Source organism: Taurulus bubalis (genome assembly GCF_910589615.1).
Source record: "Taurulus bubalis genome assembly, chromosome: 9".
NCBI classification, from domain to species: domain Eukaryota; kingdom Metazoa; phylum Chordata; class Actinopteri; order Perciformes; family Cottidae; genus Taurulus; species Taurulus bubalis.
Genome location: NC_136597.1, coordinates 5,398,824 through 5,543,002, shown reverse-complemented (window position 1 = coordinate 5,543,002; position 144,179 = coordinate 5,398,824). Strand labels below are relative to the sequence as shown.

At 43.2% G+C, this 144,179-nt stretch overlaps 5 protein-coding genes across 6 annotated transcripts in view; all 5 read right to left on the bottom strand.

Moving 5' to 3' along the window:
- mbtps1 (membrane-bound transcription factor peptidase, site 1) overlaps positions 1-2,418 on the bottom strand; it is a gene marked incomplete at its 5' end in the record, with an annotated part of 14,623 nt that extends 12,205 nt beyond the window's left edge. The window contains 2 exons of the mRNA XM_079223828.1: positions 1,113-1,376; positions 2,193-2,418. Coding sequence (XP_079079954.1) covers positions 1,113-1,376; positions 2,193-2,418 — 490 coding nt within the window. The remainder of the gene's footprint in view (positions 1-1,112; positions 1,377-2,192) is intronic.
- A 10,318-nt stretch (positions 2,419-12,736) lies between these two features.
- Positions 12,737-17,482, bottom strand: pskh1 (protein serine kinase H1; the record flags this gene model as incomplete). The annotated part of the gene is made up of 3 exons (XM_079224067.1): positions 12,737-13,054; positions 15,327-16,241; positions 17,414-17,482. 3 exons carry the CDS (start codon positions 17,480-17,482, stop codon positions 12,737-12,739), a joined length of 1,302 nt encoding a protein of 433 aa, XP_079080193.1.
- Positions 17,483-51,412: 33,930 nt separating this feature from the next.
- On the bottom strand, positions 51,413-103,328 carry nrn1la (neuritin 1-like a; the record flags this gene model as incomplete). Its single annotated transcript, XM_079223858.1, has 3 exons — positions 51,413-51,710; positions 67,869-68,019; positions 103,271-103,328. The coding sequence occupies 3 exons, from the start codon at positions 103,326-103,328 to the stop codon at positions 51,413-51,415; spliced, it is 507 nt and encodes a 168-aa protein (XP_079079984.1).
- A 3,867-nt stretch (positions 103,329-107,195) lies between these two features.
- On the bottom strand, positions 107,196-127,634 carry edc4 (enhancer of mRNA decapping 4; the record flags this gene model as incomplete). Its single annotated transcript, XM_079224321.1, has 30 exons — positions 107,196-107,379; positions 109,705-109,868; positions 110,479-110,698; positions 111,369-111,555; positions 112,954-113,119; positions 113,215-113,330; positions 114,098-114,253; positions 114,638-114,785; positions 115,037-115,073; positions 115,935-116,078; positions 116,166-116,267; positions 117,741-117,971; positions 118,198-118,490; positions 118,572-118,710; positions 118,979-119,058; positions 119,720-119,898; positions 120,148-120,239; positions 120,532-120,598; positions 121,051-121,231; positions 121,599-121,698; positions 121,947-122,042; positions 122,132-122,215; positions 122,968-123,080; positions 123,356-123,460; positions 123,546-123,687; positions 123,961-124,147; positions 125,019-125,118; positions 125,505-125,616; positions 125,756-125,915; positions 127,547-127,634. The coding sequence occupies 30 exons, from the start codon at positions 127,632-127,634 to the stop codon at positions 107,196-107,198; spliced, it is 4,173 nt and encodes a 1,390-aa protein (XP_079080447.1).
- A 4,100-nt stretch (positions 127,635-131,734) lies between these two features.
- Positions 131,735-136,703, bottom strand: nutf2 (nuclear transport factor 2). Of its 2 annotated transcripts, none has more exons than XM_079223660.1 (5): positions 136,674-136,703; positions 135,529-135,650; positions 133,751-133,822; positions 133,242-133,340; positions 131,735-132,709 (listed from the first exon to the last, which is right to left on the bottom strand). In XM_079223660.1, exons 2-5 carry the CDS (start codon positions 135,625-135,627, stop codon positions 132,596-132,598), a joined length of 384 nt encoding a protein of 127 aa, XP_079079786.1. In that variant the 5' UTR covers positions 135,628-135,650; positions 136,674-136,703; the 3' UTR covers positions 131,735-132,595. The 2 variants fall into 2 exon arrangements, with proteins under 2 accessions (XP_079079786.1, XP_079079787.1); XM_079223661.1 differs by lacking the exon at positions 136,674-136,703 and adding an exon at positions 135,777-135,826.
- Between the last annotated feature and the right edge of the window lie 7,476 nt (positions 136,704-144,179).

Genomic DNA, 144,179 nt, shown 5'->3' with positions numbered 1-144,179 from the left:
TACAGCGGAGGCGATTCATGATACCGTGACCTAGCAACTTGAACCACGAGCGTCTGGTTGTGTGCGACACTTTGCAGTCCCTGATCCCGAGGTCGGCTACGAGTCAGTCTTTATCTTCGCATAAAATAGGTTAAGATAATTGTATATGCTGCAAATAGCTTTTCGTGTTTATGTATAATTAATACATCTTTTAGTCTTTTTAGTCAATCGGTTGGTTGGAGAGCGGTTTGAATTTCAGCTGCTCAAGATTTCCTTCGGTTGACTCACCAGAGTGTGTGTGACGTCACCCATTGAACATTCTGCCCAAAGTGGGAAGAAGAAAAAAAACGAGCCCTTAACTTTCACCGAGAGAACAAAAAAAAAGCCATGAAAGGCATGAAAAAGGCTGAACTAATGTACCGTGTGCCGTGAACGGCTTCCCCGCGTGAATGAGCACGTAGAGGTGGGAGAGAAGTGGGGTTTCAAAAGTCCCTTTCATGTACTTCTCCGAATACGCATGCCGCTTGTATTGAGTTGAACTAAACCAATGATGCCTGGAAGACGCTGAAAATAGGACGTTTGAAGCTGAAAGTGTGGGGAAAAAAGCTTTTCCTATTAAGTGATATTCTTATTATCTGAACAACTTTGCACAGTTAGATACCCATCTGTTTCCTGCGCGACACATGGCCTCCATACTGACCTGCGTGTGTAGGCTTGGGACACACTGGAGACTTTCATCCAGGGCCCCGCCCCCCTCTCCCAAATCCAGGCAAGCCCCACCACACTGACTCACCTACTCCCTCCTAGGGTGAGCAAACAGACCTTCTCTGTCCTTCCTCCCATCCCCCAACACCACACACACACACACACACACACACACACACACACACACACACACACACACACACACACACACACACACACACAGGCCAACACCCCCCCAAAGTTGGCCTGCACATTACGTTAAGATATACAATCCTTCTCCACGCCACAAAAACAGTGGAGGGAGAAATGCATCCTCTTTACTCAACAGACAAAGAGACATTCAGTGAATTGTAGCAGACAAACAGCCTTTTTTTTGTATCTTATCGGGGTTTCAGATTTCCTACACAGCACCACGCTGGCGGACTTACAGGGGCTGTACTTGAGCATGCGGAACACTTTGCGTTGTGGCGTCACCCTCTTGATGTAAGGGTGGTCCTCCAAGGTCAGCAGGCTGCCTGGCGACGCTTGGCGGATGTGGACCAGCTCGAAGTCGCTGGGGAAGTTGGAGGCCGGGTTCTCCCTCGGGACGATGTGCCACTCGAGCGCCTCGTCCGCGGCGTTCCGCAGGGCACTGCGGATGTACAGGCTGCGGGCTTTGGCCGAGAAATACCCCGTGAACCCTATGATGTACTCTGGGGAGACGGAGGAGGGCAGAGAGGAAGGCTTTGTTTAAGAAACAGACAAGACGGGAGATGTGCTAATAAGCAATGTGCATTCAAGGGAGCAACATTTCATCGGGGGCCAAGAGTCCAATTAAAGCAGGTCCAAGCTCTTTGTGAGCCTGCATCCGTGCTGCTGACTGCTGAAGAGAGCTTGATCACCACACAAAGAAATACCCACAACTATTGGGGGAGGGTCTTCTGGAATCAATTACATTGAGAAAACGGTTTCCTAAAGTCCCCGAGACAGATGATTGATTAGAATAATAATACATATCTTGATTTGCTTTCCAAACGAAGGATTAAATTATTCCTCACTACCGAAAAGTACACAAAACAAGCTCGACTCTGAGACATGAAAAGAGAGGTTTTGTCAATCCCCCTCATTCTTGTGATCACAGTCTGGGTAGGGCGTTCCTAAATATAAAAGGAAGCCCAAGTTCATAGTTTGCTGTTTCACGTTATTAAAAAAACTTGATATTCCCCAACTACCACCTCCAGAACATTAAATAGCAAAATTCTGTTGGGAAATATTTAGATATAACTTTTCAATAGCTTATAAACCATAAAAGTAATACATATAAATGTATGGACCTAGTAGACTTTAAAACTCAACAAATAAACACAAAAAAAACTGATTTAAATTACTATTTTAACACTTCCATAATGGTATGGTGACATTGTTGTATATATTAAAAATACATAAAAAAAAAAAACATACAAAAATGAATGAACAACCTTATAAATGCACAATAAAAAAATCCACCAGTTTGAACCACTTCTTCTCACCATGCTCCACCACTCTTGTGGAGAACTCTAGTTTGACGGTTAACTCGGAGCAGTTGGAGCCCGGCGGTGAGGGGAGGGGCTCTGTGTTGGGGGTGTGGTCAGAGTCCGATGTGGCTCCTCCCATTGGCTCCATCCCCACCACAGGCAGGAAGCACGACAGCAGCCCCAAAAGCATGGACCCCCAAACCGGAAGCAGGAGCATATTGAGGGAAGTAGTGCAGACCATCAGTTCGAGCGGGCGCGTCGATACTCTTGCAGCAGGCGTGCCGTGTCAGGTGAAAACTGAGCAGCAAAAAAACCTGGTTGGGGAGGGATGGGGGGAGGGGTCAGGACGGAGCATCATCAGGTCCAGAGCTCCAAAACTGAGTCCATACTGCAAACGGCCTGAGCGGCTAGATTAATTTCTTTCGGCGTTTTCTCTCCATGGCGGTGGTCCAGGGTGGAGGTCAGTGGCACAGCCAGAGCAGGAACACAGTCGCCATGTTGAGAACCGAAAGAGGCAACCAGAGAGAGCGGTGGATGGATGAGAGGAAGGTGAGAGCGGCGGCTTAGAGTTCCACTTCCACTGCGGTCCTTCCAGTTTTTATCTGTAAAGAGATGGAGGATTAAGAGTCAGAGCGTGTTAACATTTAAATGGAAGTAGGCGACTGCAGTGCAAACTCAACTTTTATTTTGCATAAAATCAACCTTCATTGAACAATTTTCAAACATGCTATTACACCCACAAACATGAAAGAATTCCTATTGCTTCAGATTAATGGCCGCATTGATCTTGTGACCCCTGTGAACCCGTACGCTCTGCACGTGGAATCGATCTAGGGCTGCAACTAACGATTATTTTAATAATTGATTAATCGGTTGATTATTTTTTCGATGAATCGGATAAAAATAAATTAAAAAAGCATTAATTTCCAACCCTTTATTCAAAAACAGAACTGACAGTGCAAAACATCTTCAGAAAGCACAAACATGTTGCTCCTTAAACATCCCTGACCTGTTAATTAAGAAAATAAAATAAAAATGGAATAACACTAAAAACATACCCATGCATGCTTTACATCTGCCAAATGTGAGCCCTTTTTTACTGTAATTGATCTCCTTGGAGCAGAGGCTGCATTTAGCATACCCTGCTTTATCAATATGTATGAAATACTGGGACAGAGGGAAGCTGTACTGCTCCTCTCACGTCTGTTTGGACCTCCACCTGCCTTAAACTCTTTCATTCACTTTGATCAGTGTCTCACTCCAATCTCAGAAACGCTGGCAGGCCAGTTGCTCTGCTCCGCTCTTTTTTTTTTTTTCCTCCGCGACTTATTGACTGGCATAATAATCGCGCGACACAACGAATCGGTAATTAAATTCGTTGCCAACACTTTTGATAATCGATTTTTATCGATTTTATCGATTCGTTGTTGCAGCCCTAAATCGATCCTCCATTCATTTCACAACAATCTACATCCGATGGCTGAAATCCAAAATTCTGATTAGAGCCTGACAAATGCTGTAGTGAGGCCGGTGACAGACATTCAATATTTAAGAATAATGTAAATAGAATAACCATTAGTTATCTGAAAAATGTTTATACATTAAAAAAAAGATTATTATTAAAAACACGTTCAAACTCTTGGCAATGACTGAAGAACTGAGAGTTACGAAGACGTTCCTGGAGCAGGATATTTTATATTGCTGAGCAATTAACCTTTATTAGAAAACATGTCACAGTAAATATAAGACAACTGTACGTTGTGCTGGAAAATTTGATAAGAAATGTCTTATTCTTTTTCATCCTCCTTGATGCTATTTTTTTTTTTACATTTTTGGGCCCCCGGGACGTCCTGAAGCTTCAGCATGAAGCACCAATGGTCAACCCAACATTGATATTGAGATATTTGGTACAAACAATGTTGTTAGATTGCCCCTACCTGGTCGGGTAAACAAAGTAATTGATTTCCTAACCACCTCCAACAGGGTTCAAGACAACAACCGCACAGAGGCTGTTTTTTTCATTTCTATCCCGTCATGCATGGTTCAGAGAAGGTGCGTTTCCTCTGCTGTGCCAAAGGGAAGGAAGGGAAGCGGGCACATCGAGATGCAGAATGTGGTATTAACCTCTCCTTCCTCCTTTAGATGAGCTCTGATGGGCTCTGGGAACGACCGAGTGGGAACGATCCTGCATGGATTCATTGTACAGACTCAGCCAACAACAAGCTCAACACCGTTATTATTGCTGTTTCACATTTTGATTATCATTAAAACAGCATTTTATTATCGCGTGTTGAAAAACTAAGCGTCAACCAAAGTTAGCAAAAATCACCCAAACACTGCATGAAATAATAATGATCATTGAGCTGAACGGGGTTATAAAAATAATACTGATAATCAGGATCATTTTTGGCAACTAGAATCCTGGAATGAAATGTTCTTAGCAACAGACCCCAAAAAGAAAACTCCGCAAGCTGCTTTAAAAACAAACTCATTGAAAAACACCTTCATGGAGCCATAAAAACCTGTCCCACATCGCAGAGAACTTTTCCAATGAGCGCACACACACACACAGAGCACACACACACACACGCAAGACTGCCTCAAGCGACCTGAAGCTGTGCAACACATGACGGCCCGACACGTCACATATACACATTTGCCAAGCTCAACACCGGAGCTCGTGAGAACCAGCTCCACGCTGACTGAGGGTCCAGCCCCGGGTTAAACAAGACGACCTCCCTTCCCGGGAGCCTGTATTTGCCTCATATCTTACACCGGAGGGACACCGATACATACACCAAGACACGTGTGCTGTCTTTTGTTTCTTTTTGTTTACATTTAAACACCCACCCAGCCTCATTTTGGGGATTGATTTCATCGATCAGCATTCACCAAAAAAACAAACACTCAATGACCAGCTGCTCTCTGACTGCTGAGCTTTACTGCTGGGAGCATGCGTGCAACATGTTCCAGGTCAGAGTGTGCAGATATGCATTAAGCTGTGTGTGTGTGTGCAGATATGCATTAAGCTGTGTGTGTGTGTATCTTTAGTCCATTCTATCCAGGCAGGCCAATTGTCAGGCTGTCATCACAAATCAAACACTCCCATCAAAAGTCGACACACCTGTAAGAAGTAATAAGTGTGCGCTACCTGACATCAGGCGTACTAGTTAGTACAATTGCCATGAAGAAAGGAGCACAAAAAAAACACAGCATGGATTTAGCGCAGCAGTGTGTACTACAAGCCCAGATTCTGCACAGTCCCAAATGTTTACTTGTGGCGATGATATCTGAACCGGCTCTTAAACCGATCGGGTCACATGTGTACCAGCTCGGCCGTCTGGTTCTCTTCTATGGAGAGACTGAAGGAGGCCAACACAAGCCAACATTTCTATATTCTAGCAGGCCTTTCAAGTTTAAGTATGTGATGTTCATCGAGTGAGTGACAATATTCAAAATTTGTATAAGACGATCGCGGCTAGTGTAAAAAGTCAGGGAAGTTTTTACCACAAAGTTGTTTATGACATGCAGAAGGTTCTCGAGTGGAGAGGAATGAACTGGTTTGATCCTCCTGACCAAAACAAAAAAACTGTAAATGTGGCTTTTTTTTTAAGCACATGTTGACAACGCTTCTGTATTACTGTACCATGACTCAAGTGCTGTAGAGGAAACACTGGAGAACGCTTTAACAAAAGTTTAACGGACTCAACCTTGAGGCCTCAGGAGTAGATGAAAGCTGCAGACGCGGACCTAGACAACGTGATGGACGGTGTCCAGACGCTGTAATTAAAAGCCTCTGGCTGGTCTTGGCCGACAGGAAGGGGCCCGCTCACCAAGTCGGCCCCGGGGGTGGGGTAGCACACAACTACCGGTTTAGACCCATGGCTGTAAAGAGATATATATATATATACACATATACATACACACACATAACCCCACTGGTTAGGATTAGGGCTGTAAAAGACAGGCTGGGAATACCTGTGTCAACATCACACCAAGCCACTAAAATGGCATCCAACCCCCGGGCAAGTCAGACAATCAGAGGAGTGTTAGCAATCAACAGGGCTTGGGTTTCAGCAAAAGGGGGTCACTTGGAAAAATAGAACATTTAGCAGAAATTTGATGTAATTGGACCAGTTTTGTCAGCAGGAAACTCCCCGAAATAAAACAATATGACACCAAAGCAGGTATAAATATCAGAAAGATTGACTAACTCAGGTCAACAGCAGCTGATTAGTTGTATGAATCTGTCTCCTGTGTGCATCACACAAAGGCTCCCTCGGTGTTCAGCACTCACAACAGCTCAGTGGTTCACTAATTAAGATACATGAACATATACACATATATATATATAGTTAACTCCCTGAGCACACAACACTGCACACAGGTTCAAAAGCCTTTAGTCTACAATACAGGGTGCGTGGGACATTTAGTGTCACCGGGATTCACAGGCGTCACGCACAAGTTCAGCGCCCACGGGCCGTGACGTTAAGTAGAGCCGTTTCCTCCAAAAGACCAACGTGAAGACCCCAAAACACGCGTCAGCTCACGAAGTCAAAACGACGACGCAGAGCCGCACGGAAGCGTCGACTTTATCGGCATAAACAAAGCGAGCGTCGGCACACACACGCTGGAGGCTGGTGTGTGTGTGTGTGTCTCTCCTATAATGTCGTACAATAACGTGTGTTTGTGAGCCACGCACGCGTTGAGGTCGCTTAAAGCTCAACTTAACGGTCGCCATCTGAAACAGGCTCCGTAACGTAAACAAGAAGACGTGCTCATGGATTTTTTTTTTGTATCACATGTATAGCGTTAGCCAGCTAGCTTAGTGGTATTATTTTTTTTACAGCATCTGCTGGTGGTTTGTGTTGAATATACTCACCGAGCTTAACAACGTCTCACGCGGCACAGTTATCTGCGTGTGTTTGTTTCACTGTCCGTGTGTTAATACGCCAGTAGCCACTTGGTAGGTGGTGTGTTGTGCGCCGAACAAAAGCTAGCAGCGAAACTCACTAAACGCTTCAGCTGCAGACCACTGACGTCTGGGTGATGACGGGTTGCCAGGTCCGATCAGCTCAGCCCTCCTAAACAGTGGAGCTCCGCGCGCTCATCGATACGCTTCAGATAATAAACATCGTAAAGAGACAGCTCGCCCCCCGCCTAATGTTTTCGTGGAAACTTAAACTATAACTCACGTAACTGAATCGTGACAACTTTCCTCTCGCTTTTTCAAAAGCACGTTCGTGCCGAGTGAAGCTTTGTATCAAGTCTGGCAACCCCCGGGCCTTCACTGTCACGCTGCAGTTTTGCCAGCAGTGGGCGCAGTTTGCTCTCAGGAAACCAGAGCAGTAATACAGTGGGTGCTGTTCGGGTCTGTGGGAAACGTTTTCTTTTTTTATCAAAAGAAAAATGATACGATTCATAATTTTTTTGTCAAACTCAGACTAATTTTCTCTAAAGAACATAAATCCGAATTAATGACCACACTGTACACCCCAACACATTTATAAACAGGATGTTCGGGATTACTTGTTGCAGGTGGAACGTAACGGTGAATTGCTCCGCCTCGATTCATTCTGGAGGTTGACAGGTTAATAGACTCCCTCCGCCGGTGGAAATAGTCCTTTCTTGTTTACCACAAAATGCCTATATTTTCATTGGAATTAAAGTATATGACTTATCTGCAGTGTTTACACAGTAGATTAAGGCCAGGCTTCAACCTGGCCATGGTTTTAAAAAAAACAGTTTACCTAAATCTCAAACATGACAGCATTTATTTTATTTTGTATTACCCCCTCTCCCGCTGTTTTCAGTCTTTTCTTTTTTTTACTGATAACTTAAAGAGACAAGTTCAATTAACACTAACCAAAGAAGTCAACACAACGCATTATTGTAAGTTTAACTCAATTTAACCTGAACAGTTAAGTCAAAATCTAAAACTTGACAGAGCTCTTTGACTTAAAGAGAAGAAGTAAGTGGACATAACTAAACAGGGCTGTGATGTTTTATAGTGTATGCTCGAACCTCTGGGTTATATGTGCTATGACCTCAGGGTTCTACGCTCTCTAAAATAAAGACGAGCCTCAGAACCAGCCCGTCAGCAGCCAGCAAGTGAAGAAATACGGATATCAAGAAAGTGTGACATTGAATGTTCTTCTTGAATAAAGATCTGAGTGCCTGTGATGTCACTTCCTCGTATGCTTGGAACTTACACGTCTACAGAGAAGCCTGATGGAGGAGCCACTCAGAAAAATCAAGGAATGGGAGTTGTTGTCCTGGACACGACTCAGGGACTCAGTGGACACAACATCACATGCAACAATCTTTTTACCTTTTTAGCTCCTAAAGAGGAACCGTGGTGGGAACGATACGGAAAAACAGTCTGAGCTCCACCAGACTGCTGACTACACAGAACAGGCCGGTCAACTCTTCCAGGTTTGTGTATCCTTTGTGCCAAAGAAAGGCCAGAATGTTGTACTCACGAGTATCAGAGAACCATGAGGTCATAGCATACATGTGATTTAACAAAGGTAAAGCGAAAAATATTAATCATATATGCTGTTTATATAGCTTGTAATTGGGATGAAGTAAACATCTGTTGAGTATTTTAACATGAAATTGTGTGAGTGTGTTGAATTAAAAAGCCCAAAATGCAGCGGGTCCACCAGACCCACGAACACTGGCTGAATACCAACAATATGAACACCACACAAGGGTTCAGAGCTGCTTATTTCCCTCTATGGGATGTATACACACCCAAGAAAATGGAATTACCTGCCATCACGATAATTTGTTTGAATTAAAATCCCAACAGTGTGACATAGTAGTCGGTAAATATTTAGATCGTACTGTCTCAAGTGGTGTGTTTACAGTGAAATGCAATGGGACTCTTGACAGCTTGGGTTTCATCACCATTCAGCCTTCCTTTCATTAACTGTGACTAAACTAGGTAACACGTATCCAACAAAAAAGACTCAAAGCTCAGCAGATCTCAACAATCGCAAGCAAAGTCATGCGCTGTTTTGGTGTCGGCCACTTTTTTCTTCTTCGAAGCATTTTGAGTTTTGACTGTTCAATGCTCAAGCGTATAAATGAAGTTCCAATACATTTGGTATGGTGTGAAGATACTTGAGACAAGTGTGTGTGATTTGAAATCGACTTACCTTGAAAACATTACATTTATTTTGGGGGCACGACATATATCCAACATTCACTTTACCTTTATCTCCGTTTGGTTCTCCACCAACTCCAGAGGGGACGGGGCGAAGTCATGTGACCCGATGGACCAATCACAAACAAGAGTGTCAAAATCCAAACGCGATCCAGCGTAGCCAGGTTCGAGTGTTTTATTGGCACATACAACTCACCGTTAAAAAAACAAAACGTTAATGGTAGCAGAATCAAAGTGTTATCATTCATTTAGACACACGATTACAAACAAAACAAAACAACTGTTTTCAGGTAACAGTGATGAGTTGGCAACTTCATTTCGGACGACAGCATTCATATAAAAATCACACAGGTATATAAAAACACTGAAGGAAACACTTTTTATAAAACATGCTGATGTTCTGCAAAGCTGCTAATGAGCTGATTTGGTTATTCATTGAACATCATTTACGATTAGGAGCTCGACAATGTTGCAGACTACGTCAACCCCAGCAGCTCCTTGGAGTCCACATGATTATTTCCGTGACCGTGACTCGCAGGGCTGACAATTAAGAACGGGTTCAAACACGGTTTATTTCACATAGATGCTCTAGGAGCAATCCAACGACCAGAACTGAGGCACAATCTTTCTTTTAGGATGTTGTCCCTGTGAAGGAATCTACACCCACCCACTCTAAGAATGTAGCGTGAAGATTTGAGTGCGCCACTTCCAATGTTAGCCTCATTATCAGTCTTTTATAAACGATTAAGTCGCACCAAGAGGTGGGACATCGGGGCAGGTAACAGCAGTGGATGACATGACGAGCATCCTGAAACAAGCAAAGGACAAAAAGAAAGAAAAAAAAACTGAGGTCAGCTGACATGGCTCGGTTACGTTTCCAGTATGTGTAAAGAAAATTAAAAAATGTAATAAAGTTCACAACAGCGACACACTTTATGAGTCTGGGGTAGATCACAGCAAAAATACTCAAGTAAAGAAAAGACGACCACGCTGTAGCAAGACGTTCACTGTGAGTGTTCTGGAGGAATGCAATTTAAAAACACAACAATTCTATTTTAATGTATAGATTAAGTGCTACGGCAGAAAAAAATAAGCAAAATAGAAGAAAGAAAAAAACAAAATTCAAGAAAAAGTTATGCGTTTGAGGAAATATTCAATGATTGAATATCAAATAATTTTGACCAAGTTGAGGATCAATCATTTGGAATCAATAGTTTAAAAAAACGCGGCTATCACAACCAAACAGGAAGTCGCCTTCCTTATTCGTTTCACTTTTTAACGGTTAAATATGTTCAAGAACTTTACTGTCATGCAGCCTTTTGACATTGAAACTGTACCACGATATTACAAACACCTAAAATAAAAATAAAAATCACTATTCTAGTGTCGTTTCAGATTATTACTTTTATTATTAAAAAGGCTGCGAGTAGCTCAGCAATGACAAAAAACCTGAACAGGCAAGGATGCTTAAGTGCACTTCTACAGACAAAAGAGAGTGTTTTGCATCAGACAGCGCGTACCAACGTTTTGTAATTCAGAAATCTTTCATAATCATACATATTAATAATGGTCTTCAGTGGTTTCCTTAATTTTGGTCATGACTGTAGAAAACTAATTTATGACTATTGGGTTTTGGGATTTTCACTACATATACTGTGCTAAATGTGTACTACCCTTTACAATGGCAGCAACATAAAAAAACAAAAAAACATAGTAATATATTTTTGACAGCCCAATGACTGACTTTTCTTTTTTTACTGAATGCTAACATGGCTAACGAAACAGCAGCTAGCTGGGAAGGACGGCAGGACTTTGGTCGGGTTGTACCAGCCGTTTGTAAAACCATGAAGACGTTGGTTCCATCGCAAACTAAATCAGCTTGCACCATTAAAACTACAGAAAATGTTAACGCTGGTAAAGACTTGAATAAAGTGACTGGAAACAGGAAGTCACTGTAGCGCCACAAGCGGTAGCGCAACATCCAAAATGTAGTTGTCAGGGGCAAATCGGATCTTTAACTTAACAGCCAATCCTTTGTGACAGTAGGCATGATTCTGTTTTATTTCTATATATCCGTACACATGGAGAAGACGTGTGTTAGCAGTCATGCAGTTCGGAGCGAGTGGGGAAGACCTGCTAATGCTAACCAAGCTAAAGTGACCGTTTTTGGCACAATATTTGGTAAATTAATGGATATTAAAGTTTTTTTTTTCCCTCTGAAATGTAACTTAAAGTCTTTCCGGCTAACGTGATTGCTAAAACAGCGTATTGATAAAGCGTCTGCTCATCTTTACTCTTCAGTCTATACGGGTCACATATTAGCGCGCTAGCGTTAGCCTGGTTGACGACTACTTTCAATGCAAGCGCTAGTTTGTGTGGCGCAACCTGCTTTCATTCAGTGATGCGTAGATGTGCACTTCGTAAAAAACGTGTGCACGTGACAGAACCAGGTCAAGTTTGAACTTACGCAGAGCTGGCGCAACCGGCGGCAGAGGTCGTTGCCTTCATGGTTGCATGTGCCATCCTCAATGCAACTCACACCACACCCGAAACACGGCCACATGTTCTGAGAAGCAACGCGGAGGGATGGCAGCAGGCACTTCAGGGTGGAATCCACTGATCTTTTGAAGTCATTAAGGGAGCGCGGCTGTGTGCCCTATTGTCCAATACATTGAAGATTTAACACCTAAAACAGCTTCACAATCTTTTGACAGCTTCAGAAGGAAAGCAAAAGACATCAACAGAGCAATAATGGCAAGATTAGATACGCTTAAAGTTGACTAAATACAAAAATAAAAAAAGAACTTCATGTTGACCTTCGAGGGCGTGGTTCTGTTGCAGTGTGCTCACATTACCCACATCTTAAGACAAGGTCTGTACAACTAGCACAATAATTAATTCACAGCAAATTCCAATCAGGAATGAGTGGGGGAAGGGGGAGTCTACAAGTATCCTTTTCTTCTTAGAAACTTCAGTACCCAGAACTCTGTTCAACAGATCCTCGTGGAAAGGTCATTATCCAGTGACCGTTTGAATAGAGATTCATAATCATGTCAACAATAATAAATAAATATGTGGAAGAACACAAAAAGCGGAGTGGAAGTGGCACCATCCTGCCAGAAAAAGAAAGGGTGAAGGAACGGATGGAGAGATGATGTAACCCATAGGGAGTTCAAAACTTAACTGTGTGCCCTCGTCTGTCCTCGTCAGGAGACACGCGCCACAGGAATTCTCTTACTGTTTTGTTTTTTTACCTTTGGTCATTTAAGTCATTGTCCCCTCTTTTTTTTCTTCCCCAAGGCAATTATATAGGACTGGAAGCCACTTTGCCCTCCAACACTGGGAGCGACTTTGAATGGCGGAAGCTAGTGTAAATGTTTGCCGCACTTCAGCCGTTGTACTGCTGCTGATAGCGGCGGTTCAGCTCGCGCAGCTCCTTCTCTCGCACCCGCCGGGCTTTGTTGGATTTGGTGGAGCGGCTGGAGCGAGTGGACTGCGCCGACTTGGTGCTGTGGCAGCGCGAGGACGCCCGCTTCAGGAGGTTCTGGGATATGCAGCGCTGCAGGTTCTTCATGGAGGACGAGGCGGCCATGCTGACGACCCAGGGGTGCTTGATGGCCTGGCCCGCTGTGAGCCGCTCGCTGGGGTCCACCGTCAGAATGCGCTCCACGAAGTCCTTGGCCAGGTTGGACACGCTCGGCCACGGCTGGAGACACGGGAGACAGATGAGAGACAAGACTGTGTTTTAATGCCAGTACGCTGAATATCTAGTGAATACCTCAGTATTTCACAAAGGTTCCCTCCAGACATATGTCATATTTATATCAAAAATAAAAATAAATAGTTTACGTGGGCTTTGGTCATTTAATTCATAGTCCTCCTTCAGTAAATGAAATCAGGAAATCTACAAATATAGTTTTTTGGGGGGGGTTATCTAGTGCATTTGCACCAGAGGTTTATTTTTTTTAAACTCTGATTTAAGTATACGTGTCAAACTCTTAACATACATCATTCTACTGCGACGCTCAGAACACAGAAAATAAAGGGGGGATGGGGACTTTGTTATATTTTGTGAGAATGTACTGTACACTTTGTTTGGCATCAGTGCAGTTTTGTCTGTTGGACACCAGAGGGCAGCAGAGGGATACGTTCAGCTGTGAACTAAAAAAGAAAAAGGAGTTTGATTTATTCGACTAAATGTGATAAGGAGTCTTTTCATATCGTCAGACTCACTAATAGATGCATCTAATTTGATGTACCTCGGACTTTATCGATTGTCGGAGCTGAATTCCATGTTTCTACAACTTAGGCAGGATTTGGGTATATCAACCCTGCATGCCTTCACACACACAACACACAACAAACACACCCACACACACACACACACACACACACTTTGTACATGATGTCCTGCTTGGCAACCAGCTGTGTTTTCAGTCTCCCAGTAGACAACTAACCCCCCTCTTCACACAGCAGGTAAATCACCAGTCTTGGCTAAAGATACATGACACATATATAAGCCTCAGACACACACACTTCTCCACCGCCTACAGCAATATCCGGGTTGCGATTAGTTCTCGGACCGCAGCTGTAAATGTGAACATTATTTATTGCAGCTGTAAAGACACATGTCCCCGAGGGAAGTGCACTCAAGTCTGCCCGACCACAGCTCCACCTCTCATTTACCCTCAGTACAGGTTTTTTATTTTTTATTTTCATTTTAACGAGGGGTTGCTGCTATACAATTGTGACATAATACAAGTTGTTATGGTGCAACCTTACATGGAGACATTGCTCCTTTATGAAACGAAAAGCTCTCGTCCTCAGTTTAAAATGTCCGCGCCGCGTTTAAAGCCCCGTGTAGAATAGTTTTGTCCCAGCAGAACACACATATGCACATACATTTCGGCATTATGTGATTGGCAACAGAGAACGCACATTTGACGACCGGGGAAAGAGGTGTGACGCGCAACAAAGTGTCCCTGGACGGGAATCAAACTGGGGACATTGCAATTCACTATGGTATGCTTCTTAACCACCAGATGCCTCAAACACATAATTTTAACCAGAAATCATCACTAATAGCAGAAAGGGATGACACTGCTTGGTGGAAGGAAAACATGAATTACTATATTTGTTTTAAGTCTTATTCTCTTACGGCTCTCATTTTCCTTTTAACTTGAAGTATTTTATGTTTCAACTGAGACCACACAATCTCCTCAATAACCACGGTACCACCTTAGGAGAGCCCCAGGGTTGATTCCAGTGCAAGGTCGTCTCACCGACTCCCAAGACTCGCTGTACATACCTAGACCTCATCCAGCAGCTCCGCTACACCATCTGCAAACCTCAGCTAAAACGCAGCCCCACCCATGCAATTATGTCAATTATTAAATGTGTCAGATCCAACCTTATCTTGCCCGTCGGGAACCCTTTGCGAAGTTCCAACCGTGGACGCTTTCCAAGAGAGCCGAGATGATTCAACTGCTCCTCGTTAAATATCACAAAGCTACTCAGCTGTTCTTCGCACTGGAGTGGGGCAAACATTAACCGAGGGCCCCTTTTGCAAAGCTCGCTGGCAACATAAACATCCCACGCCGCGAAAAAACAAAGGAACGGACCCACTCAGCGTTCTCACAACCAGATGCACGGATCGGGCATTCATTATTGAGCACACACACACACACACACACACACTTAAGAGGGAGGACGTATCGACTTGGAGCAGACAAAGGCGTGAGAGCGAGTCCACTAAGATAAAAAAAGGGAACATGAGACAGATGTGGACGTGAGCTGTGAGATGATTAGAGAGGAGTTAGAAAATATGTGTGTGTGTGTGAGATGAACCATGTCACCTCGCAGGAAAAAGCTGAAGTGTTGACAAGGCCTCCCGCGGTGGGAGGAATGTGTTCCAGATATGGGTGAAGTTTGTGAGAAAGAAGGAAAGCGATAGTGTGCAACAGTTAGAAGTCCCCCACCTCTCCAGAGAAGCTGTACTTCCCCTTGAGGATCTGCCGGTAGAGCCTCATGCGGTTGTCGTCCTCGAAGGGCATGGTTCCGCTCAGCAGGATGTACGAGATCACCCCCAGCGCCCACATGTCCACGGCGTTGGTGTAGGGCTTCCTCACCAGGATCTCGGGGGCGATGTACTCCGGCGTGCCGCAGGTGGTCTTCATCAGACACTCGTCTCCCTTCTTCCTGCTGCTGGCCAGGCCGAAGTCGGTGATGATGATCTTGGAGTCGGACCCGGGGTGGTAGTAGAGCAGGTTCTCCGGCTTCAGGTCCCGGTGGGTGATCCCCAGGGTGTGCAGGTACTTGACGCCGTCCAGCACCATCTGCAGGACGCGGGTGGCGTCGCGCTCGGTGAAGGAGCCGCGCGCGATGATGCGGTCGAAGAGCTCGCCGCCGGTGGCCAGCTCCATCACCATGTAGACGCGCTCCGCCGTCTCGAAGACCTCCATCAGCTGGATTATATTGGTGTGGCGGACGCGGCGCAGAACGCACAGCTCGGACTCGCACACCTCCCTCCCCTCCCGGTAGCGGGTCTCGATCATCTTGATGGCGTAGGGCTGCCGCGTGCTCTTGTGCTCCACGCGGACGACCCGGCTGAAGCTCCCGCGACCGATCAGAGCTTTGATGTCGTACTTGGCCGTGACCCGGGGGTCGAACTTGGCCCGGTATTTCGCCACCTTCTTCCGCTGAGGGTCCGACAGATCGGACGGGTCCTTAGGAGGCTGGGCGGAAGCGGTGGGAGTGGCGGCTTGGGCCTGGGCCTGATACGGCGAGGAGGCGGAGTCGGCCTTGTCACCTCCCCCTCCGCCAGCCCCACCCACCTTGCTCCTCGTGCCGTCCCCTCGTATGAAGTGCTTATAGATATCTGTCTGAGGGTCGACCTGAAAAAGATGCAAATGACAGAAAAGATTAAATGGAGTAATTGTAAAGACTTTGATGTACAGATTCTTAGTCTATAATTAGTTTAACCCGACCGATATTAGATTTCTGAGGCTGAGGCTGATCGATATTTGGGTGATCTTTTACATAAGCGAATGCTCTTGATACGGATCACTAACCAAGGAACATACTGAGTGGATCTTTTTACAATCTACCCGTGCACTCTTGAGGTTAAACAATGTAATGGTGGCCCCGTTTCTCAATGATCTTAAACCTAAATTTGGCCGATATTTTAAAATTGATTCTATTGTAAAAGGGACAGTTCACCCCAAAATCTAAATTATATATTTTTCTGTTTACCTGTAGTGTTATTTATCAGTAAAGATTGTTTTGATCAATGTCAGAAATGTCTCTTTCCAGTACAAGAAGGTCTGTGGATTATCTGGAGTAACCGGGTCGTGATTTCTGAAGAGAGACACGGCTGTTGAGATTTTGAAATGTAGTTTTTTGGGGCTTCGAGCACCTCTAACCAAGTGCCATGTATTTATATTATTATTATTATTATGTTAGACATCTCTGCGGCTAATATTTCCAAAACTAGGCAACACACACCAAAACAATCTAGAATGATAAATAGCACTACAATTAAGAGGAAAAATATGTATTTTTTTACTTTCGGTGTGAACGACCCCTTCCGCCAAGAAAGATTCCTTGTTTGTGTAAACATTCCTGGTAAATAAACGGTTTCTGACTGATTCTGATTTCTGATTAAAGACGAATCCCTAATTAAACTTGAGCGTGTCGTAAGGCTGAAAATAACAATCATATCCATTAGAAATTCATGTTTTGAGACATTTCTTGATCAATTGAGAAAATAGTTTTTACAAAAAATCCCAAAATGACAAATCCCAACCAACAGACAAGAACCCAAATATCTTAATATATCAAGTTAATATCATAGAAGATATGATCATCAATTATGAAATTGATAATCATAATCATTGATAGTTTTCAGATTCATGTCTGTTGGTCGACTTTTAACATTTTGTGATAGTCGTGCACAAAATGTCACTGGGTTTGTTCAATTTGTCTACAAAAAACCCTTAAAATCATCCGATTATTCTCACGATGTCAGCGTTTTCACCATTGCTAGTAACAACGTTGTCCGACTGACCTTTTTGACCAGGTCCAACTGAACGTCCCCTGGAGGCTCAGGGAGGACCTTGCTGTTCCTGCACCCCATCACATCACCTTGGGCCGCGGCCCATCCAGCCACACGGGCCACCAGGAGACCTGCCTCATCACCGCCACAGCTGACCCAACACACTCAGGGCATCCAACACCCAGGCCGTACCCAGACTCGGACCGAGGGTTCATGAATAAAGCCGATCACACCCACATCTAAGTCCCCAAATGAGCCGGCGTCAGCGGTCTCACTTCATGAACGCACCAGATACACGTCCACTTACAAAGCCAGAGAGTTCATGAACGTGTCGTTGGCGAGCGAAGCGTGCGTCTCGGCTCCATCGGCGAGTGCTGGGTTACTGGTGGTGGGTCACGCGCCCACACACACACACACACACACACACACACACACACGTTCTGCAGGCAGGCAGGCAGGGAGAGAGGGGGGCACCTCGAGCCCCTGGAAGAACCTACCAGGGCCCCATCTCAGATGCCGTGCTTTGTTGAATGTCTGTGAGAATACTGCATGAGTAAAGCTAGCGTGGATGCTCGCGGGATCAAAAAAAAGAAAAGAAAAAAATGATTGATCGGTGCAGGGGAGGGAGAGAGGCTCTCTAGAGAAAGTTTAAGTGCAGTTGCCTTCAGGAGAAGTTTGGGAGAGAATTCAGGCAGAACTTCCAGAGAAAATAAGATCATCGACTATGCTTGGATCCATTGGGGGTGTGGTGGGGAAGCTGCAATGTCAGCAGCGGTCTTGCCACAGATAAAGCAGCTCCCCTGGAGAACGGCAGGCCTTCAGGAGAGAACAGTGCCGGGAAGCTCTGAAATGCAGAACACACAAAAATGAAACGTGAATCTGTAGCGATTGTGGTTCACACATGGGCAAGAAGGGAGGGGGTTATGGTGAACGGGACAGGGGGCAGATCTCAATGAGGCCAATCACACTGATGGGGAAAAAAGCAACTGATCTGAACACATTGATCATTTTGTGTGCTGCAGTCACGCACCGGTTGTTGTTTGTTGTTGTGTGAAACTGTCAGCCAGAAATATGAATACAGAGATCCAGACATGTTTTTGAAATGGCCAAGAGCTCTGCTATTTGTAAGAAATAGCTGCGCCGTCACAGATGGTCACTTATATGGTATCAGATGTTGGAACTGTGCTTGATATATATATATATATATATATATATATATATATATATATATATATATATATATATATTGTTAAAAGTTTGTCTGGACAACATGTTTAACAACTTACAAAACTTATTTTTTTCTCTCTTCTTCCAGTTATAGTACCGGGAAACATCCCTAAAAACATATTTCAAAATGACTCTACGCGCTGAGGAAACCACGATACAACAATGATATCAGACATTTAAAGGACAATTGCATTAAAGTTTGGGTACGTTTAAAAAAAAAAAAATGGCCAGGCCGAACTCATTTCAATGTTTTTTTTCTTTGGTCAAAAACACTAATTGAACCGTTATTTTTCGGCCACAGCGGGTGACGTCAGGGCCGTCTAACCCAAATGCCCGCGAGCTTTACGCGTAAAGAAGAGCCAGGCGGCCTCACCTCATCAGTTATCCGAGATAAGCGACGGGTCTGGGCTAACTAGCCCGCTAGCAGCGGGGCAGGACTCCTGCCAAAGCCAGCCTCCTCACCCCACTCTCACTCAGCTGGGCTCTCCATTTTCACCTCTTTCCCAACTTTGTTCCCGAACACCAATGAGTCCAAAACGTCGCTTCACTGGTCGGCGACACGTCGCGTGAACTCCGGGGAGCCGTGGTCTGCTATTGAGGTGAAAGGGAGTTATGTGTGTGGGATGAACAATATATATATAACACGCAAAGTTTTTCTCCCGTCGGTCACTTTTTCTTTTTTTCAGGCGATGTTTTTACGTCCCGGGACCACCTTCCCACCAGAGGAGTGGAAAGACACGCGAGTTACACACCGTGGGTTCCGGTGAACCTCTTCAAAATAAAACACGAGTTGAGAATTATTTGCGGGTGTTTTCCTCCACATTGTTCTGAATTGGGAAGAGACCCAGGACATGTTGGAGGGATTATGTGTGCATCCCAAGTCTCTTAATTCCGTATATTAAGGCCGTATCCTCGCGCCTCTATCCTCACATGAGGAGGATAGAGGTGCAGGTGAGGGAAACAGACGCAAAAGGATCAAATGGATGGATTATTATTTCAAACTGAAAACAAATATCTGACAAATAAATCTCATCATTGAGGATGGTACATATATTTAAAATGCTAAGTAATATTGGTGAAAAGTATTCAATTCCAGTGTCACCATGTGCTATGTGTTCTCTAGCAAGCTTGAGTATGATGATGGCTTACACCCGGGGGCGTCCAGTAAGGTACCGTCTAACATCTGGTTTGTTCTGGTTCATTGAAAATGGGTTCATGGTGATGACGCATGTTAATGGTGGTTATGTGCTTATAACTAATTACATACGTATTTAATGAGTTAAATACCACCCTCTTTGCCTCTTTGCATGCTCTTAATTTGAAGGCCCCATCCTGTAACTTCCCGTGTGCCTCCGTCGGTCGCGGATGGAGCTCCCTCTTCCACCCAACTTCTCTCTCGCAGAGACGGGGCGACCTCCCTCGGCTTGTCTCGACCCCGTTCAGTCCCCCACCGTCACTTCCTGGAGACGGACAGAAGAAGTCCCCTCTGACAGAGGACTCCTCTCTCGGAAAAGTACCAGGAAGTTAGGAGCGAAGTCTTTCCCTGAACGCGATGTTCAGCCCGTACAGTCCTGCACATGAACGGAACTATAATGACGTGAACTTTGATAGATGTCGTGTCGTTAAATTGCTTTTTTTGATGTGTGGCCCCCCACTGGGACATGCGGAGGGATTCGCTTTCTGTAAATCCTATGATGCACAGTAAAGCCAACACACACTACTTGAGTCCCGCATATATATATATATATATATATATATATATATATATATATATATATATATATATATATATATATATATATATATATATATATATATATATATACAGTGGTTCCTGCGGCATTGGGCCGCGCACAGTGCGGACGTTTTGATCCGTTGCTCAGCATTTCCTCTTGGTGTCACTATGCGCATGAAAGCCAGTCACTTATCAAAAGGCCCTCTCAAGCTGTAAGGCTGTGTTCTCCAGCCCGACACTTCATGCGCTTGTAAGATAAAATAAAAGCCTGACATGAGTGGCATTCAGCTTCACCCCTGCATGTTCATAAGCAGCGCAATAAAGAAATGCTCGGCCGTGACTTCAACACCGATGTGACGTGATGGAGCGCGCAGGACTCTGGCCGTGACTTTTTTGTAGTATTGTGGAGCAGCGTTGATGAGGAGGGAGGTTATAGGAAGGGTCGCAATACAAACGTTCCAGAAAGAGAGTCAGCAAGACAGTAAAATTTCATCTTATGATGCCAATAAAAAAAATTGGGAAAAAAAGCTCCTTGAATTGGATCGAGGGAGTGAAAATGAGTGGGAGGAGGAGGGGTGACAGAGGAAGACAACGGATGACAGATGGTGGGTACCAGACAGAAATATAGGGAGAACGGAAAAGAGAGAGGGAGGGAGGAGGCGGCAGAGAGTAATCAAAATGGAAAAGAGGGCGATGCAGAGACACAGAGGAGGAAAGGGAGGACACAGTGCAGCCAGGAAGGAGAGAGAGAGAGAGAGACAAAGAGAGAGAGAGTCTCTGAGGGCCCGTCCGCTCCATCTGCAGTGCCGCTGAGGTCGAGGCCCTCTCATATGCTGCACGTCGTCATCCCCGTGATTGATCACCGCTTTTGTCGCACTCGGATTAAGACGCTTTTGTTTTGTCCACTTTCCATTGATACTTTTCCTCTCTCCATCTCCACTCGGCTCTACTGTTTTTTTTTCACACCCTTCCATTGCTCCGTTTTCCGTGTGTGTGCTGTCTCTCTTCCTCCCCTTTCCCAACCCCCTCAAAAAGGTCAATATCATCTATTAAGATCCGGATTTGCTGACTGCTGTATTACTTCTCATCTACAGAGGAGGAGGAGACCGCTCCAGTAAAAAAAAAAAAGCTCAATTGACTCAGTCTGTGTCTCTGACTACATTAATACAACTGTGTGTTAACTTTAAAAAAAAAAAAAAAAAAAGGGTATTGTGTGCCGGCATGTGTTGCGTATTTGTTGTGAGAAAAAAATGCTGCAGAGGCTGAGGAGGCGTAGTGAGGGGTTTATATAGTGAGCGGACAACTTTATGTGTCTCGGTTTTACAGGCAGACCGGTGCAGCACTTGGCACAAAAGAGCAGAAAGTGTAGAAAATGACCCGATCCTGTGTCAGATATTGTTGGAGGATATTGCTATTTCACACACACGCACACACACACACACACACACACACACACACACACACACACACACTGGAGTGCCAGGGGGTAGAAAGAGAGGAAGAGGCCGGAGGATACCACTGCTGCATTCCGTCAGTACAATCTGGTCACAGTAAACTCACTATTGATTACCACAGGCGCGTAATTCCCCAAAGGAATATTCCCTGGCTGCTATCAGAGGAAGAAAAATATCATAAAGTACATCACACTCATTGCGAGGATCTCATTGACCACCTCGGGTACGGCTGCTATAGTTTCCAGGGGAACATTACAAGAGCATTCAGGTGATTCTCCTGTTCTTGTCAGAAGGTGTCATTGAGGCGGTGGGGCTTCATGCGGCCCCAGACAAAGCGTGCATGTCCAGAACACCCGCGGTACTAACTTTGATAGTGCAGCTGGTGGCCCACGAGGTATACTGCTCCTGCCGCGGTGTCGTATAGTTCTGGGACAATTGAACATATTCAATCTCCTTAGATTGTCCGTGAACTTCAAATTCGAAGGGCGCACCCAGCCGGGCAGCATCTAGAGCTGTCACAGCGAAATGAAAAGAGAGAAGCCAATACACGGAAAGACGAGGGGTTCGTAGAGAGGGGTGAAAGAGAGTTTTGCCAAAAGCGGCTGTCTGCTGTCGCCAAAACGATGCTGATGAGAGTCATGAGACCGGAGTTGAGGTTGATAAGCCAAAAATGATGGGAACCTCGGGGTCCGAGAAGTGAAGCCAACAGGAAAGCGTCGTAAACCTGCATTCTTTCTTGTAGCCAGCAGGGGGCGACTCCTCCGGTTGCAAAAATAGAGAGAGTCAGACTGTACGGAAGTCAATGAGAAAATCACCCAATACTTTCTCTCTTGATTTATTTCCACAGTAAAAATTGTAAACATGAGTTTCTGGTCTCAATATAGGAATAGACTATTAAGGCGGGTATAGCTACCACGACGTCACTCCTCCACAGTCCAAATATGGTCACTTCAGTTCACTGGTTGCAAAAATCCAAGATGTCAAATTGAAAGCTTTAAAACTGCAGGCCACAGTTAATGTCCACTTCTTATTTAGCGTTCGTAACCCTCTTGTGTCTTTTGCGGTTGCAAAAAGCCAAGGTGGTAACGGCCAAAGATGCCAAACTTTTGATGAATATATATGGTGCTACATTTTTAAACAGCATGTAAAAGCAATGAAACGAAGACATGACCACAGGGTGGACGGAGATAAAACGTCACAACACGTGAGAATAGATTGAACGTAATCACTCGATGGATTATAGACTCATGTGAAAGGGACGTGGCGCTAAACCTCGTGATGAAAATGTCAAAAGAAGTAGACGGAGTTGTGAGCTGCAAGTTAGGATGGACTGAGGGACAGAGCGGCATATAGAGCATCAAGCAGAGAGACAATGACGAATGCCGGCGAGTTCGGACCGACTTCGGTCCAACGGCGACACCGGAGAGCGAAGAGACGCCGTGTTCGATACCCTTAAGTGAAAGACACAAGTTACTCCAGTTAAAACTTAAGGCCTGAAAAAGCCACTTTGGTGGAAGGGAATAAGAGAGTGCTCCGCTGATGAAGTACTTGAGGACTCCTTGTGGGCAGATGTTAATTCATTAGCTTTCGGCTTCGGCGACGGGAGGCGGGAGGCGGGCACAGAGGGATCCACGGGCAGACAGAGATAAATAGAGCGGACACGGCTGGGGAGAAGGACCACGTTTACTCAGGAACATTTACTCCGCTAACTGCTTCAATGTAGAAGTTGGAGCATTCCAGCATTATTACTTTGGCTCAGTCGTTTTAATCTTCTGTGTGCTCGATCCCTGGAACACGGCAAAAGGCAGGGACGAGCAAATAAAGAGCAAGAGGGTCAGAGGTCAGGCCCGACGGGACGTTTCGAACTTCCCTCCACCGTCGATATTTCTCTCTTCTTGCTGTTTTCGAAACAACCCACTGAGTCGAATCATCAGACTTTTTTTTTTTTTTACTTTACGGAGGTTACTTTAAATCTTTAAATCCGTCAAAAGGAAAACACTTTCGGTACTCTTGAAGTTCAGTTTTACACAAGCATAGGTGTGTTGTCCGCGATCAGCAAAATTGAATGGAAATAGACGCCAAGTGGGAGGAGGTGGGAGGAAAAGCATCAAAAGTGCACCATTACAAAGGTTCAAGGCAGGGAACAGGGATTCTTTTAAAATGTATAAATAAATCTTGTCTCAATCAATTGGCAGTGAATAGTAAGGGCGGGGGTAAAATGATGCACAACACATAAAAGAGTTGTCGGTGGCAGTACCCACTGGAGTGTCCTGTCCTGTGAACACGGCACCGATGGCTTGTGACTTTTATAGAGGCTCGTGAAAGCAGCAAAGGGAACAAATTGGACAACAGTGGACAGCAGCATGGACTCCAGTACGAAACCCATTGACTATTCTGACGTCAGTTTCATCTCAGGTGCCTTTTGAATATAGAAAGACCCTCAAAGGGATGAAGTTTTCAAAAAGTATGGAAATAATTCTTAAAACAACTCTATAACACCATAACGCCCATGCATTAAGAGAGTCATGGTCCTATTCTCTACTGACTGTGTTCTTTTTTTTTTTCAAAAACTGCATTCCAAAGTTCAAGCTAATCTTCCCTAAACATTTTTTGCATGGAACGAGGACAGTGGAGTAATAGCACATGCTCTTTTTTACTACGCATTTCTTTTCCATTGTCAAACCCTGGCCTTCTTCTTCTTCTTCTTCTTCTTCTTCTTCTTCTTCTTCTTCTTCTTCTTCTTCTTCTTTTTCTTCTTCTTCAAGTTCAACGGCGGTTGGCATCCATGCCCGTCACACCTGATCATCCCTCATTCCCTTCACCTGGTCCTCACGCCCGTCTCACCTGCAGTCCATTCCCTCATCAGTCCCTCACTACTTAGGTCCCCTCACTTGTCCTCTGCCAGATTGTCTTGTGCCAAACTCTCAAGCGTACCTTTTGTCTTATGCCTGTTCTACTCGTTCTGACCCTGTTTCGCGTGTCCCGGCGACCCTGGATTTGTTTGCCCTGTTCCGACTGACCTCGCGGTTTTCACCCCGCCTGAAACTCCAGTAAAAGCTTGTCCATCTGCCTCTGAGTCGTGCTTGTGAGTTCCAGTACCTGTAAGCCTTACGCCCACGATACAACGTGATCTGACAGTTCTGTCGGAGATGAGGAGCGGGCTACAGAGGTCTGGAAAGTTTACTTCTTTCTAACTCTACACCCCTGAAATTCTTTTAATTTTCAGTCCCAACTGACACCAACTCAAGTGACATCACTTGAGGCAATTTTTAAGATCTCACACAGTGCTTTCTCTGGAGCCACAAAAGGTGATTATCCATTAGTTTATTCGCACATATATTCAGTAGTACTTCCCAAGATCTGTCCACAGACTTCGATGTGTAAAATTGTTGGGTTTCCCAAAATGATACAAGTGTCTGTAAACAGCAGAAATACTCCACATGTAACTTCCCACTAAGTCCATCAACTAAGAGACGGGAGACCACAATGCTGTATGTATTGATATACTGATTTATAGACATGAGTAAGAAAGCGGACACAGTCTGTTTTCCATACATATAAGTCTTATTCTAATTGTACAAAAGTCTGATATTTAAAGTAACTGTTCTGCTCCCATCCATCGTTCATCAAAGAAGACAGACGAAACTTTAAAACGGAAGCATGACTTGAATGATGAGGCGTTTTTGGGATATTATATAATCGGCAACGAACGAGTTATGTGAGGTTGAATCACTCCGTCAACCTGGGTGCAGCAACTTATCAGAAAAATATGAACATCGGCAAAGAGGATTTGGGAGAAAACACCGAGGACCGAGAGGTCAATGTTAGATTAGAGAGTGATTATCTAATTTGTTTGGAAATGGTTTCTCTTTGCAGTGCAGTCATTAAGTCCGCCCCTGTCTTGCAGGATGGAGAGATTCAAATGTGTGGAAGTTTGATTGGAATTGATGCCACCAGAGTGAAGAGATGACAGAACGGGTGCATGATCTCATTACTGAGTGGAAATTAAACTTGGGAAGAAGCCGTTCTGAACAATCTGTACTTATACTGTGTGATACGAGACACGTGTAGAGTTGTGCAGATCTTGGGGGGGATGAAAATGGGAAAAGGTTAACCTTCCTTAAAGCTACACACACAAGGAGCTTTCATCCTGTGTGGGCGTCGCCATGGACGTGCTCCCAAGAATTTCACTACATTTTTGTCTTAATTTGCTTTTTTGCTTTGTGTTTATCCCTCATGGCATGTGACGGAATACATTAGTCAACATCAGAAATAAAAGCGCGGGGCTTAGGTGCAGTGGAGTTTGCGGCGATCACCGCTCCACGGCCGGAGAGCCATAGACGGCGGCTAAGCAAGGGCCTGAGGCTCGTCCACTACCCAGCATGCTGCTGGCTGTCTGATGCCCCCGGTCGCAGAGAAATGAGACGGATGAAAGCAGCGGGAGGTCGGTGACCGCTGAGCCCACGTCCTCAGAGACCCGGCTCCATCGTTGCTCCCGGACCGAGCCAGCAGGACAGAGCAGGGACCTCCGGTGGGACGAGAGGAGCTGGACTCTGTGTTTGCATCATGAAGCTTTGGTGCTCAAACACCGACATTGTTTTTTCCCCCGTGTTGAATTTTTTTTATGTGCAGATGTCTTGCCATTTGATCTGCCCGGAGAATTGTTTTTGTAACTGCTGTTCAAATTCCTTTGGGTGCAAATGCAAAAAAATAAGTCAGAGTGGGAGGAATGGTCAGGAATGTTTTACCGTTTTTGTTCGGTTTGTCATGTGTTTTTTGTGTGCTACAAATGGGCTGCAACTGAATTGTTTCACTCCTTGAACAAAAATGTGGACAAATGCGATAGTGTTTCCAAAAACCAGAATCCCTTCAGAAAACCTAATTTTACTGCAGCCGGGGTCTGACAGTTTGCCACGCCCAGTCCTGGTTCTGGTTCTCCCGGGCCTCTCCCTTACAGCCTGGGTTTGTCCGCGGTGCGCTGGCTGATGCTGGAGGCCCCTGTCAGAGTTAGTGCTGAGGGAGTTTCTGGTGAATCCTACAAAAACCCAATAAATCGTTTTGTCTATAAAGACACAGCCAGCCTTTTCACTGGTCTTCTTTACATCGTCTGGAGGCCGTATTACATTGCCTCTGTACAACCATTTCAAAGTTCCTTATAGCAACTTTAAACAGGAAGCTGGTGCAGGATTATCACTACTTGCAAAAGGGAGTTGCACTTCTGGTAGCAGGCTGCATAGGGAATGCAAAGCTCTCCCTGGTTACGTCAGTTAACGTGCCAATTCCACCATTGTTTACTGCTCCACATTGTTTGAATGCTCCGGTTCTATTTCCATGGTTCTGCCTTTGCGACTCAAAGACGAGTCCTGAATTTGCATTTCCTCTTAGAGGCTGCTTGTCAGGAAAACATAGGTTGTTTAAAAGGAATAGTTCATCGCTGTCTTGCCAAGGAATAGAGAAGAAGGTTGACGCACACTTATGTGGGCTGTGTCCAATTTGTTTCATGTCCTTTATGCTAAGCTGAACCATCTGCGTGAAATGGACCGACATGAGTCATAACGGTCCTCTCATCCAACTCTTGGCAGGTCTTTTAACAAATGACCGACATACCCGCTCCGGTGAGGACTGTCTGTCGCTGAATTCCCTCATGACCCATAGTCGGCAATTGCATTGCATAAACATATCCTGTGCAGATGCAACGTTAATCTGTGCTGATCTTGTTGCCGAGCCTTCGATAGCAGCATGTGACAATACATAAACAAAAGTGAATTATTGTGCCCGAGGAGAAATGAAACCTCCATCACTGGTGCGAATGCTCAGTGAGGTTTACTGTCGTGTCGGCAATGTCATGGTAAACCAGGGATTGGGATATCTTGTTAGATTTCGGCCAGTATATTCCCTCCAGACTGTCAGCACCAGTTTAACATTTGACCGAGTATCCTGAGACAATTCTTAAAGGGCTGTTTTTTTTGCAGGGGCTGTCCACACCATGGGAAGAATTATAGATGAGGCATAATGAAGCAAGGTGGTTTAGACGCAGGCTGAGGCTGAACAGGAAGGGCGAAAAGCCGCCGTAAACCCTGTATTGGGCGCTGTGGCTCAAAGGGGCATTTTTTCCATCTACATAGCAGAGAGACTGGAAGATTTGTGCTCAGGGATTTGAGAGGGCCACAAAGGCATCCTCCGAGGCAGCCACCGCTTGAAACGAGGAGGCGAGAGTCATAATCTGGCGAGGTCCGGGAATAAAACACCGGCATACTTACTCACTCGTACTGCTCACTACTTTCTTTAACTCGCTGGCTGCTATTTAAAAAAATATACCTAATATCCCCACAGCGAGCGGTAAAAGTTTCCTCCTGTCACGTCTCTGGAGCTTAAACCGAGGAGCACGATACGTCATGTCTTGGCAAATGCCCGTGCCCCTCTATTCTAAGCGCCAGTCATTAGACATTAAAAGCAGCTTATGAGTTCATTACCGGCATAATGGCCGTGATATAATAATCTTCTGTGCAATTTGCACAATATCTAAAACCTCCCGGCGGCGAGCGCCGTCTGAAGGAACCGTGCGGGCAACACCCGCATAACGCAGTCATTACGGATCCATAATGTAACGTGAGGACAGTTTGTATGTAACTTTCCGACGTAATCAGCGTGAACCAAGGACTTCGGGTCACACGGAAATACCTAGAGCCTATATTATCTGGTCAATGGAGTCTTTAATGACCTCCTATAATGTCTGTTAAATGACCACATCACCATCAGGGGTCTTGTCGTCCATACGCCGCACAAACATGCTGCCCACCCACTTACAGCTCATTCTCCGTACGCACATATTCCATACAGAATAACATGTGTACCAAGACAGTATTTCGAGGGGTATGAAAAATTGATAAATTAGGCCTACCGCAATAATAAAATATGTATGCAAGATGGAAGATATGTTCACGTCAGTGTGTGTTTGGCTCTGGATTTCGAAATGGTGGAAACGGTATATGCATGAGTACACATGCACTTTATAATTGATCCCAGTAGATGAATTTTCAAAACGACATGGCTGTGATTACATTCACACGATGTAATTTCTTAATATATTTAGCAGTCTTACGTAGAGATGGACATGTCGATGCATTTGTAGCTCTGTCATGACAGTTTGCTGTGTCCAGGAGATGAAGTATAAGTAGCAGTAACACAATATATATAAATTACAACATCGCAAGAAAAAGTTTTGCACGTTCTCGCTCACAACTCGTCAAATACCGACGCATGATTCAAATTCTGACGCTCCAGGTTTTTGGGGCTTTTACATACATCGTGTCTTTTTTTTTAAATAAACTTAAAACGTAGGTTTACTTGGAAAAATGTATGTTTGTAATACATGTTTGTTATTAAAAATAAGTAGGTTTGTACTTAAGTCACGTACGCAGCTTTCTTTAAATGAAGGTAAAATAAGTCAACTTCAACTCAGTTTCACAGTAAACCTGAACAGCGGACTCCTGGGTGAAAGTCTGCACTTATTTGAGCCAACTTCCTCCCAAAGTTGACTTTCTGCTGTTTATACTAGCAAATGAAGTGTATATATAACTTCTCCACTACAGTTCATAAGTGGCCCTAAGTACATGAGTAAATGTACTTGCAGTATATTCCACCACTGGCTGTACATTATGTTCATGAAGTATGGAAGTAGTTTGTTTGCAGAGCGGCGGATGCTTTGGCTTTACAAGCTGTACTTTTTCAACGCACAGCTGCTGGCTGAGCTATTGCTCAATAGCATTCTTATGGGAGGATATTGCTACATTATTACATTATTAGCATCAATGGATGTTTCATTGACTCCCATCTAGAAAACCGATTAAAAGAAAATGTGTTTCATCAAAATCAAAAAATAATGGTGAAATTGTTTTTGAATTTGACCTTTCTTGGAAGCAAATTTAATGAAATTAAATTGACTTGGTGTTCCTGTCCCACACAAACCACTGATCTATGCTGGGGCTGTAATCGGACCTGCGTCTTTTCATTGCTTGTGTTCAGGCTTTAATCAGCTTGTACTGGATGTTTGCTTCTTTGATTTATTTTTTCATCGGTTTGCTAGATTAAATTCCTCGGTCGACCGGAAGATGTCTTCTGCGCAAGTGAACAAACTCCATGCAACATGTGGAATTCGCCACAAATGAGTCTGAAAGCTCTCTGTAGTTTAAAAGCTGTTATCTCTGACCACGAGAGAAGCTCAAAGAAAGACCTGAACATGAACGGAGGAATGTAACGGACACAAATCCTCCCGCACGGCCAGTGAAGGCATCGTGTCACTCTTTGGTGCTGGACCTTTCCTGTCCGTGCTGAGTGTAGTTTTCAGGGTTGATGTTTCCCTACAGCTGGGACTGTTTGGACAGCTGCTGGTGTCAAAGTGTAACCTGAAGATGTGTGTTTCCACACAGAGACAACAAAACTGACATTCTCGGGGGGGTCGGGGGGCATGAGCGGAATAAGTGTGGATTTTCCGGGAGGGAAAACATGTTGTGGCTTTCACTTTCCCCTTCCATCCGTCAGCAAACATCCTCTCTCTCTCTCTCTCTCTCTCTCTCTTCCTCCCACTCTGAAATTTCTCTCACTCCTCCATTACCTCGATAATAACCCTCCAACTCTTTTTTGTGTTTCTCCTCTCCATTTTTGCATAACCTCCTTCCTGCCTTCACTCGCTCACTTTACACCCCATTTTTTTTCTCTCTCTCTCCCTCTCTCTCCCACACACTCCCCTCTCTCTATGGATAATTCATCAGTGTTTCTCAGAGCTGCTGCCTGCCTGCCTACTGTGATTTCCACTGGGACTCTTTCAGGGACCATTCCCACCTCAGCCGGGAATTAGAGCCACGGCTACAGAGAGAAATTAATCACAGCCACCTTATACTAACCCAAATATATATACACACACACACACACGAACAAACGTTTTCCTCAACTTTTCTCTCTTTTCATACACTTACTCTCTTGCTTGGTTCAACTTGCATTCACTTGAAACTTGCATTTTGTAAAGGTGCACATTCTCATACATCCCTTTTTTGGGGGTTTCTAACATTTTGAACACGCGCGCACACACCAGCAGCCTCTCTTTGATCAGCTCCGTCCCTCGTGTACCCTGGACTATAGAGGCGCCCGTGATAACTGTAGCTTGTGAATGTATGAATGAACGCTAATTCTCCATGCAAAAGAACACACACACACACACACACACACACACACACACACACACACACACACACACACACACACACACACACACAGAGAGAGACTGCTGTTCCATGTGACGCACAGCTATAACATTTTACTTCTCAGGATGTTTTGTTATTGGGGGAAGAGGAATGTTTGACAGCCAGTCATGTGGTTGACATCGGGATGACATGATGATGAAGGATGGCAAAGTGAAAGAGGAAGAGGAGGGAGAAGAAGACTGAGAGGTGAAGAGAGGACAGAAAGAGAAGAGGAAGAACGAGGAAAGAGAGGCAGAGGGGGATGGGACGGTTTCAGACTTTCACTATTACGACTCGATGCAGCAGAGGCACAGTGGTTTGTGTGTGTGTGTGTGTGTGTGTGTGTGTGTGTGTGTGTGTGTGTGACAGAGAGAGAACGCAGCGTATTGATTGGGGATCGAGTGGCTCCCAGTGTGAGCACCAGAGGAGGGATTGGGAGCAGAGTGAATGTCACCACACGAACTTACAGTATTTAAAGTGTCACATGTCATGGTACTTATTTACCACGAGTAATATCCTGTAACATTTGAATGTAAATAAATCTGTTGTAAATCAATATGCAACTTGCAGTGCAGCCTGTCCCTAACATCGTGGATGTCTCTATTGTGTCATCACTGACATTTGGCATGATGTGTGTGCGTAAATGTCGTCATAATGTCAAATAAACAGAAGTTAGCGAGGTCCAAGCGTTAGCCATAAACAAGTTGGAGTGAAGGCCGTCCTCTCCGCAGCTCGCATGGAAAACAATAAGCTGGGATACAATAAATGTGAAAGGAATAGTAACATTTTCATAAACATACTTATTTGCTTTCCTGTCAAGAAGATGGATTGTGATTAAGTTTGTTTTCATCCACCTGTAGTTATGCACATTTTCAGAAATTCAAGAAAGAAAAAATATATTATTCAAAATACACTAAAAGTCAGGGCTCCAGACTAACTTTTTTTACGAGGAGCACAGTGGCCCCTAACTTAAAATTTTAGGGGCGCAAGCTGAAAATTTAGGGGCGCACACTATAAATCGACTTGCAAAGTATTCCTATCATTTTCACTGTATTACTGATAAATACTTTGACAATAAATGAATAATCTACAATCTTATAAACTTGTGCAATAGTTTTAATAACATACACCAGTTATACAGCTTAAAAATACAAAATTAATATTTATGCTCTACTGACAACAACGGAACAAGTTGTAGACATAACTTGTGCATTAACACTTCCTACAAAAGATCGCCCCTTGGTGGGGGATTAGGTGCCTGTGTTGGCCAGCCCTTGTAATTAGCTACTGGGAGTGGAGCTGCACTTTCATTGACAGGTCGCGGCACATTTTATGTTTCTGACTGGCGTTGAGTTTGATCAGCGTGTCGTGTTTTAATTGTGTAGTGCCAGTCTTATCAACAAATTTCGTGTTCCCCGCATGTTGTAGGTATCGACAGCAGAATTTGCAGTTCATTGAATTCGTCTCCCTGAAACACCTCAGCCAGGTGAACTCGCGCAGCCACTCATCGCGAAAGCTGAATTTCCTTTTCGTTTTATGAAACTAAACCAATCTAATCTCACCCTCCCATCTAATGCTGCATTGCAACAGGAACTATTCTTTTATTTTCATTTTTTTCCGGTAGCAAAAGTTTTGGATTACTATCTGGTACTTTTTTGGTATCTCCTCCATAGAGGCTCCACTCCCCTTTCTTCCCTCCCGTCCCCTGCTTCCTCCTTCCGGTGCTTCCTGTTTTCCTCGTGTATCATTTAGGAAAACTCTCTCGCTATTGAGCACCATGGCCACCCTGCTCAGCAGGGTCCTCTCTGTTAGCTGTCCATCACGCCAAGCAGGGGATTAGTACTAAAGTGTTTAGAGTTTGAAGTGGTCAAAAAGCAGAATAAGCTCCAAAATTTCCCAAAAGTTTGGTACAGGTACAAACATTTTCTACGTTCGGACACTAAAGCAAGTCACAAAGCTTCTTTCTATTTTTTCTCTGTATTGTGCTTTCAATTTTATTTTTTTTTACTTTTCTTTCTCTCTTCGCTTTCATTACATGAAGCGAAGAGTATTAGCGCCGGGAAAAAAATAAAGCAGCCCGCTAACTGCTTTGCTCGGGCCGCTAACGGAACACTAAGTTGATTCAAAAGACGAGTCTCCAGAACACGATCTCAAGTCAATTAAGGTCCACTTTTGACTACATTACACAGCTGTCATCAGCAGACAGAGTTGGAGCTGTAGATGTTCCAACTTTAAACCCTCCTTGACCTTAAGTTCAAGCTTGATGAAAACCGCGTGACGTGCTTGAAAGCTCCGGAACGAGCGAGGTAAGTGGACCTTGAGTTGAGATTGTTTTGTCAACTGAGCGAATGACGTTTCGGGGATTCTGCAGGAGACACAATTAGGAAGAATAACAGAGTGGATACTGTACTTGGTTGAAAGAAGCAACCTTTCTCTTGCACTGCAATTAGTGTCATTTCCTTTGGACGAGAAGGAGCGCGACCTCATTGACCCGCGGGGACAGACAAGAATAAGAGGACGAGAATAAGCAAAACGGCGGGAGAAAGCTAATGGAAGAGAACTATCTCTCTGTTCCTGTAAATGCACAATAAATCACTAGTTAACTACAGTTACAGCGCAGGGGGGACCATGTGGTCGTGCATGGTGAGTTTAAAGCAGTGTCCCTCTTTTAAGAGGACACAAAGGCTTGACTGGAGCACACGGTGAGTGAGGAGGAGGATGCTCCCTCCTCCTCCTCCTCCTCCTTTTAGAGCAGCATGATAGGGAAGGATAGAGCTCAATTGATTAGAGCAAATTAGAGAAAAGGTCAGGCCACAGCTGGGGCGATAAGGCTACTGTTGCTGGGATTACTGCAGCGAAACACACACACACGCACACACACTTTCACATCACACGTGGAAAACAACAAGCACACCCAGTAGAAGCAGATGAAAACAGCTATATGTCCATGACACACTGTTTTCAAGCAGAGAAAACCAATGTTGTAGCACACACACACACATGCACACACACACATGCATACACACACACACCTCCTGCTGCTGCGTATCCAATTGCCGTTCTGAACATAAATCCTCCTCATACGTATTGAGCCTTGCAGTCCGTTTACTACTCTGTTAGGTCTTCTTCACTGACAATAAATATGTGTGTGTGTGTAAAATGCCTCAAATAACATGTAGCTACTGATTACGTCACTCAAGGTCACAAACACACATACACAAACACACACACAAACACACACACAAAGAGACCTTCCTTTTTTGTCTCATAACAAACATCTTTTTTTAAACATCCCTTGACACCCGTTCATTCTCTTCCTAACCTCCCTCTGCCATCCACTTTGCTTTCTTCTCCCTCCTCCTCCTCCTCTCTCTCCCTTCCCCAGTTTAACCGTTCATTAGTAACCTTCACTCTTTCTCTTCTTTCTCTCTTTCCCCCCGTGTTCACCCCTCTCCCTCGCGTACATCTTCATATTCTGTCCTTTAAGTCCCCCCCTCTTCCTTTCCTCACTGCCGTTCCTTTACTCGCCGCATCCATTCTTCCTCTGCTCTTCATAGATTTACACAATAATATTATTTTTGAAAGCGAAAAAAATCATAGCTTCTCTCTGACAACTGTAAATTCAATATTTATACTTTTGTTTTTTACTCACAGCAAATGTTAATGCTCAGAATGAAAACATGCCCTCTTTCTGAAGCCTGACCCCTTTAAGTTATTGATGAGTTCACCTGAAGCAGCAGCCACCCCTTCATATACCGTTATGCGGTTTAAATTAAGTGATGATGTAACCTTATGAAATGACACAATCTTTCGGGAAATGAGAAGTTGCCTTCGGAGTACGAACAATGAAACGTAGCCTCTTACTCTGTTAAATACACTTTTTAAGCATTTTGCGTCCTTCCATGGTCCGGTATGACCAGGCACTTATGGCGGCTGATGTCTGTTACGGCCAGACCTTCTGGGTAGTTCTGTGTTCACTGTCCCGTGTCCTGCCGGCTCCCCGGCTCCCTGTCTCCTATCGGCGTCCCCTGTCCCCGCTGCCACCTCAGAGCCGCACCCGACACCGGGTCCCTCGACGGCGCCGCAGCCTGTTCCTGTGCCCGGCTCCCCCGAGCCCGGTTCCCCCGAGTCCGGCTCCCCCGAGCCCGGCTCCCCCGAGCCCGGCTCCCCCGAGTCCGGCTCCCCCGAGCCCGGTTCCCCCGAGTCCGGGTCTGGCTCCCCTGAGTCGTCTCCCTGTTCCCTCGAGTCTAGTTCCCTGGTCCCGTTCCCCTTCGGACTCCCGGTCCCGTTCCCCGCCGGAGCACGGCTCTGATTTCCGGCCCCGGGCACGCCCCCCGGACTGCTTCTGCCCGCCTGATGGCCGTCATCTGACCAGGCACCTGGACTGTTTCTGCCGTGCCCCAACTCCTTCCTCCGGCTCCCCTCCACCCACCCTATGGGGCCCTGTCCTAGTGGTACGTCTGGGATTCGTCCCCAGAGGGGGGGGGGGGGTACTGTTACGCCCAAACCTTCTGGGTAGTGTCTGGGTGTGTTCACTGTCTGTTTCTGTTATGTTGTCTGTCAGTCACCTTGTCTCTCGTTCCAGACTCCTCCCTCCTCGTGTGCCTCCCTGCTGTGTGATTGCAAGCCCCGCCCTCATCGTTTCCCCCTGCGTCTCGTTCCCCTGTGTATTTAGTCTGTGTCAACTCCCTGTTCTGGGCGAGTTTGTCTTTTGATGTTCGTGTGTTTACCTGTGTACCGAACCCTGTACTAAACCTTCTTTTTGAAACAAACTACCTCGCCTCGAGTTCCTGTTCCTAACAATGTCAGCTTATGTTATTGGATATTTCTGTGCAACTCAGTCATCTGAGAGACTTTTCTGGCTCTTCTCTTCTTGTGCTACGGTTCCGTTTTGTTGGAATCTACAATTGTCACTTGTCGCTGCAGAAACCACTGTCACCACTGGAAACCACTGAATCTGATATTTAAGAGAGCATTGACATGGCAGCAACACTAGCCGCACGCTGTTAGCCACACACTGTTAGCCGCACGCCATTAGCCGCAAACCGTTAGCCGCACGCCGCCGTTGAGAGGCAATCGATATGCTCTCTGTCTCGCATATCCTTTTAAAACAAATGCATCACATTTCTTTCTTATCATGCGTAAATAATGTATGTAGCTTGTTTCTATTTGCAGAGTAACTAGTCAGAGCAGTCAAGGGCAGCATTTCTAGTGGGGACAATCCTAATTGTGCTCCCCCTCAACTTTTATTGTATGAGGCTGTATCTGAGGACCCGGTCCTCTTACTGACTCGCCACAACAGTGCAGCATTTAGAAGATCTGAGCTGATAAATAAGTTGAAACCGTCTTCAGTTATTGTAACTTGTACTATTAATAATGAGACAAACAGCAGGAAGTGCTTTTCATACTTTTATGCAGTGTTTTGCCTCTCAGATTTGATCAAAGGTGTCCTCTACAGTAGCATAAAAGCACACGTGTGGCTACTATAGTTTTGCATGTATGAGCTTATTATATGTCTGTTTTCAACCATTGCTATCGGTGTGCTTTAGATCAAATTCCATTTTATGTGAATTCTGTGAACAATGGTAGCTTTGTTCTTTAAACCGCTCCCTGTTTTGTGACTTTCCCGGCAGAATAGTGAGGCTTCTCATGTTCTTTTAATACATTCAGCCAGTAATTTATGGCCAGCAGATATGTCGTGAATAATTAAATGGTTTAATGTCCCTCTCAGATATCCATCAGATCTATAAATATAACACTACAGTAAGCTTGCAAAGTTATATAGGCATTATGTAAAGGTAATTAGTTAGCTTCGGATTTATTGGAATCTTCTGTGTAGTTTATTTTTTCCTGTAATGGTTTCCCCTAACAGTCCAAAACATGCAGGTTAGGTAACGTATTTCTCACCCCGATTTTCTTTGTGTGTGTAATCCCATGATATACTGGCATGTGGAAACCACAAAATGATGTATTAAACTAATCCAAAATAATGACTAAACTGCTTTCTCGATAACGTTTTGAAGGAAGCGTATTTTCTTCCCTATTACGATTGCAGGTTTAAACACAGGGTTGATGTTGTAACAAAACGACTTGGTTACGTTAAGTAAAACATCACGGATTGGATGAAAATAAGTGTCTTTGCTATTTATCTTGTAGACGTGAATTTAAATGAATCCCATTTACTTTTGGTTTCCAATGGGACACAAACAGCAGTCCTCAGTGTGAAAGCACAGACTGTATATAAAACGTGGCCGTAGTTGAAGTGACGTCGACGAGAATGACACTTAGGCCGTCGCCATCTTGCAAACAGTGAACAAAATGACAAATTTTGACTGTTAGACACTTCGTTACACCCTGCTTTGTGGTCTATTTACTCTAAATGGGACCATAATTTACGAAATGAACATCCTGCGGTTTTGAATAAGACTTGAAGCCAGTTTATGCGACCATAAACTCATGTTCACAATGTTTAGCGAGGTAATAAATCAAGAAGAGTCGCAGGGTCGCTTTCTCTTTTTACATCTAGGAGTCACCCCTTAATGGCCATTGGAAAGAATGCCTGTTTAGGATACTTCAGAACTGGAGGTTTGTCTGTTTCATATAGACAGACTACGAAAAGACACCTCAGCCTTCTGTGATACATCAAAAATAAACGTTATCTCTCATTTATATATATATATATATGTATATGTATATATATGTGTGTATATATATATATATATATATATATATATATATATATATATATATATATGTATGTGTGTGTGTATATATATATGTGTGTGTGTGTGTGTATATATATATGTATGTGTATATATATGTATGTGTATATATATGTATGTGTATGTATATGTATGTGTATGTATGTGTATATATATATGTGTGTGTATATATATGTGTGTGTGTGTATATATATATATGTATGTGTATATATATGTATATGTGTGTATATATGTGTGTGTATATATGTGTGTATGTATATATGTGTGTATATATATATGTGTGTATATATATATGTGTGTATATGTATGTGTATATATATGTGTGTGTATATGTGTATATATGTGTGTATATATATATATATATATATATATATATATATGTGTATATATATATATATATATGTGTATATATATATATATATATATATATATGTGTATATATATATATATATATATATACGTATATATATATATATATATATATATATATATATATATATATATATATATATATATATATATGTATATATATATGTATATATATATATGTATATGTATGGAGGCGCAGAACAAAGATACAACAATACTCTTCATCCTTTACAACACAGGAGTCTCAGTGTGCTTGGGAGTGCTTTAACTTCCACTCACACTTAATTGCTATTACAATACAGCTTGCCGCAGCTTATTTCTGTCTTTGCATCAGAGGTGCTCCGCAGCTGTCTCATACATGGGCAGGAGAGCCGCCGCTGTGTTGGAAACATTTGCACCTCAAGGTCAGAATGAATAAATAACGAACTTTGACATAGATTTTTGCTCGCAGTTTTCTCGGCATAAACCCTCGTTTTTTTCCTCCTGTAACTGACGCCACTGGAGCTGGAGGTTTGCTGCTCATTGCCTGGTGGGAGCACAGAGGGAAGCGCAGGAAGGAACATTTGTGTGTCAGCGACCGAGACCTTTTGGAGTGTGTGTTTACATGTGCTCACGCACTTACTGTGTAAAACCCAGAGAGGTCTGGGACGCCACATCTCCACTGTACAAACTGCTGCTGCTGCTCTGTTTACAGAGGCATCCGGCAGTGATCAAATATTCATCTGCAAAAACAACTCCTGCGTAACATATGTGGCTGGCTTTCACCTGAGACTCTCACTCGCGCTCTCTTACTGTGATGATGAAGCACAGTGTGGGGTTGAACGAAGACACACACACACACACACACACACACACACACACACAGCTTTCTCTTTCGTTCTCTCTTCATTTATAGCTTGAGGGAGCTCCGCTGACTGACAAGAAAGAATATCTTCCAGGACGCAAGCACAACTTGTAAATATGGATTGCTGCTAGAGACGTGGCTCCAGGGATGGCGATGACGTTCGGCCGATCCACCACTTCAGCCCAAAACTGACCCTTCAACAAACTATCGGATGGATTTTCATGAAGTCTGGTGCAACACATTCATGGTGCCCAGATAATGACTCCTACTGACTTTGGTGATCCACAGACTTTTCCTTTAGCGGATTTTTCCTGACAACTATTGGATGGATAGTCTTGGGGTTAGTTCCATACATCTTTTTATATCCGTGGTGCATACGTTCATGTCGCCTTCAGGATAAGTCCAAATCACTGTAATGCACTGGTCAAAAAGCTGCATAACTACTGACATTTCCATATGTAATATATGCCATCTTTTCAGTGAGCCTAGATCAGTGGTTCTCAAACTTGTTTTGTCACGCCCCACTTTGGAGGAAGAAAAATGTTCATGACCCATCGCCCCAAAAACATTGTAACAAAATGTTCCATGCTGAATTTTTATTGGAATAACTTTTTGTGACTCCTCCATCTGTGCTTTTCCAAATGATACAATAAAGAAAATTACAATAACTTTCAAGTAAACCAGATTCCTCCAAAACAAATAAAATGTGCAATCAGTTTGTTAGAAGAATGCAAATAAAGTTCTAAAAAATAGCTAATATTTGGCAAACAAATAGCTTATTGTGGCTGCAACTAACCTGTTTTGCATTGAATATCTTTTCAAGATAATAAGAACGTGCAACCTGTGCAAAACAAAACAACATTTGTGTAGATATGTGTCAGCCATCAAGTTTCATCAGTATTAGTGGCTGCAATGAGCCTGCTTTCCTCTACAAATCTTTTTTTTTAACGGGGTTGCAGGCTTGATACAGCCACTCTCAATTCATGCTCAATGTTGAGCTTAGATCTGTTTTCTGTTTTGAGAGACGCAATCGCAGATAAGCCGACCTCAAGGAGATCTTACGGAGATCGGCTTTTGGCACAGTTTGAGAACCACTGGCCTAGACTAAGACGGGAAAAACTGGACACATCGTACAGGCCAGTCACATGTTGGCATTGTCAAATGTGAGCGCCCTTGCTTGCGTCAGCATTTCGTTCAAAGCACTTTGCAGTACTTTTTTTTGCAACCAGAGGAGTCTCCCCCTGCTGGCCATTAGAAAGAAAGCAGACTTAAGGCACTTTTGCATTGGCTTCACTTGTCAGAACCGGAGGTTGCCGCCTGTTACAGCCTCACGGTGCTGCTAAGCGTGGCTGTGTAGACTCTTGAAGTTGTTTTTACCAGAACGATAAGCGTTGTGCATTTTCCAATTCCTTTCCTTTGAAAAACCCCTCCATAAGTCTTTCAAGTGTTCAGTCAACAGAAATAAACACTCTGACTTCTCAGCAGGAACTTGTTTTTTTAAACATTCTTAGTTGCTAATTTGTCCATAACTGTGTTTATTATTGTCATAAATTAATAAATACGTTAAAGTTTTAAAAGGTAATCAAATTAAGAATTCATGTTCATCTGATATGTGGCCTTGCTGTGTATATAATATGAACGTGTTGAATTTATATAATAATGGGCTAAATATTTGGACATAGTTACAACGATGTATGTTTCACAGTTACATTAAAAACTATAAGTGCTAATATGTAGTTGTTTTGTACAAATTGATAAAATACACCCATATATTAACTATAAGAACACGTGTGTAACATATGTTGTTTTAAGTATTGTTACATTGTGTTTTTATCTAAGAAATGTAAAAGAAAAAAACCTATCTAGGAAACTGCAGTTTTTAGATCACAAATAAGGAGTGAAAGGTTTATCAACATAACAAATGCATGAAGACAATATAATGCAGTTTTGAATACACATTAGAAAGATCCTGGCTATAATCTGCAAGCTGAATGGATGAATGTTTAAATAATATACAAAACAATATATTAATACCTAATGAATACGTATAGTTGTTAAAATATATTATGCATAGGAAGGTGAAACTATCCCTGTGGTGGTTTTGCATGAACATGAGGAGGCAGCGTGTCAGAACCCTGAATAATATTTCCCATAATGCACAAAAGTAGTATTCCTGGAATCCACTCTGAATTCAAACCCAACAGTGAACCTGGAAGAAAAGACACATGTTGTGTGTCATGATTTGGTTGTCAGAGCAAGACTCCAGAGAGGAGATCCGATCAAAGCAAGGCCACGCGTTCAGATTTCGTTCTCAAATCCAGCAGCTGTAACACAGAAAGCAGCATTTTCTTTCCAGCTGCAGGTGGTAGACTACTCATTATTGTCACTGTGAGTTCACTTCCTTTGCTTTATTCTCGACACCTTCTACCAGAACTTATTGATGCTGTTCAGTGCAGTAAGACCTCAGAATTTGACTACAAATTACCTGGAAAAACAATTCCCACTGTTATCCGCACTATGTACGCAGTTTTGACAAATATTCCTTTTTTAAGAGAATAAATCATGAAGTGTGGCTGCAACAAAGAAGTTTGTCCCGTCCCTGTGAGTTGTAGCAGATTCCCCCTGTCTACTAAAATAAAATCCTACTGTTGGTTGTGTTGACTCATCTGGCCACAGGAAATGAAGAATCCAAATTTAAAAGTGAAATCCAACCTGACCCCGACACAGCAGAAAGAGCAGCACTCTGTCCAGAAAAAAAACCCTGCTGCACTCAGCAAACCTTTTCCACTTACATTACTTTGCTCTCCTCACGGATGATTGTGCTGCTTACTGATGTCACCTTTAAGCCCAAACCCTAACCCTAGCCCCTAATCCTATTTATTGTTTGAGTTGTGTTTAGAGGTTGTACATCGGGATTATATACTATTGTAGCCCTGATTTTTATGTTTAATTTGATACCTAACATGTTTGTTTTTTGTTGGGGGAGGGATTTATACCATGATTTTTTTTTCTTCTTGATTTTCCTAATATAAAAGGGACGCTAGGGCTTAACAAGGATTCCTGGGTATTGAAGTTCGAAATGTTCAAACACTTATCTCTCGCAGCCATTTGGAGCTGCAAACATGCTGAGTTGCCCGGTGATGCTTTAATCCAGTCGTGAAATGTCACTGAAAAAAACATAACTTTTTTGGAGACATCTTGCGTAATTGAGTCTCGCATCTGTGGCGTAATCTGAATTATTCTACGTTGTTTCATCACCAATGGTGCAACAAAATATTTAAAAAGTAAAAAGTGAGGGTGGTTCTGATGCACAGAGTGTCCTTTACATTAATACAGTGGCCGCCTTTTGGGAAATACTTGTTTTCTTGCTGAGATTCAGATGAAGATTGATACAACTTTCATGTCTCATGAATATAAAGCTACGGCCATTAGCTGGTTAGCTTAGCCTAGAATAAAGACTGGAAACAGCTTTCCCGTCGCTCTCTAAAGGTCACAATATCAATAAAAAAAATTAAAAAGTGTACGAGAGTGCATATGTCATATTATATGTTAATAAATGAGTTTAGAGGTACTGGGCGGTAGATTATGTTTCCTTTATAGGCAGGCAGGCTAACTTTCCAGTCTTTATGCTAAACTAAGCTAACCCGCTGCTGGCTGTAACCTTATTACCAGACAGATATGAGAGTTTACCTTCTCATCTGACGCGTCAAGGAAGCAAAAATAAGCACATTTTTCGAGTTTAACTGTACTTTAGCTTTAACTGTTTATTAGAGTGAATGTTAGCAGGTGGCACCTTGCATGGTAGCCCCTGTCATCAGTGTATAAATGGTGATTTCCAGGTTTTAGGACTCCTGCAGCAATAGATACAAAACTATGAAAGCAAATTTGATGCAATCGTTCACACTTTTTAGCTCACATACTTCAACAAAAAATACACCCATATCTGGCTCGCTGTTTGGTTCATATTTGCCTTTATTTTGCCAATGGCCTTTTGTAGAAAGTTGCATTAAGACGGGAACAAGACGCCATTGTTACCACAAAGCACAACAGGGATAGAAACATGAGCCATCAGATGACCAGTCAGGCTGTAGACAAGCTAACAGTTTAGCCAGGTTACCTAAAGCACTTTGTTTGGAGGTCAAATTGAAAGTGGGTTTACCCGACATGATGGTTTTAATCTCTCATTTCACAGAAAAACAGAGATTTTTTTAAACACAGTTTTGGTGTTAATTTTACTTCTACAAATACATTCGGCTTATCTGGGACGTTTGTTTAAAACACCCCAGATCGACTGACTTATTTTTAGCTGTGTATGCAAGGATTCCCAGATCTCTCGAGTTCAGTGTTGTTATTAATAAAATGATGAGTCATGGGTGCCATCCTCTGTTTCTGTCAAGGTTTACTCTTCTCACACTTCAAATTTGCATACAAGAGACACAAACTGCTAAAACGCAGTGCACACAGCTTTGAAGAGACTGAGTGAAAGACTCTCTACTGTACCGCATGAATTAATGAAGCAACACTATTCCTTGTCCTGAAAGCTTTTATTTAAGTCAGAATGCTGGCCTTTACTTTCTCCTGAAACTTGTTCTCAGCCACAAATGTGTCTTCGCTCTCCAATGTTGACTTGCAGATGATTACTGTGTCAAGTGAACCTGTGCTCTCTCAATAGTTTGGTTGTCAATGAACTTCACTACTTGGCCTTGTTTTCACACTGAAGCGCTTTAGATGGCGAGGACAATCACAAACTCTCATGCAGGTAATGTCTGTGGCAAGGGCAAATTTGCAACAGTTGGAGCACTTTATCAATAAAAGGTTGAAATAGATTCACACCAGCAGAAAACCAACTATCAAGATCCTATTGACCCAGAGATTGTTGTCTGAAGTAAATTGCCGGTTAGCTTAACTACTGTAAGCTAGTTTTCCTTTTAGGGAAATGCTCTGAGTGAACAGTTACACCGTGTAAATGTCAAGGGCTTTTATTGTGAAAAGGTAAGAATGGAAGGAGTGGATTTGGTACACAATGCCTTGTTTTTGATGGGGTTAATAAAGTTTGCTGTCTTGGTGTACATTGTGAATATGTCAGTTCTGTACAATGTGATTGGTTGATGCCTTTATTCATGATGCCAAAGCTCAGAAAAATCGGACAAAAATTTGAAATATTTGCATTCTGAGTGGAAGTACTCATTACAAAATAAACAGTTCGAAAATTATATCCATGTGCAAATGGCCTTAAGTAACCTTGTTTACGCCCAAAGCACGCCGGAGACATTCATTTGAACGAGAGCAACATGAACTCACTCGATTAGTCGGTCAGTCAGCACCAGTTTAATCATTTTCTATAAAGGTAGCAAAACCTACTACGTGTGGACGGATAGAGGGATGGAGGGACAGAGAAAACACCCGTGGGAGGAGCATAGAGATGGGAGTAAAGAAAGGAAGGAGAGAGAAGGAAGAAGTGGTAGACAAGCAGACATTACGAAAAACAGCTAGGGACAAAATACATAGATTGAAAGCAGAAAAGGCTACGTCTGCACCGTTTGTAAAAGGCTCTCGGCCGCACACGCTAAGTTACAATATAGAGCGATTGTTACTGTCCATGGTGAAAAATACAGCTACGTGGTCTGTGTGTGCACTGTTGAGTGGCTTCCCTCTTTCATCCCTGGAAATGTCCATCCATAATCCAGATGTTTGGATATCCATTCTGTTTGATGGCAAGCCCACAGCAGCAACAGCAGCACCACCACTTGAAAGACAACCTGTGTGTTTTTTTTTTTTTTTTTCATGGGGTCGCATTCTCTTTGACTCTCATCGTGTGATGTGTATATGGAGTGAACATATGTGTCACAGGATCATACATGTACGCATTGGCTTGAGTCCGGCTGTTCTGTTTTCTCACATAAAAAGGCAAAGAGAGCTCAGTAACACATGCTATTCCTACGAACAAACAAAGTAAAGGATTGGAAAGTACAGGAGAGGAGCCTTTTAATCACGAATAATGAAATGTAGAAATGTGTTGTGGATGAATGAGCTAATTTACACCACAATGAGATTGTTGATCTCCCTTTCGCTCTCTCTCTGTCTCACACACTCGCACACAACCTTGAACTCAGAAAATCCCCATCCTGCGGTACAAAGACAACAATACAGTGAGGAAAAGACTTACATATCGTTTACATATTTCTCACGCGACAGGATGTTAACCTCCCGTTAGACTTGTGTACTTGATTCTCGTAGCCCCGACTAACGTCTGTAACTTTAGTTCTGACTTGGTTTCGTCAATATCCATCAAACTCACCCACGCCTTCTTCTAAAGCCACTTTCCTATTTTATTTTATTTTTTAGCAGAGAGCCTCTTTGACCTGTTTAGTCTTTGCTAGCCACAACCCCTCGACTCGCCCATGGACAAGCCTCTTTTGTCAAAGTTATGAGAATTATGGGTAATGGCGTTTGTTAAATGTTGCAAAAATCAAAACCCCAGATGTACTAACTTCACAATAGTACGTTCATTATTTAGACATATAAAGGATAACATTGAGAAAGCTATTCAAAGGCTGGATTTTCAGTTATTAGCTGTTAGCAATGGGATTGCTGACAGCTCATCTGGATGTGAGTTTGATCGAGGTTTTCTTCTTTCCAGAACAGAACCCGAACTTTACGTTTTCATTGAGCTGGTCGAGAGCTAGTGGCATGCTACAGAATCTTACTGAATTTGCTGAGCTTGCTTGGGCCATTTCTCCCGGTCGTTCTCACATCTCTGTGCAGTAACCAGCAGAGTTGTGATCACAAATTACCAAGTTCAAAGTATTGCTCGATGATTCATTTGCAAAGGAGCTCAAAGAAAAGTCTGTAGGATATCGCTAAGTCTTGCAGACTCCGGTTCACGGTCCGTAGTTCATGCACGGCATCATGGGCCTACGGATAATGCAGATAGGGTGTTAAGCACAACTAATAGAAAATGTTAAAGCTTTTAAAAGTAGCACTTGCACTGTCGATATGCATATGAAATATATTACTGCTATATACATTGATAATCATTGAGCTGTGTTTATTCACACTATACACAGAAATGTGACCTAACTCATTGACAGTCTGTGTGCTTCTAGTAATAAAACAGCAGCAAAATTAGGATAAAGGAAAAAAAGTATATTTATTTTCCATCGTCTTTCTCTGAATCAATCTTCACAGAACGTATCTTCAATGACGTAGGTAGTGCATTGCCGTACTTATCTCGTGTTTCTCTTTCCCAAATTTGCAGTCTTGTGTCATTTCTCTTTTTGTCAGTAATTAAAACTGGGATGCCGCAGATTTTCAGCCACTTGCTGGAGGCAAAGTATATGACTCTGGTACCCTGGTGGGAGTTTGTCCGTCTGTCCTGTCTCTATTCTGATCCTTGCTGTTCTACACAAAGCTCAGGTCAAACATCTTTCACTACAGTCATCCCTATCCCGGTCCCGGGATAGGGATGTCATGTGTACAGATTGTAAAGCCCTCCGAGGCAAACTTGTATTTGTGATGTTGGGCTATATAAAATAAACTGAATTGAATTGAATTACTGCCATCTGCCACGTCTTTCCCAGCTGAACTTGTTCACACTCAGAGTTGCTGGCCAGAAGTGCTGACGAGTCGGAGTTGGTTAGCGGACATGATGTTCATGGCTTCTCAGCTCTTCCCCCTCTCTCTGTTAGTTTGGCCACTGCATTAAGGTTGTGTGCGCTTCAACATTTCGGGAACTATCATGAGCTTGAGAAAAATCAATACCTCTCTCTCCCAAAGCTCAGCCTCCAAAGCTAACTTATTAAAGACATAGTTACCCAACTTCACCAGAAACGACAACTTCTGTGCGGAATTAACAAATGAGGTACGAGTCTAATTGCGAGATTCTGAGATATATTTCCCTAAATGTTTTTTTCAATGATTCTTTTTGATGTGTCAATTGATTTACCTGCACTATGGCACTGGTTGTGGCCAATTTCTCTCCTGACATATTTAGGGCCTGGCTCCAACGGTGTTGACACATTTGCAGGAATCGCTGCTTCATCTTTATCGAAGCTTCCTCACACCTCAATCTTTTTTGGGAGAAGAATGTAGAAAGCATTGAGATAATATTAGTGAGCGTTTTTAGCTCACACTGACAGAAATATCACCAGCAGCAGATTATATCGGCTGTAGCTAATTATGAAGCGTAGCTCCCACCCTCTGCTTCCCCCTCTCTTAAACATTATTAGCTCTATTTTGTACTGTTAGCGCCGTTAGCTGTGAGCCGCCCGCTCAGCTGTCGCCATGTTGAGAGCTGTTGAGAAGCAATAGATATGCCCCCAATCTCTCTATAAGACCGATCATGAGTGGAAACAGACATGCCAACATGTAAAGTGCCGTCTTAATATTAAGGAACATTTAGCACACAAAACAAAACGCGTGGCACAGAGGCTACTATTGCTCTCTGCCGTTTGTTCACAGTAATAACACCAAATATACTGCACCATTAATGTGACAATGATGTATTGGTGTTTGAGAATGTTGAGATTTCTCCCGCAGTTGTTTCTGTCCAATTTAACCTATTTGTCAGAGCGCCGAGCTGGAGGCGAGGAGATGCACGGTCTCGAAGCGCAGAGCTGGTAAATAATTCCCAGCTCCGCTCTGCTCCGGTCAATAACGTTGCATTTACCCTGCAGCATTATTGAAAACCGCTCTGCAATCGGATTTGTCCACGTAACTTACATGAACTAACGTGAAACGCATCGTCTCTTAAATACATTTCCTGAGTGTTTTTTTTTGGGTGTGTGTTTTGGAGCACTTCGGCGCCTAGCAAGACCATAAAATGTAATCTGCGGTGGTTATTTTCCTATAGAACAACGCTGAACTCACTGTAGGCAAAACACATGCAATCTGATTTTCCTACCCAGCCTCGAGATTGTGATTTAGTCAGATTCAGCCCACAGTGACAACATCTTATCGGAGCGCTTTTCAAATGGCTGCACCTTGGTGAATTAGCCATTGAGGCCTCTAATTGCTAATTCTGTCAGTTTAATTAAAGTTCAAAACTACAGCAGCCTCTTTAAACCATCCAAGCATATCTCTGGGTGAAGTCCCTTATGTAAAAAAAAGAAATAGCCGTGGGCTGATTGGAGTCTTAACTCTCTTTATTTCCCTCCGACTAACACTTAGATCTACCTGGTAGTGTATTCTGTCAATGTAGCTTGGTGTATTTTAAACATCCCAGGGTCGAAGTGTTGAGTTTGTGTGTGTGACAAGAATGACAAAATATTCCAATGAAACGTCAACTTTTGACATTGAGGTCCCAAACCAAAAAAGACTAATAAAATTGCTACTTCTGTATACAACTGTCTACGGATCTGCTTGCCAATATTCTCTGTTTAATTCAACCCTGTATGTATATAACCAACGTGCCACTGACGAGGCTGACGCTGAATCAGTTCATAAGGGGAACCATTTTTTATTTCCCTTCCCTCCTCTCTTAACGTGTGCGTACTGTTGCGGCCTCTGAGGATTTATTTTTGTGACATTTCAAAATTCTAGTGCAACTCGTTAAAGTCGGCGCGGCTTTGATTTTTTGTTTGTTTTTGCGAATAAACAAAGTAAACCCCCAACCTAAAACCCCCCGTGTAAGACACCCTCGCTGCTAGACAGGTGGATTCAATCTTCAACACGGCAGAACAATATTTGTTTTCCAGGTGTACTCATCTCTCTCTCGCTCTCGCTCTGTCTGTCTCTAATCTGGTAGTATTTCTGATCCTGGGCCAGACAGAAACAACTGTTACCCCGAGCCACTTAGAATAACAAGCAGCTTCAACAGGCCTGCAGGGCCAAAACCACGGCTCCCGGAGCAAGAAACACGCTTGGCATGCGAGGGGATCGTGATTCTGACTGGTGAACATATTGGTCCCATACTGTAGGGCTGCGGTGAAGGATGCCAAGGAGGAGCCTCAGAGGTTTTCATACCTGGGCGAGCGCCAAATAAATACAACTAAGGTACAACTAAGGTACAACTCACGTTGCTGCAGAGGAAGCTGAGATCCGAGGCATTTTCCTTGAATTGTTCTTATTGTGAAACTATTCATCCATCATTTTCTTTCCAGAATTGCGGTTTGAGATTGCATGTAAATGTTCCCTCATTGTTTTTAATTTATTCAGTTTTGTGCTCCTGTATCATCCTGTGGGGCCATAGCACGCATCCGGTATGAAGACAAATTTGCAGGCGCCATCATTCCTAGTTTGATCCCATTGGTATTTTGGATTCCCTTCGACGATGTTGTTCTTCAAAAGCAGCTAAAAACCAATCTCGCTTTTCATACCAGCCGACACGATGCTCCTGCGTGCCAAAGCATTTTCAGACAAATCTCTACTCCCAAAGCCAATTGACAATGCTGTATGTACCTTAGCTAAGAAACGTGTATTTAGGGAAACAATGTGCGTACTTTTTGAGCACCAAATAGTTTTTCTATTTGGAGGTTGGAGGAGAGGTTTCGTCACTGGCAGGAGTCCGACTCAATTTTTTGTTCCTGGGCCTTGTTTGTTTTTTCCGCGAGGATTTCCCAAACAACAAATATATTTGCTCACTATATTGAGGCAGGATTGTTGGGAGAGACTCAATACTCAATTTAGTGTATTTGAGTCCTTGAATGTAGGGAAAATGTAAAAGGCTCTCATAAAATCAGACAATACATTTGTGCATTGCTAGCAAACAATAAAGGTCATTATTTGTTGTTTAAACCTCTTAAACCAATGAAAGTCATCAAGGACTTGGTTATCATTAGGATTTTATTAATACTATCGATGCTGCTTTTCGGTTCTTTATCGATACTCTTATTGGTTCTTTTTTATTATATCATGAGAGAAAAAGACAATTAATTAAGGAAACAATCGATATTGCTTTTTTTTTTATTCTTGTACCCACACAATAGTCTTTCTTGAGCAGCAATACAAGAAGTTCCAAAATCTTTAAAATGCATTCCCAGCTAAACAATCAGCTAAGTGATTAGCTTTCATTTATTAGCCTATTCTATCAAACATCGTACAGCATCCCTAACGTTACCCGCAGAGGACGGACGAACGGTTGTGATAGCTTGCTGGTACTACCTGTCCTACTCGTGAGGGTTGTATTGCATTTGTGACAACGAGAGTTCTCAGCATCTACTAATTAAAATGTAGTCACACTTTTGGTCTTTTTGTTTCCTCTGCCATGATGTCTCGCTCTGTACTGAGCCTCCGTGCGACTTCGCCCCTCGTGCAAATTCTTAGAGACAGAGGGAGACGGTTAGTAACGCTGCTACTTACTCTAACTCCGTAACTTATAAAGTACCGATTGCAGAACCGTTAACCCCCAGACCTGACTGATGTCCACACTAGATACTAGGTTACAACTTACGAGTTAACACTAGCGCTAATGCAAAGTGCATTTAATTGAAGTTGGCTGGTGCTAGCTTAGCTTAGCACCCCGATACTGTGAATTTGTATTTGTTTTATGTATATTTGACAGCTAGCAAGGTAAGATTAGATTTCACTGTGTCTTTAACTGTATTTACTGTGTGTTGGGCGCAGGTATCTTGCTTTACTTCCAAGTGTCAAATTCAAAATGTCTCCCCAAATGTCTTCAAAGAAATCAACAAAATAAACGAAAGAAAGAAAAAAGTGTCGCTTAGGTTTCTTTCCTTATTCATATTTCTTTAGGTAATCATTGTCGTTGGTCACAGAAAGGGAGGCTTCCACCGAGGCTGCGTTTAGAGAGGGAAGCCAATGGGAGTTGAAATGTTCGCCAATTGAAGACTTCTTGCAGCACTGGGGTCAAACCGATGAGTCATACGCGTTATTATTAACTTCTAGAAACATGACGTGCAAAAGTTCACCTTCTCTTCGCTTCTCTCCATCAAGCAAGCAAGCCAGTTGTGTTAAATGTACATAATTAGCAAAGGCTTCACGCTGTAAAGCTGATGAATGAACAAGTTTAGCTGGTCGTGACATCGGGCCTCTTCATCACTTTGTTTTCAGGTTCATCAAGCGGGACGTTCTTTTGTCCCTCTTACACTCAAGAACTAGATAAACTAGATGCAGAGGGATGGGGGATAAAGACAGATGACATGAGGCTGCTGTCTGTTTAACTATGCATGTGTTTTCAGTTCTCTTTGTACAGTGGTTGTGCATCTCTGTATGAATTGTGTGTGTTTCCAACAGAGAGACTAATTAAAAGGCAGAGAATATGCATGAAACAGCACAGTCAGTTTTTAAAGACGCATCATCAAAAGGACTGTCGGGCCTCTGAACATGCAGTTAGAAATATTCTACCCTTAGGCAGAGCAGAGGAAAATTAAGTGGAAAGTCTACGGACTTGTGGCGGGGGGGAAATAAATAAATACACAAAAGTTAATATCTATTCACACGAGTCCCATTTCTTTTAGGCTAGCTACATCCAACACAACAGCAGCAGCAGGGGAGACAGTAGCATGAGAAGGTGGCGGTCGCCTGCCAGGTGATCTGCGCGGCCCCTTAGAGACTCCTGGTTGAGCTCCTCCTGGGTGGACGAGCCGCGCGGGGAGACGGCGGCCACCGCATGGTCGTCGCGGTTGGAGCACATGTCGTACAGGTTTCCGGAGAACTGCATCTTCTTGGATTCCTGGCGGAGGGATTCCCAGACCGCCGCGGCTTCGTCCGGACAGCCGGCCATCGCCATGTTGGCGCAGTCATGGAACTCATCCCACGACCTGAAGGGAAAAGACACGTGGACAGATTCAGATGTGACTTGGGACACATGACAACAGACATTTTTTTCTCTGACCTGTCTCCAGATGTTAAGGTACGCACGCTAGCAATAAATGTGCATGAATGTTGTTTTTTTGTATGTTGAAGTGCATTCCACGAGGATCTACCCTACTCTGCCTTGGCTTGTCGGTAGGGTTCATGATTTGCATAATGATGGCAACGTTACTGTATAGTGCTCTTACATAAAATTACAATTACCTTTTTTATTTTTTATTAAATTGTAGATGTGCACTTTGTCAGTTTAGACAGAATCAAGGTACAGATTCTTTGCAGACGGGTTCAGACACATATCAGAATTAATTTGACAATTACATTGAGGAAATTATTCTACCTACACCTTCATCTATTTGACTTTTCTTCAGAAATAATAGCTCCAAACAACGCAGTATAATGCCATATGACGTGTCCCGTCCCCTTTATGTATAATACGTAAGACTCAAAAAAGGCTTGCAAATAGAAATTGTTCCTTTCAGCTTTCACACCTAATTTTCTTCCAAACAGCACATCCATGATCCCCAGAAGATGAAACTCGTTGACTTTGACGATCCGCTGACTTTTCTTTCAGTGCCCCCAGAAGGACACTTTTTTGAATTCCTTCCATCCTTCCTGTAAAATATCTGCACAACATCTTCATGGTTCCCAGATGATGTCTTTTATTTCAGTGTCATCGTGAGGTTGACATTTGTGGTTTCGAGTGAAATGTCTCTATGACTTTGGTCCAGACATTCATGTTCACCTCAGGATGAATTGTCATAACTTTGGGGATTTGCTAACTTCTCATCTATTGCCATCATCGGGTCAAACAGCCCAAAGAGCACCGCAGTGCTTTAGTAACCACGAGCACGGCTGGAAACTCTTGCTCAAGCCCAAGTGTTCAGACATTCCTTGCCAACTAGCAAATGTACGCGAGGAACGGGTCAAGTTTTTTTTTCCTGAACTTTCCACCTGTGTGCTATAAATACAATCAATTCTCAAATTCACACCTTGAGCATGAAGCACCCAAGCCAATAATCTCCCATGAACGCTTGATTATCCGGACTATAGCGAATGCTCCCATCATTTTACTAATAATTATCTCAACAGACAGCTCTGAAAATAGCTGTTGAAGATGCGGCGACAGTGCAGCACAAGTCCTTTCACTGGGTAAATCTAATTCAATCTATTTGTTTGCTCCTTTGACTTCTCTCCGCAGTTGCCAAGAGACCATCTGCTGATCTTCACTTCTCTGAGAGCAAAGGTTGCAGTGCGAGTTAGACTGAGAGGGGGTGAGGGGGAGGTCGATTGAACAGGGAATGAAAAAGCGGTCATGAATTGGGTGAACCGCTGCTGTGTTATATCCATCCATTTGAAACACTGCATCTGATCTGAGAGGAGTAATAAGGGGAAAAAACTGTAAAGAGAAAAGAGGAGGAGGGGAAGATGATGATGGAGAGACAGAAGGAAGTAATCTCACACAGAGATTTTTCGGATATAACAATTTTTCAATGAATGACAGCATTACACTTTATTATTATAATAACCTTCAAGATCCACATCTAAAGCTGAGTCTATCTGACTGTAATTGGTTGCTAATTCTTCCCCTCATTGCGAATGTGTTGGCTAAGTTGTCTCTGAGGAAGTACAGACTGAGTGTTAAGGAGAGGAAGAGAAAACAGGAGGGCCGGTGGAGAAAGCAGAAGCAGATGGCTCTGTTCAAATTGAGCCTGATACAAAGCACTTGAAGCACTTTGCAATGAAAACCATAAAAGTCCATATTATTCATATGAACATGCCGCTTTTCCTCTTTCTTAACAGAGGCGCTCTGTGTATGTCATCCAGGCGCCAACACGTTCTCGCGTGTTAGTTTCCACTCGTTACATGAATAGTGTCTTTTCAAAATAAACTTCTGTTGACAGGAAACGTACAGTTTCCGTTTGTTGCAAGCCTGCTGTCTCTTTTCATAATAGACTTCTAATGCTGGATCACTTAGCTTCGAGGTTTACTTATGCAATAAAACTACTTTACACAAGTACTTGGTCAGGCTAAGGAATATATCGTGGTTTGGGTTAAAATGAGGACGTTATTTAGCTTAATTAAGTACGCTTGTTAAGTATGTAAGTTACTTGGTTTCACACAGGACACGAAGAGAACGGTTACAAGCTTTTGGACACCTCCGACCCGCCCAAAGGGCCACTGACCACGCGTCAGTATTTGATGAGTTGGGAGGAAGAAGCTTGACAATAAACATTATGCTACGACTGCCTTGTCTCGACTCTTGACAGCAAAAGGCAGTTTTGCAAAGCGGTTGTTATAAAGCTAAGTTTACACAAGAGAGACGAAGAGCTGATGTATCGTTGGCGGGTCTGGCTGCCTACGAATGGAGCGGTTCATCAGTTTTGATTTATCACTGTCACTGGAGAGGGATTGATCGCCGCAGTCTAATTCAGACAAATCAGATTAATCAGGACGAGGTTGTTGCAGTCCTGCGTTGTGACGCCCTGAAGGCTTCATTACGGATCTCGCAAAGAGTGTCGCTGTGATTCTCACCTCAGCTGAACTCCTGGATCACAACTATTACAGCCCCAAAAATAGCGAAAAAAGTAAGAGGCGACAACTTGTCTGCTTTGTACTGTGTGACACACACACACACACACACACACACACACACACACACACACACACACACACACACACACACACACACACACACACACACACACACTTTCTATATCCAGCTGACAGATCCCAGCACACACATTCAGTCTTTGCTCCCACATACTGTACATCAAAATAATTTCTCTAGACACACTTATTCAATGAAATTTGTGACTGTGTCGACACAGCGAGGGACACACTCTTGAACACTCACATGCAGCTTTATACAATTATCAGGCACCACCACCACTGCAGGCCGGCCCTACCTTGATGACTCTGCATCTGTGTGTGTGTGTGTGTGTGTGTGTGTGTGTGTGTGTGTGTGTGTGTGTGTGTGTGTGTGTGTTTGGCCTGTGTCCAGGGCTTAAACACCTCCACCTCTCTGCTTGCTCCTGCTGCTGTGGTGGGAGGAGGCAGCATCTGGCTGTTGTCTGAGTGTGTGTGAGAGAGTGTGAGGTTAAAAAAAGAAAGAGACGGCGTCATGTGCAGCGGTGCAGGGTGTTTAGTGTGTGTGTGTGTGTGTGTGTGTGTGTGTGGGTCCCTGCACAAGTCACAGGTGTTGCAGAGACAGCAGAAACACAGCGAGGACACTGACAGACAACCAGCTGCTTTCACAATAAAAAACCTCCAGAGAGTGCATCTGCTCTGCTGCTAACATGCTGCTGCTGACATCCGAAAACCTCCAAACCCCAGTTCTGAACTTCTTTGTTTTCTTTTTTTTACTTGAAAATGAATGCACACAGCAATATGTTCGTCCGGGTGTTGACCAAGTTTCCTGGCTCGATGCTGCTGTGGGACACGTGTATTGACAGTCGCACATATAACCAAGGTGCGTCAGGAAATCGGAGAAGGCAACGGAGCGCAAGCGAGGAGAGAAGAGAAGAGCGGAGCGCAGCAGAGCAGCACGAGATATGTTCGTGAACACGAGGAAGAGGAGGCAGCCGACAGTACGTTCAGCTTCGGTGACACAGTCTGCAATATTGTGGGGGAGTTTTTTTTTACTTTGGGGTGAGGGCTCCACATCGAGTCACATGGTGTGTGAATGCAGGATGACAAGACCTCTTCATATTTGTTAGATGTGTTTTTGACAACACTTGACACTGCTGTTTACCGTGAGCTGTGTTAAACTATTCTTTTACATGTCAGGTGGGGGAAAGAAAGTGTAAGCATATTTTGCCGACATAAGAATCATGTCACAGTTTAGGCTCCCAGCATCTGGATGGCCTTGTATAACCATGTTTGCTATGGAGCGGTTTAAAAGAAAATAGGTGACATATTTGATCAGCCCTCGGCGGATGGAAAACAGAAGGTCTTATTATATGCGTGTCTACATTTATCTCTCGTTAAACAAACTTTTGCTTTATACGAATGTTTAAAAAGTAGTTTTTTGTGTCTGAACCGGAGCGTTCGCGGTAATCCAGACATCAATACGTCTTTGGTTGAATCACATTGAGTCTCGTGGGTTAATGCTCTATTGTTTGAGCTACAGGCTGATATATAGTTGAGGCTGGATACTGTATTGTTACTGTAGGCAGTCAGCAGCCTCGCCCTCAAGCTAACGTTAGCTATCCATCAGTGCTAACTGTCGCCAGCATCCTTGAGACATTTGCTACTGAAGTATGAAAAAAAACACAAGAATGTGTCAATAATTAGTGGCAATATAGATTTTGATGGATTTTTTTTTTTTGTACAAGTTTTTTTTTAAAGATTTGAACAAACAAGAACACGTATTGCCTTCAGAGGACAAAGATGTCCTCCTAAGACTTCTATACAAATATTACATACTAATAATATCATTCTAAAAAGTAAAGTACAGAATGTGAAGACGATCCTCCAGACAGATTTCTTTTTGGTTCAGCAGCCAGACTTTCAGCTTCAGCTCTTTCACATCATATGTCACCATCAACAGAACCTACTTTTCTCACACCGTTTTCTTTATTGGTTTACACCTTAAGAAAGGAAACATTTAGTCCCTGTCAGGACTAAATGTCCAATAGTTTAACCAGTTGTAAACCACTACGACCCAGAGGTGAGAAAACACAACATATCATCATTATGATATCATCCGATCATTAGTCCGAATGCAGTGAAGACTTTTAGATGCACGTGTGGTAACATCAAAAAATGTACCACGGTTTTGCTGTCATCTTTCATAAGACAGCTTGAGACGTGGATGTAAAAGCAATTTTGTCTGAAACAGCACTTATGTTTAGTTTTTTTTGTTTTCAGCTCCTGCAGAAATCTCATAAAGCCTTGTAACTATTTTGTCCAAGGTTGATCCACTAAAGAGGTTAAAAAAATGAAATAAAAACTACAGCAACCCTTCAGCTCCAACGGATTGCATGATTTGAAAAGCAGCAAAAGAAATGAAAAGAATTCTCGAAGAAAAAAGAAAATCCTCACGCTTCGGCTGCAGTGGCCTTCATCAGGGTTACCGTGCTTCAAGAACGCTTCTTTCACCTTGTTGAGGGAAAAAAATGAAAGAAAACCTTCTACTTTCCGCCTAAAATACTTTTTAGATCTCTTGCAGCTGTGGAATCTCAGCAGCAGGTTCAAGTAGTACATTACTATTTCTGTGAAACAACCCATTTCATGTGGAATTCGTAAGTCGCAAATCTAGAGTCTTATATGTGACCGCCTTTATAATAAAAGAAAGAGGAAGAATTCAAACTCTTCTGCTTGCCCCTTAATATAATTTCTAAATCTACATGATAACCAATAAGAGATGCGCAACTCGGGAATATCATGCCGTCTTTGTAGCAGCGGTTTACATAGTAAGCGCCGCATGCTAAATGAGCTGCAGAGCTGAACGGGGACTTAAAGTGAGGCAGGAATAGGAATGGAGACGCTGCCATGAGATGCAGTGGAAGCATGAACGGCCTTATCGGAATCTGTGAAGGATAAAAATATAAAAGCAAATAGAGAGGCTGCGGGTGGAAGGAGGCTGAGTGAAAGGAAACTAAACCTTGGAAGAGAGAGTTTTCCAATATCAGCCGTTCTATGTTTTTAATAAGAATTCATACGCTAGTTATGACAATTTCAGACAAATGCCTCATTGGATCAAAAAAGCGACCATGAGGCAGTAATTATAGTTCCTTTACTTATTCTCCTAAAGAGGGCCAGTGTCTGGCTTGTTTGGGGGGTCTATAAGCAGAAATAGAGTATGGATACTCAAACATTTATGTATTTATTATTATTTTAAAGCCTATTTAGTCTTAAAAATAATAATACTGGCATCCATTTATAATATAGTCTTCTCACAAGGGGGCAGCTTACAATTCTATTCTATTGAGTTCGCAACCTTGCAACCCGAGCTTTCTTCTTCTTATATATGAATACATATTAGCAGCTTAATGCTATTATTCAAAGTGATTTCTACATGAATAAACGTATTACCGATAACCCTTCAGAACTTTTCCTTAATAAAGCCGTACTCATTTTTCATCTGAACCTCCCCTACTCCTGTCAGAGATGCAGCAAAAGGTTACTGTTTAATTCTATTGAGCCGAGTAACTCTATATCTTTAGCCCCAAATATTTCCTTTTCACCTCGCCTCTTTTGGATCCACGCTGAATGATTGCAACTGCATAAAGCCTATTGTGAATATGAGGAATAAAAGCAGTGCCGCACTCCTGGGAGAGCTCTGACAATGGAGCAGCCTTGGCCTAGATGCAAATCATAGCCTCTTATTCAGACTACACTGTAGCATGTGTGTGTGTGTGTGTGTGTGTGTGTGTGTGTGTGTGTGTGTGTGTGTGTACGTGCCTTGCCAATCTTTAGAGGGTAGCACCATGCTACCTCCTCATTAGGTGGCTCTGATAAAAGTGCTAAAAGCTTGTTCTTGGGTGGAAGGAGGGGAAAAGGCTAAAAAACACTAAGTGTAGGGATGGAGTGAGCAGAGAGAAGAGAGAAGACAAGAAGAAACAGAGTGAACAAAGAGGAGGAGGCAGGAGAGAGGGAAGAACAGAGGGATGAGAGAGACAGAGTGAAATACGACGAAAGGAAAAAAGTGAGGCGAGGACACCGAGAGTGTAATTTGGGGAAAAGAGTGTATGCGGTCATGTGGGTCGTGTGTGAGGGCTCTTATGTCCCTGCATTAGGCAACGCTCACACGGAGGTGGCTGGGTGGCAGGATTAGTCGTTTAATTGGTACCTCAAGGAATAGAGAGGATTCAACAACAGTGGAGTGGTACCACTGGTAGGCTGCAGGGCCATGGTGACACACACACACACACACACACACACACACACGTACACGCGCACGCACACAATGTTGTTCCACTTGTGAGGCCTTTTTTTCAGACCATTCCCGTACCCTCATTCAGGGTAGTCACGATGCAATATTTTCACAGGTATACATACAGAAAATACAACCGTGTCACGGTATGCTGTGTAACACTATAATGGTTTTGTATTATTATTGTTATAATTAGTGACAGGGACCCTCAAAGGAATGAGAAGATAATTATATATTATAATAGCAGGTAACTACCACATGCTAATTAGCTGAAGCACGTTAGTTTACATGTCGGCTGCACTATAGAATGTTAAATCAACTACTAAATGAAAAATAACATCAGCTGTGAGCTTTTAAAATAATGTTCTATGATCATTAACAATTATCAAAGTCTTAAGGTGCGCGACAAAACCGTACAAACGAATGATAACCGTTAATTTGAAGACGACGTCGGTATTCCGGTTCAACCCGACCCTCATTTTGATCAACAATCGAGGTTAAAACCAAACTCTGTAACTAAGTATTTGAAAATCAGAACGCTTTCCCATTAATGCAACAAAAAAAACCTCTTTGTCAGATGGTGGTTTCGGTAATTTTTGGGCCCGAAACCAAAGTATTGAACAAACCTGATTATGACAATTCATCCTGACACAAATGTGTTTTTTCATGGAAATCCATGACATTTCCCCAGAAGTCAAAAAGTGTCCGTCTCATGGCGGCGTTTCCCCAAAGTGGTGCGGATGCATCCTCTGTGTAGGAGGAACATCCTTACAACACTTCCAGTCCATCAGTGGGGGAAGAAGAATCTCGATGTTTCAGTGTGAACACCACGGTGGACAAATACTCAGTTGCACGTAAAAGTCAACTTTTAAAAGTAAAACAAAAAGAGTAAAAGTATTATCATTGAAATATGTTTACAGTACCAAAAGTACTCATCGTGCAGAATGGGCCATTTCAGAATAGTGTATACTATTGTCCTGAATGTCACCAAGGGATCAATAAAGTATTATCTTAACCTATCATAATTGTATTTATAATCTGATCCTGAAAAATAACTAAAGTTATTAAATAAATGTAGCGGACGACAAAAAGTGTAATAATTACCTCTGGATTGTAGCAGAGGAGAAGCATAAAGTAGCAGAAAATGGAAAAAAAAAAAAAAAAAAAAGTGCCTTAAAATTTCACTTAAGAACAGTACTTGAGTGAATGTACTTCTCCGCTTTCCACCACTGGAATCCATCCAATTGTTTATTGAGATGTTTCACTGTGACAACTTCGACCTCATATTCATCCATAAGGGACCATCGATCCACCCAGGAGTTGTAGAGATACTTCAGTCTGGACTGACGTGTGAGCCGACTGACCGACCACCTAGAAAAGCAACTAGAAAAGAAGAGAGTCCAGAGAGTTTAGCAGAGACTGAGATAAGATGAGGCGCTTTGTCGTTATTGGGCGTGAGACACAACAGATTCTGGTTTGGCAGCAAACATCGATGACACATCCTCGCGGGAGGATGCGTTCAGGATAACTCCAATAGGTCCTCCGCAAGAAGTGTGATGTCACGCTTTGTAGCTCTCAATGAAAATGCGTCTTGAACAAAATGGGAAATCCTCCCTGGATTCCCTGGAGCATGTATGCTGCCGCTGCCTGATGGCGCACTTCAGTTCGCGCGAGCCTCATTCATAATGCAGGGAGGGAAGAGTGCTCGTCACAGTTCCTGTTATATATTGAGTTAAATGCGTTACTTTACCTCGCAGGTCTTTATTTGAACGTAATAACCACTTTGACCTCTCCGGTTGACCTCTTCGCTGTTCCCAGTGCGTGTTTACAGTCGGCTGTGATGAGTCTGGGTACTTCAGGAGTTCACGATCATTTATGGAAGCATACTAATTTCACGCAGCAGACACACCGCTCTCAGATCAGCAGACCTATTCTGAGACCCTTCACGCGTTAATGGCTCCCTTCCCTGGTCGAGTCCTCTGGAAGATGGATGACAGAGGCGTGTAAAAATAGTGTTGAGCGGAGATGAGAGCGAGAGAGAGAGAGAGAGAGATATGATGGATTGATACAGGATATAGAGAAATGGAGTGGTGAGAGAACGAAAAAGGGTTGGGGGGGTGAAGGGAAGTGAGAGACGCTCTGCATCTTTTATCAGCGTCATCAGGCCTCCAGCCCAAACAATGAGAGGCTAAAAAGAGTGCAGCAGAGTGAAGATATGCTGGGAGAAGAGAGGCGGCAGCGTTGTTCTGGAGTGAGTGTTCAAAGTGAAAAATCAAACGGCGGTTTTCTAAGAAATCAGTTCATCCTCGGATTTTCTTCTTTTTCTTTTTACTTGGACAGCCTTTTCTTGTTTGGTCAAAATTGATCAGACTTTTTTTTTCTTTTTTTCTACAGTGACCGATAGGATTGTTCAATATATGTGTGAGTGGTCACGAAAAAGAAAATAGCTCATCTCCTGAAAGAAAAAGTTCTTAATTTTGGGGATATGTTAATTCGCTCTGTAGCCGAGAGTTACTGTAGATGAGAGGACCGATCTCACTTTCATGTCTGTGTTAAAGTTAATGTGAGGAACTTGTATCTGGTTATGAAACGGTGTCAAATTAATACTGATGCCTCTTAATGACCTACATAAGTAAAAGAGACTATCAGCGAGATGACTGGCTATGTCTATATAGTAATTCTTCATGCTCCTCATCGGTGTCACCAGGTCGGATTCAGCAGGATATCAAATGATATTGTGCAGGTTCACTAAACTCCTTCAGCTCAGAGTCCGGCAGCAAACCAGCCCACTTACGGTTCAGACTCCGGCTTCGAGGCGGAGAGCTACAAAAAGCAACACAAAATCAAAGTTCCTCATTCAATTCAATTCAGTTTATTTTATATAGCCCAACATTACAAATACAAGTTTGCCTCGGAGGGCTTTACAATCTGTACACATGACATCCCTGTCCCGGGACCTCACATCGGATCAGGAAAAACTCCCCCAATAAAGATAGTAAAACCCTGTCACAGGGAAAAAAGGGGAAGAAACCTGAGGAAGAGCAACAGAGGAGGATCCCTCTCCCCAGATGGACAGAAGCAATAGATGTCATGTGGCCAGAATGAAGCTTGAACTTTACTCCAATCATCATATACACAAAGGTACATAACAATTTGCCTTCTGAATTTAACCCATCTTAAGCATTTTTAGGAGCAGTAAGCTGCTGTGAAGCGCCCTGGGGGCAATTTAATTACAAAGCTACTGACAGCCGCAGCATTTACCTTTGAATTCCAACGGTCACAGGACACACATAGTAGTGAGCGTGCAGGAGCTGCAGACGACTCGGCAGGGGTTGAAGTAACATGAACAAACAGAAAGGACTCACGTTTAAAGCCAGCTAGCTTCTACTGTATGAGGGTACTAACTCAACACCTCGATGGGACCAAATGTTGAACGTTGCATCATGAATTGTTTACGGTACATAACCAACACTGTGTAGCAGGGGAGATATTGAACGCTCTTTTTGCATGCTATGTAGAGCTATGACACGCTCCAGTCTATAGAGCACCGCGGATGTTGACGCCGCATCCTAGCAACGCCGTCTCTCAAATGTCACAGCTGTCATGGGAAACACCCACCAAGACGCCTGAACCCCCAGACGCTGTTTCCACTTTTGAGAAATGGAAACATTTGGAGCAATAGCCACCGCATCATGACAGTTTATCTTCTCTTACACTAAAATGGCAGAGGTTCAAGTCACATAAAAAGGGGCTGTCGGTAGCATTTCAGTCAGTTAAACCTTTGTGTAGAATAAACAACACACCGAACAAGATAAACGTGCAATTTCTCCTTTAACTTCAACTGTCACCTGGCAGAGTTGTGGCAATCTAGCAGTCGAGCTGCATAACTCACAGTAATCACTGTTTGTGTAAGTGAAAGACTCAATATCCCTTTCATATAATCCCAGTCAGGAAAATCATTTTTCATCTTATCAGGGGGTTCATCACAATCCTGGGATGTGTGCGCTTATGAAGGCCACATCACGAGGGGAAGTCTTAATGGCAAACGGAAATTTAGTTTGCAGCAATGGAGGGAGAAATGAAAGAAATATCATAACAGTCTTGATGGCAGTTTGGTGCAACAGAATCTTCCACATCATGCTGTTGATGAGCTAGAACTTAGAACAGGACAAATCTACTTTATACTGTATAACATATATATATATATGTATATATATATACATATATATATATATGTATATATATATATATATATATATATATATATATATACATGTATATATATATATATGTTATACAGTATACAGTATATACTATATACTGTATATATTATTCAGTACTATACAGTATATAGTGTCCGCTGTGCAGAGTTCTCCATCCTTTACACCAGCCTCACAGAGCGGTCGACATGACAGAGTCTTCTCAACAGAAAGCCTGCGTTACAAATGGTGCTCATGGATTGACAATATTGAATAGCTGCAGTTCCTCTTTAAAGCTACTATGAGGAACTTTCATTTTGCATTGACTTTGGCGGCCCCTGTGGACAAAAGCAGTAGTTATTCCAAGCGTCCCTTTAGAAAACTTCCCATGTTACTGCCGCAGGGTCTGACAGTCTGCCCCGCGCATAAAGCATGTGTACAAGTTACACTTTTACATTGCAGACAGGTTATATAAACCACTAGCACATTCTAAAGCTCCTGATTCTCCTTCACAACAGCCATGAAACTTTCATGCAATGTGTTGAACTGTTGATGGCAAACCTACTCAAGTGTCTCCGGAAATTATTATTTATTTATGTTCACTATTCACTATTTTAGGAGATATTATTCGTATAACTGCATGTGAACAGGTCATGGGTGATTCCAGTGAGGGATTAGAGGGACAAGGCTTCGATCTGTGGGATTCTACAGATGTACGTGTCCTATTGATATTAGATAGCACACCGACTTTGAGAAATTGCAATTTAAAAAAAATAAGGGAGGGATAATGTAGATAAACTAGTGCTGCGCTGTCTAAACTTTTCTTCCCAAAAGCCTTGCATACTCAGTTCCAGCTAAGATAATGTGTACTGACTTCCCTAAAATAACTGCTTTCTTTGTTTGCTCAGCCCTCTCTCATAATGTCACTAAATACACATTGATATTGACCTAACTGCCCTGCAGAGTTTACAAATACATATTCAAATACTGAAACTCTGCAACTTGACAAGGTGATGTGTGATTTATAGAGCAAATAAAACCCGAAGCCTTTTTTTTTCAGCTGAAAACCTTTGTATATGGGTATTTAGTAGTGTTGTTGATGGATCTTGACATTTTATTTCAAAGTATTTTATTTCTACATATTGTTTGCACTGCCCTGGTTGAAACACGGCTATTGCAATTTAATTTTGCAGTTGGCTGACCTGGAGCCAGACACGTAGATGAAGCCAGCTTTCATCACCAACCGTCCCCTCCTCCCTCTCATAAAACCAACTCTGCAGACTGTTGAGAGGAGTAATAGTGAGGAGTAGCCATTACCCTTTCAGTTAGTAATAATCGCTAGCATACGCATCGTTAGCCCTAATGCTAATTACTAGCATACACATATCCCAGCCTTGCATGTGAATTCAAGTTCGTACTGTATTTTGTCACCATGACTGACCCTTTATAGGACTTACCTGACCATAATTGTAACAATAGTCGAGAGAGGGCAAGCTCAAATTGCGGCACCGGCATCTTGTACAGGCACTTCCTGTGGCACCGCTCAGTTGCCACAGTGCTGGAGGCACATGCCGCGGTGCCGGAGGGAGGTGCCGCGGTGCCGGAGGGAGATGCCGCTGTTCCGGAAGCTGCCACTACTTTAGAGGCAGCATTTCCGATGGCACGTCTCAGGTGTTGGGGCACTTACGAGTTGCCCCTCGTGTGCCACTAGTTTTTGAGGCATCTGCCTGTGTTAGAGAGAGCGGTGCCGCAACTTGCTTAAGGTCCTGTAAGGTATATATTATCAGAGCTACCAACTCTCATGGTTTCGCCGTGTGACACACGCTTTTGCATGTTTTCACACGCACTCACGCCACACAACCAATTTCTCATGGCAAAAAAAAATTTGGATTTTGGACCTAGGCGCGTTTGTTCCAGACGCGTGTTCGTTCCAGGCGTGCGTTCTACCCAGCTTTTGATCTCCTTCTAATACCTCATTTTTTAAATTTTATTTATGTGTTGATCTATTGTTTTGCTTTAAAAGGCTACTGTTTAAGCACTTTATTTGTTTCACTTTTTTGTTTGATAATGAAAAATATTTTTCCCGAACTAATCTTGTGTCATTTTTTGCTGTGCTTTTAAGAATACAAGTATTAACAATATAGGTTAGGTTTCAGTTAAGAATTAGTTGAATACCGTTGTAATCAAAATGCCAATCAACCTACTTTGGTCAAATCTTAAACACAGGTCTATTAATTAGGCTGTATTGTGGTACATAGACAGTCATTGAGGCACAACAATAGTTTTCTGGTTGAATGTTTAGCTCAAGTCTAGAAGGCCGCTGTGGCAGGTATTTGTGGCCACAGCTGTCATCGCTGCAGAATAGATTCAAAAGATGTTTTGGCAACTGCCTGCCACTATTTGTGGCTTCTGGTGAGATGCACAGATGCACAGTTTAAGGATGTCAGTCGTTTTGCATTCATTTGCAAGGTTCTTTATCATTATTTTTAACAAGGCATCCAATACACGTACATTGTCCCTTTTGAACAAATAAAAAGAAAATAAATACAGTTTGTAACAGAAAGGGAAAATTAAGAGCACAGAACAGCCCTTTCCCCCCTGACAGAGAAAAGAGGGTGGCGCCAAAGAGGCAATCTAGGAATGGTCAAATATAATTTGACCATTTATATTTAAGACTGGGTGGAGACTGGGCGTCCAACGCCTACCTTTACCGGTTAGAAGGGAAACCTACGCTACAGAAGATATACACATCAATGTTCAACGACAAATCTGGTAACCATTTAAATATTGATTATGTAAATAGTGTTTGTCATAAAACGTAGCTCATGGACATATCATATAATTCAAGCTCTATATACACTTTCATAGACTGTATCAGATGATTCATAACAAGGCGATGTTATATTATGTACGGGCAATTTCTTTCACCAGGGCAACTCAAGGTTGTGATTCCATCCACACCTACTGTCCGCTGCACTGTTGAGAGTGTTGGAGGGAGACACTGAGCCCCATTAGAAGCCCATTGGTAGTAATGCTTAAGAAGATTAAAAAGCAAGGCCAATTAAAAAAATAACTTAATAATATCAGATAAATATTTACTGTTGTTACAGTACATATTTATGAAAAAAAAAGTTGTAAACAAATGTCATTATCTCTACATACAGTCAAAAAAGACAATGACAAATAAGCATATTCAAATGTGGAACATAAACTAATAATGTTTGATTTCATATAATTTACAGGGTGGCAGTGCACATATCATTAATATTACTACTACTAATTATTATTAGTTCTGTTGCAGTAGGATATTATGGATTGTATTAATTATAATAATAAAAACAAGCTTGAAAGTTTTTGTCTGTTGAGTTTAAACCAATGAATAAAAACCTACCTAAAACGTTTATTTCTTCTGATCCGGAGAGATTAAATTAAAAAGAGAGATTCATTTAATAAATGCATTATTTAAAGACCGATAAAGACTTTGTACATAACTTGTAAATGTATACCTGGCTTATTTCTCAATTACAGCAGTCAATTAATTTTTTTGGTCTGATTTAGTAAGGAGTTAAAAAAAATGAATGGCTTGATTAAAATTGACAAAATAATATCAATTATTATGAAGGCTATATGACATTATTCACATTACAATACTTAAGTCTAACCAAAAAATGAATAGTCCTACATAATAAATATTAGATTTGGTTGGAGAAATATGAATGATGAGTTAAATTAGACAAAGAGGCAGATATTTGATTCAATAGATATTCAATAGCCAGAATACTAATCTTTAATTTATTTAACCAATATCAAAACAGAAAATGAATGAACGGCTAGGCTAACGAATTACATTGCACAGTGGATTTATAAATTCAGGAAAAAAACATTTTAAAAGATAAACAGTACTGCAAGTGTTTACTCCTGACAAAAGCGCTCACACAAAGGTAAACTCCCTCTTGTGGCCAAATGGGTCAAGAACACTCATCTTCAATATGTGCAGAAATACTGGGTTCAGAAGGAAACCTTGCAAATGAATGCAAAAACCACATGATGGAAATGCTACTTCTAGGGAGTACAACATTGACTACTGACATCCTTAAACTATGCATCTGGGCATCTCACCAGATGCCACAAATAGTTGTTTTTCTTTGTATTTGATTATTGTTTATTCAAGTGTAAAAATATTGTACATGGTTGTGGCAAGCTGCCACACAAACTAGTGGCACCTCTAGTTGCCACTAGTTTTTGTGGCAGTTAGCCACAAAAACAAGTGACACCTGATGCCTGGTGCCACAGGAAGTGCCTATACGAGGTGCCGGTGCCACGATTAAGTTGTGGCAATGCCGCAAAGTTGTGGCAAGCTGCCACAAAAACTAGTGGCACCTCTAGTTGCCACAAGTTGTTGTGGCAGCTTGCCACAAAAAACAGTGGCCCCTGAGAGCTGCCGCGGCACCTGAGAGCTGCCACAGGAAGTGCCTATACGAGGTGCCAGTGCCACGATTTGAGCTTGCTCCTACTGCAATAGTCTGCACATTACCATTAGCACTAGCAGTTAGCACAAGCTAATTTAAAGGGCGGCGGCCATCAGGAACGGTATTTTAATTATCTGGTTATCTACATTAGAGTAACGTAGACCAAGCCCAGCGGTTCATGTGCCGCTTTTCATGTTCTGTAACTGTAGCTTGAAATCATGATGGAGTTAGCAAGCAAGCTAGCCAGCTAGCCAGCCCCTAATTGAGTCTAGAACTAGGAAAGCACATTGCTATTGGGAGATATTTAGTCATCAATACTGATTCACCAGATTTTGGGACGTGCTGATGTCTTGATTTAAAAGTCCACAGAAACGGCTTGCGCCGTGATCGTGATGCCACATTAGTTACTGAAAATAGAGTTGACAATAGAGGTGTCGTAGCCCCCCACCCTGCCCACGTACTTTTCTCACGTTCTAGAGGCACTTTAGTTTTTTAGAGGCATTTCAGCCAAAACTCAAGTTTGTCCTAAACCTGCCACTGTATGTGCGTGATTACACCAACCTGCAGATGGAGTGTATCTCGTGTGTGTCCTCGTCCTTGCGGGCGCTGTCGGCGAGACTGTCTCCCAGCGCCATCAGACATTGAGCGAAACCTTTGTAGATGGAGTGACACCTTCTGGCAGACGACGCGGCAACAGGGCACGGGCTGAGCACTGGGAAACACACAAAAACACACACACACACAGACAAATGGATTATTCAAGTTGAACTCGCAGTTGACAATAAATGTGTTTCTGTTTCTCTTGGTTAATGGCTGAGGCTATTGGACCAGAGTGAGATGAGACAAGTGTGCATGTAAAAAGAAAGGAAGAAAAAAGAAGCGTCTGTCTGTGCAGCCTTTTGTTTCAATGATGGACTGAGAGGTTGAGTATCATCATCCATCATACGCGAGGACCTACAGACAGCTGTGGGTCCTTTTCCCCTCTCGCTCATTCAGCGTTTGAAGTCCGCAGCTGATCGATGGCTGGCATCAAAGACGAGAGCTGTCGAGGCTCGTTGACCAGGAAATGGAGATGCAACAGAGAAGAAATGGATTAATTCATCCTCAGTGATCCGATTCTGTTTGGAGCAACAACACGCACAATGCAGCCGAGGCCCAATCACCTTGACACAGCTTACGTTTTACTGACACTTTTGATTACTCAACAACCCACACAACTTCACCAATATACACTCATATACACGCTCTAACCTAAAAACTAAAGATCATCTTTCAGAAAAAAAGGAAGCAACCAGGAGCAGCAACAACAACATAGCTGTCAGGTGTCAACCTCCTCAGGTTGTCAGCATGGATTGTCAAGACAGTTGCAAGACAAGCAAGAAGAAGAAGAAGAAGCAGCGTTTCTTACTGTCAGTTCTAAGTAGGTACAAAGATTAGGGGAGGAACTGAAGGACAGAATGTCATGTCGGAAATGCATTTTAGGGACAGGTGTCAGGAAGTAACAATGCACCTACGCTGTTGTGTGTTTTGTTTATTGACAATCTCGGAACGGATAGCTTCTGATTTGAGATCAACTGTCCACACCACAACATGACGGATCATTTGTAAATGTAACTCATCTCAGTCACACTGTATCCATAACAAGTCTACATACAGTGATGTTGCGGAGGGTAAAAACCCAAAAGATGATTATAATTAAGGCCCATTCAGGAAACCTAAAGTAAAGTGCACAAACACACACATACACACACACACACACACACACACACACACACACACACACACACGAGAAACCAGTCTCACAAGTGGTTTATTTTGTATATAGCTGTTAACAGCATCTCACCAAAGCTGTTTGTTGAGTCAGACTTGAGGAGGAGAAATCTCACCGGATGCGTAGTTGGTTGATGTATTTTAAAATAATTATCAGCAATCATTCAATCGTTTTGCCGTTGTACCATTGGTTGTATAGGGGATTGAAAAGACAGGGAAGTAAGCTTCATTGTACACTCTGCAGAGACCTGGAGCTCTTCTGCGACGAGGGCACTGCTGTTTGATGAGGCTGATCCTTTCATGTCTATTAAGCAGCAGCCGCAGACGCAAATGAATGAGAATCAGAAGTCTGAGAAGACTTTGAGGAGCAGCTAAGTGTCATGAGAAGAGAAGATGCAATAATTCCATCAAGGGCTTTTCAATTTTTCAATCTTCCTAGTTCCAGACTTTTCAATCACATTATGTCCCATGTGTGCTTAAGTGTGGGCAACAAAAGCACTTTGGTTAAGGTTTGGAAAAGGTTGGGATTTTGGCAAATCTGGTATCGAGCTACCAATTGTAGACTATTCTATATTAAACAAACAGCATGTTTATTATAAAATCAAACCATGAGTGTAGCCGGGGATCGAACCACCGATTCGCCAAATGAGGGACGACCCTGCTCAACCACTGAGCCACAGTCACCCCAGCAGTCAGCATGGGGTCTTTGCAGGAAAACAATGCTTCCTTGTAATCCCGCATTGATCTCATTGATATTAGCCTCAGTGTGAACTGTTCAATAACTTACAACCATAACTGTATTAAAAGGTGGAGTCAGCCATTTTGGGGGAAACAAACCTCCTCCCCCCTCCAGATTTACCGTCCCTCTTGCATCCATGGCCTTCTCCCTGTCCTGTGTACGAACACGAACGCCCCATGTTGCTGATTGGCTGGACAAGAGTTGCGCGGCTCAGTCCAAGCCGCTTTATTTGTTTCCCATTCACAGAGCCACTGCTATGTATGAACATCAGATTACTTATCAGACGATGAGGAGATATTCACAAAATTGTACATAAATTATATTGGATTAGAATCGTAGACCACCTTAAATTGCGGCGAACACAAATAATGGAACAGCTGCAACGTCATATTGAAATTGTTCAACTCGCACAACACCGTGCTTTTATTGTGAAGTAGTCACAAGAAAATAAAAACGTAGCCTCATGCAAAGGTGAGATTAATATCGCCTCAAAAAGAAGAAAATCCTCACTTTTTTGGGGCGTTTTTCGACAAAAGTCCAGCAACACGTGGCAATTTTCACTTGTTACATGCATTCAATAATTGCGTCTTTTCAAAATAAACTTCTGTCCTAGTTAGACGTATTATGGTTGTGTTTTGCAACTTGTCAAAGGATTATATCCTCGATGATTTCAATCGTGGTTGTTTTGGCCGTGGTTAGCAGGACGCAGTACATTTCAAATGATCCGCTGGTGAGAAAATGTCAATTTAAAATTGTTTTGTTAAACAGGAAGTATAAAGACCGCAAAAAGTCACATTGAGAGGCTCAAGGGACGGTAGACTGGTCAAACAAAGACCGGTATTTCCCACAGGAGACCGCTGTTTGTTCCTCATGAGAGATGAGAAGTCAACATTTCTTTATTTGTCACGTAACCTCCGTACTTGAGAAGCGTTACTTCAATAGTTATTTTACTACCACGATCTTTGGTTGTTTTGTTGCCTAAACTTAATAATACTGTATTTGCTGTGAGTAGACATTGTATTGCAAAAGTGGATATTGTAGGGGGGAAAAGTGAAATGCTGTCAGTTAACATTCTACTGATACGTTCAATATCTAAAAACATATCTGTCCAAGCGGCATTACATTCCCTTAAACCCTTGAAAATTAGCATGATACAAGCACACTCTCTAATAATCGATGTTGAGAAGGAAAATGACTCGAATATGTCAACAAACCTGGATGAAATCATGTTATGCAGCTTGTATTTCATCAATCCACATAAAAAAATGTTGCTCCCACAGCTTCCATGTTGACTGAAAATGATGTCTGCGGGACCGATACATCACTTGTGGCTGATTGATTAGAGTAAAGTACCCAAAAAGAAGTCTGCTAACGAGCAGGAAGTCAGACTGAATGATGTGGTGCAACGGAATTAATTCGGACTATCGGGCTACGTTTCCTTTCCATCCTGATTTTGAGGTATGTGTGTCAGCAGTGAGGAAAGAGAAGGAGACAGGTGATCAAAAAAAAATCTATCGTCCGACGCACGTCGAGGAAAACTTTCAATTGTCTGAAACAGAACAATTATAATATTCTACAAATGATTGACAGAGACCTTTTTGAATTATGTTTTTTTTTTAAGGTGATACATGTGTCACCCCTATCGTGTGTTCTCACTTCCATCCCTTCGTTGCGTACTCCGAGTGATGGAGGAGGTGGAGACAAAAGGAGTTGCAGTGAAAGGTTTTGGCAGCTTCTTTCTTTTGCCATCTGTTGCTTCTATCCTGTCTTTCTTCTATTTTAATTCATCCCTTTACTCATTCATCTCGAAGCTCCCATGTCTCATGAAGGGCAATGCACACCAATGAATAGTCACTCTTAGTGAAAACAGAAACTGATGGAAACTGTGATCTGAAATTTAGAGACAGATCTGTCACTAAACACAAAAACAGCCTAATCCCAGTTGATTTCTTTCATCTTTATCTTTGCCATTCATCAAAACTTTGTTGACCTAAATCATTCAGTGTTTGGGCTGACATGAACATTTATTGTTTGTCAGTTATGTAAAAGACGTACTCAGGTGCTTTAGTTAAGAAAAAGTAGCAGATACAACTGTGTAGAAATACTTAATTACTAGCCTTGGATTTAAGATCCTCCTTAAGTAAAAGTACAAAAGTATGTTAAATGTGTCCCGCACTATATATCAGCTTGTAGATCAAACAGTAGACTACAGGTTTGTTATTTACAGACAACTCTTAGCGGAATTCAATCAAATACGTATAGATGTCTGGATAAGAATAATAGAATATTGACTCAGAATATCCTTTATTTTTTAGAAAGACAGATTAAAGAAATCCTGAATGAGATATTGCATTGAGTTACAGAGAAACTGGTGCAATAGAGGCTGGAGCTCTCTATGGGAGAGGAAAAAAGGAAAAGAAAATAAGTTCATTTTTGGGAATATCTTCTAATCTGTGAAGTATTTGAAGAGTTTGCCTCTTTGAGCCTCAAACAGTTATTTAAATGAAACAGGTTTCAAGAGGACATTCTTCAGTGGAACTGCTAACAACTTAAAAACATCCGAAACGTGACAAGGAGCCCTAATTAGACCTTGAGAGAAGCCACAAGCCCAAAACTGCTCTAATCTTTAATCATTTGAGAACAGTATTTAAATATATACGTAGTTACTTTCCACCACTGAAGACTGATAAATATTTGCGTGTAGTGACAACCTGAATTTAATCTAGAATACAGGCTGAGCTTCCATTGTCTGTGGCCTTAGATTGACGTATTGGTCAGTGCATATGCTTAACTTAAAGGATAAATGCTCACACCCATGCAAAAGTAGAACAGTAAACAGGACACTACGAGGATGGAGGTTTATGAAATCAAACCTGTGTTTATGAAATCACGTTTGTGTTTGTGCTAATTCATTTATTTATTCAAACTGTTCGATGGAAATAGGAAATACTCCCCCCGCACAGGTGTTGACATCACACATCACATATATGTCTGAGCTAAGCGACAGCTACAGTTAACGTTGGCGACATCTTGAACAATCGGTCGACCGAGATGCGGTTAAAAATCTGAGGATCTTCCTGAACTGCCGCAGGCGTCATATGAAAAGTGAATTCCAAGATAAAAGAAGAGCTGCTTTTCAGCTATAAACTAAACGATATGACTGGATTTTGAAGAAAGACTTCAATCGACCCATCAATCTTTCATGGTTGGAAATGGCTCAAAACGTCTTAATCTTGCGAGGCCAAGTCTGAGATAGAGTCAACTGTTTTGGCCGAAACTACGTCATGAAATTAAAGAATGTTAACGCCTCTAATCGGACCTCTCTCCTCGACTCATTTGTTGTCAACACTGTAGCATTACAATCACGGCACAGCTCATTTGGCGGCTAGCTAGTCAGCTAGCTAACGTCATTTTGCTAATTCACGCTTACAAGACACCGGTTAAAGAATGAGCAGAGCAGCCGGCTGGAGGCCAGCAGCAGCGCCGTGTTTCTGCTTCCCGCCTCGAGGAGACTAGCCGAGGGTTGAGCAGACGGCCGCTACGGAGATGGAGGCGCTAGAGTTTGCGTTGTCTAAATCAAGTGAGAAATAGGGTTATTTTCTCATAGACTTCCATATAATCTGACTTATTTTTAAAGGAGTAGCGTCCCGTGATGGTCAGTAGAGAGAATTCAAGTTTTATGACACATCCGAATTGGTTTCACTCGGCAGGACTGGAGGCTGCCGCCTGCTGAGAACTGAGGTGAAGTTACCCTTTAAGCACAAAATGGTCACTTCCTCCATCTGTCTGGCATGGTTAGGATTTTATTTTAAAGGACTACTTAACGGTATCAGTCAGTGCTAATGCATTTACATGATAGCAGCACAGAGTAACGCTGAACAAAGCAAAGTTTATCATCCCCTTAAGAGGCCGTCAACTAAATGTTTCAAGAATTAAAAATAAATAGTTTTTCCGATCAGTAAACGAAAAGGTTGACTCTTCAGTGAATGTAAAAATATGCCGAAAGCTAAATGTTTTAGGCGTAGGCTGAGAGTGACCCAGTCCCAGAAGAGCTTCATGACTGGTAACGCAACAAGCTGAGACAATGTTTGCCTCGTCGGGACTTGGGAGCGGTTTATACACGGAGCCAAGATGGCCCTCTTCAAGAGTGTGACAGGCACAGATGCATCATGTCGTGATTAGTGTACAAGGTGGCGAGGACAACGCTCCTGAAGAGCGTGACTGTCCTAGAAGTGGCTTGTCGTGACGAGTAAAAGTTAGAGTGGAGCGGCGGCTGGAGCTTGGCAGGTGAACAGGAGATGCTAATTGGGTCAGACAATGCATCACCACAACTCTCCTCCTCTCTCCCCAAAGACCTGCTGTTTAATATTTAATAAACCAGAACGCCCTCCCTTACTCTCGTTTTTTTTCTTCAGGAAACCTATTGATTTCAGGGAGAGTTGTTCACGGGGCCTGAAGATTATTGGCTTCACTCATCTCCATCAAGTTTTAATGAGGAGACCTGAGGAGGAAGAAGCGTCTGGAGAAAAGGGAAGACAGGTGGGAGAGAGAAAATGAGAGACGGCGATGGAGGTGATGGAGTTGATGGGGAAGAGAGAAGAGGGTCACTGGGAATGCTGGGCATAGTAATAACGCTTAGAGAAATTTAAGAGATTGATTCGGCGAGTTATAATTGAAAAACAAGCCCTTCCTCAACAAGAGTCCTTTTTTTATTATAAAAAAATTAAAATCCACCGATCAGCACCTCTAAAGATAACATATCGACATGCCTGGTGTGTGTTTCATCGGTACACAAATTGGAGTGTAAAAGTGAAGCGCACTTTCTGCAGCGTCCTCCTACTCTAGGCTAACAGCATCCTGCCTTTCCCACTGACCGAAATAGTCACATATGTGTGTTTTTTGGGGAGGGTTTGAGTGGAAAGATCCATGTAGCTGTTACCATGTTCCATAAATGAAGCGGTCTATGGCTGATTATTATTAAGAAGTGAAATGAGGGAAGAAGAGAGACACGAGAAGTCGCAAATCAGACTCCACTGATGATAAAAGTACTTCTTCCATCACTGGTATTAATCAATGACACTGGAATCACAAAAGTAAAACATTTAACAATCATGATTTAAGTACAAGTACAAGACCTGCGATCAAAAACTTACATGAGTAAAATGATGTAAAAGTCCTCACTGCAGTATGCAGCCAACTGGGCTTCACTTGTTACATTATAATGTATTATAGTATTAGATTTTTAGAATTGTTTTATGCTGTAGCTTTACTTTGCTGCATTACAATGTATTGTATTTTATTTACTCATTATAAAAAGAAAAATCTATATTTCCCTCTGAAATGTAGTGGTGTCAATATTGTACTGAAGTACAGTACCTTAATAAATGTACTTAGTTACTTTTTATTACTGAATGCTTCTAAAAAGCTGCACCAGTGCTGCTGATGAAAAGATGATTCTGGTTATTCTGGAGTCCTGCTGTAGAAGCAATAAGAAGCAAAGAGAAGCAAAGAGCTAAAGAATCAAAGAGAAATTCGTTATAATTATTTCCACCAGCAACAATTCAAACTGAGAAGAGTTCTTGGGAAACCAAAGCAAGGAAGAGCATCTGTTTAACTGGCAGGAATGTGTTGTTCATGTTTTGGCTTGTAGACTAAGGATCTGTGTGCAAGGCTTGAGCCTCACGCTGAGGGGAGGAGGGAGTCTGACAGGCCGCCTTGTTTAACTATAGCGGCTCACTGCAAAAAGTCTCCAGAGGGTTGAATGGCCTTTACTGTATGGAGTTCATATATTCTTCTGGTTTGTATTACACATGTATGTGAGAAAACACATAAACTATCTGCAAAAACTCTTTTGTTTCATGTATTTAGGGCCTTTTAAACTAAATAGTCCCAGGATCAAAACTCAGGCAGTCAAGGTCCCTTGAGTTTAGTCAGCCATTCATTCTCTGGGGAGCATGAATCTATGTACTTCATTGTATGGCAATGCATTCAACAGTTGTTGAGATATTTCAGTTAGGATCCAAGTGGTCAACTTACTGACATTGCCATACATACAGAGCAACAACACAGATCTTCACACATTTACTTAACAATCTCAAGGCTTGACTTTAACCGATCAGCGCTATTCAGCAGGGATTGTTCCAGACAAGCGGCAACCTCCGGTTCTGAGACGTGAAGCTAATGCGGAAGTGCCATAAACTTGGATTCGATCTACTTTCACTCTCTAGAAGGCGACTCCTCAGATTGTATGGAAGTCTATGAGAAAATGACTCGACTTCTCTCTTGATTTATTCCCCCTTTAAACATTGTAAACATGAGTTCATGTCTCAATCTCTAGTTTCAAGTCTTCTTCAATACAGCATGATGTTCATTTAGTAAATTATGATCCATTTAGAGTCAAACGGACCATAAAGAAGGGTACGTTAGGGCGGGGCTACCTTGGGATTGACAGGTCTCTATTGCGTCTTTACTCCTCTGTAGTCCAAATATGGTCACTCCTTTCATTGGCCAAACATTTTTAAAAAGGCCGCGACAACCAAAATGCCAAACTCAATGCTTCAAAACCGCAGTGCAGAAAGCAGTGGGTGACGTCACGACATGCAGTAAGTCCACTTCTTATGTACAGTTTATGAAACCGTTCTTGGGTTCGAACTCCGGCCCAGGAATCAAGACCAAAGCTAGATTCATGCTGTCAAAATGGGTTAGAACTCAGAAAAAGATGGACCAACAGTCCTTGTTACTAAATCTTGATGTGGTGTGCGTTCAGGATGTTCAGGGTCTGACGCTGACTCCTGCACAGAGCACACTGGGGAGGGCTTCATTTCCCTTTGGGGGGGATGAGCAGGTAAAGAAAATAAATCATTGAACGAGCCCAAGACAGAGCCAACTCAGAATTTAAATAATTTGGGTCCATAGAGATTTTTTTCACGCTCTTGCAGGACTTTCCACATTAGTCAGTGGCGGGAATCTGCCAAGGTTAGTGCAGATGTGCGCTCACTGACTGAATTTGAATGGACTTCCTTAACACCAGCAGGGCCGAGCAGCAAGGCGGCTGGTTTGGAATTGAAATATTGCAGCTTTCAAAAATGTTGCCTTATGGCACAAAGACACGGGCTAACGAAGACAGGAACGCTCGGTAGAAAAGAAAGTGAAAATGTGGGCACGAGGATAAAAAATACAGAGAGAGAAAGAAAAACACACACACAGGCACACACACTTGAAACTAAATACTTGTAGAAGTATCTCCAGCTGCTGGGACACATCAGCGGCTGAGGTGAGCAGGCAGATCAATGAAGGGACAGCTGATCAACTGCTTCTCAAGCTGCCTTGATTAATATTTGATATCTGAACTAAGACTTAGCCCAGAGAGAGAGAGAGAGAGAGAGAGAGAGAGAGAGGTGGAGTGACTGATTGATATGGACGGCGGGAGAAATCTCCGGGCTTCGCAGACTTGATTGCGATCGAAAAAGAGATAGAGGGGATAACAAGAGATGAAGAAGTGCAGAAAAGCTGAAGGGGGTTGATGAATTGTACTGATAAATAGTATTTGTTTGGCAGAATTGTTTTAGCACTATTGATGTCGGGAAATGTTGCTCTCGCCGCCTCCAATACAGAGAGGTTTAGTCTCTGTATGACAAATGTGAAAGGGTAAGACTGTGTTATTTCATATTTTTCTTACTGTCAACCAATCCCAAGGAGAGACTAATAGCGCTAGTCCGTCTCTCGATACTCTCCTCAATACCCATCAATACTCTGTGTCCAACCGCCAGCCTCTTTATTCCCACTGAAGATGTAAATCTTTATAAACCGGTCACAATTACATTAGTTTCTTTTTTCAAAAAGAGGAAATAGTAAGAGGCAAAGTGGGCAAATTCAGCAGCGCTCAGGAGGAGATACGACGTAATCCACGTTCCAGGGGAAAGAAACGCACTTCATTTTTTAATATCAACATTTCCAGGAGTGTGTTATTGTTTCTTCCACCCGGCGGAGCAGCAAACCCAAACGCTGCGTCGCTATTACGTTACGCTATTATTGTATTACGCTACGTACGTTATTGTCTCTGCATTCGATCTCTTGCCCCGCCTGTTTCTATACCATCAGCTCTCCGATGCTGGAGAGAAACCAGCGGGTTTGCAGTACAGTGTTTATTTCATTTTCATGATGTAATCAGAGAAAATAAACTTTACGACCCATTGCAGAGTCTTGCATTGGGTCACCTGAAGAGGTGAAAGGCGAGTGCTTTTTTTCGTCATCATTTTATTTGTTTGTTTGGGTAAAATAAAAACATATCAGAATCAGAATCAGCTTTAATGGCCATGTAAGTTTGCACATACATGGAATTTGACTCTGGTTTCACTTTGCTCTTCGTACTTTTATACACACAATATACAGTAAACAAGATAAATATAAAAAAGATTTAAAAAAAGACATTAAAGACAGTTGTCAAAAAAGTGCAGATAGTGCAGATGGAAGAGGCTGATTATATGTGAGTCAGATCTCTGTTGGATAGTAAATAAACATTTAGGCTATTAAGATAAGATGAGATGTTAACGTTTGAATCCTCTTGGCTTTGTGAGCTGCTCTGTCTTCTTCAACCGGTGTGCTACTAACTCTGGAGGTATGCCGCTCAGTGTGATGACAATGAGCCAAGAATATCTGTATTTCCTGAATTACTTTAGTTTTAGACCAGCGCATGGTTATTATAGGATCTCCGTGCAGGACTCCGGCTCATTGATGTGTCGTAATAGTATTTTGGGACAAGAATGGAGCTCTGTGGCACAGAGGAAAGAGATGAGGCTTTGAAAACATATTCTTTAATAGGATCGTTTATTTGTATCGGTTTAATGGTATCTGTTGACAAAAAAAGAAAGCATAAACCCGTTCCAACCTGAACCATTACACTGTTTAGCTGCTGAACAAAAACCCTGACACATCCGAAAAGGAAATTGTATTTATTCCTTTTTTTATTTCTTACCCTCCAAACGCATTTCTCTTCAGTGTAATCGGCAAAAGCATTTCTTTGGTGTTTGTATTTTCAAAGGATAAAAACTCAGCGGTCAGTGTGGAATTCATCTGCAAGAAACAAAACTATATCAATAAAATGTAAGTAGGCAATATGCAGTGATACAGGGCGATGTGATTTATGATGTTGTTTTGAAAGATGCGACACGTTTGACCTTTGTGAGGCGTTCACATTTGTTAGGAATGTTTGGGAAACTCAAGAGACTCCGTTTCTTTTTTAGTGCCTTTGATTTGTTGTCTCAGATGCCACAGAGCTCACCTTTTCCCCTCGCACATTCCACCGGCACTTTGAAATTCACCTGCATTTTATTTTTTCCCTCATCATGAAAATAAATAAATAGTATATGCTGGATTCTACTTTCTTTTGATTTAAGTTCCACTCTGACACGTCAGCAGGATGACTGCTCCGGCCGTATGCTTTGCTCAAATATGAGAGTCTTAAACCTAATCAGATGACGGAGCCATCCAGCTCAAGTGTTGTTTACATTTGTGGGCGCAGAGGGGGAAAACATACAAGTTCTTGTTTCCCCGCCTTCTCCACTTTCAAGGCGGCGTGCTGCTCGTGGAGCAGCGGCGCCCCGCTGTCAGCACACGTTGCTCACGGAAACATCCGATACACGACCCGGACTCATAGTCGCTGTGATGAAAAGAATGCAGATGGCATTCAGATACACACACACACACACACACACACACACACACACACACACACACACACACACACACACAATGTACTGATCTATTCATGAGTTTGGTTGTGCAGAGGCTGGCAAGATCACTGCTGACTGGACTGAAATGCTGCTGATGCCTGCTGCTCACCTGACAGACACACACACACACACACACACACACACACACACACACACACACACACACACACACACAAGGACCAGTGTCTCAGGGGATCCCATTCAAATTGATTAGACGGGCAGCTATTTTTCTTTGAGTGTCAATCCATTGCTGAATGATGCACATGGCTCCTCAGGACCGCCTCGCCTCCTCTCCACACACACACACACACACACACACACACACACACACACGTGCACACGCACACACAGCAGTGAGTGTTTTCCACTGATGCTATGGTAACTTCCACTATGGAAACTTTGGCCCCTGATGTGCCTCCTCTTGAAAACACATGTAGAGCTAATGACGGCGCTCAGGGTGACAGGCCTCATAGCGTGAGAAACAATGTCCCAGTGAGACGGTTTACTTCAGTGTGTGTGTGTGTGTGTGTGTGTGTGTGTGTGTGTGTGTGTGTGTGTGTGTGTGTGTGCTAGAGACGATATTTATATCGCAGATGATGTTGTTTTGAGGCGACAGTATGACATCACTGTATTACAAAATTAGAGATACTCCACTCAAAACATCATTCAAACAATTTTCACTCTAATGGCAATGTAAGTGAACAGAAGTTAAGAAATACAAATATATATGAACATTGGGTATGGGCCTATATAAACGTGTGTTTAGGGAGGAGGAGCCTGCGACTTAATGTAACTATAATGTGATTCATGTGAGTCAATAGTCGTGTTATTTTGGGCTGAGTGAAATGTATTGCTGAGCAGCCTGGAGAACCTTAAGAAAGCATATCTATTGATTAATTATTTCATGCATTTTTTTTATTTTTCCCTCTTTTCACCACAGCCAAACTGGGAATTACATTACACTTGAAAGTATTCAAATCTGTGAAGCAATTGAAAGCAGAAATAACCTTTTACATCTTAACCAACTTGACGAGAGAGTTCAAAAATACCTAAGTAGATTCTGTTGGACCAGTAAAGTCTTAAAAAGACAGATGGTAGGTCATGGGTTGTTGCGTCATCAGTGTGTGTGTGTGTGTGTGTGTGTGTGTGTGTGTGTGTGTGTGTGTGTGTGTGTGTGTGTGTGTGTGTGTGTGTGTGAATTCTTGGAATTTATTAAAAAAAGTTTTAAAAAAAGGGCAAATTAGTATATGCATGTAGAGATTGTGTTGTACATTGTATACATACTTTATGCATATTAATTTGGGTGTGTGTTTGTGTGTCGCTCTGACTTCCTGTGTGTTCATGGGACAGAAGTGAACAACAACACCTTTATAATTAGACTGCTGCAGGTCAGGTGACTCTCCAGAGTGACTGGAAAACCCGCCAGTATCATTCCATTTACACCTCTGTGTGTGTGTGTGTGTGTGTGTGTGTGTGTGTGTGTGTGTGTGTGTGTGTGTGTGTGTGTGTGTGTGTGTGTGTGTGTGTGTGTGCGTGTGCTTTTTCCAGCGCCTGATATCACTGCAGGGAGAGGACAAGATCCAAGACAGTAGGGGGAAAAAAAGAAAAAAAGAAACGTAATCTTCTATCTTTCAAATTACGGCTCATGTTTTATCCACATTAGAAAGGTTTACTAGAGTCAAAATTAATTGTTTATGAACCCTGTCTAATGCAGATAATTGTGTCAGCATCATTGATGCTTTTTCTTTTCCTTTCAGGAAGGTTTCCTCTGCTGATTACTGACCTTTGTTCTTTTCTGTTTTACAGAACCCGTTTATCACCTCTGAAAGGTTGGGCATCTCAAAGTATCGCATCAGAAAAGCTGTAAGAAAAAGGCAAACTTTTATGAAACTTCCGGAATTGCAAAAAGAAACAGGAGAAATGAAAACACCTTTACAGAACAAAATTCTGACGTGGTGAACATTTAACTCTTAAATCACCTTTTTATTTCCGTAGATGCGTTTAATGTCCATGGGGACGTTTACTCCTTCTATACTAGTTTCTGCAGTTTACAGCCATGCATAAAGCGAAGCTTATTCTACGAGGAAGATAAATTGGGACATACATTTTTTCCGACTATTCAACTTCAGCCGTAGGGTCCAAATGACCAGCAGGTCACAGGCAAACTGGAAACCAACAAAGAAGAAAGGAAGTGGGCTGGTACAAGTAGAGACAGACGACTGATGGGAGTTAGAACAGGTGAGCAGGAGGTCAGGTGACTGCAGGCTAATGGGGGACAGGTGAAACTGTCCCATAAAAACTGCCGGGGAAACACACAAAACCAGGAAGTGATGTGAAAGGAGAGGGACAAAATAAAACAGGAAACACAAAACATGAATGTAAGACAGTAAACAGAGGAAGACCACGACCCATGAGAGCAGGAGCAGATTATGACATCTTGGTAAAAACTCTAGATGTTGTTATAATAATAATAATAATAATACTTTAATTTTATATAGCGCTTTTCAAAATGCTCAAAGACGCTTAAAGGGTGGGATTGACCAGCAACAAACAAAAAGCGTTTTTTTTAACACTTTCAAATGTACCAATCAAAGAAACTCTCCGCATATGAACGTTTGCAGGAGGAAGTTCGGCATTGTGCTCTCAATGCCTGCACGCCCTCTCCACACGCTCTCTGGCATCAGTGTCATCTGTGTGCAGATGACATGTATAGTCACATGTCTATCGTCACGCATGCTTTTACTACTTCAGGTTTTCAGCTACCGTCTGCCCTGCTTCAACTCCAACTGGTCCAGAATCTGCAGCAGAGCTTTGAACCAGAACCAAAATCACACATTACCCCAGGATTAGGGGTCTCTCCTTTGGATCACACCCACTCCCTGACTGCTAAAATGGAATTTGCCTTTTACCCGTCAAGTTGTTTCAGAACCATGGACAGTGCTGTTTTCCATGGGCGGCGCTGTCCGTAGTACTGAAACCGGAGCCGAGGAGATTGATAGACAAACCTCCCACTGCGGATTGATCAGAGAATGGTTAATACATTCAAAATATATATTTAGCGCTCTGCTGTTCTTCTGCGAGTGCTCTGATTAGTAAATGAATTCTTTTGATTTTGAAACGCAGCCTTATGCCATTGCTGTTATTGAGTCTTTCTGAAGCGATTGCATGGTTAAATCAATGAGCTTTATTTTATTACCTCACGCAAATTTCTCCCTCAGTGATCTGTAACTCAATATTCATACATCCGTAATATAGGTCCATGTCTGTTTCAATGCATAAGCCCTAAACCCCCGCTGGCCTTGAAATTATCCGCCAGCCACCCCCGTTCTGGAGAGTTCCACGGCCCATGCTTTTTCACACACACACAAGGGTAAATGGGCCTTTAATTAAAGACATAAGCACAATATCTAAACAAAAGTCATCAATAGTAGGTTGTGTGCCTCTGTGACAGGAGGTGGATCAAACCATTTCCACTGTGGTTTCATGACAGCAAAGTTAACCCAGAGACAAGTTGTTTACTGCGTTGCAGTTTTTGATCTCACCCATAAAGCTCACACATGACGCTCACACCTTCAAAAATGGATTCTTGTGATTCTGCAGACTGCGGGACACAGGTTTGTTCGATTAATGGTCATTACTGTCATAATTTCATAATGAACTTTCCGTCAGCAGCAAAGGTCAACGTTTTCACTTCTTCCTGTCTGTGAAATATCTCGACCAAATGGATTGGCACCATTTCAGTGCGGACATTCATGGTTCCCAGCTGATGCGTCCGACTGTACTTCTCCTCCAGCATCTTCAGCAAACCTAATGACATTTCCGTCAGCCTTTGTGTTTAGCATGAGCATGCTAACGTGCTAAACGAAGGTAAGCAATGTACCTCACGTCAAGATTATCATCTTGGCATTGGCATTGTGAGCATGTGAGCCAGGGCTGTCAAGCCTTTAGTTTGGAGTGAAAGTATGTCACCCTGACATGTTTTCATTAAAAAAAGCCATGGTTGAGCATAAAAGGTGGAATCCGCAAGATTGATTGTATATGAACTCAACACCCAAACAAATACTAACAATATATTTACAGTCTCTCTCGCTCCCACTGCCTTTGTCTTGACGCGTCCATGGAAAAGAGTTCTGTATGAACACCAGATGGGAGTTTCAGCAAACACACTCAGAACGGACAGCTATGACCATGAGGAGATATTAGCGAAATTGGACAAAAGGTGTACTGGATCTTGAAGTACGGCCTTGCAGAGCCGCTAGGGTGGTTCATTTACTGAGATCAAACATCAATGAAGTCTTGTTTTGTTCTAAACTGATTTAAGTGTATATTTTATCGCAATGAAGTACTTTTACAATCAAATCTATTAGCCTACATTTGGTGGAAAACTATGCCCTACTTTTCCTCTGTTCACCAGAAATATTGTTAGTAATGAAAACAGCAGGAAGAATTACTTTGTCACAATTGGGCCAATGCTGTATTTATACCAACAAGCCGTCAGCGCAACTCTGTGGAAGCCATTGCACCCTGAGCCAGCTCTGATCTTCATATGTTTGGTGCATTAGATACTTGGCAGGAGTGAGATGTTTAATACCAACTCGGCAAACTAACTTTCCCTCTCAAGCAGAGATGAAATAAAACCAGTCTCAGAGTTTACGCAGGCCTTTTGAGTCTGATAAGGCTTGTGATCACTGATTAAATTGGCTTTAATAGCAGGGAGGTCTGAGCGTGCGCGTGTTCTCCAGTTTGATATAAATTGGTCAAATTGGAGCTTGTAGCTGTTTTTCTGCAGCTCTCTCCCCTCGCTCCAAAGCGATGGCAGGTGCTCATAAAGGACACGTATTTGAATGAAAATCCTTCCAGTCTTTTATCCCTCGGACCTATCCTCTTGTCCTCGCGGCTCAACGAGCAGACGCCTTCCCTTCTCTCCACCTCGGGATGATCTTGAAAGTGTGTGAAAGGTAAAGGACGGAACAGTAAAAGGATCAGAAACGGCGCCGGCCCCCTGCCGGCTGGCTACCTGTGACCGTAGGTGAATGAATATTCATCAGTACGCCACACAGTTGAGGTCACAGCTGGAGCTCATCCTCAGCACAGGACCCCCAACCCCGCTCCATCACACCGGCCACATTCACCCTGCAGTGAAATGTTTCTCCTCATTCTCCTCATGCGACGGTTAAATCCTTTACAGATGCTAATGAGCCAGCGTGACAACCCATTCCACGATCGGGGCAAACATAAAGTGCTGATTCGGATCATTTCTGCACCAGAGGAGCGCCGGACTCGTCGCCGATTATCATAATATGATGTCGTAACGTGACACATAATTAAAGCCATTTATATGGGGTAAAACGTTAAGAAGAAACGCCAGAGAATGTCGGGCTAAAGTTAAAGCGAGAACTCGCGATGAGCCGTTTACCAGCTTTTGGTCTGTAATAAATGTTGCTACGGTTACGGCATGCTATAGGGTTACGCTCAATACGCCATGTCAGCAGAACATCCGCTTCCACTTTGTATGCCGCTGTAGTTGTTCCTGCAAACATTTCCTCAGAAAAATCAATTCAGCTCTCCACCAGGTGTGGACCTGCCACAGTGCAGCCAGAGGGGTAAGGAAGGGATTACCTGCTCCCACCATTAGGTACGTTACAATTACTGCACAAAAAAAAGGATAAAAGAAGGTTTAACAGAATATAAAAGCTGGCTACTTTCATCACGTATTCAGACCCACGGTGAGTAGTTGCTGCTCCTCTGGAATCTTCGCTCAAGCTGACAGCTTTCGTTCCCTTAATTGGTCGGTTCATGCTGTCAGTCGTTATTTGTCGGAGCAGAAGACTGATATCTTCACACGCTGTGGCTTAGCCCCGCCCCTTTTCTGGTCCACTGGCAACGAATCAGGGCCTCAATTCTGCTGCAGTTTGGTGCTCGTTGCAGAAAAGAGGTGTTATTCACAGTCGTCCCGGGAGCCGCCTGCTCAACGAGAAAGCTCATCTCACTCCACACTACAATAACATGTGAAGCACATTTTGTCATTCACTCTCACGTACAGTGGTTTTGCACCGCAACTGCAGGAACTTCTATCAAGCTCACATTGCTCTCATTTAGGAGGGTTTGCAGCTGTGGAGGAAGTCGGTCATCCTGTCGACGTAACTGCCTCCACTAGGACAGGCAGAAGAGCACGGAGAAACAATGGAGCCCACTGGGACTCGCTAATTGTTGCCTGGGCTGCATCCTGAACCACCACTGGCTCTTGTTGAAGACAGGAGGACTTCTTGGTAGATTCAGAAATTGTGTTTTTTTGCCATTGGTTCCCAAACTGAACTAAGGACTCCTGATAAGGAATCGCGAGACAAATCTTAGGGATGGTGGTTTGAACTGGTCAAGGTCACATGATTGTGAACCACTTACCACACACATATCCTCATACAACAGTTTATATAATATATTTATTTCCTACAAAAGACAAGCAACACATGTATATTTCCGCTTGTTACATGCATGCAGTCTCTTTCAAAATAAACTCCCATTTTCACAGGAAACAACGTCGCTAGATTAAGGCAACAAACCTACTTAGTTAGGTTGAGGAATAGATTGTGGTTTGGTTTTAAATACCTAGTTGGCATTACGTAATGACAGCAGTTACGTGACAAATAAAGCAACGTCAACAATCCGAACAACGGCCTCCTGGGAAAAAGACTGGCTCAATAGAAATCTGCTGGTGTGCTTCAAACCACCGGCTTATGTGCTACACTTCTATTATTATCCACTGAAGTGAGAGCAGCTCATGTTCATGTATGTGTGTATAAATGGAGCCTTTTCCACCCAAATGTACACCCTGTGTGCCATTAAGATCAATTCATGAACGTAAGTGTCTCTGACTGGGATCAAATAGATGCATGGGTAATAAAAGCCAGTGACCAGCTGGTTCCACATCACGTTTTCTTCTCTGAAATAGTATAAAGAATATACACCACAGACAAAGCCGTACTTGCCATCTTTGTGATATGTGGTAATTGATACTAGCGCAAATGCTAAGTGGAATGCTAACAATGAAAAGAAGACGTACATCCATCTCCCTACCTACCTATACACCTACCTTCCTGTTTATTAATTCATTATGTCAAAGAAAAAAAGGTCCTCCATAAGGCTGGGTCTACAAAGTCATTAATTTTCAATGGCCGAGCTTCACAGAGTGTCTCTTGATGACGTCACAAGTGGTTCTGGCCCCTTTCACACTGAAAAGTTGAAATTGCTTCATTTACAAATGCAGTGCCCCTGGTCTCTGAGCCATTAACGCGGCCCCGTGCTGCATTAGTGCTGCAACATCTTCCAAACTCTCTCCGCTTCTGCTCCGTGCTTCTCTCAGTTCACCAAGCAAATCTGCCGCACCGAGGCCGCGTCCATCCTCCTCTCCGTTGCAAAGAAGGAGATGCCGTGAGGACACCCGGCCGACAGACTGAGGTGAAAGGACTGCACGTTGCAGATGGGTGTCCTGTGTCTCTTGCAGGTGATACAAGATCCGTCTGTGGCATTTGGATCGATCAGCGAGTGTAAACCGCTGCAGGCGGGGTGGGAGGGAAATACTCTCACGCAGCGCAGGGTCCTTTTTCTTTTATTCATTAAAAATATATTTATTTCCATAACTATCCCATGTGCATACTCCATTATTTACACACTTAATCACAACACCGAGATCCCGTACTGTATATCCTTACTAAATATCTCCGGATATCTCCGGCGTGGGATTTACAGAGTAAAAGCTGCATAATAAGACCCCGTCTTGGCTTTAAGTTGCTGGTGCGTAGCCAATTACGTTGAGTGGCTGCCACGTCTATATTTCCCACTGACAAACAAACATCCAGAGTGTGATTAAGGTGGGTTGAAACCCAGACATGCCGGCACCGCTGCTAACAAAGTAGAACAGATCAGTGGGAGTCTCAAATGAACACCAGCCGATACTGGTGGATTTTGGCAAAGTGACAATCAGATACTCTGGCAGATAATCAACTAACAAGCTGACTCGTGCAAAAGAGTGGTTCTAAAAATCTGTTTGGGCCTTAATGAGGGATTAAATATGCAGTTCCGGTAAAGCTTGTGAACAAATGGTGTAGTTTAAAAAAAACATATCCGTTTTAGTCACATTTTATCCATTTAATCACTGCTAGTTTTAGTAATAAATGAAGTTTTCGATGCTGACATTTAAATATATTCTACTAAACATTTTGAGGTTACAGCTGCTCATTGTCTGGGTTTAGCTTCAGACCAGCAGCTAATACATCAGGGAATAATAAACAAGTGATATTTCTTGGTAATTTCCAACATGATAGCACCATAATGGTGCGTTACGTGTCATGTGTTCAAAATGACCCAACTTGGGTTCAGGCAACAAACTAATTTATTAGGTTTCGGAGGGAAAACACCATGTTTTGGGTATAAATGACCTACCAAACCTCATTTAAAATAAGACTTTTGGTTTCACACAGAACAGGAACACCAGTCTCCTGGGTGAAAGTCCTGTGTTTGACCCTTCTAATCTGTGCCACCACCACATTATACACCATTTTTATTATTTCTATTTCATGTATTTTAGAGAGATCAGGCAGATCAATTCACAGATCTGGCATCCAAAAATCCATTCATCATTCATCAACTTGTCGAGAAGAGATAGTTTGTAGAAGAAGGGGATACTTTATAATCAGGAGCTACAAAGCGTTACTTTTTGGATCCATAACACTGTGATTACTTCCTGTCTTTTTCACTATATCATGTTTTTATTTGTTCATAAAATGCCAGCATGTTGCTACTGCTAACTGGGATGTAAACAGTTAATCTACAGCTATCTTGAACATTTAGACCTCTGCCTCAAAAATAAATAGATGACAAATAGTATTCCACAAATACAACAAGAAACTAACAATGTAAGTTTATAGGTGGGTTTTAACTTCCACTTAATCTCCAGTGCCGCTCAGCATCATTTGGCACGTAACACCGCTTAATAAAGTCGGAGAGGAACACATCAGTCTTTCCACATTTTTGGAAATACGCCGAGTTATGTCGATGAATATGTATAAGGCTCAGTTTGAACCGCCGCAGCACATGCGTAAAAGTGAATTCCTCCAGAGAGCGACTCTGATGGGTACAACCTCACTCTCACACAAGACGATCTGACGGAGGCAATCCTCTCAGTGGGAGTGACTGATGCACTTATCTGAGAAACAGAAAGAGGGAAGAAAAAAGAAGCCGGGAAGAATTCTAAGAGAGGACAAAAAAAAGAAATTGGAGGAAAAGTTTGAGGAGGCTCTGGGGAAAGTTGGGACGATGGAGCGAGAAAGAAAGGTTGGTGGGGAGAGAAAAGAGGAGGCGTGGGGAGGAGAGGAGAGGAAAACCTTGAGAGGGCGAGAGACATGGAGTAAATGACAGCGGGGAGAGAGTGTGGTGGAAAAAAGCAGCCACTCAAATCTTGTATTCTGTCTGGAAGTTAGTTAAACTGTTCTGAGTTACAGATGTGGGAGGGGGAGATGGGGGGGGGGCAGACAAGAGATGAAGAAGATAAAGGAGAAAGCAACGAGAGAGATGGAGATGGACTGAAAGACGCAGAAAATGAGACGGAGACAAAGTCGTTCTGCCGTGGTAAATATCTGTCAGTCTCTCCTATGAAAACAAAAGAAAGCGGCGATGTGTGGTCATGATTGTTCTTGGTGATTTCCCAACTGGTCCGTCTCTCTCTCACACACACACACACACACACACACACTGTGTGTATGCCTCAGCTTCAGTCCCCTCAGTGTAACACCGGGGTGATTAAAAAGCCCTTTCGAACAAACGGCATTGGTTGAGGAATGTCTGTTCGGCTTTCAAATTGTGTGTGCGTGTGTATGTATGTGTGTGCGTGTGTGTGTGTTTGTGTGTGTGTGTGTAAAGTGGTCGGGGATCCTCCGGGCGTTTAAAAGCCGAATGCGTTCCCCCCGTACACACACACCTCAGTGGCTGTTGCACCGCAGGAGGTGGAGGATCTAATCATTTTGGCAGGAGGCTCTTAACATCAGCGCACCTGGCCACAGGGAGACGTTTTCTACCACAATCACAGAGAGGCGTCAGCTGTTTGTTGGCAGAAGTGCATCTCATCACGGAGATGATGTTCGAAGCTTGAAAACATTTTGGATTATAGTTTCCCCCTCTAATGCATTTTAAAGTAGTGAATTAGAGACAGAGGAGCAGACATTGCACAGGAGTCGAGCGACCGCTTCAGCCGGGGTCATTTTTAGTCCTTCAAGTTGTTTGGGGAGACATGTTGAGCATATTTGTATATACACCTCCTGATAAATAGTCCACACCGTGGCTCTTTAGCCTGTTTCGCCTTCACTGCCCTCATTTGCTCGTCCTCTCGTCTTTGGTCACTTTAGACCCAGCTGTCAGGTAATTAAAAACTAATTAGAGAGAACTTTCTCTCCAACCTATTACAGCCGTTTGTCTCGTCTGATGACTTTGTCAGCTCTGTGGGTGTGAGTGCAAGGCTGCTGAGCAATAAACTAGAGTCCTCATGGTAACGTAAAAAAAAAATTGTGCTTATGAAAACATTTGTTAAAAATTTTAACAAAGAAATACTGACTGACTCCACCTCTGAGAAGTCCATTTTGTTGAAGTTGAACACAAAGTGAAGTATGTTTTTGTTTGTATTCCTTCATGCACCACCCTGAGATAATGACCTTGTTTATAATCCGCTGCTGAGGTTATTTCGGATTCTACTCCAAACTCCGCGTACCAAAAATAATTATCACAGTTTCTGTCACAATGTGTGCTTTATTCATAAGTGCCCATGTAGCATTATGAGGTGTTGTGTGCGAGAGTGCGCATTACATAACAGCCTATCAGAGAGCACTGAAATGGCACAAATTAGCGCTCCAGACTCAGAGTCCTCATCTGTCGCCACAAGGATTTAGTTTATGTGACAGCTGCGTAAAGTGGCTTTTCACAATAAAAGAAAGTACGACGCTCCCGTTTGTTACTGAATACTTTCCCTGGATAACGTTGAAGCATAAATCTAACTAGAGGAGCGTCATAGTTGGAACCTTCCTGAGCGTCGCTCTTTGACCAGTTGGAAGTGGGAATGTATCGATGGATCGGAACATTTCATTGATTAGTTAAACATTTAACCAAATATGTCCAACTGTGACCTTACTAATCCTGCTGAGAGTCTCTACAGCCACCATACACAGTGTTTTCCCTTTTCCCTTGAGGCGCAGAGCATTGATTCACAATAAGCTAACATGTTTGAGGAAACAGATGCTGGATCCCTAATAGAACAGAATGTAGATCACAGAGCTCATTTGTGTCCCTTGATGGTGAGGAGTCACATTAACCTTCACACTTTCATTTGACTATTTAACGTAATTTATGCCTGACCAAGTGAGACAGAACAGTTGACAGTGCTACATGGGAAATTGCTACAATTTCAGGCATTTTCTTAATTGGGAAATTCCCCTGACGTCCCTCGATGTGCCCTTGGGCACTAAAGCCTCCAATCTTCCCCCAAGGCCACGGAGTTGTCCGCAGCAACGCAAGCAGCTGATGGGCGAATGAAGCGACTACCTCTCTGCTCTGGAAATGAATCTGACCTACGAGAACGTGAATCTGATAATACCCCCACACACACACACACAACTGGTGTTCACAGACACGCAGCAAAGGCCGATGGCCGCCAGCCGGTGCATTATTCAGCCTAAAAGCTTGTTAAGGAGAGCTCACAATGGAGCGGTAATGAAAGATTGATGTGTAAAAAACTGTTTAGTTAGCCCGTGTTATGTAAAGCAATAAAGCAGCCGTTGAGAGACGAGGATGTAAAAGCAGAGAGGGAGATAAGGGGAGAGGAGGTCACAGGGAATTTCAGCACAGACACAAGGACAAACAAGCACCAACGAGGATCAGAATAAATGAGTGAAGGTGAAAAACACCAGCAGACCAGGGAGAGAGATGGAGGAGCAACAGCAGAGCAGCTAGAGAGAGGGAGCGATCTCAAATGAATGAGTTAATGAAGGTCTCACGTCTCCAGACGAGACACAAGTTACAACCTCTCCAGACCAAACACAGGTAGCAGAAAACAGCGCAGAGTCAGATAGCAGCGCGTAGGGGAAACACACAAGATGCTCTCCGCTGCAGGACGCTGCTGTGGGAGGGAAGCCGCCTCGCTCTGGTGACAGAAATGGGATGGCAAATGGGAGGCAAAAGCTAAGCAGAGCTTTAGCGTCTTTGAGATTGTTTCAAACTAAAACTTTTGCATGACCCATTAACAGCAAATCACAATACACGGACATATGTTTGTAAAAACCTATTTCTTGCAGTTTAACATCTCAACTAAATACAATCTTTAAGGTAGATACAAGGAATATATAATTTATCATCATCCAAAATTGTCTCCTATCTAAGCTAATCAGCAAAGAACTGCACTGATTGTGAAATGCGATGCGATCATGAAAAATACCTGGGGGAAAAAAAGTCTTGAGGAAAATAAACAAGATTTAAATCATCGATGAAGTCAGGCGGCTGCGCCTCGGGTGCAAATGCCCACTGCGCTCGCTTCTGCCGCTGTGCGGTCTCTGTAAGGTATTTAATTAACACCAAAAAAAACTGCAATTAATATTGACATCATCATGATGAGCTTATTTCACCCAATCTGTGACGCAGGTCGTAAGAAGAGAGGAGAGGCTGAGCTTTTTGACTCGTGATAGTCAAAGAAAAGCGTTGCTGCGAACACTAACGAGGAGCCACCACACACACACACACACACACACACAGGGCTCATGAACTTCCCCCCGTTAGTGTTATCAGTTGCACCTGTGTGTCTTTTTTTTTCTCTCCTGCAAACGACGTGCGTCTGCTCATCTCCTTTTTAGGGTTGTGGTGACAAATTCCGTCATAATCACCACTGGTCATCGATCCCGTTGATGGAGTCTTTCTCTTTCCTCCGTTTGCCTCCCATTCTCCACTCTCTGTGTGAAGGCAGAGGAAATGAACCGCGTGGACTCACATGTGCATGGGGGGGGAAACAAAGTCCCTCTCTCTCTCTTACACTCACTCTCTCACACACACACACACACACACACACACCTCCCCTGTGACGAAGACAAAGTGGGAGGTATATTGTGGCGGACGGAGCCACTGACCCTCTTGTTGAGTTAATGAGCTTTTATTGACTTCCGCACCTGAAGCTGCTGCTGTAACTTATCACTGTTAGCACCTCACTCCCCAGACGCACAACACACAGGGGAGCGCGCACAAGCAAACACACACACACGCGCTGTATGTTTATGTGTGTGTAAAGATCCATGGAGGCCCACGAGCCGTCAGCTCTCGGTGTGTAAACCTACAGCGTCTTCAGGGAGGAAGTAGCAGGAATGTTTCGTTGTTTGTGCTTTCCAACGGATGGAGGTGTGCGAAGACGACGACGTCGCTTTGACATCCGGGTCAAACCGGTAAGCCAGGTGAGGTGTGTAGACACAGACGGTCAGCCGACACGCACGATATGCGTCACAATAACAAGAGGGCACGATACCTTCAGGCGACCCTGAAACTGAAGCGGCTTAATGAAATTCATCCGTCACTGATTTGATCATTTTACACATTTGCTTTTCACACTGCGACACGCCAAAAATATCACATCCAAACATTTGTTTCCTTTTGTTTGGCGTAAGGAAGGAAGCAAAACTTTCTCCGTCTGAATTCACCCGCCTCTCAGTGGGATTAATCACACAGTTTAACGTTAACCGTCAGTGTGAAATAAAGTTTTATTGCCGATTGTCATTGGAAGATATTCAATTAAAAAATATGAAAAATTAACACGTTATGACGGAATTATGACCCGTTTAACTTTCTAACACTCTAATCATTTGAATTGGGTATTTTTAGTTAGTAACCACTAAATACCTATAACTAAAAGCACTTTAAATGAAAATGGATCCGTTTAAGGCCAGTATGGATCATCGATGATCGGCAATTGATATTGGTGATTGATATGTGCATCTCTAAAAGTTATTTTAAAGATGCCCCTAAAACTAAGTCACTTCAGCTAATTTGCTCACCTTTTTTCTTTTGTGCTGGTCCGATCCGTGACTCAGAATAGTGACACGATCTGAGTGTTATGCGCCGTTGTGATAATATAAATCGTTATATTCTGTAGATATTCTTCATTTCATTATTCTTATGTCTATTAGAGTTCAGGTTGTGCGAGGTCAGTTTAACAAATACTTTCTGTGAGACGTTTCTGTGAGAACAGTCCAGTTGTCTGTTCCTCAAGGTTCCTCGCTCTGCACCACAACACTCACACCTGTGTATCAGTATGTTGACATTAGAGAAGCAGACTGGTCGTTGCACATTCCAGCCTTGTGAGAAAAGATGAGGACACGATTCTCCTCCTCTTAGACCAGTTAGAGCCAATAGAAATGCTAGATGTTCATGACGGAAAACCGTGTGTTAAAGCGCCGACCTTCCGGCTGTTCGGGGTGTTTTTGGACGGTCAACCTGCGTGTTGACTGGACTGGACGACTCTCTCTTTTTCCACACGGGAAACAAAAAAGATTGGAAGCACTTATCGATGTAATCCAAACACAACTAAATCTATTCAAGAGGCGACACCAACACACACATAGTGGTGGAAGGCAAACAACGAGTGCCCAAACAAGATGTTATTCAAGCAAAGTCAGTTTTACGGACGCAGACCATCACAAATCATGTCTTGAAGGACAGCAACTCAGACTGATCTGTTTGAACAGCGTGTGTTTTACGGATGTATGATTGGGATAATCATATCTTTCTCAATACAGTGAGTGACAGCTTTTGATTTGCTGTCGTTGAAATTAAGGGAAATTTCAAAAATCACTAAAAAGATGAAAGATGTTCCCTTTGTAGCTGACTCCACGGGTCTGAACATGCACCTCTATTCCCTTCAGGGCCACACAGACTCACACAAACATGAAGCTATCGTCCTCTGGAAAAAGAAGAAAAAACACCTCTAATGTACGCAATATGGAGATCTAACCCTCCACTTCCCTCGGGCTGAATGTGCTGTTGTGTATCCATAAAGAACCGAATGTACATGTGTGCATAAATCATTGCACAAGAATCAAAGCAGGTCCTTTTTAATGCTTCTCTGCTCACAGTAAATAATTAGGTGTGTGTGTGTGTGTGCGTGTGCAATAACCTGGGGATGTGTTGATAAATGTGTTAATTGTAATCCACATTTACATTTCAGAGCACCACTTGATTGGGAGTGAACCCGTGTCTGTGCCACTTTAGCAACACATTAGCATGTATTTACAGAGTTGCGTATGTGTTTCCCGTATGAACGTCAGCAGTGATTCTTGTATGGAGTGCTGCAAGAGAGGAGATGAAGAAACTCAGACACTATTGTGTCAAATAAAAACATCAAGGACCAGACTTTTTTGTCTACGAAACGCAAATGCAAAGAACTGAGCGGCAAAGCCTCACAAGTTCTTTAAAAGTTTAGGTTACGGAAAGGTGAGGAGTTGTTCAGCTGTCTATATGCGTCTCTAAATGGCTGTGGAGGCTGGTCTTTGATGGCTTTGGTTTAATTTTCCCGTCGGCTTGCTTTTCTCTTTCCCTCGACTGCGTCTGCTTTATCTCCTTTGTCTGCTTTCTGAAGGAGTCTGTGGTCGATCGGGTTCTTTTTTCGTCTCCGAGCCTCAAAGCCCCTCGGCCCCGCAGCCGCAAACCGCCGCTCCGTCCACTTCCCCCCTTCGCCCTGCGTCCCACAGGCACACGGGGGCGTTCATGCACGCGAGCACACACACAAACAAGTGCACACACAAGTACACAGGGGCCATTGCACGCCTGCATATGTGTTCATCCGCCGAGGCACGCCTATCTTTTTTTAATGCTCGTGTCACTTTACATCCTTGCAGGTTGAGCGCATTTATTCAAACAACTTCCTCTCTCATCTGTAGCAGGAAGCGGGTAAACAAAAACACAAAAACAACGCTTCAAACGGCTGGGATGCTCAGGAAGCTGCAAAATCAAGAACGCAAATCAGTAATACTGATCATCTTAACAGAACTGTGAAGTTGTTTTGGGGGAATGGGTTTATTTGTTTTCTTTCCAACTCAAGAGATCACAAGTTTGACATCGATCTCATTTCTTTGTAAAGTGTGGCGCCGGCGGACGATTAGCCTAGCTTAGCATAAAGACAATAAAGCTCTGCTGTCTTTGAACGCTCACTCATCAACACCTTGTGTTTCAGATGTGCTTCACGCACAAGATTGGTGCTAATCCTCTTCTCTTGCTCTCCAAAAAAAAAAACTAATTTCCCAAAAATGTTGAACTCTTCCCATTTAAAATATGTCTGATAATCTGTTGTTTTTTGTGGAAGAAAAATAAGAAATTCCAATGAGATTTGTTGAAATCCCTTTACAACACAATGATTAAGGCCAACAACAATAACAAACCCAAAGAAGGCTTCTTTTTTCATCTCCGAAATTGTCCATGCCCAAGTATTAAAAATAAAGCAATATATTCAATATAAACAATATTCACCAGCAACTTAAAAAAATGACAACTAGAGAGCAAATAAAACGTACCTTTTCACATTTGACAGGCTGGCACCTGCTGCCTCTTGAAGCAACGGTGCTAACGGTAGTTATGCTAGCGGCTCTAGTGGCCTCTTGGACACTGGTTTAGTACTCTTGATCATTTTTATTAAGTTGTTCTGACTGCCCGTTTACTCCCACAATACCTTATGTATTAGTTATTATCCACTCAAATGCCAATAGCATGTTTCTATTCAGTTTTCTAGTTGCATCTCTCTTTCTCCGTCTCTCTCGGGACTCGTTGAGACCTTTATCGTCCTCCCTTGTCCTCCACCAAGAATAGCCAAATTCAGAATGATTTCCTTCCTTGGTTCATGTGAATGAAGGCTGGACCATAGACTGGATATCAGAAGCGTACATAGTCATCTACACATCGACCATTGGTTAGTGGACTGCCGTTTTAAAGCCTCAAGTTTGTTGATTTTGCCATCGCCATCTTGGAATACGGCTGTCGCCATTTTGTTGTTTTTGCAACTAATGAACAGAGGAGTGACGTAGAGACGCTGCATACGGCTCTGGTAGTGACAGCGAACCGTCAATCCCAGTAAGCCAAGTGAAGCGTCATAAAACTTGCATTCTCTCTGCTGACCATCAGGGGGCGACTCCTCTGGTTGCAAAAAGAGGTCAGATTGTATAGAAGATGACTCTACTTCTCTCTTGATTTATTCCCTCAGTAAACATTGTAAACATGAGTTCTCAATCTCTAGTCTTCTTCGCGAATTTGCGCGAGTTGACATTTCCCAACTCTGGCGGAAAAAAAAACACGTGACACGATGGAGTTTGATGTTCTGACGTATGTGGCAGAACTAGTGGTTATTTCCATGGTGGATGGCGGAAACGGTAACTGTTTTTACGGAGATAAGCCAGACGCAGTTCCTGGAGGAGTCGGTGAAATTCACCGAGCTGTGTGTGGCTACGGATGGTGTTATGAACCCAGACACGAGGGCGTTTGATGTTCCGACGCTTTTGGGACTTCCACAACAAGTATAACGCAGAAATAATGGTTATATCATTAATGGTTGATAGCGGAAATGAGAGCTCTTTTCACAGCAATATGCAACGGAGATAAGCCACGCCCCCTTTGACGCTTTTGGTGTGAACACACTTTTATTGTCAAGCGAGTAAACTGACGCGGTGTGAACGCAGTATAAGTCACTCCTCCGCTTTGAAAATATGGCAACTTCTGTTCATTGGTTGCGAAAAAAGAAACGTACAACAACAACTACTGCAGTGTTGCTGGGTAACGCTCTGCCCATCAGGGATCAAACGAGAACATTATCAATCTAAAGATGCTCCATAATCTGGCCATTTATTACACTAACGGCCGTTATCCCATCTTCGGCCCATTTAGAGGGAAGCCTGATTACATTTGGCCCAATGTTGCTCCATGGCCCTCTTGACTCTGTTTACACGGCTAATGTACTCAAAGAAGTCTTCCCCTGAGCGGTAATCTGATTTCCACCTCGTTCGTCCTCCACTCTACAACACTGCAGGTTTTCTGTGCGCTCGCTCTCTCTCTCGCTCTCTTTTCGCTCACATTTCTGTTTCTCAGTTCTTCTCTCGTGGGTTTTATTCAAAGTTTCCACAGTTGGAGAGCTTTTGCAGTATCTTTTGGTTTCAGATCTTATTTAATTGAATTGTTCGGAGGCTGCGGTCAGTGATCCATGATGGTCCGGCCTTTTTCTGACAGGCCTGATAAATACAGGTCCTGATCTCTGTCCGCATCTCTATTCCTACCTCTCTCTCTCTCTCTCTCTCTCTCTCTCTCTCTCTCTCTCTCTCTCTCTCTCTCTCTCTCTCTCTCTCTCTCTCTCTCTCTCTCTCTCTCGTCCTCTGCCTCTCTCGCTCACCTCCACAACTCTTACTTCTCCCGTGTATTGTGTTCCCCGCAAACTGCATTGCAATTTCTCACTTTTCTCTGGCTCACTCGATGCTTTCAGACTCAAAGCCAACGCTCTCTGCAGTCCTTCCCTATAGAATTGTGTTTTAGAGTGTGTGTGTGTGTGTGTGTGTGTGTGTGTGTTGAGGCAGACAAAAAGACAAGAGCTCCACTGACCTTGGACACCCAGTCTTCTCCTCCTTGACAATAACGTTCCTATATATGCTCTCTGTCCACACGGCGGGGTAAAAAGTGTGTGTGTGTATCTGTGTAAAACGGGTTCACACACACACACACACACACACACACACACACACACACACACACACACACACACACACACACACACACACACACACAGTGAGAACGGTAGATGAATTGAATTAGACTGATTACAACAGAGGACAGTGACTCCCTCGTGTGTGTGTGTGTGTGTGTGTGTGTGTGTGTGTGTGTGTGTCATACAGTGTTTTTAAACTGTATGTGTGTGTGTATGAATATTCATGCTCAGTGTAGTTTGTGGATAGGGAGAAGAGCGTCATGCTCTGCTGGTACTTCATTACTTGGTGTTTGTTAGAGGAACCTTGACACACACACATATATATATACACACACACACACACACACACACACACACACACACACACACACACACACACACACACACACACACACACACACACACACACACACACACATAAGGCTTGTTTAAGTGGTCTTAATCCAATACTTTCTTCATTACACACACGCACACAAACTGTCACCCTTTGCACGCACACACAAGGAGATCAAGCCGGAGGTGCAGATACAAACACAAATGGAGGACACTAATATGTGTGTGTTGCATGTGTGCATATTATATTGTTGTGTATGTCTCAGTGTGTTTGTAGGCGTAAGAATGGTTTTCAAGATTTAAGAGTGTGTGTGTGTGTGTGTGTGTGTGTGTGTGTGTGTGTGTGTGTGTGCGTTCACGTATCCTTCTGTCTGTTCATAGGGGGTGAGCAGAGCTTACAGCATGCATACAGGGAGACTGAGGATGAGATAAAGGAAGCAATTGTTATAGAAGGTGTCTGACCGGGGGGAAGGAGAGGAGAGGCTGAGAGATGGAGAGGAAAAAGAGCTGGAAATGATGAGTTACTTTGCTGGTTGTTTGAATCCAGCACAGGAATGGCGGACTCCGCCACGACCAATAAAACTGACAAAGAGGAATAATGTAAAAACCCGACAAAATCCCAACCATTAGTAATACAACAAATGTAACAAGTTTAAAGCATGTTCCTTGCGTCTTTCTATGAATGTCCAGCAACACAAGAGAACCAGTACGCCTACAGGCAACAGAACTAGAACCAAACATGTTCATTTAGCTTGTTCTAATTGAGATGTTTCATGCGATATAATTGACACTGTAGATTTTTGAGAAGAATTTTCAACAGTTTGTATTTTGTCATTAATAACAATAGGTGTTATATTCTAGACAAAACGAGAAGCTAGGCACAGCCCTTTCTTTGTAAACAACAGTAAATAAAATTCCCACAAGCTGGTGAATTTGAGTAGGTCTCTGTGTAGAACTAGCAGCTGGAAATGATATAAGGTGATATTGTTCGCAACTTGTTTCTGCTGCCATCACTTACTGCAGCTTTAACCAGAATGTATTAACAATAAATTCACTCTTTCACTTCCCTTAAGCATTGTATAATGCACATATAATGTAGACAGAAGTTATCTTCTAAAACCTTCCTTCAGTCTTTCAGCAGAGCTCCAAAGCAAACCGTGTGACACACAGTGGCACTGATGAGTCAGCAGACTCATGTTCAACTTTGGGATTGATCAGGCTGAACCGACAGAGGAGACGACGTGTGCAGCTGCTACCGGCTTCTTCTTGTAAAATCTAGGACACGCAGCTCACATCTTCACGGGGAGATGAATCGCAATGATGCCAGTCTGCCGATCACACCGCTACTGGACAATCAACATGTTATACAGGTCTTGGTTGTTTTTTTGTGCTAATTTACAGGTCAAATGTCAACATGGGTGAGCACAACGCTCAAAGAGAAACTAGACACGTTCTTCAGTTCATCCATCACACACAGGCTTCAGTGGAAGTGAATGAGCGGCGTGCAAATGTTTCTTTTTCCACTTCATCTTTGGTGAAAATTAATCATTGCTGCAATGTTTCCCTCACATGTGATCACATGTCAGTCAGTGTGGCCCATGAGATATGTATATCTCCACCATAAGATCTTTTAGGATCCTTCTATTTAAAAAAATTTAGATTAGATTCCCTCTATCAGATTTATCAATATCTGTGAATCCCTGGTGAGAAGGACGAAGGGAGGACAGATGAGAGGGGGGGGGGGGAAGAAGGGGAGGGGGGCGAGGAGGAAGAAGATGATGAAAGGAGCAGAAGCAGAGATGAGCAAGTTTATAATAAAAAAAGAAAGAAGAGGAGGGATGGCAGAGAGATATTGATGACTGCAGAGACACGAGAAGTAAGAGAAACGAGGAAAAGCGGTTTTCTGGAAGTAAGGAAGGAAAGACGAGGGGGATGAAGGAAGTAGGGGAAGAAGAGCTTGGGGGGAGGGGGAGTGTACAGTGTGCTGGACACGGCTGTGTTCAGACTGTGATCGCTGAGCGTCGGTTGGGGAGGAAGAGGAGGAGGAAGAGGAAGAGGGGAAGCACAGGCAGTTTTCCATGAGACTTTTAAACCTATTTTAATGAGGAATCTTTCACTTTGTGTGTATGTGCTGCATTTAACACACAAAAAAGAAGAAGCGAGAGAGAGAGAGAGAGTTTCCTGGGGAGAACAATTAAAAGCTAAATATATTCTGCCTCTCGCCTATGGACTGCTTTTAATGTGATTATTGGGGTGCTAATGACGCAGAGAGGAGACGTGCACCCAGGGGAAACCCTCTGGCCCGCGATACTTGGAGCTTTCTGAGGCAAGAGGACACAAACAGTGAACCCGATACTCAACTGGGGAGAAGAGGAGGAGGACACTGCATGAGGCTCCCTGTGCTCCAACGATAACTGAGGCATATTCAGTACTACAGAGACATCGTAAAAAAAGGTGCTAAGTGCGAAATTCAGAGCAGATCTATTGCCTCCACACGACTCTCAACATGGCGACAGCTGGGCGCTAGTAGTGCTAACAGCGCAAACAACGACAACAGTGTTGAATGGGTTAAACAGCGTTCAAAGGAATAGTTCGACATTTTTGGGAATAGACGTTCTTATGGAGAATTCGATGATGAATTGATACCGGTAGGGTAAAGAAAATGACGCTGGAGCCAGTAACCAGTTAGCTTAGCAGACTGGAAACAGGGACACAGCTAGCCTACAGCTCAATAAATACGTTATGTAGTTTTTGTTTCATCCATACAGCAACAGCAAGAAGTGTAAAAACGGCAGGCCACCAGTCCCGGCAGAGAAACAGTCCGTCATTGTGTCTCCTTGATGGTTCTCGACACCTAATGGCAGGTTCATTGCTGCCGGACGGTTTCTCACGCCATACGTCTGACTGCAAGAGTGTGAGATCATTAAGCTCATGCCGACGGTGCAAGCACGCCACCATAGGCCTTTTTTTTTTCCACTGCAGACTTCTTCTTTTTTTACTTGTCATAGTAGGAAAGGCACAGGTGTTCCTCGTAACATTGACGACGGCTCTGTGCCACTCAAGTGTCGAGCCGTGGCAGTGCGACAGGGAGCCAAGCTGCACGAGACCAGAACCCGGAAACCGACACAGCTGAATGGAATAAAGTCGTCGTTGCCTTAATTATTCACACCTGAGCCTCTTTTGTGGAAGAAAAAAAAATGAGAATAATAAAGCCTTTTTGACTGGAACGTTTCCTTCTTTTCCTTTATTCCTAGAGACACGTAAGAACAACCCTCTTGATGCTGCTGAGCAGGTTAACTAAAAATTATCTCTTTTTTTTGCGACATTTAAAGAAATTGTATAAATATGGTGAGATGCCTCCCCCGGGATCGAGTACAGACGTACAAGATACATTGGAAAGACTTTCTCCACTGTGTATGACACACGGGAGCTGTGTTGTTCAGACCCCTAGTGATCAAAGGCAGCTAAAAATACTGGTCCTAATTATAGGCTAGTTTTTTAATCTAAGCCAATGTATGCTTTGGTAGTTGACTGAGCGACACAGTGAGTGAATGAGAACACAGACAGTGTTCCCCGGTCAGGTTCTGGATGCTGGTGTTCAGCAGAGTCTCCAGAGACTCTGCTGAACGAGAGGAGAGGGACAGATGCGAATCATTCATCATTTATCTCCATCAACACCTTTTTTTTTCTTCCCCTCCTCCTCCTCCTCCTTCTCCTCTCCCCCCCAGTGTTCTCTCCCATGGGAGCTCCCCCGACCCATCACCACGGGAGGATGATCTATGACGACAATCAGTGATGACAATATTGAAGATTTGTAACATATACACTGCTTATTTTCTAAGTGCATCAGATGTGGTTTCAGATCACCAATTCAGTATTTGTGTGCATTTAAATGGGGCCTCCCCACCGGATTCACACAACAGGTAAAAATAATAATTACATGATGTCCTCTCCAGAGGGAACAAACAATCCTGGTGATGTCACAGTGATGTAACCGGGGTTACCTTAGTCTTCTTCACACACCATTGGCATGGAGTTTGAGACACTGGCATGTATCAGGCCGGTCTAATGATAGGTGCTGTCGAGTTGCATTATGGGAAATGTTGCAAGGCCCCTGCAACTTTATGGAACTGAAGACCGGTTCAAAGCTGGAGTGCCCCTTTAATTTACCATCCCTCACTTTAATAAACACTGGATTTCATAGAGTTCAAGGTGAAAGGTGGAGAAAGCCTCCATCAGGGGCATAAAGAGGCTCCCATCATCTCCAGATGTAATATGAAGGAATCTACCGCGGCTGCACTATTAATCCAAGTTACCTCATTGCGCAATGGTATTAAAGGCTCCGGGGAAATAATATCAGATTCCACTCTCACGCCTTTAGGCTATTTTATTTGTTTTATGATCTCTGCCTGATCTGATCGGATCTCATCGCTCCTGCAACGGCAGCACGTGGGGAGAAGCTACGGGACCCTCTGTTAGAAGTTGCAGACCTGTGCGCATGGATGCAGCGGCTCCGCGCGCGCCGCGACGCGCGGCCACAACTCCTCCGGACATCCCCGGCGCTGCGCGGCGGTGGAAGTTACGCGTCGCTCAGAAACACAAGTTCTAACAGCAAGAAACCACAACGTGCAGTTCTACTTACTCAGTAGCAGAGCAACAGGCACGAAGAGGAGGCACGCAGAGCTCTTCAGGGACGCCATGCTGACCCGACAAGTAGTCCTCCGCCCCTCAAGTTTCTGGGTGGAACCGGGAAAACCCCCCTCCCCCTTCCCAAAAGAAAAAAGTTGTTCTTCCAGGAGACAATGCTGAGCCCACGGTGGTCACCCCGCTCCTCGGCGCTGGTCGAGAAGAGAGATCCCCTCTCCGTCTTTGGTGCAGCTCTGTGCTCCGCTGTGAGCGCATCCACGGCGCGCTCATCCGCTCCGGTGAAGGAGGGGAGGGCGCGTCCGAGCCGGGGAGGAGGGGGGAGGAAGGGGGGAGGGAGAGAGGATGGAGGGAGGGAAGGAGGTAGGTAGAGAGGATGGAGGTAGGGAGGGAAGGAGTAAGGAGGTAGGGAGAGAGGATGGATGGAGGTAGGGAGGGAATAAGGAGGTAGGTAGAGAGGATGGAGGTAGGGAGGGAGTAAGGAGGTAGGGAGAGAGGATGGAGGGAGGGAAGGGGGTAGGGAGAGAGGATGGAGGGAGGGAAGGAGGTAGGTAGAGAGGATGGAGGTAGGGAGGGAGTGAGGAGGGAGGGTGGAAGGAGGTAGGGAGGAGAGAGGATGGAGGAAGGGAGGGAGGATGGAGGTCTACAGCAGCTCAGCCTATCCCCGGTGAGCTGCACGCGAAGACAGCCCAGGAAAGACCGGATGCGTGGCTCAGATCCTTAACTTAGGTGAAAGTAACGAGTTACAAATTAAGTGCTGCATTACAAACCACACTCAAGTAAAACTAGTGGAGCAGTATCACCAAGTATGATACAAATATGACATCTAAAAATACACTTGTAGATGATACAATTAGATGGTTGTAGCTGGTGACCCGACTACTTTGAATACCGTTAGGAAGTGTACCCCGGGGGTTAGTTGCCCTCAGACGGGTCACAAGATGAATCTGAAGGGAGAGGATCATGAATGGGAGAGGAAAGACATAAGCTCTGCGTTTTAGAGAAGTCTTACATTTTGTAAATGTTTACATCTTTTACGTTTTTGAGCTTGGAGTAGTTTTGAGAGAGTAAATGGTAAAGGGACTGTACTTGTATAGCGCTTTTCTTGTCTTCCGACCACTCAAAGCGCTTTCAAACTACATGACATCATTCACACACACACACACACACACACTGGTGGGAGGAGCTACCATGCAAGGCTCATTCATACACCACCGTAAACAGCCCACGGGAGCAATTCGGGGTCAAGTGTCTTGCCCAAGGACACATCGGCATGGACAAGCGGAGCAGGGGAATCGAACCGCCGATCCTCTGATGGAAGGCTCACCACTGATCCCCAGCGTGCAAGTCGCCCCAACAAGAGGTCACAACTGGCCACCCAAAAATATGGTGCAGTTTTTTGCAGCAGCATGAGACCCGAGCCGCGGACAGACAGCGGTCACTCACTCACACGCGAGATCACGAGTCTCCTGGCGGACATGATGATTATCTGAGAAGTTTAAATGTAAAAGATTTGAGAATCTGTTGAACAAATGTAGCGGCGTATAAACTACATCATAACCTTCTGCACTGCAGTCCAGAAGTATCGAGGAGCAAAGACTTCAGTAAAGTACGAGTACCTTTGATCTTCCCCAGGAGGGAACAGCTCACCTGAACTTTAAGGTCAGGACGTTACAGAACGAGTAAAGACACGATAAAGTAAACGGGTCTTTTTTAATTTTTTTATTATTCCAAAATGTTTAGGGTAAAATAAAACGGTAAAAGATACAACATAAGCATCCAAGCACAATGGAAAGAGAAAATATTTTTTCACACGGCTCCGCCCCTCTGAGGACAATAAACCAGGGTTGTGGAAATGAAGTGAAGGTTGTAGTAGTCAGAACAGTATCCCCTCTGTTGCATCATCAAGCAAATGTCCGTCCAAATCAGCCGTCTTTGTAGTCAAATGTTTGCCGTTCAGATGCATTGACTTTCATTTTTATTATTTTATTTTTAAATGACAAATGCTTGTAAAAGTAAAAAAAAGAAGAAAAAAGAGCAATTGTGGGATGATGCTCAAACATTGCAAGTTGTCTAAAGGCCCAGACGGATCAAACATGAAGAATACAATAAGGCACTTTGCTAGACAAATCCAAACTTAACAGAACTCTAAACACGGAGGTCAAAAGGAACAGAACTTTTGTTTTACAAATCGGCAAAAAAACGGTGCGGCCCCCTGCAGTTTGATCCACAACGTGTGCGGTAAACGGGATGTACACTTTCAATGCGCTCTAAAGGAGGAACAGACCGGCAGGCGTTCTCAATGTTTGGTAAAACAGATACTGTCAGAGCAGGAATGATTTCTGAATCTCCCAAAAAACAAAAAAAAGGACAAGAAGGGTGCACATCTGCAGTCCAACTAAGTGCCGCCTCCTAGAGCCTATGAGAAGTAACTGCACGTTAAGTTTACAAACATTATTTGGAATAACCTGATAAAAGAACGTCGGTAACAATTTACATTTAGGAAGTGTTTTATTATGTATCATAACTAGTTTGAAAACTCCTAAAGCAAAGTATACAAGTCTTACGAATGCTTAATGTTTTTTTTTATATATGTATATATAAAAAGAAGAAAAAAAGGGGACACAGAGGAAAACATGGGGAGAAGAAGTCTGATCAATTTCCATGACAGAGCTGTACACACATGGACGGCTGCCAAAACTCTCTTCAGCCCGGAGCACCTTTGCAAATATTTGTTCCGTTTCAAAAAAAATGTTATTTCTCATCCTTTAATCTTAGTTGGAGCCATCGGAGACCTCTTGTTAGAATGATTTGTGAAAAAACAAGGCCAGATGGAGAAAGAGCGAGACACGCTTTCCACCCTGAATAACAACGCAGGAACAAATTCAATTAACTTTCAGCGGAAAACAATTCAGCATGTCGATCCTCCTCAAAGCACCGAGACACATTCGGCCCGGCAAGGTTGTCGTCTCCAACCCATTAAGAAGTAACTGAAAGGAAATATGCTGCCGACATGAAATGGCTTTGAGTGTTACATACTTTTGGTTGCCGGGATTTGCTTGGATGTTTGAAAAGAAAAAACAAACCGAGGACGTCGTAATCCTGGAGCAACTGAATTTCAAGTTCAGCATGTTGGTCTGTATTGAACCAAAAATAAAAAAGGTGTCCAAGCCGGCGGTTTGCTCTTAAGGCCAAGATGCAAGGCGGCATATTCTTTTAACGCACCGTTGCTCCTTCTGTTGCTCAGAAGAAGCTCCTCCATCACGGCCGGCTCTGTGTCCCAAACGGGTCAGAGGAACGAGGCAGAACGAAAAGGAAACGGGTCTCGTGGACCGATCAGCGGAACATGCTTTGAGTCGTGTGCACATCTCAACGAAGTGGCTTCAAAAGGAGTGTCGGGTGACGATGCGTCTGGGAGACGACCAGAACATCTCAGCCCTTCTGGCTGTCGGGACCGTTTTCGGGTTTTCCGCGGCGGGGGATAAAACAATGAGGGACGACCAGAATGCCTCTGGGTGGTGGTGGTAATGAAGGTCTTGAAGAATCTACAGCGGACTAAAGAGTTGTCCAGACCATAATTGTCTTTGCATCAAAGTCATGTCCAGAAAAGAAAAACAAAAACAGAAACAACAACCGCTTCCATTTCCTAACTTGACACTTCACTGGTGCAGGTAGAGCAGAGGGGAACTAATGGAACGGGGGAGACGGAGCTGGGTGTCGGGTTGTGTGTAGGGAGCCGCCATCTTGAACCAAGCAAACTCAGTCATTTCAGAGCCCTTTGTCTTCCATCTCCACACAACAAAGACAACTGCTCAGAAGGGTGGGGGTTAAATTGGCGTGGACTTGCAAAACAAAAATGGACTTGTGATGATGCGCTATCTATAAAGGGGACGACTCTCCTGCACCGCTCCTTAAACGAGGGACTAGTGGCTGACGAGACCCTGCAGCATCATCATCAGGCGCCGCGCCCTCTTGCTGAGCGGGCTGTGGGGGTCCTGCTGCAGGAAGGCGAACAGCTTCGGTCGCACCTGGGCCAGCACGGAGGACATGTGGTCTCTCGTCAGCGGGTCGGCGTGGTCCAGATTCATCACGGCGTCCTCCAGGTAGCTGCACAGGGACACAGAGACAGAGACGTCACACATCGACGACAAACGCGCCGTTCCCATTCATGTTCTTTACCGTCGGTAAGAGCGGACCAAGAGTCTGTAGTGAGGCTGTGGAGAATCCACCAATCGATTGGTTGATGAAAAAAAAAAGATTAACTAAATTGGCCACAATGCACTCTACCGGGTAGCCTAAAGGAATAACAAATAAACCTAAAATCTACGGTTGGATCAGTCAGCGCTGCCGCCGCTTTCTCCACTGTTAGCTAAGAGCTGCTGGCTCAGCCTTCGCCATGTTGAGAGCCACGTGGAGTCAATGGATATGCTCGGAATTTCTAATTCTAAAGGCCAACAGCTTCACAAAAGAGGCGTATAAAATGAAAGAAGTTATAAGATAAGAAAATAGAAAGCAGGACAGGGTTGCGTTTGGCCTCTTGGAGCAGCTGCAGGGGACAGAGAGAGGAAGGCCGCCCCCGTCGCTCATCCGTCTCTCTCGGTATGAATGCCGAGTGCCGTCCTTCATCGCATACCTGGCCTCCGCTGTGCTGTGCGAGCAGGCACCTTGTGGTTTTCTCTCAAACGTCACAGCAGAAAATGTAGTTACGCCACCTGTCACCTGCGCCCTGCCCTCTCACTCAGAGACCACAACGTGGAAACTCTCCAACTGATCGTTTCAGTCGGACATCTGGTGGTTGGACTGTCGAGCGGCGCTCTATTTCTGTCCCGCTCTCACACCTTTTGTCTTTATGGTTTAGATGGCCGACCCTGACCCCCAGTCTAGCATGAGAGCTGCTCCCTATATCCCCCTCAACACACATTATATACGGGTCCACCAAATAGCCATACACTGTCCACACTGACTTTTAATGTCACTGCACAGGACACCTGGACACTGAGCGGCTAGTTAATGTCTCACAGGAGATCACCTCCTGGCTGCATTGTGTCCAACCCATTCCAAAACACATAACGCCGCTCTTCAAGCCTGCCGTTTGGACAACAATGTGTTTGTCAAAAGTCCCAGCAGTCTTTGCTTTTCCTTTCTCTCTGGGAATCTTTTACGGACTCTTCTAAGATACCATCCATCCAAAACAGAACAGGAAGGCTCCTCCATCTCATGCAAACGCTGTGCAACTGCTGCAGTTTTTGCCTGGTACCAATAGTCATTGACTTCTATTCATTTGTGGGAGCGCAGACTTTTCCCTCATGGCTCAAAATCAAATGTACCAGGCAAGAGTGAGAAAGTGTTTTGGGATTAATCCCATTTTATTTCTCTCAACTGAACCCATCCGACCAGGACTGTACTCCGTCCTAATAATGCCTCAGACTGAACCACACCCTGCTGGCCTCGTCGCTCCCTCTCCAGATGGTACAGAGCCGCACCACAGGGTCGTGTTAGTAGTAGGAGGCAGCTGCAACATAAACGCACAACCAAACAGGTGATCCAGACACAGAGTGGTGCTGTAAAGGGACTCTGACAGAGAAAGAAGGGTATTTGTGGGGGGGAACGGCTCTGAGGAGACGCATTCAAAGCATCTCGAGAGCAACACAACAACACACACTTTTCTGTGAAAAGCACAGGAAGGAAAAGCGACGGGAGTGCAAGAGTGAACATCGGAGTTAAAGCTACAAGGACGGACGAAAGAACGGAACGATGGAGAGCATCTAAAAAGACTTGCTCCCCGGGCGGCCATGTGAGCGGGGCTACAGACGGAGCAGTGTGATGGGGTCAGCAGTTTAGCACCGCTTAGCACTCGGGAGACGAGGAATAATGGAAGTGCAATGGAGATGAGATGGGGAGCAAAAGTTTAGGCAAAGACTGATCGACGGAAGTCGTGCGATGCGTTCACTGCCATCGCTTTGTGAGAGAATCAATTTAGAATTAAGACATTTTTGGGGAAGAAGTGAGCTTGTAGAGCTCAGGTATTTTTTTATTAAACCTAAGCCATTCCTGCGAGGTAGCAAGATTACGTAAGACCGCGGTGGTGTGAGATGATATACAGAGAACATTTAAAAAATGACAATATATAGCAGATTATCAATAACTGTAATTGTTTCAGGTCCCCGTATGGTCCTTTCCATAATGACCTCCGAGTTGGGCTGGTCCAATGCCTGATCTGAACTAAGTCAACCAATTACACAGCCATGCTTTTGTATGGGAAGCCTTCTGCTTACCAACATTATTACTCTCTGATATCTCAATACATTGTTATGAAAGTCTGTATCTCAATGACATAAACCTCATACATCTTTAAGACCATTGTCTTTTGACTTTCATTGTGTTCGTCTACAAGTTACACACCGAAAAAAATGGCATTTGCAACAAGCTGACCTGATTTTGAGCTCAGAGCGTGTGGAGAGGTTGGAGGAGAGCTGCTGGATGAGCGACAGCAGCACGGGTTGGCTGAGAGTGCAGGGGTGCTGACCAAACACCTGCTGAGAGTCGATGGTCTCGCACACGTACAGGACCAGGTTCAGGTCCGTCGCAGACAGAGCCTGGAAGGGAAGTGAGAGGTTAAAACCCGTGAATAAAGGGTCAATGCAGCAACTTAGAAGTGAGAAAGGTTTTCTACCTCCATCTTGGTGGTTGTATGTAAAACTAGCCAGAGAAATGTCTGTCAAGAAAGTACAGTTGTGTTCCTCGTTGATGTCTAATTGTAATAAAAACTAAAATCCTCGAAGCATGGAAGGGATTCTATTAAAGCTATGTCTATTTTTTTCAAATGTCAATCAAAATGTCCGTGGGTCTAGAACTGAACTCTATGCACATAAAACTCAGTTTTCCTAGTGGCCACTTAAGAGTAGATTCAGATTATGGAAGACACGGTTCGGCTCAGACCCGGTTTAGGAGTCACAGTTCGCTACGGGGCCCCCCCAAACACAATAAATGTGTGTCTGCAAGGTGGACACTATAAAGTAGTCGCAGTATATTGGCTGTCTGGGTCTTGTAGTCCAGGCGGGCCTTTGTATGTGTGTGTACGCATTTATTAAAGCTTGAGAAGTACAGCTGCTGAGAGTGCAATATGAACAGCGCTACACCTGGTTGTGTGTGTGTGTGTGTGTGTGTGTGTGTGTGTGTGTGTGTGTGTGTGTGTGTGTGTGTTACCTGCTGGAAAGCCTGGTTCAGCTGGCCCTGCTGGAGGAGCTGCAGGATGTTGGCCTGCTGCGTCTGGTAGTCGAGGTGTGCTGTGGGGACGGGCGTGCCGGCCGCTGACCTCATCGCCTGCATGATGCTGGAGGTGACCACCGCCTGCTGCTCCTTCATTGCCAGGCTCACCTCCCCTTTGACGATTCGCTGCACATGGGTAAGAATAGACTCCTGCAGACTGTGGAGTAAAACCGGCAGGAGGAGGAAACGTGAGCAAGAGGGCCATCCTCCACAACCACTGCAGCAGTAAAACTCATACAAACTATCTCTAATGTTGCCATAACATTTGACTGAATTGTTGCACGTAACGTTAAAGCCATTACTTTGAATCTCTGGAGTTTAAAAAAAAAAAATCTGGGTCTGCAATCTGCTGTTGTCGTTTCCTTTTCAAGATTTGAAAGTTTCAGATGGCCAACTACTTTGTCTCTGCGCCGCCCTCCGACGAATCTATAAACTCTAGAGGCCATGAAATTAATTGCAAAGGGAACAGGAGACTTGATCGAATTTATGTTCTTACATTAGCCTCAGGATTAAGCCTTGCTTGTTTCTACTCTCCGGCCCCATTATGCACCTGCTCAATAGGCAGTGCATAAGGCCAGGGCTTTCTGGCAGAAGCATCTGCTGATATGCATATCCGATATTCAAAACATCCACTTGGAATGTCAATCAATGCTCTGCAATCAATCACGCGGAATAACCGTTAACCGCAGCATGACCATATTTAGGAAGATGTATAAATGTAGTTGAATGACGAGGAGCAGCAGAGATTCTATAAAAATGTGAAGGGGGGAAAAAAAAAAGTTTCCAATCTTAAGCGGCGAACAGTGTGATCTCGCCAGGATACATACTTTCCCACCATCATCTGGATCTGGTGCTGGACTTCTGCGCGCACGTTGGCCGTGATGCTAGTGGCCAGCTGATCAGTGGAGCTTTGGAAGCTCTCGATCGTCTGCTGGAGCTGAGTAATCACAGGGTCCCGTGCATCCTGCTCCCTCTGCTTTCTGTTCTTCATGTGGCTCTCGAGCTGCTGGATGTCTACCAAGATGAGAGTCAACAGAAGATCAGCGCCGTCAACACGCGCCATTAGCAATCACATGTGATCACGCAGAGCAATGGGAATGGGAAGCAGCAATGCCAAACCCACTGGGAATCAACAGCCGGCACAGAACTCGGTGATTCCAGAAGAAAATCCTAAAAAGTGGAATTTTAGCCAGGAAACGCAGTAACGACCTAGCAAGAAGGTCACCGGATGTGATCTAAACATTATAATAATAATGAATTCATAGTTTCATGAAACAGGTGTGTGGATTTTCTTATCGTTTTCTTTTTCCTCTTAAAATGTTTTCTCGATTAGAGCTTTTATATTTTAAATGCCATTTAACGACAACGTTTTCAACATATAAGCGGTTCAACAGAATCTGCTGTCGGGACGTTCTTTGGCAAAAGCAAACATTCTTAACCCCGTCCCCTGGTTTCAATAATTTATCCTCAACACAAAACAACCGAATTCTGAAGAGGATTTAATAATTAATAGTGATAAAACACGACAAAATTGAAGTGTTTTTTCCCCCGGAGAGTAGTCTGTCCTGTTCTGATTATTCTAGCTATTATTTCGTTCACTGGCATGCGCCTTTCATTAAGTTCAGCCCATTTCAAAAGAATGCTGCAGTGTATTCCTCAATACACAACATTACGTTCAACCCCCGCACATGAATATGACTAATTTTGGGAAGCAATGCATCATGTGTCGATAACCGTTATACTTGCGGCGTTATTGCACCATCAAAGAGGAGATCGGGGGCATAAACAACACCAGAGAAGGTTTGCGCTGTAGCTGGATGGCAGTGCGGCGCTTAATGCAGCATTCACAAAGTTACAATCAATATTTACACACAAAAAGCCCAAACCCTGAATTTGAGCGAGGATTACATTTAAATTGGAACAAGCTCACAAGAGCACACATGCTCATAGGAGTACTGTGGCCTCCCTATTTACTGCAGGGCGACTGAGCGCCTCCCCTCTGTACACATTATGACAGCCTTGGTAAATTCCAGCCGCCAGCTTCCAGAGGTGGGCATGAGCACAATCGCAGAATAAATAGACTGCTTATCAACAAACAAAAGATGTCCCTGAGCGTTTCTTTTCTTTTTTCAAGACGGTTATTTAATTAAACTTCCAGATAAACAGACCCATTTCAGACCAAGCTAAGAGGGAACAACCAACACGGTACCAATAAAACAAGTCTCAAACAGGACCTTGGCCATGATGAGCTTCCAGAACAGCTTCAAATGTCTGGACACCCAGAGTGGATTTCCACAGTAAAAATGTAAGTTGATCTTGTCGCCGTAGGTCATACATGGTTCCTGATATATTTTGGCACTTATTTGCTAACAAAAAACCCACACATTTTGATGTTTGATAAGACTGCCTTACATTCTTGTGTGCCTTGTTTAAAGCTGTCGTTGATTTGTTGGAACATGGACTGGCAGCCTCTCTCGAACACGGGCAGCACGATGCCCTGGAAGGCGTCTTTGTAGGCGGCCTGGATGGGCCCCTGCATCGCCTCGGCTGCTGCTCGGCCAATAGCGTCCGTTGTGTTCTGTGAAACAGGAAGTGGGTTCGGTGAGAGGGGCCGGCGTTACCAAGACTTGTGACAGGACAGCGATGGGACAGGACACAGGGCCAGCCACTTGCCTTGGACTTGACCACCTTGCTGACATTGTCCTTCAGGGTGATCTCCACAGCGGTCAGCTTGGCAGCGATCGTGTTGCTCAACTGCCCCGTCACTGGCTCCAGACTCTTGGAGATCGCTAGAGGGGACGGAATAAGTGAGACAAGACAAGATTAGCAAGAATACTCTAAACAGACTAGATTCCCCTGAACTATCAAGGAGCTGCTGATTAGGACATGTTTACAGCTAATTAAGCGAATAGATTGGTCCACGTCAAACAGTTTCTTTGATAATGTCCTTGTGTAATTTAATTTGTCAACTATCTGTTGCCACCCGGCCAATTTTTACATCAGCAGCAACCCCCGATCTCACACCTTACCTCGGCCACCACATCGGTGAATGTCATATTATTTGATAATGGGCCGATGGCAGTCGAGGCAAATACAGGCCGAGACTGCCTCCCTAAAACAAGTGATGCTGTTCAAAACATCTGCTTTGCTGCAAGATGCCCAAAAACAGCTGAAACTCTGAACGGACATTTCTAAACTGAATGCAGAGCTGTCTGAGCTGCACAATGATGAAAAGAAATAAATTAATCTTTGTATTGACGACAAGTTAAAGAACTATAGAAAGTTAAGAAATACAAAACAATACCATGCACCTTCAGGTGTCGCTTGGAAACGGCTCAAATGTTTTGAAAGTACCTTGGACACAGCTACAACCGATAAAGAAATGAGACACAGCAGTAAAGATGAATACTTCTCATCCTCGTCCGCAACAAAACGGAGCAACAGCGCCATCGCCTGGTAACAAATGTGGACGACTGCTCTTACGCGCAGTCCACTCGGCCTCGGCAGAGTCCAGCTCCGCTCTTTCGACTCTGCGATGGCGTTTGTGTTTGCTCACCTGGCGGGACCGTCTTCTTCATTTCCTCTCGGAGCACTTTGTCCATTCGGTTGGTCAGCACAGAGCTGAGGGTGTTGCTGAGCTGCTGGCCGAGTTGTTCCTGAAGCTGCTGCTGATGATTCTGACTCTCTGCTAGAACTCGCTCTAGTCGGCGCTCTGAGGTCAGCAGGGGTCAAGGTTCACAATAATACATGTAGAGGGCTGCTCATCATGGAGATCTGCGTGGGAACTGTTATAACTACTTTTTAGACATTCATCAGAAAAGTGCCGGCGTTCACGCATATAATGCACTGTAGAAAACATCTTGCACACATTTAATCATTTTAATTTGCCTTCAAATATTACTGGAAAATTGTAGATTTACTCAGTTTGTGTGAGCAAAAACAAATTTATGTTGCTACTGCTTAAGGCTTTTTGGTAAAAATCCAAATTGTAAATGGATCTTTTAGTAGTGGCATCACAGTTGTTCAATGAGGCCTTGGGTGCAGAGGCTCAACTACCGAAGCAAGTTGTGTGAGCAGAGAAAAGCCTGAAGGATACGCTCCTGTTCCTGGTGGTTGGTGAGGACGTGCTCTACTTGGACCATGATGGTGCTCTGCATGGATTCAATCTGCCCACGCAGGTCAGTTAACTCCCTCTGCTGGCTGCGCAGGAGCATCAGCAGCTCGTCCTGTACTTCGGCATTCATCTGTGGAACGGAGAGCGGGATTGAAAAAAAAAGAAGGAAACGTGAATTACACTTCATAATTAGTTCAACATTGATATACGCAGACAAATGTTTGCTAACAGATTGTTAATGTACTTCAAATGGTGGATGGAAAAAAAGAATAACAATAGTATTTTATTTTCCAAGAGAATATCAAGGGACTAAATTTTAAGTAATCTTCTTCCATTCAGAGTAACATTGTGGCAGTTAATGAACATAAAAGATCACCTTACCTGACCAGAGTCCATTTGCCTGGACTGAGACAATTCACTGAGGAGAAAGGATATGCAAAAACCTTTAGCGATAATATTCAAACCAATGACTCAATATAACAAGCAAAATATTGTATGCCTTACATGATCGTCATTGATTCTTACTGCGATTGTATATAATTAACGGTCGTCAAATATCACACCAAATACTACTAATGCTAACAAAGTATCTGGGAGCTAAAAACACATTTTCTAGCGTCGTCTTTGTCTAATCTTGACTATCTATAAAACCCCGGCTGCTCAATGAAGTCGAGATGGATTGAGAGTCCTCTTTGATTATTTTGCTACTTGCTGAAGTGAAGAGCAATGGAAGTAAAATGGCACTGAACTGCAGTCTCACAGTAATTTGAGTGTGACTAATTGCTTCCCTCTGTCTGTCAACATCCCATTACGATCAGGCCTAAGTGACTGCCTGACAATCTCCTGATGCACACAACCAGGATCATCAGTCATAAAACAGAGCTTAAAAATACAATACAAATGTGGACTTTTTTTAATTTTTAAATCCTAGTTAGAAAATCACATCTATCTTTTAGATGTTGTTTTTACATTAAAAGGAGCTCTATTCAAAATTACGATTGAGGGATTGCCTCCAAGCAGCTCTCCACCTGGCGTTGATGGAGCTAGTGGCTAGCAGCTAAGACACATTTATACGGCCTCTACCTCACAATAGCGATTTCTGCTGCATTCACAATATAAGATTACACAAGTTGAAGATTTTTCTCAAGGTCACATTCTTCTAAATTAGTTTGTAGCTAAAAATCATGAGAACCTTTTCCAAACGTCACACACGGTAAGGTACTGCAAATGTTGTTCTTTTTAGCGCACCCTCTTCCCTCGTCATCGAACATCAACTCACTTGTCATCTTTCTTGCTCTTCCTCTTCACTTTTGGCGAGGCTCGCGGCGAGGTCTTCCAGTCCTTAACTGGAAGTCTGTGAGAGGAACGAGAACCACAGTTTCCTGAGGACGATGCCAGGCTGGCAACCTCGTCTTCAGGGTCACTGGGTCAAACACAGACAGACACACAGCGAGTGAGACACTGCGCGTGTCTTATTTGCGTAAACAAAGAGCGGCGGCGTGTTCGTTACCTCTGATCCGCGCCAGCGTCCTGACTGTCGTTCTGTGCGAGGTGATAGGAGCGTCGGGGGTACGGTGAGCCCAGGTGTCTGTCCTTCGACTCCTCTCTTGAACTACAACACAGCGGAGACAGACCTCGTTTTGCTAAATGTTTCTCACAACGCTTCATTTTTGTTAATGACATGTCATCCGAACAAGACCTAGGTAGGGTCCAGTGTTCCCTTTAAGCTGCGTGCGTGCGCGGCCGCGCAGGCCAGTCGAAGTGGGCGCGCAATAGATTTTTCAGACCGCACAAACGATTTTTTCTCAGGGGTTAAAAATCTTTTTTGCGCCAGTGTTTCTGAGATAGGCGTGAGTCATCTTCACAATAATAAGATCTTTGATGGGACGTGAGTCTTCTCGGTCAATCTGCGTCCCGTTTCTCGACATGCGCTCTCTGTACCTCTGCTAGCGCTCTGCCTCCGTTAGCACCCCCCACCCCCGCTGTCCTCCTCCGGGCGCCAGGAGTGAAGCTCGCCCAGAGCGCCACATGAGCTCGGGCCGCGCTGTTTAGGCTCCTCTTGGCGGGCCCTGCTTCAGCAGCTATAGAATACCATGGCGAAAAGAAAGGCAGAGCAGGCGCCCCAGAAAAAGGTCTGCCTAACATTCAAACATGAGTGGCTAGATGAAATAGTCCAAACTGACACAGGTAGGATGAAACTTTCAGACATATTTAAATATGAAGTTATTAAATTGTTTATATAGGCTACCTTTAGGAAAAAAATGACACCATGTCAATTTAATAGGCCTATAATTATTGTAAAGCACTGTATAAGCATTTTTCTTAAGTTAAACTTAAATGTTGTACCTGCTGAGAAATGACGAAACACCTTTGATACTTTTATTTTTTTATATATATAATTATCAGTCATAACCAGTGAACCAGTCATAACCTCCCCTTATTGAAGTTCAACAAAGATCCTTTAAGTTCAACTAAACTGACTGGTAAAACACCATCATTAAAATGTTCCCAAAGTCCAGCCATTATAAAGGATATTGAATAAATATCAACCGTGTATACATATTGATGCATTTGCTGTCATCTCTTTGAATCCCCTATGGCTAACGCAGGCTTGTGGTCATTTTCGGCAGGTCGCGTGGTTGCGAATTGCTCAAAGTGCTGAAATGTGCGCTCAGAAAAAAAAAAAATAGAGGGAACATTGGTAGGGTCCTCTCCATAATGTTGTCAGACACTTCTAGAAACAATCTGTGCCTATCAGTGGCAGAAACAAGCACTTTTCGTGAAGGCTTAATGATGGTGAGGAATTTGCTTTTGTACCCACATAATCTAAACATGATTAAAGGGTTTTGTAAATAGTGAACAAAACTGGTTAACCAGTAACAATATTGAATTATTCATAAAAACGCAAATTTCTACAATCTTCCAAAAAGGTTATGATATGTTTGAGACTTTTACTTTTCTACGAGTCAGAGTATATAATTAGTGGACAGATTTTGCATGTAAGATTTTTAGAACTTTGTGAATTTCTTCATAGAATTGTTTCTATTTTTAATTGTTCAATGTGTTTGTATGTGCTAATTCTTACCAGTCTCCCAGACCGTTGTCCCTGAGACTGTTCCTGGTTTCTCTGGTGATGTCGGGCGCAGCCGGCCACGGTGTGTGGCCAACGCTGCCATCTGAAGACCCTCCACCGACCCCGGGGTTCTCCTGCGATAAGGCGTTCTCCAGTAGCGATGGGGTGTGACTGAGTCTGGGCTCCGACTCCCCCGCCCCGCCTACCGGCCCGTCAACACCTCCGAGTTCGAGGGGCAACAGGCTGAGACAGAAAATAGTTCCGTCAATTTAAAAAAGGCCCACACTGAAGTCTTCTGGAATTTCTGTATGCTTTGAATTCATGACGAACATTTTTGAATGCATGCTTGTTAAAGAGGAAGGAGATAGATGGAGATACTTTGCCAACCGCTTCAGAGTTGTGTGTTCGCTGCGAACCTTAAGTCAGCATCCATTTTTGCTTGAGCCATCATTGATCGTTGTCAACGTACCCGTTGTTGGCCGTGCGTGGAGAGGTGAGGAGGTGCAGGGCGGATGCGGCGGAGGCCATGCTGTCCGTCTGGAGAGCAGAGAGAGGTAGAGGCTCCAAACTGGACACGAGGCTGCGCTGGAGCTGCAGGGTCTGGGACGCAATCTCTGGCATGTCCTGGGACATGGCTGTTGAAGCGGAGGAGATGACGTCAGGGGAGCGGGCTCTGGTCGGAGAGGCCAGAGGGGGCAGGAGCGGAGAATCCAGAACCTGAGGGCTGTCGAGTGCGAGGGGACCGCTCGGGGACGTTAATGCCTGAAGGTGGAGAAGAGGAGTGTGATGAAACAAAAAAAAAAAACGCCATTCAATGTAGAGAATCAAGAGAGTGCGTCTTACCTGTATGTTCTCCAGTCCAGGCAGAAGCACAGCAGACACAGCTCTCGGGGTGGAGGTGGAGAGTGTCAGACTATTGTTGCTGCTGTTGATGATGATGTTCTCTACTCTGTTAGGACTCTGACTGACTTCGTCCATAGCTCTGCACACAGTAACACAGGCATACACGTTCACATATGACCAGGAGATTATGTGGGTACATTAATCTATTGGTGATTTACAGTCCATTTGAAAAACTGAATGGAGGAGGAAAGGAGCTTAAATTCTGTAACAATCCAATGTCAAGAGGAGATAGATGAAATTGATGTTTTCGTCATTACCACATTTGAAATAGAGGTGATGGTGACTATTAATCTCATCTTACTCCTAATTACAATCTTATCCCTTATAAACTGCAAGGGGAAGCCCACCTGTTAGTGGAGTCAGAGTTGCTGCTGATAGCCGTCACGATGGTCAGACTGCTGGCGCTGCTGCCAGGAGATGCCGGTACCTGGAATGAGACAAATAAAGTGATTAACAAGATGCATTTATAATTAAGTGTTTCTGAAAACCACTCCATTAGTCAATGAACCTTTTCTTTTTTACTCTTTTTCTTGCCATACTTTCTGATGTTTGTCAGAAAATATTTGGAAGGAAAGCCCCATGAATTCCCCAAACCAAACTAAACTCGAGCCACATGGAGAAAACTGGGTTCGGTCACATCACGACCAAATTCTCATGCCTCTCACATTAAAAAGGTGCCGTCAGAGATTCTAATCCACGAGTACACTTTTTGTCAAATTTAGCTAATGTTTTCATCATGAATCTTGTACTTCCTGTTATCTCTCAGCGCTCATTGCTTTATCTCTGGATCAGTCGAAGATGAAGTAGTCCACAGTTTGTATAGACTGTAGATTGCCAGGGTTACGGCCTTGTCTGCTGAGTGCCAGTAGCAGCAACATAAGCAGGAGGACAGGGCTATTCATGGGCGAAATATGTTGCTAGGCGACATAGAAAAATAGTTTGAAGCATGTTCTTTTGTTGAAGTGTTTTTTGACTATTTTGTAAACTGGTTGATGTCAGAGCTTCACTTCAGCATGCAGGCAGTTTGTTCATCGCTCGGTAATGAAAGAAAGAGAGAAGCAGTGGCCGAGGCTCGGGAGAGACAGTACCGAAGTGCTTGGCGTCATGAAGGCATCGGGAGTCATCAGCTTGGTGCCACTGCTGGCACCCGAGTTTGACAGGAAGTCAGTGGTAGCAGGAAGTGATGGGATCTTCCTTAGGTCGGTCTGGGAGCCACCTCCTGATTCCTTGTCGGAGCTCTGGTCAGTGAGATGGTCTGAAAACCCTGCTGGGCACACAACATGTTCAAGAGTGCCGTATTTGTGTGGCGGTATTTGGCATACAAAGAAAGCACAAACACAAAGTGCAGTAGGGAGACTGGTGTCATTGGATTCAACGATCTGTCTCCAAAGAAACGCCAACGTTGAGTTGATTCAACACCAATTGCATGGTAAGAAACCATCATCCACCATCAGAGCCATCATCTCCAGGGATTTGTTTTTGTCAGTTGTATTTTGAAATCTTGGAACTGACTTACCAAAACCATCCTGAGAATCTGTATTGGGCATGAAGACTGTGGAGCTGGAACTCAAGTTGGGCTGGAACCAGATCTGGACATCCTGCAGACTCCTGAAAACACACACACACACACACACACACTAATTTAAGACTACCCTATTTATCAAGATATGGGCCCGTTGCATGTTTCCTGTGTCGGACGCCACAAACATGCATTCCCGAACCTCCGAAATAACATACATTTGTGAAATTTGAAACATTGTGACTCATTCAACTTGCCCGTTCAATCAATGAAAAGCTAGTCTTTGGTAATTTTGTATTTACTAGTATTGACTGTCTTTAAACAAATAGCACCTTGGGGACAATAAAGCCCGACTCAAGCCAACATGACCTTAACACTTACTTTGTGTGGACGCAGTAGAGTTTAATTTGGATCCCAGACTTGGACTCTGTAGGTCCTTGAATGCCCTCTGGAAGAAAACACACACATGCTCTGTTAATTAGGATCAATGCTGCTACACTTTTTTTTTTTTTTATAAAAAAAAAATAAAAAAGGCACCATTGATAACATGCAGCCACTCGATGTCGCACTCTCGTGCTCCATTGCATTTCATTTCACAACAAGTGGTTGCCAGTTCTGTTGGCTATGTACGTAGGAGTGTGCATCTTTACTTATTAGTACAGCCATGTTGTGTATCCGTTTTTTCTTTTATGTCCCCTTGTTATGCAGCCGTGTTCCCAAAAAGTAAAAAATATAACCGACAGCAAATAAATTGGCTTGTTTTAAAGTTAGCTGTGTGGTGGCCCTTGGAAAACAACATGCTATATATTTTTTCTATCAATATATTGCAACAGGAATGATCAAAAGACTGGAGTGAAAATAGTGTTGTGTGTGAGTTTGAGAGTTTGTGAGTGTGCACACCTGTTGTCATACTCTCACTCTCCTCCTCTGCGGGGAGGACCTCAGTGTGTCGCAATCGGCAGTGGGCGACATCCCGGACCCCAAAGCTGAGCACGGGGTGGGTCAGCAGGAACTCTGACACCGCTGTGAAACTGGCCATTCCTTTATCCAGGTCCTGATGGAGCTCCATCACATACAGAACCTGGCGAAGGAAGACGTCAGCAGAGTATGAAGCACGGACCACTGTCACGGACAGACTAGACCCAGTCTTACAAAGGAGTGGCTTTTTAAACGATATTAAGTAAAACTGTCTCTCTAAGATGTGTACATCAGCTTTCAGATGTTGTACAGCATATTTATGTGGTATATCCTGTTGACCTGCGATCTCCACTTAAAAAGGTCCCCTGAGCGAACAACAACAAAAAATGGGCCCATGTGGGTCGTTACGTACTTTAGTGCTTCAAATGGAGTATAACGTTTAGGGTTAACATTGGCAGTTGATTGATATTTGTAGAAACAATTATTCATGAACATCAGCTAAACCACACAGCTGAAAACATTGTGCTGACCTTCCTCTGTACGTCGGTGAGGACGAGAAACTCAGCAGCGAGGTCCAGACTGGCCTTCAGACTAGGCAGAACTGATGAGTTGAACAGATCAGGGGAAAACCTACGAGATGAAGGAAGAAAAATAACAGCACCATTAGTCATGTAGAACAGCAATGTGAATAAATGTGATTAGCTTCAGGAATAATCTTCAACAACATTTTGACTGGTGCGAGGCACTTATTCAACAGGAGATATTTAGTAAGATAAGCCTAATGTATTTTATAGTGCATAATAATATAGTATAGCAATACTCATCCCTTACTACACAGGAAAAAGGACAGATTTATAATGACGGATTGAGGCATTAACCTGATGGTCTGTAAGCAGGTCCAGGAAACAGTGCACCACATTTTCAACTCCTGGTTCTGATCCGCTCCAGTTATAAGGAACCGCCAGAATGGAACGCTACAAAGAGCAGACCGGAGTTAGCAGAGGAGAAGGAGAACTTAAACAAAGAGCAACAGCCTCATATTGAAATATATGTGTATACTAACTCGGGGTCCTGTCTTTTGTGGTTGTCACAGAAGAGAAGGCAGGAGAGGGGCCGTCCTCCATGGGGCCGCAATTCGTGAAGACATCTGGACAACAGAGGGTAAAGAAAAGTGAAGTGACAGATTACATCGTGGACCTCATGTTTTATTTTCTTCCCGAAAATTCGTCTCAACATTTACAAGTCAGGATGAAGTGTGAAAGTAAAAGCGACAGCCTCTTTGCGTTAGTGTTGTCACAATACCAAAATGAAGACTTCGATACGATACCAGAATTCGATACCACAAATAGAATACAATACAGGTATATTTATCGATAATAGTAATAAATAAAATATGGTTCCCTTTATAAAGGGAAATAATGGTTCCCTTTTTTACCATCTTGTTCCAGCCAAGCTTTTTGAACACTTAACAAATGGCATTAATAGTATTAGTCTACAGCAAGCTATTAATAGCATTGATTATACACGGCTATGTAGGCCTATTATTTGGGGTGTCGGTCTGAAAGGTGCTTTGCCATGTTGCCTTCCTTGGTCTGTGTGGCTTTGAAACAGGTTTTGCAGACGGGTCTGTGTGTCAGAGGGCTTTCCTTCACAGTCTGCAATGTAGCCAAAGTACTTCCTGATCACTCGCTGTGATTGAGCTGCCTGTTGCGTGGGAAGCCCCGCCTCATGCAGTCAATGCATGCAGGCAGCATGACAGGGAGCGGAACAGAGTGTGCTGTGATCCGCGCTATTTAAATGAAGTATCGGGGAAAAAAAAAAAAAAATGCAAAATTGTATCGTTTTAACGCACGGGTAGCTTTTTAGTATTGATATACTGTGGAACATTACTTTGCGAACCTTGGCTTGTCTTGTCCCCCTTCGATGTATATCTGCCAGAACTTGATGTACCCATCGTGGCTGGCTGTGGCTAACACGGTTCCATCTGGAGACAGGGCGCCCTCACTGATTCGCTGGAGGGGCAGACACCAAGCAACATACACAATCAGCACTGCAAGGGATGTATGCAACATACAGCATACCACTTTGGACTTCTAGGGTAGTTGTATTTTTTTCTAATGGAAAACTTCTACTGTAGTTGTATTTTTTTCTAATGGAAATCCCATTAAGTATTGAAAATAGTTTTCACGCACTTGCAGAACATCATCATGTAAATGTACAGCAATTTAATTCATACTCGACTGTTTAAGCACTATTCAACACTGATCAGTTGTATCTCGACTCATACCTGCGTATGTCCATCGATTGTGATAAGGCCTTCTTTTACGTCAGTGTCATCGACGGGCCAACTGCTGTGGTTGGCTCTCAAGACCTCCAGATCCCACACCTCAGCCTGGACGGAGAGGGGGAATTCAAATTAGGGAGGCAAAGTTCCCGATTTTCTTACACATTTTAATCTTTTTTAAACACATTCATACCAGGTCTTCGTGTAGAAGGGCTAGAGTCTGGCTGGTGTCGTCCTGGTTCTCCTCATCCTGGATGAACGGGCACCAGATGAGGCGGCGATGGGAGTTCAGCGGAGAGTCTTCTGGCCGTCGGATATGAACCACTATCTGATCACTGTAGCGAGCGTGGGTTGAGGATAATAGATAATGAGACGATAGACCATTTGCAAACTTCACCGAGTGCTGTGCCAGAGCAGGTTGTAACATCACAGGGGTTTGGGCTGATGCGAGTGACTATTTGCACTAAAGGTACACACACACAAATAAGGCGAAGGACACAAGCCAAGCAGTAACTGCTACTACTACCAACACAACACTCTGGAGGCACACATAGACCTGCACAGCCTCATACACACTCCTTTTGAATCTCTCCCACATGTCAGGATACAGTATCTTGCTCCCAGTGCAGGTGAGCTGCCAGACCATCAGGTTGCCCGCCTCATCTACACAGCCCAACAGCGAGGAGTCGAGGTGGGCAAAAGCCAGATCTGTGACCGCTCCAGTGAAGCCCTTCAGTAGAGAGCGCTCGGTAAAGCTCACGCTCAGGACGCGAATCATTGCGTGGTTGTTGGCGCCTGAGGGAACAGACGTTTATTTTTAAAGAACAGGATTGAACAGGGAACCTGGGGTGTCACAGCACTTTAATTTATGCAAATACACACAGTCGTTCGATCGTGTTGTATCGAAATGTTGTCAAAGCAGAAGGACAGGATAATGTTGGGAGAAAATCTCAACTAGAACTGTGACCCTCTATTGTGCTCATTAATTAATTATTTGCTATTCATTAAAAATGCATAAATAAAAAAAGTCTACATGGCATGCAGTAATATGATGTCCAATATACAGATATCACATTTAACAGCTTTTTTTTTTTTTTTACATATAAAAACGAGGAGTTTTGCTGATAGACACCTGCTCAGAGCAGGAGAGTGCAGCCGGCGAGGTTCATGACCTGCTTTAATCTGCTTTAAAACCATTTGTTGACTCAATCCTTCTGGGATTCGAGCTAAATCCCACGACCCGCAGTTATATGTTTTGACTGCTGCAAAGTTAAAACCTCTGGTTCCTGCGGGATCCCAATCCAATCCTCTAGGAGAGTGCTGCACGCACACGGCAACAACTCATAGGAACGGCTCCTATTACAACACAGTCATACTTAAAGTATTAATAAAATGACTTTCGTACCATTTTTTTAACGACAAAGGATTGCAATACCTTTCTACTGTCAGTACACCATGCAGCACCAATGGTTATACACTGTATTTTGATTTATTTATTAAACGTTTCAATTAAAAAAAATATATATATATATATATATATATATATATATATATTTATTTTTAAAACAACCTGTGGGAGTAGTTATTTTTGTTAAATATATCAAGTGCTTTTTGATATTTGGGTGATTTGACGGTAGAAATAAAAAAGGCACTGCAGGACTCTCACCTCTGATGGCGTAGGCCAGGAAGGAGTTGGACACGGCTATCAGTCTGCCATAATAATACTTGTGTTCCCAATCGTACTTGGCAACAGGTTGAATCTTCACCTGAATGGGGGGGAAACAAATGTACCATTTAAAATGAATTAAAGCTCTCTTTGAAAAGATCATTAGGACTTTTATCAATGAGGCTGTGGCTTTCCAGAGCCAAGGCCAGGCAAGTCAAAATGAAGCATACAACTAAAGGAATGTTTACTTCTGTGATAAAATAAATCAAGTTATTTCATTTTAAGGGATTCAGAAATCAGACATTTTTGTAAAAGCACGGTAGCTTGTCTATTGTGCAAAGGCAAGCTCTCAACTCTGGTAAGTCATCACGACCAGCTTGACTGTTTTACATTGTTGTTGTGCGTTTCCATTTGTGTCTTGCCGATTCATACGCTCAATAGACTGTAGACTGTGCTATTGCGTTGCCTTGCGATTTGGCTTCTTACCTTGTTGCTGCCACGAGCCTTGCTGTTGATGCTGGTATCCTGACTCGCCACTATCTCCACGTTGTTAGAGGTGATGGGGATACAGGTGGAGCCGTCATCACCAGAAAGGCAGCTGAAATTGCAATATGGATTTAGTTTCTTAAACATTAAGTGCTTAAAAAAAAAAAGTAATGATCAAATTGAAATAAAGAGACAGCACTGTGATTATGCTTAATGTGTTAGTCAGTGGCTGATTCTAAGAACCAACGTACATTATCTGACACTCCTGAGTGCTGCAGAGGTCTGTGGAGATGGGTCTGGTAGAGTCGGACATGGATGACCGATCGGTGCCTCCCAGAAGGCCGGCTGCTCCCAATAACCCATTGAGCTCTCCATTAAAAGATGGCATTCTCAGGACATCACTGGATGCTTCTGAGGAAAGGCATTGAATGCAGGGGTTATGGGAAACACTGTACAAAGATACAAATGCAAAAGCCAGCAGGAGAATTCACAGCCTGCGAAGAGATGATGGTTATTCTGGAAGTTTATTACTGTATTATTTGGGCAACGCTCGCCACCCAATATCGAATCATAAAACTAATGCAAATAAGTGCAAAAGAAATAAACGTTAAACATCTATAATTCACATTTTAACGATAGTTTTACTTATAAGTTAGAGTTTCCAAATTTATAAAGCCCCACTCGGATGAAATCAATATTCCAGGAAAGTTTGGAGAACGACCTCCTCCTTTGAGTTTCGCTAGTCAGGTGGTTCACTACTACACAAGAAATTGGCCAATAAATACTAGAATTAGTAAATAGTTCAGCTATAGTTGACTTTAATGTATATCATTATTTTTTACCCTAGAGAAAGCCGAATGGTGTAAGCAAGATGCTAATCACCAGTCTACCTTGCAGACACATTTTCCACACACACACACACACACACACACACACACACACACACACACACACACACACACACTTAGATAGTCAGAGGAAAACCACAGGTGTAACTCTAAACCTTTTAAATGTCTACATTCAGGTTACGTTTACCAACTCCAGAGCACTGTTGCAACGCCTGCTGGCTTAGAGACATTACTTACTGGGACACTTCCGGGGCCATGATTAATGTTATCAATTACACCTGTGCGTTACCTGCAACGACCAATCAACATGCCTGCTGTGCAAAACACCGGTGGGCATCAAGTAAGAGCCGCCTGAGTAGCGTGCTACCATTTAGTTATGTGAATATGGTGTATTTCCCAAAACAGATTCGACGTTAATATAGCAGCAGGTTACTCTGGAGCACGATTGAGTCTACGACCCGTTGGGGGGCGGCTATGTTTTCTTTTATTGTTTTCCCTCCATCCTCCCTAGACCCAGTAGTTAGTTGTCTCGTTACAATACTCAAAAATTTTGACAGGTGCAAGTTTAAAAAAGAGCCCGTTTACTCGACTGCGAACACAAACAAAACTGAAAGGAGTGCATTTAAAGCGGCAAAGAACACCGACCTTCTACGCAGTTATGGAGGCTCGAGCTAACTATTGATAGCCGTGACATGATCCTGGCTAACCGTTTCGGTATAAAAGAGCCACCTCGCTTCGCCTTCCACGAAGTCACAAATGAGCAGGTGCTGATGAGATCATTTCGATTAAATAAGCATTACGCATTCGTCGCCCGGCAGCCATACACCCAGCTGTCCTACCCCAGTAAACAGACTGAGACATAAGCTAGCTGAAGCTCGTAACGTCACGTTAGCTCAGTTAACGCTATAAATGAAACACTTGCGCCCACTCCGAGGTAAGCTAGTTGGTGCTCTAACACCTCAACACATTTGCCGCCCCGCGAAAGTCAGTCAGAAAATACATTTGTAAAACCTATTGACTTTAAAACTTTCCGCGCGATGGGGTGGCTTTCGTTAGCAGGTAGTGGCGCCGCTGTTGAGCCAACTCACGTAAGCTAGGTACCAATTGTGCTAGCGTTAGCTCGTTCGGCTAGCGCTCCATTAGCGTCTGCGGCCTAAACTAGCGCCGTCGCTTTTCGTTCCCGGTCCGACTTACCGGTGCTGTTCCCGGGGCGGTCGAGCTTGAGGATGTCCCGGAGATGCTGGGTTGCACCCTCAATGTCTATATTAGAATTGGACGCCATGTGTGTGTGGGGGGGGGAGGGGAAACTGGGTTAATTTAGGGGGAGAGAATAATTTCTTGTTTGATGCGATGCTGTCAGTGTTCCTTTCGTTCACCCAGAGCAACCGTCTAAACTTCCGTTATGTCCGCGCCAAACGCTCCGGCTTCTGTCTGCGTCAGTTCATTGGTTCCTACCTCAGCGTCTTCTCACGAGGTTCATAGAGATTGTAACGTTGCACAAAGAAAAGGCATTTCGTTAGAAATTGGACACTTTATGACGATTTCACCCCCTACATGGTAACCTATGTAAGAGTGTTACAAAGTAGTTTGATTAACCAGAATAACAAAACATTCATTCATTGTTTTGGTCGTGTGCAGACAGACAAATAGGAACACTGAAGTCATATGAGGTGAAACAGCAAATAATAGGTAGCACTAAGAATTCACGTGTTAGACTGACAATGTGCTCATAGGTCTGCAATTTATGATGGGCCCTACACATGTTACTTATTATGATGTATGACACACACACAACGAACTGTATTGGGAATACACGGCTCTCAAGTTTTTAAGACAGGTAAGAGTGACATATCTTTCCCCCCCGCCCATGCCATATGACCCACAGACCAGGCCCCCTCGCCCCCATATTATTATTAGCTTTATTTTCATTGGTTGCTGGATTACATTTCACCCAGATACAACAGATACGTTTTTCTTATTGGCAATTCGTGTAGCCCATTTCTTTTTTTTGATTGGCTGATGAGTGGCACCTCGCGACAGAACTCCAGGGGATTCGGGGGAGACGTGCTTGATTCCTCCATGGTGAGGGCAGCGCGACAAGGTCATGTTTGTGCGCTGCGGCACATTAAATAGCCTAAAGTTTTTTTTCAGCGTGAGAAATACGATGTGTGGCGGGAGGGCGTGACTTAAGACCGAAATGCGTGACAGTCACTTGAGAGCCCTGGGAATAGCTCTGCCAACACACTGGTTTTGTTGTCTGGTCTTGAGTGGAGTACAAACAAACAACGGTGTGGTGTGATATTGAGACATGTCTTCTGTGTGAAATAAATTAGTTATTTATGTAACTTCACGCCCAGATCTAAGACCAACTCCAAACCTGCATCATTTGGAAAAAATACGAGAGAAAAAAAATGGGGCTGGTGTAGCGTAAGCTTGTATGAAGTTAACAAACTTACACAGCGGCAAAAGTGAATTGTGGTCGACGAGCTGCGAGGCCCACTGCGGACGACACGCTTGACCCAGTTCCAAAAGGCTTCAGTTAAATTCAAGTTTGATTAATTCATGTATTAGTATTTTGTATGTCGCCTTCTGGCCCCCAGAGCTGCCTTTCAAAACCTTACACAGCTGGCTTAAAACTGTTTTAATGTAAAACCATGATGTTACGTTTGTGTTGTGATATCAAGTTGTATGCCGTAAATAAGAAAGCAAACGTTCAACATCATGATTATAAGTTGAAAAAACACAAGAGCCTAGAGATGAGAGGTTATGACTGATTCAATTTAATATACTTTTTTTTCCTTGGCTAAACATCTACTGTTAGGTATGGAACCCCGTTTCCGCGTCAAAATGATGAGCTAATAAAGTTGAAATGATGAGATAAATATTACTTGGTGTCAGAAACGGGCTTCCATAGGTTTGCAACTCTTAACGACCTTTAATTCACTCACCTGATTCTTCCTGCTCTTTTTTTGCTTTGGCAATCACACAAACACATTCTATTCAACTAGAAAATTACATATCTGATCATAAATAAAGCAAACAGAGTATTTTATTCATTTTTTGACTGCAATATCTGTACAATGCGTTGGAACTCACTGGATTCACAATTCAAATTGAAAGTTTTAAGAAGCCTCTTGTTGCATTGAATATGTGGTTTTGTTGTGTTGTCTTCTGTCGTTGACGCTTTTTAATTGAACCATTTTCCAGAACATTAAAGTCTCCCTTAAATGTATCCGTTTCCTGTTTTGATTTTAATCCTTCACTACTGATCTGTAAGTGCCCTTTTTAAACGCAACAGTTAAGTTTACTCAGAGAAACCTTCTTCATACCTTCATCTGAATACCATGCCTCAGTCAATGTTACTTTCATTCAAGTCAAATAGTGTTTTCTCCTCAATGTCAAAAACAAGATGAACCTTAACTAACCGAAAGTGGCACAAAAACAAATGCAGATAAGAATTTCCAAATTAGACCTGATAAACACCAGGGTGAAAAATGTATCCTAACTTTAAGCTCCTAGAGGAAGACATTGTGAATGGTGTCAGATGTTGTAGGACAATTTGCTGCTGCACTTGACCCCCACAACTGCACATCAAACTCCTAAAACAGGTAGATTAGTGTGCTTTGATTGCTAGGCTTTATTGTATATCTATGACACTTAATGTTTGGAGTTCCTCAATGGAATTTTCTATTCAGAAGTCAGGAAATCCTAAAACCTGCCTTTTGTTTGGGAGACCACCATGGGACTCTTGGTTCAGAAACATGGCTTTCTTTCCTTCTTCGTGCCTCTAAAAAGGTGGCGATTTGCCACACCGGCACACCTCTAGGAACGCTGCTCACCTCGGTCTTCCGGTTCAATCCTGGTTCCTGCCATCTGCGATAGCTTTCCGATGACCCCTCCGTTGTTGGATGTGCCAGCAAAGACAACGAGGAGCAGAGAGCACTTGATGGCGAGCTTCGTGTCATTAATGCAACAACAATCACCTGAAACTCAACATCAGCCGGACCAAAGGGGGACGGGGGGACAGGAAGCTTCCCATCCCAGATACCAATCCGGTATGAGGAGGTGAACTCAAACAAGTACTTTATAATACAACTCAATAATAATAATAAAAAAACTGGACTGGATTCAACACTTGAAGCCCTCCTCAGGAACGGACAGCTATTGTGACTCCTCATGCTGAAATGCACATCCAGCACACTTCTGCTACGCAACACATAGATGGTACCAGACAGGCCGTCCTGGCCCCAAGGGCTCCCTCTCCCACAAAAGTTGCATAGTCAAAGGGCTTCATCATTCTGGCCCAATAACAGAGCCCTAAAACTCACTGGAAAACTGAGGGAATACCCTAAACATTCACTATGATGTCCCGAGAAAGAAACTATCATGACGCAATTAAAGTGTTTATCTCTAGTGTAGGACCTCAAGGGTGGTGTATTTTCTCAATGTTATGCATTTGGGTAATCAAGTGTTCCTGCTCTGGCAATCCTGTTTAGATGGATTCTTTCCAGCTATAACGGTTCTGTTCAGAGAGCCACAGCTTTACAGCCGGACACACTGCTCCCATTGATTGGTTGGTTGGTTTTTGGGCTTCGCCTCCTGGAAAAGTCTGCTCAGCGAGCTCGTTGAAAACCAACATAAGCTTTGCCACAGTGTATGCCTATAGCCACGATCTGCAATTGTGACCCATGGTTTTGACTTTATGACCTCATCTGGGAATTTATTTAAATATTTTCTACTGTCTCCATAATATTGGCTGTACAGCCTCAATAGCAATAGAGGATAAACACTGGTGACCTTATAATAGTTTGACAGCTGCGCTGACTAGGAATTCACAAGGTACGTTTTTCTTCTTCTTTCCCCCTCCCGATACGCAACAAATACCTTCCAATAATGAGCTTGGATCCGATACCAGGGCTCTCTTCTTCCCAGATGTTAAATCTGTAAACCTCACAGCTGGGCCTCATGTTTATGCAACGCGACATGAGAACGGGGCTTTGCTGCGGCACTAAAAACTGAGTTATGACTTAATGAATGCAACTAATAAAGAGGGGAATTTTACAATCCGTATATAATGTGGATCTGTCACATCTGGCAGACAACCAATTTCACCTAATAAGGTCAGTATCAGCCCAATTACGAACCGGCAGACGCGCGTTTTTTTATTTAACTCTGCAATCAACCGGATCATAATAAATATAAACTCACTATTGTTATTTTTCTAGCTAATCCTCTGTAGTAAAGTCACCCAAACTAATATATTTGCAAAAAGCGACGACCATATGCAGTGAAAACACTCGGAATAAGACTTACTGTCGAGAGATACATGAAGGATTGGGAGGGAAACAATCAGCCACAGAGAATGACATGGAGACAAGGCCACACCATTAAGAAAAAGAGTCCAGGTTTTATTGTCTATCGTGGCTGTAGTCCATGTTTACTGCCAGACATGTCTGTGAGAGAGAGAAAGACAGATTGAGAGAGCGAGAGAGAGAATATTCAGGAGCCAATCACACAGTGCGGTCAAACTTCGTCCTCCATGATCCTTTGGTTTGCAAGAGCAAAACCAGGCATGAGAATGAACCATGGCAAAGTTAACAGTTGTGTAAAAGGAAGATGGAACTCAGTTGAACACACTAAGGCAACACACAAGTGGCATCTAAAAACAACTTGGAACACAAGAAGTCAGAACTGATGGAGCCACCTTTGAACCTGAACATGGATCTACAAACCAGTCAAAAAAAGTGATTTTTGATAAAACTGATTTCATAGCAGTGGAGTTAACAATAGAGTAAAACGGGTTTGAATTAAGAAAAAGGTGGAGAGCGGAGCAGAACTGGAGCAAATGGCGTCGGTCGGCTGTTTGTCTCTCCCTCTCTCTCGTGCCTCGAGTGTCAATATTGAAATGGGGGACTCCCGGCGTCATGCAGATCAGCGAAGTGGCAGACAGGGGCATCTGATTGGTTGGCTGGCTCTCAGCAAAGGAACGAATCGCAGTTCTACTGGCTGGGGCGGTCTGTAAACCCACCTAGATGAGGTTCAGTGATTGACATCTAGAATCCGGTGTTTGCCAGAGTCAAGCAGGCGTAAATGAGACAGCAGAAAGGAGAGGCGAGTGTCCTCTCTTCTCTCCATCCCCAACTCCTCCTTCCCCTCCCTCCATACTTCACTCACGTGGTGCCCTTCATTACAGGCGCCCCTGCCCACCAAGGCGGGGAGGGAGTGTGGGGGGGGGTTGGGTGGTTAGCCAAAGTTGTGAATGGCCAGCCTGAACATGTCATTGGTGCACACCCACGCACTGTTAATGTTCTTCAGGAGGAAACTCTGATGGAAACCCATGACGGGGTCGTCATCTACCTACGAACACACACAAACAGAACCAGCAGGGGATCAGGACACAGTCAGCAGAACAGTGGCTTAATATATCAGTTGTACACATCAAAGTCAGTAGACTGCTTGTGGAGAAACAGTCATGTAATTCCTTCTTTGCCAAGTTAGAAGAAATAAAAAAAGTCATCCTGGCCTGGAGGAAAGCAGAGTTGCTAGCTAGTTAAAGCTTGTTAGTTTCGCCCAAAGGTGCACTGAGTTTCCTTGTAAACAGTTTCAGTTTACATTCACCCACCAAAATAAATTGTGTGCATCGTCGTGCAATACTTTGGCACTTCTTCATTTTAGAACCTGTGTCCTCTCTTGTTTGTATGAATGTCCTGTCTGTAACTGTGTGTGGTATTGCTGTTGGGTCTCCCTTAAGAAATTAATCTCCCGTGTCTCAATGAGATTTCCCTTTAAATATATATATAATAAAAAGGTAGAACTATGACTTTAATGCGTGATGATTTGGCTGTACCAGGACATGCTTCAAAATGAGGTGAATGACAGTACGACTTACTTTTAGCTGTCCTACTACCATACTCAAGATGTTGCAGTCTGGAGTCGGCTGATGGTCCTGTACCGTTATACTATGCACTATTTTTGGGAAGGGTAGACTCTGGGACAAAACAGACAGGGAAAAAAAAAATATATATTAATAAATACATAAGGAAAATATACACAGGTATATTAAAAGAAATCTAACTTATCTTTAACTACGGTACTTTCATCAACTTAAAATGAGTATATATAATAATTATCCTCAACAAAAATGCACTCTTGGGTTTAAACTACCACAAAAAGGGTGGGGACAAATCGCATTACTTGACGGATGCATGTTTACACAGATTTTTACAAAAACAGGTCACAGGAAGTGCATGTACTGTAAATGCATTGTCCGATTATCTCCTCAGAATAAATCAGATTTGTTGGTTGCATTTAAAAACAAACCGACTATATTACCTGTGTGCTTCTAACTTGGACCACCCGCTACACGTTTCCCCTGAATATGTTACCAGATAAACTCACAATTAGTTTCCCAACGATTGCCTTTTTTCCCTGGAACTGTTGTCCTTCCCATGTGAGGCATGACTCGTCGATCTGTGTGGAGCAAGGCCGAGAGAGAGCGATTAGGGGAAGCGAGAGATAATGAGTTGCAGAGGATGCTATTTACAGATGAAAAGGTCTACCAAAAAGGCCACATCAAAAAACTCAACAAGTGGTACAAGTGTTGCTCCCTTCAAGGGCTATCCGCTTGAAATCAACATGACAGACATGAAAGTCCAGTTTTAAGAGCCAGTAGGTTAATAATGACACAAATTCATGACTACTTTGTGTGTGGTTTTTTTATTAGTTGCATTATAGATAAACCGGTCTGATGTAGACAAATTGATGCGTGAAACTGAAATTAAAAAAAAAAGTTTTCCACTAGTAGCTCTGGCCAAACTAGTAGCTCTGGCCAAATTGTCACATACAAAAATCACATATGGAGCCCTGTGATGTGCGACAACCTAATTACACACAAGCTGACTCTTCTTATGCCTTCCATCCACAGGAAGACTTTGTAAAGCCTAAAGTCTGGCACGCCTCATATCTAAAGACGACGTGCCATGAGTCAGCGTTTTTCTGCATCATGTTTTGCAAAGATTGGGAATCTAGCAGAGTCACTATTTGGGAGCCCACAACTAGAATTTCCCAGCCTGCACCAGATGGAAATAGACTCAAACGGTTGATTAAGTTTGTGACCGCATCACTAAAAAGTGACGAGCAACAACTTAAGCCACTTATTCAGACCATCAAGGACTAGGCAGAAATATATTTAAATATACTATTTTGTAATTCATTCCCATGCAAGCCGCTTGGAGTAGTCACATTGACCAACCCTTATTTCAGCAGCGTGAGGACTCTCCCTTCTCTTATTGCGCAGGCAGTAGGTAGGCACAACGACGCCACTCACCGCAAGAGTGGGAGTTAATACAGTGGGCATAATGCACACTCCTAAGCACTCTTGTAAAGGTCTGGAGAGAGCACCTATTGGTTGTTGACTATAAATGTACGACTATATTAAACATATTGTACATTTATTAGAATGACAAGACGAGAAAAATACTGACTTTAGAGTTTTATGACCACTAAACAGTGGAGGTCACCAACAACTCTAGTAAAACTCTGGTGATTTCTTTTCAACACTGGAAATTTGTCTGTGAAGGTGAAATCGCTTGAAAAGTCGTCTGGTGTGAGGACAGCAGAAGGCATATTAATTATATTTGATCAAGCAGCAGGCCCAAATGTATAAAATATTACATTATTTAAAATAACATAAACACACCCTTGACTGAGAGAAGTCCCCACATGCATATGCATGCACGCACATCTGGATCCAGAGATAATTTGGCGTTTTTGCTTGCAACACTACTGAAACTGAGTAAATGATTATGAGAATATAACTAAATGTCAGTCCATCGTCTGATGATTAACTGCCCACTTGAATAATTCATAGATTTTGTGTCTGAAGGTGTTCATAATGAATCTGTTGTTGATCAAGTGAAACAACACACACATACATATATATATATATATATATATATATATATTATATATATATATATATATATATATATATATAAGCCCCACACCTTTCTAAGCCAGGCTTCGTCTTGGATAACGTGCACACCTAACGTTGGACGTACTCAAGATCGTGTTCGATTTGTGTTGCATTCATTAAAGAAAGTGAATTCATGAGTGCGGCCCAGCCCTGTAGTACGACACCTCGTAACCGGACAAAGGCATCGTTCGGTCACACTCACATATATGGTTCCGAGTTGTGATCTGTCCGAGTCAAATAAGTGGTAGTAGTGCTGCACAAAACTGGATCCTATCTGCTCCCACAGAGGCTGGTCCACCATCCTGAATCACCCTGCTACACACACTGGGAAGATGGAGGGACAGAAGGGCAGCTGTTTAAGAAATGTTCTCTAAACCATTTACAAGACAAATGCAGTTACATTACAATACATTATAACCGTCAAGGCAGAGTGTAATTGTATTCACTTACTATGAATACTGAGATTAATGCAATATCTATATCCAGTGCATACCCTCACGCTGTACAAACCAAAGGAAAAGAGGCAACAAAATATTGCTAACCTATCCGGAACAAATAAAAACGGTCAAACTCAAAGTGCACAAAAACGTATTAAGTACAGCCACACTATAAAACATAACCCTTAAAAGTACTTTAACCAGCACAGTTGTACTAAATACCCAAAACTGCTGGTCTCTCCGCTTCGATGACACTGACAGCACAAGTCATGTGCTTCAAAATAACTATACAGTTAGTTGTCCCTGGGACAATCCGAGAGCTCTGAAAATCCACGAGGAAGTCGAAACAACATCCCGTAACATTAAATACAGAGCTAAACAGTCCCCGGTCCGCTGGACAACAGTTGAGGCCAGGGGAGAAGAAAGTAAGCTTCTTTAGTAACGTTACCAAGCGGGAACGCTCTCGTAACCGTGTGGCTAGTTGCGGTGAGCTAACTAGCTTGCTGTTGCTACTAGCATGTGAGCGGTCTTGTTTGCTAACGTTAGCCTGTGTTGCCAAAGGCAGTTCACGGAGCCAGCATGCCTCCCCGCATGCTAATGTTACACGACAGATACATTATATGTCCGGGCGTTAGCTAACTGACTGGCTGGCGTTCGCCATTTGACCGGTTGCTAAAAATACCCGGTCTCCGCCAAGTGTTGACGCTTCCTCCGGGCCCGCGCGCACAGCTCCCCTACATAGGCGTGCCCAACGTTTGCCCTAAACCGGGTTGTAACAGCCAATTGAACTACTTATAATACCTTACACTTGTTCAAATGTCAGACGACACTATCACTTTTTGTTTTTAGAAAATGTTTCAATTCACTATTCCCTGAGACGGCTTCTTAAAAACAATTTAAATAAACTTACCTCTAACCAACACCGAGGCCTGCTTCACGATGGCACAGTGAAGTGTCCGCTTAGCTACGAAGTCACGCATTCAAAAGCCGTACCAGACCCGGTGGCTTGTGGGGATTGTAGTCCATGCCAATTTTCGACATTTGATTTGTTTCTAAGTTTCACTATTGTATTTAGCTATGGTCATGCTAATAAAGCTATTTGAATTCAGTATGTAAATAAATAAAAATGTAGCTTTGTGTTTTGTCTGATGTAAAGCATAACAGAGAACAGTTAGCTTAATTTGATTTATACCGTTTATAAATATATAAATACTGGAAAAAAATGATGTATTCACATCTCAATATTGTGATATGAATATATAAATATTGGAATAATACACCTGAATCAGGCCCAGGGGCAAACATGTGCTGTGGGACCCTTTTCAGCCGCTCAGTTCAACTATTTTTAGTTCTCCTCAACAAGACAGGGCTGGGAGATTAGGTACAAAAGAAAGCAGGAGCCACCTTACAGCACTCACCATTTCAGTTGATGTTGTTCTTCAACTTGCTAAAACATTGACATTCAAATGATATATGTTACATGCTATTACTAGCTAATGTACATGCATTTATCCATTTTGAGGAAGCTATTTTCCTGTTTAAACTGACGAGGGCATGGTTTAAGCTCTCGGCCCGTAGCTTGAGCTGCTTCTCAGCCCAAACAAGTTCAATATCTGTCCTTGAACTCCTCTACTAACTCCTGAACCTCATTCAGACATGGGTAAATTGTTTGAGTGTGCATGTGTACGCATGGGGTTCACGTCAATGGGGGTCCCGGATGACATGACCCTCTAAAACTGAGCGTTTCTTTGTCCCCGTCTGTCCAGTGAGCGCTGCGGCAGTGAGGTCATCAGAACGTGCAGTTGTAGTGACTTTTGTTGTGCAGAGTTTGAGCTACTGCATTCTGTGCAATACAGAAGTAGCTCGTGGGATTAGAAAACAATGTGAGACATGCTTGTGTTTACAGCAGATTTACGTAGAAAGAGAATGAATCTGATGACAGGGAAGAGGTGTTTCTTAAACTCCTGGCTTCTGGGATGGGCTTGGTCTTTTGTTGGTGCTTTTTGCTGACAATGACAAAGCAGACCCAAAAGCTCTGGATGGAATGGCCAGCTTGATGCCGGTTAAGAGTGGCTGTTCAGACATATGAAATCGCTCAAAACTCCCCATTGATACTTTGGGAAAGAGCAGGGTAAACACAGCTTTAACCTCTACAAACCATATAAATGGAACAGATTTAGAACAGACATTGGCCCAGTTCCAATGTCCCTCCTAAGGCCTTGAACCCTCAGGGACTTCACTTGACATCACTTGGTCAATGATAGAATGTGAAAGGCTGTAAGGCACGGAAATTATGTACACAAAAATGGTTCAGTACTTTGCTGCGACATATCAACCTTGACAACGTCATAACATGTGATGTACAATTGTGGGTATTTATGTAATATGTATTACTCCTTAATTTGAACGTATTACAGGCTCTTGTTTTCCCATTCAATTCGACATAGCAGGATGGTCACATAATTTGTATGTGCATCATTGTGAACCTCATAGCGATCTAACTTCTGGATAGGTTTTGCAGTGACAATTAAATTGACTTGTAGAGTCATAACGTTAGGAAGCGTAGACAGAGTAAACAAGTAAAATATACCAACTTAATGCTTCATCCACATACACTTGTCACAGCGTAGGAAAGCCCATTGCTATGGCCAGGGGACTGACAACTTTGTTTAAAGCATGGTGGAATGTAGAAGCTAGCTAATTCCGCCAGGGCTAGTTAGTTAGCTTGCTAATTCCGGCATGCTTCATTGCTACACTGGCTACAGAAAATGAACCAAACAGTGGGCTGGTGGCTGCTGGCCATGCGGCAGGGACTTCCTCTTCATGTCCAGACGATGCTTAAGAGAGTAAACGGGAAAAGACAATGAGAAAACTGGAGCTGAGAGCGATGCCGTTGACACAGTGCCCAGACAATGTTCCAGCTTAACAACAAAAAGATATTTAGATCCCAGAAGACCACGCATTTTGAGAAAGTGATGAGCCAACTGGCAGAAATCTGCGAGGTACAAGCGAACGAGTAGAACTCCATACCTTCCTCTCCCTTTCTGCTGGTCACCATGACCACAGAGAGCATTCTAGGTCTGGCTGCTGATAATATACAGGCAAGAGGACAACAGTAAGAATACAAAAAGGATGTCTGTCGGTTGTGGTGGCCGTGATGGAGTGGAAGTGAGGCAAGGAGGACTAGCTCCTCATTGGCAAGTCATATAGTCACACACTGGTACACTGGTCATGGTTCGTTCTGCTCCAAGCTTATGTTTTTCCTTTTGTTTCCTGTCATTTATTCAGTCGTGTTAAGTATTTCCTGCTTGATTTTGTTACTCACCTCTCCTATCGTTTTATATCATTTGACTTCCTGTCTTTGTGTGCTTTTCCCACCCATTTTGTTTGTTTGTCAGCCACTCCCTGATAACTTCCACCTATCCCTGGTTATCACCCGCCTTTTCTTGTGTATTCATGCTGCGTTTCAGACATCTTGGAAGTCAGTGGAGGTCTGAGAATCTAGCAAATCTAACAGCTGCTTGTTGTTCATTTTTCCCGTGATGATCATCAACGTAAAAACACAGGAGTGGAGAAACAAAATGGGTACTTCTACAAAGACAGTATTTAAATTAAGATATGTATTAAAGTAGCTGATGTAATTCACATATTGTGTACTACATGTATTTACATGCTTACCTTCACCACAGTGAAACCCCGACAGGCCACACTAGTCATGCTGGTGTGTTGCAGCTCTTACAGCTTGAGAGCAGATAGCAGTGCAGATGGTGCATCTGCATAAAGAACGTGTGGAAACGGGCTGGCCTCAAAAGCCCCTGAAGTACGTGGTCTGGAGAAAGAGATTAATGAATGTGTGCTGTTTTTGATGAAGTGGCCACCACAGATAAACTCTTTTCGGACAAGAGGGCATTTGATGTTCTGACGTTTGTGGAAAGTATAAAGCAGAAATAGTGGTTATTTCCATGGTGGATGGCGGAAATGGCAACTATTTTTTACCCTAACTTTAACCCTACCATACATTGAGTCTTCACTCTAAAATATAATGATTTGCGTTGCCGTACATTTTGTCTCCATAAGGAAGGCGAGTCGTCACAATGTAACTGTGTCAAACAGATGTATGTCCCCACAAGTCATGAAAACACGGCCCACCCACCAACACACAAAATCAGTCGGAATAAATGTATTGCATCTCGTAACAAAAATGAAAAAGACAGATTTTGATGAAAAATATATTGGAAATAAACATGTATTTCAAAGTTGTCACGAATAGCTTATGCGTGCAAGAAACATACAAAATCAAAAGCCATTTGACTGATCATTAGAAATTCATAGTGATTTTTTAAATTTTTTAATAAGTTCCACTCGACCAGACACCCATGGGTATAATAGCGTCACAGGGTCAGGGTCAGTCAAATCACGTTTCCTTTACCAAATCCACATCGGGAGGATTCTATTGCAGCTCCCACTACAGTACAATGGAGGTGAATGGCACTGTGTTATTTTGAATCGGCGATAGCAGACAGTGATATTGCATGATTACTGTACATACATTTGCAGTTATCTAAATAACAGGAATTGTGATATTAAAAAAAGTGTTGTGGAGCCAATTTCCGACCTCCTTAACGAACAATCTATAAAAGGTGTACGACAACATTATGCCAGTCGCTTGCTAGACAGGGATTTTATGCAGCATTTTCCTCTGATTCTTCTAGAACTGGAGGTAAGGCTCCCGCACCGGAGTCGGCTGGCTGTTGGAGCATTAAAATGAAGAGATAAAAATCTTAGGAAATAAGCAGAAACCCATTCAAACAAAAAAAAAAATACAATTCATTCAGAAAGTATGCAGACCCCTTCACTTTTTGCACGTTTTGATATGTCACACTGGACTCCAAATAAGAAACACACCAAAGATGATCAAGAGAAATTGGAGGCACCTGAGCTAATTCCGAAAAAATTAAAGCGCCATAATTTTTTTTTTTTTTTTTAGCATCCTGAAAAGACTGGTGGTACGTACCAGGCTAGGGAGTCTCTGAGAGGAGATGGTGTCATTGCTGTTGTCTGGTTCGCTTTGAGCCGAGTCCACAACTTCATCTATTTCCTGATCTGACTTCAGAGGGAACTCAGTTCTCGGGGCCGTCCTATACAACAAACATGCATGAACACAAAAGACTGCCAAAGGATATATTTGTGACATTTTCTTCTGAATTGAGAGTCTCATGATAGAGGGTGTCATTCGTTGTTGTGAATCTATATGAATAAAACTGTCGTGACTGCAATGGTGTGCGTGCTTCTGTTTGCATATATATTTTCATCACCTCAACTCCTGGACGGTGAGTGTGCCGCTCTGAGGGGCATCGGAGTTGATCGGGTCTTTGAGCTGGTCGGACTCAATCTGGCTTTGCCCCTGAAACGAACTCTCCTCTATCTGAACAACAACAAACAGCTGTAATAAGACACAGTCCAACATTTTGGGAAAAATGCTTATTTGCTTTTATGCCAAGAGTTATCAGAGAAGGTCCATTCTACTTTGGTGTCTGTTGGTTCAATATGAAGCTGGAGCCTGGAAATAGCTAGTTTAGTTTAGCTTAGCCTAAATTATGAACGAGTTTAGCTTAGTTTAGCCTAAACTAGGAAACAGGGGTAACAGATGGTCTGACTCTGTCCAAAGGTATTAAATACATACATAAAATAATCCACCAACCAGCAAATCAAGTTATATTTAGTTTGTTCAAAAAACTAATTGTAGACCATTTATAAAAACGGATTTAGTGAACTGTTGTTGCTGGCAGGCGGGTCTTTGTTTACCTTTGGACAGAGCCAGGCTATTGAGTTCCCTGTTCCCAACTTTTATGCTAAGCTAAACTAAGCTAGATGTGCCCTCTTACATTTAGGAATGGTTTCTTTTGTTGTTTTTTGGGGGCTGCAAAAAACCCTAATTATCTTCAAATGTGGAGACACAACTCCAAACCTCTTGATCAAAACATATCCCTTTTGAACATCGGGTGTAATAAAGTACCTGCACAGGGACGGGGTCACGTGCCTCAATCTGCATGCTGCCTCCTTTGTGGAGCTCCAGCAGGGTGTCGTACTCACTCTTCAACTGGTCAAAGTCACCCTGCAGAGTCTTCAACTGGACACCGCAGAGAAATACACAAACAACAATGGACACTGTCAACATTTTAAAATCATGCATTCTGTGTGTGTGTGTGTGTGTGTGTGTGTGTGTGTGTGTGTGTGTGTGTGTGTGTGTGTGTGTGTGTGTGTGTGTGTGCGTGCGTGTGCGTGCAGGTGTGTTCTGTGTGTGCGGCATGTGTTCTGATGTGGCCACCTGCAGGAGGTCCTGTTTGTGTGTTTGTTCCAGGCTGTCCCAGTTGCGTCTGGGCACGACGTCCCAGTATTCCGCCTTCATCCTGTTTAGCTCCTCCTGGGCTTTAGTCAGGTCTTCCCGACACACCTTCAGAGCCAGCTGCAGCTCCACAAGGTCCATAGCCCCTTCTTTCAGTATGGAAATACATTCCAGAACAATATTTGAGATATTAAAAATGTACTGTATCGTTTAGGTATTTAGTTGATCCTCTTATTTATAGAAACATTTTTGTTTTGTATACTTTTTGGGGCAATGTGCCTTTGCAAAGTGCTTTGCTTGCAAAGAGTTAGATAACAAGATTGATACCGCGCTAATGTTCGGACAAATCTGTAAAAATTATGATCAGGCTTATTTTCTTGGTCGAGTGCAGTAACTTCAAGTCTAGAGTTCACCTCATTTTTTTTATGTGGATAAAATAAATCAATACAATGTGTTCATTAATGAGCTTTACAGGTGCTAGTAGGTGGGCTCTTAACTTTGGACATAGCCAGGTTGGCTGCTTCCCCCAGTTTCCTGATTCATTTTTAGTCAATCAACGAACTGAGTAATCGACGAATGGCTTCAGCTCTACCTGTGTTTTCCTCCTTGGGATCCTCCCCCTTCCCAGAGCCTCTTCTGAGATCATTGAGCTGCCAGATCAGCAGCTGGCGGGCATCACGCTCCTCCCGGTACTGCAGATACTGGTTGGACAGTTCAGTCTGCAGACGGTCCACCTGAAAGGGAATGGAAGATAGTGGCCGCACTATCTGAACAAAGTCTCTCAAACTAAGCTTCTGGGGGGGGTAAAGGGTTCTCTTCCTGTGACCTGAAATAACTGTTTCATGCACATGTTTAAAAGCAGGACAGCACATGAAAGTTGTATTCCTTAAAAAGAAAATGCCCTTAAATATAGCATGTATTTTATATACCACTGCCTGCATGGCCTTTTCTTTCTCCCGCATGGCCTCATCGTCCCTCTGCAGTTTCCGCTTCTCCCTTTTCAAGGCTCCGATCTCTGCCTGCTCCTCTGCCCAGCGAGCTTGAATCCTTCTGTCACATTCCTCTGTCGCCAGTCTCAGGTGGGATCGCAGTGGTTCCAGCTCTCGGATTTTATCCTGCTGATACGCTGAACAGATGCTAAATGCATTGAAACATTCTCCCGTGAAACTATAGGGATGAAACAGTTACTTGGGCGAATGAAAGGTAAATTATTGAGCAATCTGGAGACATACATCACATCAACATCTTGTTGAGATGGGCACCTGCTATTATGGCAAACATTTTACAGGCTAAATGACTAATGAATACCCCGAGAAAAAGTCAACAATAAAAACTAAGTGATCAAATTTCAATTGAATTAATTGAAAAGTTAGACTTCAGCTTTGAAAAGTCTTACAATTGTGAGATTGGTATTTTGTAATATGTTCTGCTAATGACTCATGAACTACTACACTTTAAATAGAAAATGTGTCCCATGGTTGTCTGTCATGTTGTGTTCTGACTCAAACGCATGTTCTATCATTTAAATAACAAATTAAAAGATTATGCAACTTAGAGTAATGTTCTCACTGTGCCTCTGATGGATTTCTGGTTTTATGTGTATTTCAAGTGTCATCATTTTAAAATGCTTTAGTTTTCTTTTCTGACTGTATTTCTTAAATGTAACTCAGATGGCACCTTCGTAACATCACCTAAACGGATCTAATTCTTCTTAAGAAATTAAAAATGACCCAGCAGGCTTACTCGTACAGGTACTGACCTAAAGTGTTTTCATATTCCTTTTTGATGGCAGAAAGAAGCGGTTGGTAGGTTCTGAACTCTTTGATGAAACAACCAAAGACATCACGGTAGACCTGTGGCCAGATTAAGATATGTGAGTATCCAAACCCCAAAGTGTGTATGGTAATTCCTCTGGTTTTTATTGTGTACAAAAATAAAAACAACAGCAAAGAATCAACAACAACAACAACAAAAATAACACCTGTAGTTTCAGTTCCTGAAATGTTGGCTCTTGGGAGCTGATAGTACGTAGCTCCTTGTCCACGTAGCTCTCCAGGTGCATCAGGAGTT

What these genes read in the sequence shown, in the direction of transcription:
- nutf2 (XM_079223660.1), bottom strand. Translation starts at nt 135,627, where the DNA reads ATGGTGGACCAGCCTCTGTGGGAGCAGATAGGATCCAGTTTTGTGCAG. An exon ending in CACAACTCGGAACCATATAT is followed by an intron (nt 133,823 to 135,528) that starts GTGAGTGTGACC and finishes TGCTCCACACAG; the next exon opens with ATCGACGAGTCATGCCTCAC. An exon ending in CAATCGTTGGGAAACTAATT is followed by an intron (nt 133,341 to 133,750) that starts GTGAGTTTATCT and finishes GTTTTGTCCCAG; the next exon opens with AGTCTACCCTTCCCAAAAAT.